We start from the raw sequence: 144,179 nt of genomic DNA, 5'->3' as shown, positions 1-144,179 counted from the left end.
TTTTTAACATTATATGTGTATACTTTCATATAAAGGTTAAAGGTTTAATACATAATAATGTTTAAAATAAATTCTCTCTCCCTCTCTTTTTACTTTTTGGCATTGCTGAATATTGAACCCAAGGCCTTGGTTCTAAGCTACATGCCCAGGCCTATTTTAGTTGTTATTTTGAGAAAAGGTCTTGCTAAGTTGCAAAAGTTGGGCTTGAACTCGTGAGCTTCCTCCCCGTTTGGCCTCCTAGACTGTGGATTATAGCCACTGCCATCATACCCAGCGATACTTTTTTATATAATGCATTTGCATGTAAATTATAGAGGTGATTATAGAACCACATACTTACATACTTTATAAAATATAGTTCAGTACAATATATTGATACCATTAACAGGAAAGTGAAAAGAACAAAGTACCATAACCCAAGGGGCCACCATTTCCAGACAGAATTTATATCTGCCAGTTAGGTCTGAAAATGTTAAAATATATATACTTAACATATATATAGATATTTATATATACACATATCTTACTATATGTGTGTGCGTGTGTGTGTGTGCTAATACATCTTCATTTATTCTTATTAAATGCTCTTGTTCTTTTATCCTTTGAAGTAGTGGTGAAGACTGCTTTGGGAGACCTTGCACACAAAGACCCTAGATCAGCTGAGATCTTTCAAAAGACATCCTGCCTCTTCCCTCCCAGCATCAATAGTTCATGACAACAATCCTACTCTAAACAGTTTACTTCAGTTTGTCCTAATTATTTATGGGGTCTGTGTGTTGGACTCTAAGCAATGATGGAGAACCTTTAGGAATGGGTTGCAGGGACCAAAATAGTGAGAACACCAGGGGTCCAAGACATAGGTCTCATCCCTTAGGCTCTCAGTGACCACTACCAAGTCCGTCCCAGAATCATGCATGACAAGAGCAGTGGCTGGATGCTAGGTCCACATTTTGGGTTCTCAGGATCCCTTGGCTGCCCAGCTCAATGGTTTGTGACTTCCACCATCTTCCCCCCAGAGCTAGGGAAAACTTGGGAGTCCTCTTCCTAAGTGTTTGAAAACCCCACACTGAGAGACCTGGACGGGCCTGGCATCTGAGGCTTCCTGAGCAGCTACACAATGGCCAGTGGTCTGTCCTCATTAAGAGCCAGCAACACCTGGCTGCCAGCTGCTCCTTCACTTCAGGCACAAGCAGCCAAGCAGACCTCTGATCCTTCCCTGAAGCTGACCCTAGGTGACTTCCAACCTGTGCCTCAGTTCCACTGCAGAGAGAAGGTCCGGGTCTTATGTGCTGGCGAAACAGTCACCGAAGTACAGCCACACACTGCAGAACACCAGAGCTGTGTTGTTTGGTTTTCCTTTACTTAGTTTTGGTTTTAAGCAAAATATCCCATACTTCTGTCCTTTGTTTGTTATTCTCAAATATTTATGGAGCACCAAACAAGTTCCAGACATTATCATGAGAAGAAGGGATGAGGCAAGCCTGGAATCTCACCTTCACTATCACTGGTAGGGACCTTGGACAAGTGACTCAACTTTAATTGATCTTTCACTGAGCTTCAAGGAGCTTTCATTGGCCCACTTGCACAATGGGGACAATATTGTCTATGGCAAACAGTGGCTGTGGTGATTACATGACATACCGAACAAAGTAACACACGTAAAGTACCTGACAACCTGCTTAATATGGCTGATGTTTTTAGTAAACGTGTGTTCCCTTCCTCCTGTTAACAAAGTTTGATCCGAGCATTGTGTCTGGTGTCAAGAAATAAGACGTCACTCCACAACCCAGGGAGTGTGCCTGGTTGTCACTAAGTATGGGGACATCTCACCCCAACTCAGGAAATGCTGAACTCTGCATGGTTCCCACCTGAGCCAGAAGGGACTTTTCTCTCATAGGTGGGTTGGCAGCTAACATCACAGAGGAAGCATTAAGGATACTGGATGTGTATATGTTAATTCTGTTGTTCCCTCCCACTATGGCATCAGCAAATTCCTGAAACTTTTCTTGGCCACTCTAAAATGGCCATGTTTCCATTACAGACCACACATATTGAAAGGATCTGTTAGATTTGAACATCCATAGCAAGAACACAAGCCAAATTTCACTCCTAGAGAAACACTGGCATGTGTATGCCAGGGTACAGGCAAAATGTTCACATCAGCATTGCTTGTGGGTCAAAAAGTAGACATATCTGAAATCTCAACAGTAAAGTTGATAACTGTGGTATAGTTATTCAAAGGAGTACTCCACAGCAATGAAAACCAATAGCATATATCCACAGGTATAAATCTTATAAACACGCAGTATTATCTAGTGAACAAAAACATGTCACAAAAAATACATAGGGTTTGGTCTCATTTATATACAAGTCAAAACATTCAAAATTAAAATATGTATTTGTACATATTTTAAGGAATAGATACATATGTGATTAAACCGTTAGTAAAGTAAGGGATACCAGTTACCAGACAGTGATTACCTTTGGATGGGGAGGCTAGGAAAAGATCAATAGTCAGGTATGGTTGTACAACAAAGGAGAAGAAGCTTCACATGAACTGACAACATTCACTCCGGAATTGGGTGGTGGGTTCATAGACGTTAATTTCACACTTATTCTTTAATCTATACATATGGTTAACATACACTCATATGTGTGCTATATTTTGTTATTTTTGTTATTTAATGTTTCTCATATCATTTGATTCTTGGGAGTTGAGTTTCCTAGGAGAACAAATATGTATACATAGACATACATACAGAAAAAAAATTAAGAAAAAATCAGATATTCCAATATGGAAATGGTTCAACAAATTATGGTGCATTCATTTTTTACCAAGTGTCCTCAACTACTGGTTTATAACAGAAAGCTAGAAAATTCATGAAACTTCCACCTTCCAAAACACCACTTAGGAGGCAGACTAGTCTGGAAATTGGGAGATGTGATTCCTCTTGAAGTTTGGGTTATGTGCTGATCAGAAATATTCCTTTAAAGTCAAGCTCCTCCTAGATCTATAGCCACATGAGCACAAGACAATAATCTTACATGTTCTAAAAGTATTGGTGATTGCTGGGGAGACCTTTCTAAGACTGTCTTCACACATTTACAAAGCAAGAGAACCCAGCTCTGAATCAAGAGTCTTAAGTAAGAAATGTGGCAGCTGTTCTTCCTACCAGGTTGGAGGTTGCTGGGGATACAGGAAGCCTGGAGCAAAAGATCACATCAGTGAAGAGCACTTCTTTCCTTCCCACCTGTGACATCTTTTCTGGCTCAAGTAGTGAAACTCCACCACCTGATCCTCCACGCAATCCTTGCTGTTCCCACAGCTACATTGCCAACTTTGAAGTGTCCACTAAGGCCAAGATGGGCGCCCTTGCTGTACAGACATTCTCCATTTCCACACATCCTGTGGGTCAAGCATGTTGACATCACCCAGTAATGAGACCAAGTCTTTCTTCCAACTTCCTGGCTCAGTTTTGAATTTCTCCATCTCCGGAATGCCTGGGAACCCTAGGATTATTGGTCCAAACAGTCACCTGCTGGACAACAGGCTTAAGGTAAATAATCTTCCTCTGTCTCCCTTTCTGTGGGCTAGAAATAGGAGCGAGTTCACTCAGGTGGTTTGGACCCTCTCTGACTCCGAGAACATCAAGTCCAACTTCAAGCCACCAGCCACAGGCAGAAAAGTTCATGTCAGGGTATGACAGGGCCCTCCGACGTACACCCTAATCCACAAAACAACAGCGATTCATCTCCCTTACTCATTCTCTCAGCACCTACTAGGTGCCACACACTGCCTGCTTGCTAGTATACAACAGGGAACGAGCTCAACACAATCCCTGGAAAGACCGAGAAGCAGCTTAGTGAATCAGGAAATAGAAAGTATACTTTCTGTGGCGTGGTGTATGGAAAGAAACAAATGTGAAATTGAAATACAGAACAATCAAATGAGAGAACGTTTTTAAATAGGGGGATAGAGGGCCCCCTCCCTAAATGTTCTTTAGGTTTAGAAGGACGAAAAGAAGCAGGCATGAAGAAGAGAAAGGCAAAAAGTTCTTCCCAGAGTCAGAAAGGGAAAATGCAAATGCCTGGAGACGGTCAAGTATCTGATCTCTGATGTGTTAGATAAACTGAGGGAGGCCTGAGAGAGCAGGTGTGTCTGGAACAGACCATGCCATTCCCTTCAAGTTAGTGCAAAGTCTGCTTGCCTGGCCTGGAGTCTAAAGACCATGTCAGCCTATTCCTCCTTCTGTTCTCGCCGGTGACATGGGCTCACCTCAGGGGGCTAGTTTTCTATTCAGACTCAGAGTGGGCAAACTGGCCAGTCCCACCCTGGGTCCATTGCAGAAGGCAAGTGCCCCAGGACATGCTGTCAATATGATAGAGACAACATCCTTTGGGGCCCTGTCAGTACACCCTCCATCTGAGGGCATCCTGGACCGTTCGAGAAATGTGATTTGGGGAGTTGGTGTTCAGGGAGAGCAGTTAGATTGGCCAATCCCAATGGTTCCCTAAATTCCTAACCTCTCACCATAAATCCCCACTATGGAAGTTGAGTAGCCAAAAAATCTCCAGTGATCTCAGGCTTCCAAACAGCCTTGCTCTATACAAAACCCAATGGGGCCCACTCTGATTCTTGGTCCATCTTGTCAGCTGTGGATTAGAGAATAAGAATGCTGAGCTGTGGAGAAGGAAATGAAGGGATCTCTCTGGCCCTTGGGGCAGATGGAGAAAGCTTTTCCCGTCATACTCAAACTCTCCTGGTCTCTGGATCGCAGTGAAAATCCAATAGTCGACCATGGATGAAGGGAATCTCCAGCTAAGCTTCTGATGGAGAGATGCTAAAAAATGCTTAACGGCAGCTTCAATTTTCTACTATGTCTATGTCTATATCTGTAGATACAGATACATCATGCCATGAAATAAAATGTAGGACAAACTTTTAAACCACCTCCAAAATAAATCTTTTTCTGTATATGGCTACTTCTGGTGTTTGCCTTTAGATGCTTTTACATAGTTCTTGCCATATATGTATATAACTCATGTTTTTAAATTTTGTATATCATAAACACTATTCCATATTCTCTGTAGTCTTTATTGTTAACATTTTCATAATGGTATTATTATGCTACCAACCAAAATGTACTATTATTTATCTAAGCAGTGCCTTTCTTTGGGACATTTATATAATTTTGGTATTTTACTATTATGGCAAATCCTGCGGTGGGTATTTTCATACATACTACTTTTTGCTCCTGCATTTTGTTAACTTTTTAGCACATTTGTCCATGCATATGCTACATCTCTCTTTTTCAAATGTCCACTACTTCTCTAGAGATGCTTCTAAATGCAAATGATTTAGTATAAAGATGATGCTTGGTGAAAACTGTCCAATGACTAATGATGCTAACAGTTCAGAAGATGATTCAGCAAATGTCCCCCAGCCCACCTGGGTATCCTGTGCTTTCATCTGTAGAAGAGAACCTGGGTGAAGGTTCTATCCAGTCTCTGTTCTTACAGCAGCCTCTCCCTCTTATATACACGTCTCTCCTTACATCATTTCATAGAAAGAAAAACCACTACCCTTGCTTAGAAGGGGAAGAATAGGAAGAGGTCTGGCCTTAGATGACAATGGCCTGTCATCTAGAGAGGAGCACTGACCCAGAGAGTGTGGCATGCAAGTCAGAAGTACCCTCAGCAAGAGTTGTGTGGCTTGAAGGCCCTGCATACCCTGGGGTTTTAGTCCCATTTTATAACAAGATGCAATAGAGTGAGTGGCCTATAACCAACAGAAACTTACTGCTCACACGTATAGAAGCTGGAAGCCCGAGACCAAGCTGCCAGCAGATTCATGTCTGGTGAGAGTCCACTTTCTGACTCATAGATTGTTCCTTCTTGCTGTGTCCTCCCATGGTGCAAGGGATGAGGAAGCTCTCAGGGATTTCATTTATAGGGTGACTGATTTCACTCAGGGGCAGTACCCTCTTCACTTCCACAAGGCTCCACCTTCTAATACAACACCTTAGGGTAAGGTTGCAAACTACGAATATGAAAGGAGCACAGGCATTCACATACCAGGTCACCTGAGACAAATTATACTCATTTTTGTGCTGAGTTAGAGGCATTAGCCCCTGTATGGAATCAGACAATGATAACTTCCAGCTTTTAAATCTGTGTTTAACTAAACCGTTAACACTTGCTAACAAGGGCACTGAAAACAGACATGTTCTCTAAATGGGGTTACCTAAAAAAAAAAGACTTTCCCTCTTTTTCTTCCCTTTTGGAGGGAAGGAGGTTAAGCAGCAGAAAGCAGTGTGCTCAACTTTGCTCTTTGACAACTCTGTTAGGATTACTCAATGAAATTGCTAGTTCTTTTAAGTAGATGGAGTAAGAAGTTACAGCTGTTGGCAACTTTGACAAGTCTAAAGAATGACATTTCTGAGAATGATTTTTATCAATCTAGCCATAACTGTCAATGGAGAGTTCATGTTACTGTAAAATAAAAAATGCCAACGAATTCACTTCTTTACTGTCACATTGAGATTTGATGGAAGAAACAGGCAGGCAATTAATTACATTTAGGAACCATGCATCTTGGCTTTGAAGTTAAATGTATTTCCCTGTGGCTTTATATTGGGAGCAGCTTTTATTAAATTCAATTACTTTTCCCTCTGGTCAGCTCCATAAAGGTGCACTCATAGAAGAGGATGGCTCTTAACAGAACTCTTTCCACTGGAAAAGATGGAGATTGAGTGGGTTTGGCCACTAAAAAGGTCCTATGTAAGCAAAATAACAGATGAGAGGGTATGTTTCTGGTGATCGTCATGTTTCCCCATTTTCTCATGAGCCAGCAAAACAAAAAAGAAACAAAAATAGAAGGCTCTTCTCATTGTCCATTTTGTCTCCTGACCATATATCCTCCCCCAACATCCTTGCCTTTCCCCAGAAAGGAACAAAAATTTCAACCCATGCACAATCCTGGGACCATGGGACTCCTCTCCTCTCCGGTGCCTTGCAGAAGTATAGCCTGTTGGCACTGCGAAAAGCCCCAAACAAATAGTCCAGAAAGATTGGAAGGAAAGTCACCAATTGTAGACTCAGCTCTGTTTCTAGTCATAGAAGGCTTGATCATGTCTGCTCCATGAACTTCACTTTCTTCATCTGACCAGCAAGTAGTCATGATGACTCTAGACCGCCCTGTCCTATAGGGCTGTCATGAGACTCAAACAAGACAGGGAGACATTAAACAGGTGATAATTGCAAGTCATCAATGAGACTGTTAATAACAATTCATGAACTAACAAACTTCTACTTCAATATCACTTAAATTGTAGCTTTGTTGAATTTTTCTTGTCCAAGTGTATAAAAATGTATCTTACTCAAAGTAAAAAAGAACAATTTTGTCTCCATAAAATGCACAAAGATGTTTTAAAAATCTAATATATTATTTGATTAGACAGTGACTACAAAAGTTGACTGCATCATCAGCCAATCAGGTGGTAGCTCCCAATGAGGGCATTTTCTAACCAAAAGGACAATGTTTTTCTGTAATAAAGTGACTGATTTTACAAGTCCCAAGCATTGCTTAAAAATGGTTGCATTAGGATCAAAAGCATGGGTGCCACCTGGGACTAATAAGTGGTCTGTTTCTTCCAGAAACGTCACCTACTTCAGCCTCAATCCTGGCTTAGTGAAATTAAGAAGTACGAAAAACACAAGGCAAGCTCAAAGAGCTCATAGAAGAATTATGTATGTAAAATTCAATATTACTACCAGGTAATTTTCCTCCAAGTTTGTCACAAAAATGAGCCAAAGTTAAACTACAAGCAGCATGCTTTCCACCAGTAAAGCACTTCCCAAGCTGGATTCAAAAATCTCAGCACTGAAATCCACAAGTACCTGCCTAACTACTATGAAGGTGGTTGTTTGGGATCTTCATTGTCCTCCCTCAATTTTCATTGTTGATAATGTTACAGATGTGAGTTCTCAGAGTCTGTTTCCTCCGACATATCACTACTTCCACTTAGAACACCCTTAATGTCAAAAGATCATCAAACTACCACATCAGGACTTCAGGTGGATAGAACACATCTTCTGGCCAATTTCTCTAACCATATTGTGGTACTATGCTCAGCAATTCAATTGGCTGTAGAAGAAATGAAAAATTCAGATGTCCAAGTGTGCTGACATCACTGACTTCCAGGTGTGTAGACATCACTAAAGATTCTCTATACTGGTTAAGCCAATGGAACCAAGATGGACCTAAGAAATGGCCCTGAGACTGATGTGTTCTGAACGCAGTGTGGCCAACATGGAAGCTCAAACAGTAACAGTAAGGCCTCAAGTGTAAATCATCCGTGGGTCTGTTCCCACTTTTTCATTTGTTCTCCCTCTTACTATTCTCTTACTATTGGTTATATTAATCTGCCTTTTTGCAAGTCTAGTGCTTTTACTGTATAGTTGATAATGTGTGTAAAAGAACTGTGGAGGCTTCAGATAACATCTTTCACACATGTTACCTATCAAGCTGATAATGGTAGGGGGTGCTTACTGATTCCCAATCAGAGCTGAATTGAGGGAGGGCTGAACTGATGTCTTAGCAACATGGGGTTCACCTCCCTTTCTCATGGGTGTCTCTCCTAGGCTTTTGATTGATCATGATTTCCGTTTCCTATGAGGCTGCAGAAAATTTAAATCTGCTCTTTGGAAAAAGATAGTTTCTGTCTAAGAGAGACAAAAGAGGGATGGGAAAGTGGATTGGCCACTCACACAACTTCTCAAAGGTATTTTATGGGACAATGCCATGAGGTGAGGCGGGTTCAGGTGGGACAAAACTCTAGTCAACTAGTAAGATTACGAGTGTAGTTGCTTAGGTAATACTGATCCAATGAGAAATCACAAGTGGACAAAACTATGAACAACAAATAAGATTATGGCAAGTATAGTAGCTTAGGTATTGATTAAATGGGAAAATGAGTCATGTAGCAAGCATAACAAGTGTACAAAGAGTGAGCAAAGATTTTCAGTGGTATGGGGTGGGACAGGGATCTTTCTTGGAAGATTTTTGTCCCTCATCCTGGTGATTGATACCTATTTAGAGTATCAATCACTGCTATTCATCCTTAGGGGAAGCATGGGGGTATGGTAGTTTCTCTTCTTTTACAATGCTGGCTTTCTTGTCTTGATTGTCCTCCATGTTGGCTTCTCAACTGTCCTCCATGTTGGTTCATTGAAGGCCAGCTCTGTCTAACTGCCTACAAGATAGCTAACTTACCTATCTACAATATTCCCCCCTCTGATGAAGTACCCCTAACTGCTGTGAGGGGCAAAGAGTGAAGGCCATTTTGACTACTTCCAGCTGAAGAGGGTCATAGTTGTGGTCAGCAGTCAATTACACTACAGAGGGTCTATCTAAAGGCCCTCAATAGGTGCCAGGTATTGTCATCTTGAGTAGGTATATAGCTGTGAGTCTCTGACCAGTAATCTCAGTGGAGGACCTCCAAAACGATATAGGGGGAATAGATGCAATTCCCAAACCTGCTAGATATCCGAAACTCAAGTTCCTGTTCTCTAAAATCAAAGAATGAATTCTAAGAACAATGGAGGTTAAGAGTAGGAAGAATTTATTGAGAGAAAGATAGCTTCTGTCTAAGAGAGACAGAAGAGGGATTGGAAAGTGGATTGCCCCAAGAATGATTTTTAGCTAGCCACTCTGTAAAGTTTCAAAATTTGGTCAGTGTCACAGATAGCATCATTGTCCATGGTGAAAATCTAAAATTAGCTAGGCATGGTGGCATGCATTTGTATTCCTAGCATGTCAGAAGGCTAAGGCAGGAGAATCACAAGTTTGAGCTCTTCCCTCCCCTGAAAAACAAGTTTGAGCCTAGTCTGGGAAACAGGGAGTTGGCAAAGCCTGGTCTCAAAAAAACAAAACATTGAAGAAGGGGAGTGGTAGGGCTGGAGATGCAGCTCAGCACAAAGGCCCTGGCTTCAGTCCTTAGTCACACACACACACACACACACACACACACACACACACGGAAGGAAGTGTAAAAGAACTGACAAAAAAGTAAAAACAATGAATCTCAATGATTACAGCAAGGCAGCAGGATAAAAGATCATTTTATGATACAGAAGTCATTATTTTTTTATACACAGCAATGAACAGTGAAGGTTGAAATTAAAAACACATTATCACTTACCCCAATATGCAAATAAATGAAATAGATAGATAAAAATCTAACAAAATATATATAAGATCTATATGAAGAAAATTACAAAACTCCAATGAAAGCAATCAAAAAAGAACTAAATTTATAAATGGATAGTTATTCCATGGAAGACCTGTTATTATCAAGATGTCAGTTCTTCCAAATTTCATCTACATATTTAGTGTAATCCCAGTTAAAATCCCAGCAAGTTATTTTGTGAATACTAACAAACTGATTCTAAACTTTATAGGGAAAAGGAAAAGACAAGAATAAATAACACAGTATTGAAGAAAAAAAAGTTGGAAGACTGATACAACCTAACTTCAACATTTATTATAAAGCTACAATAACTAAACAGCATGGCATTCATGAAAGAATAGACAAATTAATGAAACAGAACAGAGATGGTCCAGGATATTATCAAATGTCTTTGTCAAAAAAACCAGAGGCAATAAAATGGAGCAAAGATAAGTCTCTTCTGGACATTGTGCTAGAAGAACTAGATGTTCACATGTAAAAAACGTTTTTAATTAAAACAGACTTTTCGTAAAAATTCATTCAAAATGAACCATAGACCAAAATTTACAATACGATGTCATTAAATTCTTAGAAGAGATCGGGGGGAAAATCCTGACAACTTTGGCTGTGGAGATGACTTTGGGGATACAATACCAAAGGTACTATCTATGTAAGAAATAATTGATAAAGCAACTGCATTAAAATTAAAAACTTCTGCTCTGTGGCAAACACTATAAAGAGAATTAGAAGAAAAGCCACAGATTAGGAAAAATATTTGCAAAAGAACTATTGTGCAAAATATACAAAGAACTCTTAAAACTCCACAATAAGAAAATGAACAGCCTGATTTAAAATGGACAAAATACCTGACCAGCCATCTCAGTGAAGAAAATATACAGTTGACAAAAAAAGGAAAAGATGTTTATTATCATATTATTAGGCAAATTAAAACAAGATTCTACTACTACTACATACCTATCAGAATGGCCAAAATCCAAAACACCGACATCACCAAATTTCAGGAGGTTTGCAGCAACAGGAACTATCATGCATTGCTAGTGGTAGTAGAGCTATTTTAGAACACAATTTGATGGTTTCTTGTAAAACCAAGCATACTCCACATGTGATCCAGCAATCGTACTCCTAGGTATTTACCTAAATGAAATGAAAACTAATAGTCACATGAAAACTTATACATGAAAGTTTATGGCAATTTATTCATAATTTCCAAACATTAGAAGCAAGAGAGATGGCTGTTAGTAGGTAAATGGATGCATAAACTGTGGTACATTCAGATGATGGAATACTATTCAGCGCTAAAAAGAAATGAACTATCAAGCCATTCAAAGATGTAGGAGAACCTTAAAAGTATATTACTAAGTAAAATAAGCCAATCTGAAAAGTGTATGTTCTGTATGATTCCAAGCATATGATATTTTGGAAAAGGCAAAGCCATGGAGAAAATAAAACAATCAATGGTTGCCAGAGGTTAGGGAGAGGGAAGGCAGCAGGAAGAAAAGAGGATTTTTTAGGGCAACAATACTATTCTATATGACACTATGATGGTGGATATATGACATTATAAATTATATACATTTATTAAAATGCCTAGAATGTACAACACCAAGAGTGAACCCTAATGCAAATGATGGAATTAGGGTGGGAGTAATGTGTCAGTGCAGGGTCACTGATTGTAACAAACACTCCACTATGGTAGGGGATGTTGACAGTGGGGGAGACAAGGCATGTATGGGGTAGGGAATTTATGGGAAATTTCTGTACCTTCCCTTTCAATTTGTTGTGCGACTATAATTTGATCTATTTTAAAAATAAACAAACCTGGCCAAGGTCTTGAAAGAAAGGCTGGCTACATGTTTGTGGCAGACTTCTTCCCTTTACACTGCTTTACCTCCTAAGCTCCATGAAATCATGGAAGATTCCAATCCACCTCTTAGAAGATTCCAGCCTATCCCTTCAGCCCCTCTTCCCTGAACTCGGTAAACATACTGGGGAAGAAACCACCACGAGTCTGAATACTCCATATGCATCTCTGGTTTACTTTTGCCCAGGAGTGTCCCTCTGCCTGACCTGAGACCCAGCCTCAGCCTATGATCAACCTTGGCAAATGCACCAGTGGGAGAATATGCAGAAAGAAAACGCTTCACCCTTAACTATGTTAATGGGTCGGGCAGTGGCCTCTCTGCCTTCTTGAAGTGGAACTACTTGCTTGCTATGTTATAGTAATGCTGTTCAATTCTTTAAAATCTTTCCAGATTATATGCCAAAAGTCACATTGTATTTTGACATCAGTGACTACTTATGGTCATTCAGATATAATTTCATGTTAAAGTACATAATTTTTCACAATTAATATATTTATAATGTGAGAAAAATTTTTCAAGGCAACTGGATAAACCAACACAACCTCTTCAGATGATAAAGATTTTCAACTGTTTAGTGGGAAGAGGGGGTGGAGGTTAAAAGTCTGAGAGTAAAGTCTTAGACAAGCAATGGACTTAAAGGCCTAATAACAACATTCTATTTGTACATGTAATGATGCATCAGAACCCAGAGATGTGTGATTTCATCTAACAAGGACAAAAAAGCCTCCCAGGTCTTCATTATTGAACTGTAACCAAACTGAATCTACTAATGCTCATGAATTGTGAGTCTTTCAAAAAAAGACTTGTGAAGCCAAAGTAGCAGGAACAAAAGGAGACCCACAGAAGCCAAGATGATAGTCTTTAGTTCTGATCACTATTTCAGGCTCTCTCCTTTCAAGCATGTGGTAAAATTGCATTTCCTGACCACCATGTGGTTGAAATAGAGCTATTTAACTAGTCTAGATCAGTAAGTTGTGAACAGAAATGTGTCACTTCTAGGCTGGAGGACTTAACCAGATTCTCTACAAAGATCTCTTTTCCTCTACTTGAGCAACCAGGAGCATTCCAGAGAGTCAGCTCTGTCATCCAGGCTCCTAGAATAAGAATATCTCAGAGAAGAGCCCTCAGCCCATCTGTGATGGACATAGAGCAGCTGGAGAAGTCAGCTTCTGTTGTGTTAACCTACTAAGATTTGGGGCAGTTTGTTACTGCTGCGTGACCTTGGTGGTCCTGATTGATACCACATCCATGCTCCCCAGGAAGGCTGGCCCCCAAACTAGGATTCCATATGGTTTCAGGAGTGAAAAATGAGTACTTCAAGATATCTAAATATCATTGAATTTCCAACTCATATAAATAACTCCCCTGGCTGTGATCCCAAGGCATTCTCTTTTCTTCCAGATAATGTGCGTTCATAAAGCCTGAAATTGCCAACAGCCATAATTTTGCTATTCTGAGAGAAGCCAGCCTGAGGCAAAATCATCACCCCAGTCTTCAATTATTTACCAACTTTCTATCATTCTAACCCAGTTTCCATTCCTCCTGCCTCACTTCTGTAATAATAGTAGTGAACATTTACAAAGGCTCACTAGATATCATGTACTCTTGGGCATTGCATATACAGTTGCTATAGAGAAAGATAACAGCTTTTGTGAAAATGGATAATGTGAGTTGGATCTTTTCTCAGTGGCTGACAGATCAGATCTCTGAGTTAGATTGCAAAGTGGGAAAAAAGGATCTTATTGCTCACGTAACTAAAATATTTTACACTTGTGTAAGCTTTAGGATGGTTTGATCTTGGGTTCTCTGAGGTCTAGCTATGTTTCTCTGAAATTCTGTCACCTGTGCTCTGTTCACATTGTCTAAAAGAAGAAATACCTTTATCAGAACCCCCAAAACAAAGACTTGAAATTAACTTATACCAGCTTGCATCACATGCCTCTTTCAGAATGGGCAACAGGGGGAAGAGTAGAATGAAGTGAACAGTAGGTTCTTACTGGCTTAATCTAAGTGCCGACCTCTGCCTTGGTGTCAGAAGTGAGGGTCCCCTTCCCTGGAGTCACCCAACATTTCTACTCTGGCACAGGCCATCATCTGCAGGACAGATTATTCCAGAAGGTTTAGATCCTTCTTTATCAATCTCAAAGAAAATTTCATTTTGTTTAATGTTAGAATTTCAGAGACAGAAGGAGTAAAGAAGATTGGGGGACAGGGCCGGGGATTTAGCTCAGTGGTTTCGTCGCCTGCTGAGCAAGCTCAAGGTCCCGAGTTCAATCTCTGGTACCAAAAAAAAAAAAAGGAGAAGAAGATTGGGATGAATCAAGTGAACACCATTAGAAACTCTCCCTGGTGTCCCAGCCCTGGCAAATAGGTCCAGTTAGGCTAGGCACTGATTCTCACTGGTTCACATGTATTAAGTGCATTTTGGACTTCTATTTTCAGCACACTATGGCTTTATCAGGAGTCTGTGTTTCAGATAAAATGCCTCTCTTTTCCGTGACCTGGACAGCCTTGCACCTTCCGTCCTCTGCCTGTGCCTCCAGCCCTGCGGGCCCTCTCCCCAGCCTCCTGCCCAGTGTACCCCATTCTCACTGGGGGGCCTCCACGCAATGCTCTCTTCTTGGCCTACGCCCCATCCTTCAGTTCTCAGCGAACATGTCACTTGTCCGGAGAGACCTTCCTTGACCATCCAGATTGCCAGACAAAATATAAGACATCCAGTTGGACTTGAATTCCAGAAAAATAGTAATACATTTTTCGTATATCTAAGTCCCAAATGGTGCATGGGCCGTATTTATCCCAAAACTTATTCATCATTCGCCCACATCTCCAATGTACCTGGGTGTACTGTATGTTTATTTGCTCACTCTGGTAACCCTACTGGCCACCAGAGTAGTTACCCTGAGTTATTCTCGACCATATCGCCCTAGTTGCTTCCTTCACTCACTCACCAAAATTCTAAGGTACACAGGGATGTGTTTTCTTGTTTATTTTCTGTGCCCCCACTGAGACTCTAAGCTCCTTAAGAACAGGGCCTGAGTTTATTTTATTTATCAATAAATAATCAATAATTAGCATATAATAAAAGCTCTGTAAATACCTAACATATGAGTTCAATAAATATGCAACAAATGAATGAATAAGTATTAATTTAGTAGAAGAGTTAGCATCTCTTAGTTTTTTTTTAACTTCTTCCTAGGTAATGTGGCAAGTTTTCACCTTATTGAAAAGACATTTCACAGATCAATGCAGTAGAGTATGTAATCATAATCCACTTAGCTCAGTAATTAGACTTTAATGTGATTAAATTCAGCAGATGGTGCACTGAAGAGACTAGGTGTGGAATAATGTTTACGCTACTTTGACACCCTTCTAAATGATAAAACCATGGAAAAGATAAAATTGGAGGAAAGCAAGGAGAAAGAGAGAGAGAGAGGGAGGGAGACCTAGAGAAGCCACACAGGGGCACACAATTCAGGTGAGAAGTTCAGGACGGAAACAAAGTAATGATGTCAATGAAATAGAAGACAGAGGAACCCAATGCAAGGAGATATCAGGAAAAAGGGTTAAAACACTGGGCCAAGGCAAAGAGTACAGAGATGCTTTGGAAAATCGAAGGTTGCTAAGAGGTCCAAGCACAAATAAAATCTGCCCTGAAGTCCTGATCAATGCAAACTGTCATGTCACATTCAAAGGGAGGTCAGTGGAGGAGGATGCTCAGACAGAGAAACCACCACTCAGGTGAGTAGTTTTGTTTTCAAAATCAGATTTGCTTACTTATTTATAAATGAAAAGTGAGTATGGATGTTCATTGCCATCAATTTCCTAGGAGTGGCTGGCGCCTATTTGCATACCCTCAAATAAAAAAGAAAATTCCTGGCCTATTTAACAGGTAATTTTAAGACAAGCCCAAAGGTACCTGTCATGGTAGCAGCAATGACAGAACGCATGCACCAAAAACTTAAGATGTGTTTGGAAAAAGTTATGCTTATTCTTTCATGGATATGAGGCTGTTTCTTGGATCTAGAGATGTATTTGCTGAAACCGTTGTTGGGTCTAGCTAATGTGTATCTACAACCACTCATCTCTGGGAAAGAATTCACCAAAAGTCACCTGGAAAGAAGGGTTCATTACAAAATGTGATGTAATCTTCCCCTTCGCTCTTGCTCAAGATGTAATCTTGAGCATGAGACAAAAGCCCCATATCTTCATTGTCTTTAAGAAGAGTTTTGGGTTACTCTGCCTTATTGAAAAGAAACCAATAATATTGTGGTGCCATTTGGAAAACAGTCTGTCATTTTTGAAGTGAATTTTCAAAGCAGAGTACTCTTTAGGAAAGTGCAGGCAAAGTCAGCTCGAACCACACCTTCCCCCTCTCCCTCCTGGATGGGAGATCCAGCTCCAATGCAGATTGAGCATGACTCAGAATAACATGTACAGTTGCCAGAGGCAACCTAGGGGAATGTGGTGGAAGCGTGGGATAGGAGGGATACCATCTCAATGATTTGGTAGGCAAATGAGTGAGCAACCACCTTATCAGAAAGCAGAAACTTTGGGATGTGGTCTCCTTCCCTTTGAATTGCTCCTTTATAAGTTTCCTCTAAATATTATGAATCTTCCTCAACCCTGCCCAAAGGATTAAATGAAAAGATTGAGCTCTTTTCAACCATGGGGCCTTTGCACATGTGTCCCATCTGCCTTAAGGCCATTGCTGGGCTGGATGTTTCCTTCCTCACGACTCACCCTCATGCTGGTCAATCAGATTTCCTAATGTTACTGATTCAGAGAACACCTCCATTCTTTTCCTTTCAAATCCCATTGCAACTTGACAGTCGTGTACCAAGTTGCCCGATGGGTTGCTTGTTTAGGATTGCACATTCAGTATCTACTCCAGCATCACCTGGGCTGTGAGCCATATGGGATGAAGGACTGGATTCCCACCTTCACCACCGAACCCTCATATTCCAACAGCAGGCCTGGTGCTCCCACTGGGCCTAGTGCTCTCACTGGTAGCACATTTGCTTAATACTAATTGCAAGATCCTAAAAATGGCCCTACTCATAGGCAGACTGGTTGACTCTATGAACTATTAAGAAGGCTGATCAAGTTGTTTTCAATGAAGAAAATGTCCTGGTTAAAAATATGATAAATTTAATGATAAATTCACTCTAAAGAGCAAAGTTATAAAGGACTTACTATCAAGGACCCATGGCATTTCACACAGCCATTTCATGACTGCACATGTAGTAACAGCAAGAGAAGTTGGACTAAAATGGAAATGACCCCAGAGGGGAAGCTGTATCTTTAGGAAGGGATAAAAAGCACCAGAAAGAATAATCTCTTTTCCTTTTAATTTCCTTAAAATACATGACTGGTTAAAAATGCAAATTATAATGTTGTGGGCATATAATGTATGTAAATACAAAACATGAAAATTATGCCATCAAGAATGGCAGTAGGGTAGTAAATAGGTTGATCAACTTGCAATATTTCCATAATTTATAAAAATTGTACAATACTAATTCTACATAGGCTATGAAAATTTTTTTAAAATGGATTTTGTAATCCCTAGAGCACTCAATAAAAGCTGCAAAGTTGTACCTAAGCAGTCAATAAATAAATTAAAAGGGAATTTTAAAAAATATTAAAATATTTCAAAAGGGGAAAAAGAAGTTTAAAAAAAAGGGTGGCAATTGGATAATAAAACAGTAGACTGATACTTAAACTACAAAATGTACTAAAAAATGCAAAAATTATCACAATGGATTTGAGAAACAAAAACAAAAAAGAATACCAGGCCATGTTCTATGTATCTATGTATCTCATCTAATTGGCATCACGATACTCTGAGGCAGTGCATTATTATCCTCACTGCACCGTGGATAAACTGAGGCTCTGAAGAGAGTAACTTGCCCAAGCTCACACAGCTGGCAAAGGGCAGGAATGGCTCTAAACCCACATAGTGGGCTCCAGAGTCTACTGGTCAGCCTTATATGAAAACTTTAAAAGAAAAGAATATGAATCAAAGAAGGGAGGGAGGCCAGGAGGGAGAAAGGAATGGGGGGGGGGGGAGGAAGAGGAAAGGAGAGAAAAATTAACCAGGAAAAAAGAAACATTAGTACAAAAAAAGGAATTGTAATCCTAGTACTCGGCTCAGTGGTAAGCTGTATTTATAGAACAATACTAATCAAGATGTTTAAAATTGCACTTTTATCTAAAAATATGCTATACCCACATTTTGATGTTGGGAGAAAAGGAAGAAAATGAAAATTTAAGGTAAAATTGACCTTATCCTGCACCAAAGAAAGTTAGTAGAAAATGTCCCAAAGTGGTGACTGAATAGAGAACATTATAAATTTGAGAGGAATGGAGTTATATATAGAAATAAGAAATAAAAGAGGTCTCCACAAAGCCAAATACGATTGGACAGCAGGCAAGAAACTCATGGGATTTTTTTTTTTTTTTGCCTTTTTTTGCTTTGATTAGATGCATGTATTACTTTGATGAAAATTCATTTGAAAAAAGAAGAAAAACACTAGCATTAGGGATAAGTGGTAATCTGAGTGAACCATTTCAGTCTGCTAAGAATCAAACAAAGATGATAATTTTGTTGCATAGTATTCAAGATTTGCTAGAGAAATCGAACCAATAGGGAGAGAGGGAGGGGGCAGAGAGAATAAAGAATTGACTCCCGTGATTACAGAGGCTAACATGTCCCAAGATGTGCAGTTAGTGAGTGAGGGTCCATAGCGTAATTGCAGCCTGAGACCCAGGAGAGCTGATGGTGTAAATTCCAGTTCAAAAGCAGATGAACAGGGTTTCAACTCTGGGAGTTAGGGAGGCAAAATTCCCTCATAGCTTTTTTTGCTCAATTCAGTTCTAGACGAGATAAGCCCCACCCCCACCCCACCCCCATATCTAGGAAGACTACCTGCCTCTCTCAGCCTGCTGATTCAAATGTAAATCTCATGCAAAACATTCTCACAGACACACCCAGGATAACATTTGACCAAATTGTGGGCACCCAGTGACTCAGTCAAGTTGGCATAAAACTAACCATCACACATACTATTAAGAACTTACGTATTTTTATAAACAAATTCCCCTATTTAATCTACTCTAAAGATTTCTAATATCCCAATCTCATCTAAATATTTACTAAATTGCTCTTTATTTTTAAAAAATTTCTTTAAAAATAGTAAAAGAACATTATTTATGGTTGTGTATGTTTCTTTTTCTTTTTCTTTTGTGTGTGTGTGTGTGTGTTTGTGTGTGTATGTACTGGAGTCTGAATCCAGGGGTACTCCAGCATTGAGCTACATCTCCAGCACTGTTTTGTTTTGTTTTTTGTTTTTGAGACTGTCTCAGTAAGTTGCCAAGGGGAGACTTGAATTTGCAAACCTCCTGCCTTTTAAATCATAGCAACTATTCTTTGCAACTATCAATGCTGCCATACTACACATGCCATTCTACAGCCTGCTTTTTACAGATCTATCCACTTGACTATTTTCTTGACAAAATATAAAAGCACACTACCTGGGAATTGTGCTAATTGTGCTAATTGTGTGTGCATATTTTGTTCACATTCCTCCTCAACAGAGTTTATTTCACATCTCCCCTTTTTTCAATCCCTCTCTTCTGTTTCTGCACTTTCCTTGGGTGACTCATCCAGTCCTACAACTTAAACATCAAGTTCATGGTAATGAAGTCCAATGGTTTATCTTCCAACCTTGACCTCTCCCTGGAACCCCGCACTCACGTAACTATTTCTGATTTAACTCCATTCCTGGATATCCAATGGGCACCAAAATCATTTCCCCCAAGTCCACTCCTACCTTTGACTTTCCCAATTCAGCCAAAGGCCCACACTTCCTAATCAATTTAACCACTTTTAGGCCATAACCTTGTTCCTCTCATTTCCTTCACTTTGCCTGGTTTTAATCAGATTTTTGAGAGGGTGAGAGATGGGGAGGACAGCTGATCTCTGGGCCAAACAGCACTAGACAGGGACGAGGCAGGAAACATGAGAACCAGTCCGGCTCAGCACTGGAAGGAAGAGGAGCTGGCCTTGCTCTTCCATCAGTGTGAAGGGAGAACTGCAGCTACCAGGAGACTGAGGCACTTTCCAGCTGGGCTGAGCTGCCGGGCATAAATGGGGATTGATTTTAAATGTTGTCAGCTATTTCAAACCACTTTATATACTGCATGGTCCTGTATCTGAGGGTCCGGTTGGGGTCAGGTTTCACGCTCTTACACACTTATCTTCTGTGTGTACATGCATGTGTGTTATATATTTGGGGGGGGTGTTTGAAATGTAGACTTGAATTCATGATACTCAGTTCAGTGTACATTGTTAGTGTTGTCAAATGCATGATCCTTTTTTGTGTTCTTAATTAAATTGTTCATTCATTTTCCTCTATCCTTATTTCTTGCTTCCATCACTCATTCCCAGCATATGCAACTACTCCAGTTGGCTGGATCTTTTGTGCTGTTTTACACATAAATATTAACTTATATAAATGATGCTGTTAAATAGATCTTATTCTGTATCTTGCTTTTCTATTTTTGGCCACGGTTACATTTTTCCAAGTCAGGCCATCTTGCCACATGTCCATGTCTGTTCTATGACTTTCAAATGCAACAAAGCACTTGGGTGCACTGGTTTTACCTTCTATGATAGCTGTCCATCATTGTGACAAAATATCTAAGGAAAACAACGTCAAGGAGGAAAGATTTTTTTTGCTCATGGTTTCAGAAGTTCAGGTCCATGATCAGCTGGTTCCATTGCTGTGGGCCTACAGCAAGGCAGAACATCGTGTGGACGGGCTTGACTGAGCAAAGAGGCTCACTCACATTAGCCAGGAAGCAGAGAGAAAGGGAAGGAGTCAGGGAGAGAGGAAGGTGTGGGGACCAGATGTAGTCCCCAGAGTCATGCCTCTATCACATCCCTTCCACTAGGCCCCACTTCCTGTTTCCTCCACCTCCCAATACCTCCATCAAACCATAGCCTAATTAACAAATTAAGCCACTTGATTAAGTTAGAGCCCTCATGGTCCAATCAATTCCCCTGAAAGCCCATCAGCTAGCATCCAAGCTCTTAGCACATGTGGGAGACATTTCAAATCCAAACTGTGGTACTTGTCCATAGATGGGAAGGCAAGGAAGGCAAGGGGAAGTAAAAATGACTAAGATACAATACATAGGGCCGGGGATTTAGCTCAGTGGTTCCGGCGTCTGCCATGCAAGTGCAAGGTCCCAAGTTCAATCCCTGGTACCAAAAAAAAAAAAAAAAGATACAATATGTATATGTACCAATTCCCCAAAATGAATGTAATTATCTATCACAAACATACAATTAAAAAATTTTTTAATGAAAAACAAAAAAAGAAAGAAAAACACTGCTACAGTGCTACAATGAACATCTTTGTTCCAGTTCTCTAGGAGCTTGTCTGAGCCCTGCCGGGGATACATCCTGAAAAGCAGAGTCGCTGAGCTGTAAGCACACTGTGGAAAGGAGTCTGGGATACTTCCTCTCTCTGAATCAAATGACTGCTTCCAGAATTAACACATTTTTTCTTAGAAACCTCTAAAATCTTTAAAACTGCATACATTCTCAGACCTGAAGGGAAGGGATTCTCTTTTTATAGTTGACGCATGACACACCAAAAAGCAGACCCAAAATGTTTTCCCTCCCAGCAATAAGTGCATTGAGACATTTACCGGTTAAACTGTGATTTCCACCTACTGGCAAGCAGGAAGGGATGAAGACTACCTTTCTTCTCATTGCATTCCTTAATCTACTCACCTCCGTATTCTCATCACTAGAACACAGCTCTCAACGGGGAATAAGATGATATCATTTCTATTAGGGTATTTTGTCAAATTCAGAAATGAAAGTTACGGCCAGGTGTGGCAGCGTGCGCCTGTAATCCCAGCACTTGGGAGGCAGAGGCAGGAGGATTGCCAGGAGTTCCAGCCAGCCTGGGCTACAAAGTGAGTTCAGGGCCAGCCTAAACACAAAGCATGACCTTGTCTCAAAAAAAAAAAAGTTACAGGGGCCAGGGATTTAACTCAGTGGTTCCACGGCCTGCCTCAAAAGCACAAGGTCCTGAGTACGACCCCTGGTACGGGAAAAAAAAAAAGACGTTACATAGTCGGAATTCTGAAGCATAGCTTTTTGAGTGAAACTTTTCAAATAATTGTTTAAAAAGGAAAACATCACAATTTCAATTTGAGAAAAAAGAAACACTCTAAACTCAATTATTCTAGTTTAATGGGAAAATAATAAATTTATCTGGTCCAGAGTCTTAATGGGTGCTGCCTTGTCATTACAGAAGTTATTTTCTTTTTAGTGAGGCATAATGTAATCCTCTGATACTTAGATACCTAAAGGAATTTTTCCCTAAAGCAGCAGGAGTGATTACCATGAACGATAAGTAAATTTGTCAGCATTAGAGCACCAAAGTGACTCCCGTCAATCTACACTGAGACATGCCTGAGGCTGGCAGGAGGCTGCTGCTGTCCTGGCTGCCAACCCAGAGTGGCTTGGGGACTGTCTTCTGTCTTCTGTTTTCCCTCCCGACATCGCAAGAGTATTATGTATAATCTAATATTTGCTAAAATATTGAAAACTCCTTTTAATTGAATAAATTTACCAAAAAGCTTCATAGATTCAAATGGTCTTATGAGTCATTTGCTAGAAAAGATTGATTTCTTTAATAGGATCCAGCTGTAACTTGCCTTGAGCATTGTACAAATTCTTTAGGGGAACCAATGACTTTTTTATTCTTTTATTTTTTTGGTCTTTTGTCAGTGTAGTTGAAAATGATACTCAGTAGTTCTATTTATCAGTAGGGAAAACTTGTTTAAACACATTCAGAATGCTGCTCCTGTTTTTTATTGACTCTAATCCTTCTGTTTCCCTTGTTAAGAAGGTTTAAATATAAACACAATCAAATTTGTTTTATGCGAGCTGCAAAAGCCCAATAGTAATACAAAGTGGACCAAAATAGCTCTCTCAGAATTCATATGAGAGAGACAGTGCTATTTATTTGCAAGGCAGAATGATAACACCTAAAGAGAGAACAAGGAGACTGATGCAGAACCCTGTGCCCAGTGAAAACTAAGAAAACTGAATTTTTGGATTCTAGATTGCTGGCTCCTCCAGGCAGAGCCCAAGTCTTAACTTTCTTTATAGACTGGGTTCCTGGGAACAAAGCAGGTTTCCTAGAGGTAAATGTTCATTGGGTTCTTATTACAGAACTGCAGTAGCCACAATAAGTAACACCTTCTACTCACCCTGAGATGCATTTAGGATCCAACAACTGAAGACAAAAATATGGGCTGCACTGAAGATGAACGGTGGGTTTCCTAAGCCTCTGCCCTGAATTAGATGGAACTGGGCCTGCAGTCATGGACATCTACAGCCAACCAGAGGTCTCCCGGCACAAGGACAGGCTGCAGGCTGCGCTCACAGTGTGCCCAGGACACCCCAGCAGCCATGCATCCTGAAGAGGGGCCCCTCTCAGAGCCAGGGCACTCAGTTTCCTTCCCTAACCTGCCCATCAGGTAGGCTGGCCCCTTCTATGGAGAGATGTGGGAGGGGCATCTGGAAAGACCCAAATGCCTTTCCTTATAGGAGCAGAATGGAAATGTTTGCCTCTCTGTGGAAACATACAGCTACAAAAATGAAAATTCAGTAAAGCGAGGGAAAATATGGTTCCAAAATCATGTTTTATTATCCTATATGGGCTTCACAAGGGCTAGAATTCTCAACTTTATTCTTGTGGTAGCCAGGGTAAAACTGTTGGCAAATATCCCTCCCACTCACTTTAGTATTCTTTCCACTGCTTAGATTCATGTGTTAAGGCTGCCTTCTATTTAGATTAAACTGTGCTATTGTCAAAGGAGTTACTTGATCATACTCTTATGTACATATTTTCATGTCATTCTCTGCCACAATTTGGTGTATCTTTCTTGTAACTTGTTGCTGGGAAATGTGGTAATTCTACTCTTAGGCAACTATTTAAATTGGGAAAACTGTTCTTTAATGACCTTAACTGGCTAGAAACCAAACTCCTTGTTAGAGTGTGCTTTGTATCCTGTTTTGGGTTTCAGAATTTCCGGATGTGTGACAAATATTAAACAAATGATCACTTTGATTTGGCGATTCAGGCTCAGATCAAAGGTACCATCATCAAGCACTTAGCGAGAGGTGATGAAACCAGGCATGGCTGTCTAGTGCAGAAGCAGACAGCAGGCAGGGGCATCCTGGGGTGTCTGCAGAGTGGCTCCTTGGAGAGCCAGATCAATGAGGAAGACACCTCCGTGTTGATGCACTGCAGGTGTCTCCCCATGCGCCACTTCTTTGATTTCCACCCCGTACTTTTGATATCATTCAAGCCTTGGGTTCAGATCAAGTTGGAATGCTCAAAACTTAACTACTAAAATTGTGAAAAACACAAAGACGTCCTCTCCATGTTTAAAAAGCTATTTTCTAAAACACAAAACAAACATATGAGAACAATGTCATACCCCAGACCACTGTATTTTTTAATCACTCTTAGAGCTGGGGGAGACTTTAAAGATCATCCATCTGCCAGCCCTCCAACCTACTTCCGCATCCTATTACGGTGATAGAAATAAAGGAGTTTAATAAGTGAAGCAAAATCACAAAGGTCAGGCCTTCGAGTGTTTTGTGACCCTCCATCTATCTTTATTAATCTCTGCTTCTCAAATGTTGGCAACTTTAGGAAAGAACCCAAGGATTAAGAAAAGGTAGTGTGGCTCCTACCTAGTTACCTGTATTCTGCCCATTGTGCCGATTCGCTGAAGGACTAAATTCTTCAATCAGCTGCCTATACACTCTCTAGAGTCCTGCATCTGCGGTTTCAAGTATAGATTAGAAATATTTTTAAAAATGCATCTGTACTGAACACATAAAGACTTTTTTCTTGTCTTTCCCTAAACAATATAGTATAACAACTATTTACATAGCACTGTATTATGTAGCATCGGTAATCTAGGGGTAATTTAAAACACATGTGAGGTGCTATGCAAACACTAGGCCATTGGCTATAGAAGGGACTTGAGCATGTAGAGATTTTGTGTACATGGAAAACCAATTCCCCGTGGACACTGAGGGACAACTGTACAATGTTCTATACCAAAGTGTGATGGTCCCTTGGTTCAATTTTTCAGCTTTCATTGCTCAACATATTTTCTACCATCATCAGAGTACAGATAGTCCAACTCCATTGGACAAATCTTAGCTCAAATCTTGGAAACTCAGATAATAATTGATCTTTGAGTTTTTGCTTCCTTGCTTGAGTGGACAGAGAATATAAACCATTAAAGTGGCCTGGACAGTTTAGGATTTGTTGCGGGGAGTTGTTCAGAGGGTGATAAAGATTCCCACAGAGTGACAGGGTAGGGCTGGAATCAACTTCCTAAGTGTGAAGTCAAAGAACGGTGAGGGAAGGGAGAGGAGTGAGAGGTATAAGGGTGGAAACTGCCCTCCCTGGAACACAGGATGCAGAGAGCTGTGAGGACCCAACACCTGGGCTGTCCACAGGGATGCTCAGGGACAGGAGGTGAGGCAGGGCCACAGACCCCGACAAGAGATGTGTGACAGCCCCAGAGAGAGAAAGGAAGAAGAGCCCCTGAAGGCCTAGGAAGACTTGCCAGGTGGCCCTGCTTCAGTTTAGGGGGGAGGGCTGAAGGAAGAGACACCTGGGGAGTGAAAGAGATGGGGTCAGGGGCAAAGGTTGAGGAAAACAAGCCACCTGGGACCGCTGACGGAAACACTCCCCCAAGCCAGTCAGGGATAGCACTGACTAAAGGGTGGAAATGGGGAGGGAGGGGGGGAGGGGCGGGCACTGTCCCCTGGGAAAATCCACAGCACCAAAGGGACTTAACCAAGATATTGTCTCGGTATAATGAGGAATAAAAACCAAGTTAGGAGGGGTGGCAGAAGCAACAGGCATGCCTAACCTAAAAGGTTTCTGTTTTGTTCCTTGTTTACTAAACAATATGAGTTTGTGAAAGCCAAATCAGATTTTTGTGGTTTTTTTATTTCTTCGTTTTGAAAGTTTCAAACTTATAGAAGAGTTGAAAGAAAATGTCTATGTCCATATATCCTTCACCTAGATTCAGAAATTGTTAATATTTTGTTACATTTATTTTAGTTTTCTACTTCTTCTCTAGTTCCGATTAAATAAAAGTTGCAAACATCAAAACACTTCTCACTTCTAAATACTTTAATATGCAGTTTCTTTTCTTTTCTTTTTTTTTTTTTTTTTGGTACCAGGGATCGAACTCAGGACCTTGCACTTTCGAGGCAGGCAGCAGCACCACTGAGCTAAATCCCCGGTAAACATGCAGTTTCTAAGAATAAGCCTATTACATAGGTACCGACATACCATTTTACTTAACATATAGTTTGTATCTGATTTCCTCGACTGTTCCCCAAATGTGATGGTTTCTTTTCTTTTCTTTTTTGGATTTTTTTTCTAATCCAGAACCCAGCGGTATTTGCACAGTGCATTTCGTTAGGTCTCTTTAGTCTACTTTATTTATTTATTTTTCAGTTCATTACGTTTATTGGTACATTTTAGATATACATTATGATGACATTCATCATTGGGAATTTGAACCTGTACATGATAGATCTTGAGTCATGGTTTTTCCCCATTCCCCTGTCCTCCCTTCCACCCCTCCACCCTTCCCTAACTACAAAACTTTCTGTTTTTTCCTTCTGTTCTCAATCCACACACACACACACACACACCCCATTCCCCTTCCCCTTTGGACCTTTTCTTCCTATTTCACATAATCTATTATACATTTTGGTCCTTATTTACACTTTCAGTTTCTCACACCACAGAAACCATTACCGAATAGTTTCTTTTTTTTTTCTGGTACCGGGCATTGAACTCAGGTCCTTGAGCTTGCAAGGCAGGCAGCGGAACCACTGAGCTTAATCCCCGGCCCCAAATGAATAGTTTCTTTAGTCTACTTTAATTTGGAACACCTTGTTTACTGTTTATTTTCAGAACATTGCGGTTTGAAGACAAATGGCTAGATTCCAACACGTGCTGGTTTTGTCTCAGTACTTTCTCAGGATTAGATTCAAATAATACATGCCTGGCCAAAAAACAAAACAAAAATTTTAAAAATCTACCTGGGAGATACCACCTTTCCTAAGGTACACATCTCACTTATGTAACAGAAAAAGTTATTAGAGTAGCATTAAGCCTGTTGATTTCCTTACGGTTTATACTGATGTTATGGCTTCTCTCCCAAAGTTATTAAAGATCATTCTTCCCCAAAGATCACTAAAATAATTATTAACCATTCAATCATGTACTACACATTGAATCTGATGCTAAGATTCCACGTAAAGAAACTGAATTCTAGTACTTTGCTGTCCAACTCTCACTCACAGATGCATTGAAAGAAATTCCTGGGCTGAATTCCACAGGGAGTTCCTCTGGGCCCTTGGGAAGCGTGGTGAGGGCACCTTGCCCTGTGCTTCTCAGGCAGAGCAGCATCAATCTTTAAGGACGGCCTGGCTCCTGGGGATTCTGTGCTCTGGGACAGGCCAGCGAGTTCCAGATGCCAAGTGCATGCAAGGGTAAGAGCTGACAGCAGTGAAAGCAGAGGAGCCGACTGACTTCTATCTTCCACCAGATGTGAGTTCCTCACCTGTGCAGGACAGTAGACTTCTTAGTTTTCTGCAGTTGTCTTCCAAATACAGTACATACCCAAAATTATATACAGAAAGAGTAGCTGAAGCCTAAGCTCAGATAATCTGTCAAATTTCCTAAGACTGATCAAAAGAGACCTCTTATTTAATTCTAAAAAGGGCACATGCATACAATGAAAAATAAAACAGACCAAAGGGGTTTAGGGAAGGTAATCTGCCTCCTGTGCAAATATTTAGTCCTAGTTTTCAGAAATAACGACCATTAACTCTTCCAGAAATGTTCCAGCAAATACATCCACACACATACATCTTTTAATGTGCAAGTCACAGGAGCAGTCTTTCTCTATATTCTTCTGTTTTTCTTTCCTCTCAACAATGGATCTTGAATACTTTGGCTAATCAGCTTATATACACATCTCATGCTTATTATTTGCCTCATAGTATTCAATTAGATAACAAGTTATTTAACTAGTTACTTATCTCCAGTTTTTTGTTATTATCAACAGTGCTGCAAGTGCATGTTTGTATACATGTTCCAGGATATTTGTAAGACAAAAATCCTAGAATAAAATCATTGGATCAAAGGGTTATGTATTTAAGTGATAAATAGATATTGTTGAAATTGTCTCCAAAGAGCTTATCTCAATGTAGTCTCCAAATGAGCATGCTTCAGTTCCTGGTTCCCAGCAAGGCCATGCATTCACATGACTAATTGGTTAAAGGTGTTCCTTTCTCTAATTTGCAAATGTTTATAAGGCTATTTGAATTTCTTCTTCTGTTTGTTTTCGAAATATCTTCCTAATAGTTTTATCTCTTTATTATGGGTATAGGAGGGCTCTGTACGGAACAGGAAAATAAGATTTTATGTAACACATAGTGCAATCCCTTCCCCAGTTTGTCATTTGTCTCATGAAATTTCAGGGGGCTTCTTGGTTCAAACATTTTTTTAAAATTTCCACAGTCAAATACATGTATATATTTTTCCTTTACAGAGTTCAGGTTTTGTGACTTGAATAGACAGATTATCTATTTAATATTATTAACAAGTAAAAAAAAAGGTTTCACATTTTATTCAGTACTCATTTTTATGTTTAAAAATTTAATCCATAAAATCTACTTTGGTGTAAGGACTGAGATATGGATTTGAATTTATAATTTTTCCACATGACATTACTTGCCTTAAGACTATTTGATTGATTCATCTTTCCCCACTCATTTGCTGTTTTCCATTTTTTTTTGTTTTGTTGGGTTTTTTTTTTCATTTTTTAAAGGTAATAGTATTTCATCTTCTGAAGCTGATTCTTAATAGGAAAATAGAATCAGGCATCATTAGTTTGTTTGAAACATTATCAGCTAATTGTATTTAATATGGAATATACTTTTTAAAAATATACTTTTTAAAAATATATATATACTTTTTAAAAATCATTTTTATATTACAACTCTTAATCGATTCATTCAGTGATGGATTTGGCACTACTTATTTATCTCGAAACCACAGAACTCATGTGTCATAGATGCCAGCAAGGTTTCCTTACATCAACTTTTTCTTTCATTAATCTTTCATTTCTGAATCATATGGCTGCAATTTCAAGTACAGAATAATGGTAAGTTCTCTGCCATGCAGAAAAGGGTCACCAGCCAACCGTAATCGCTTGAATTACTGTGATTATTACCTAAAGTATTTAAGAACTGTCACGATAGTGAAGATAGCTCAGTGTTTTTTCAACCTGTCTTAAACATGTCCCAAGTTTCAATTATACTTGTCAAAATTAAATTCATAAGTTAACTAAGAGAGATATGGAAAACAACTGTGAGTTCATCATTAGTTCTTTATGCTACGAGGGTAACTATGATTAATTCATTTTCTAGGATCAGCACTGGGGAGATGACATGAAGTCCTGACCTCACAAGAAGATAACTCAAGATCCATCAGTTGGTGAGGCCATGATTAATGCAAGAGTACTTAATGGGTTACTTTAACTTGAGTGGGCCTTAAAAGATTAAAAAATGCTTGTTAAAAAAAAAATGGGGTGGGGCAGCATGGACCCTTGACAGACTTCATGAATTGATCACAGCACTATTTGTCTTTGCTCCTCTTATTCAACTTTGTATCATGGTGTTTAGAATAGAGCCTTGCCCAAAGCAGCTTTTTCAATATATACTTGTTGAGAGGAGGGATGGATATTAGATTGGATGGATGGATGGGAGAGTCAAATGAGGCCTCACCTATTCCCACAATCCAGAAGCAATTGCTTTCGATTCATTAATTTACCATGCTGCACTGAAGTTTTATCTTGGACCCTTTCTGACTAGTCAATGAAAGACACGCATATTAAATAAAGCACTTCACTCAGAAAAGTCTATCTTGCTTAGTGCTATCATCAAAATGATATCCTTACTTTGCATCATGATTTAAATTTTTAAAATTGTCTTTATGTGTAGTTTCTAAAAGGCTCCTAAACAAAAGTGGATCAACGCTCTCCCTGTTTCAATTAGGAACCAACTCAAGTTTTCTTTCTCTCTCATTAATTACCAATATAAGTCAAATTAGAATAGGTGCTCCTCCCTTCATCAAGGACAATGAAAAGTGTTTTATAATAACCATGGTTGCAATATTTTAAAGCACAGATAATTAAAATCTCAGCACGCTGCCATCCAAATCACACACAACAAAAAAGTAAAACCTTCTTACATTGTGTTTCAAAGAACCAGCCACTCCACTCTTCCTTCCCCTGCCTTCTCAAACATGCATTTACTGAGGACCTGGAATGTGACACGTGACCTATATATAACCAGGAGGGAAGCCAAGGTGAGCAGGTATTTTCTTCCACTCAGCATGCATGCAGTTGAGCAGGGCACACAGAGGAGTAAACAAATACCTACCATAGGATGTGAAAAGCCCTCACTAAAATAGAGGAATGAATAAAGAAGCTGCTTAGGCATGCTCATCAAACTTTGGTAGATTGCCTGTAATTTGAAATGAACATTTATTTCTGCCTGTTCCAGGTTCATTCTGGCATGTTTTTGCAACAATCATCTGACTTCTTATGCCAATTCCCACTGTCTCTTAAACACTCTTATTTTTATTCATTTCAAAGAGTGCCGCTCCCTTGTAAGACAAAATCACTGTTTACAATAGGCTTTCATAACAACTATATGGAACTTAATAACTATAATTTTGTCATTTACTCAACACATACTTACTAGTACCAACAGTATGACAGGCACCAGGCAAGGAATCCATGCCAAGGCTCCAATGACTATAGAGGCTCAAAACTCTGTGCCAGGAATTCTTAGTTTATTTTTATAAACTCATTACTAGATCCCAAAACAAAGAAAATAAATGCCTAAAATGCTAGAGATCAAAAAAGATCAGATGAGGCACTCTAAGCAGAATGGAGAGGGCAAAATTGGAAGCAATGCTGGATTTAAAAATTTATTCATAAGAAGCCCCATCCCACAAAGGATTTAAAATAACTTACATAAATTCATACAAATCAAAATGATGAAAAGAATGAGTCAGGGCATTTATAAAGTGAGCTGCCGATCTGTGGATATCAAGAGTAGAAACAGTTGCAAATTATTTTAGGTGGACAATAATAAACACTTATGAGCATTATCCCAGCCTTAGCCTATGAGAAAGCTGATAAAGGGTGGGACAAAAGGTTGAAATAATATTTTAACAATGATATATATGAAATAGCCAATCAGAAATTAAGATAGGGGACACTGTATGATCTTTCTATGGCCTTTGAGAAGGACGTGTGCTTTGGGTGTTTGAGAGAAAGGGTCACTGAGCTCTTGTCACACCAGTAAGCAATGAGCACTAAAAAAGTAGACTTAAAGTCCAAGGGTGTCTGGTTTTGACAACAAAACACAAGAGTTAAAAAGCAGTTAGGGAGGGCACTACTGAAGGTAAATGCAAGGACTGAGAATTAAAATTAATTGTGTCCCATGCATGTACTGTTTGGGCCTTTTTTTTTTCCAGCACTGGGGATTGAACTCAGGACCTTGTGTTTGCGAGGCAGGCACAGCACCACTGAGCTACATCCCCAGCCCTATTTTTATAGGAGACATCCTGATAGGCTATCTCATTGAGTTGAAGTAACAATAAGCCCACTATGGTAGAGGGTGTGTCCTAAACTCACTCATGGCGGGAAGGTAGATAGGTCTAAGAGTCTAGGTGTCTACATGTATACTCAAGGGCTTAGGAAGCCTTAACTTTCCATCTTTCACAGCAAAGTCCCTACCAGTCCAGAGGAAAGCAACATGTAGCCTCAACCTCCTCTAGGATTAAAGGACCCTTCAAGGCCTAGGATTCCACAGCTGAGTCACTGCGTGTGGCTCTTTCACTTGGCTCTTTTCTAGAGTACAGATGACACCTGCTGCTCGCTCCCCTGATACTTGCTTACAAATCTACCCCAGGATACCCGAGTCACCCGGGCTCCAGGCCTCCCAAAAACAGTGCACCTAGTTCCCATCCAACTGTTTCAGTCACTCAGCAATGTCTTTGGCTTAATGATGAGCTCTCAGAAGCATAATCCTAAATCATGTTCATTCCAGTATTTAATATCAGCTAATGTAAAGTTTAAATGACATTTTGATGCCATTTTAATACACTGCTTGCCTAGAAAGAGGCATTCCTTTTTGGAAAGACGTATTGCTAGGTTTCATTTTCTTTTAAATTAAAGTACATGGGCTATCTTCATCACAAACTCTACCTGAATATTTCATGTGTTTTGTGCTTTATTTGCTGTATATATCCTCACAGTGTATTATTCAAATATTCCTAACAGATGGTCTCAAGTGCTACATATTATATAGCATTAAATGAATAGCTTGGTAAACAAATGAGTCAAGGATTAAAATATTTTTGCAGCTTATAAATCATGAGATGTTCGATAACAGTACATTAATAAGAATCTTTAAATGTCAATATAAAAACATAAAATGCCACTATTGGATTAACTATTCAGGACAAACGAATCATTTCTTTAAGAGAAGTTTATGTCCTGTATGTCTCACAGATGATGACCTAAATTAATCTGAGGCTGACAGCTAGTTGCCCAATGAGTCAGGCCTACTGCTTCCTCTCTGAGTCCAACTCCCATGGCTTTCTTACCATTTCCCTTCTATTAAGGCTTCCTGAATAAGAAAGAAAGGAAATGAAACTCATAAGCCAATTTTGTTACTTTTATTTTATCCTTTTATTGGTACATTTTAGGTGTACAATATAATGACATTCATCATTGGAGATATGCACCTTTACATACTCTCTTGGTTCTTATTTTTCCCCCTTCCCCTGCCCTCCCTTCAACCCCTCCATCCCTCCCTATTTACAAAGATTTTGTTTCCATTTTTTCATTTTCTCATATTAATTCCAATTTTGTTATTCTTAAGATTATTTAAGCACAGGGCTGGGGATTTAGCTCAGTGGTTTCGCCGCCTTCCTTGCAAGCGCAAGGACCCGAGTTCGATCCCCGGTACCAAAAAAATAAAAGAAATTATTTAAGCACAAATTTTCTGAAAGGGGTTGAAACTACAGGTTCATATGGAAGATTCTGCGTTTGTCATTATCTGTGCTCTCTAGTTCCCGAATAAAGGGTTTCTGTAATAGGCTCACTGATTGTTTGGCATTGAGATTTTCATTGAAGGTTAGTGCAGCTAAAATAAACAACAAAACAAAAAAACAAAGAAGCCCTAATTCGACAAATTTCAAGTGTTCAAATGTCTCTGAACTCATTCATACTGTTAATGTCCCCAACATTATTCCAATGAGGACTGAAGCCACCAAGATGCTGTCCTGCTGGGTGTCCTCTCACTCCACCCTCAATTATTAATCTAATGTGCAATAATCTTGTCCTCATGACTTCATGCCTTTAGAACTTGATGCAAGACCCAACAGAATCTTTAAATTTTATTCTTTATTTCCCTAGACATGAGACCTCAACCCCATTTTGATTGTGAAAAAGAATGCAACCTTTTATGAATGCATTACTTAATGAAAGGATCAGTACCATTGCAAAGTTATAAAGTACCCATTAAGTAAAACCTCTTACCTGAAGTCACAGGATGGCTTCATTTACCTTAAGGTCCATTGTAGTTTCAGGCACATGTTCAAAAACTTCTACTCCACACCGCACATGGGGCTGCACTATTTCTTTTCCAACCTTAGTACCCTCTTCCTCAGTTCTCGGAGGTAACCTGAGGCACAGCCTGAGGGCCACTGCTCTAGTATTGGGAACACTTCAGAATGATATCCTGGGACATGATACGTACTCTCCGTGGAGCAGCTGTGACTTGTCCATATCTTATTTATGACACCATTACTTGAGAATTCATTCTAACAAGTTCCTAAAGTGCTGCTTGAGGACAACACTTTTGAGAAAAACTGATCTTTCTGGATGGGTCTGGGATCAAAAAGTATGGCAGAATTTTATTTTTGTTTTTGGTACCGGGGACTGAACTTGGGTCCTTGTGCTTGCTCAGCATGCGGCGAAACCACTGAGCTAAATCCCCGGCCCATGGCAGAATTTTAAATGGCTCCTGTAAAAAAAAAAAATCAAATCCATGGTTCAAAATATGTAATGGAAAATTCCAGGAAAAAAAACCCCAATTCTTAAACTTTAGATTGCACAACACTCTGAATAGTGTGCTGAAATCCCTGGCCAGTCTGGTCCATCCCACTGGAGATGCCGTGGGCATGGCGTGTGTCCATGCTCCCCACTTGTTAGTCATACAGTACGGAGCTATCTCAGTTATCAGTCATGGGACTTGCAGGGCTGGTGTTCAAATAACCCTTGTTTTCCTTCATAATGGTCCCAAAAGACAAGGGTGGTGACGCTGGCAATTTTATTAGAGTACATCGTTAATAACTGTTCTCTTACTGTGCCTAATTCGTAAATTAAACTTTGTCACAGGTATGCACATATATAGGGGAAACACAGTGAATGAAGTTTCAAGCACCTACTGGGGGCTTGGAACATATTCCCTGTGGGTAAGGGGGAATTAATATACCTAAAAATCACAAGAATACATTCATTTTCTATTACTGAAAGTTGTTATATACCATATGTGATTTGACATACATGAACAGATCTTTGGGACACTGAGAGTCTTTAAATAATTTTTACAAAAAAAGAGCACTATAAAAAGATTAAAAATCACAACTACCACAAAAAGAAGTGCCAGGTCCCAGAAAAACAGTCTAAAATGCTCCAAACACTAGAACACAGGCCTCAGACTGTACCTCAGGTTACCTGTATTACATACATTTTTAAAACCAATGGCACAGTCTGGCTCAGAGACAGGCATACTAGAGGAAGTATTTTTTCTATTTTTTTTTTTTAGCTAAAAAAAGCTTTTATTGTGTTAAAAACTTTTACCATGAAATCTATAGTTTGAACAGATTTTTAAGTGTGCAATGTATTATGGTTAACTGTAGGCCTAATGTTATACACCCAATCTCCAGAACTTCATCTTGTGTAACTGAAATTTTTCACATGTTGAACACTCCATTTCCTCCCCTCATCACACCCCAACTATCATGTGATATTACCTACTGTATATGCTCCACATGCCCCTTCACCAATCCAGGTTTTGATTAGACACAAAATTATTTGCAGTCCAAGTAAACAACCAACTGAACTGTTTGTTATTCTTACCATCGTGACAGCAGTCATTTCTCTTCCTGGAGATTATAAACTATAGCTTTTGAGTTCTTTTGTTTTTAAAAAGAATTAGCTGCCAACATGTAGCAATCATATTTCTCACGAAGATCTATATTATTTTCAGTTCTCTAGGAAGATAAGGTTTAGCATCAATCTCATTGACTTCCCAATGGCCACAATGAGCTAGGGCTGGACAGCTGTGGTTCCCTCCATGGGGAAAATGGGTTCTAGATCGTCACTGTCCCGTGATCCCTGCTCTTTTACACCCAACCTGCCCTATCACCCACCATACCTACTTGGCTCTAAAGTTTGAGTTTGCAACCTCTGCACCAAGAGTTGTAGCACAAATGAGAACCTTTGCTAGGAATGCATATAACCTACAGTTTTTTGTGTAGTTTTGTCATTTGTCAGAGTGCAATGGAATGTAACATTACAGAAGCAATAGTCTTTACTGTTCTAATTTTTAAAATAACTGACAACAACAAGCCCATCCCTATTTTACATTTGACCACAACACACTAGAACTGAAAACCCCTGAAAAAAGTAAGTTTATAGATTTCTTGCTTCCCACCATATCTGGCTTTTTAGTCTGCCTAACAAATGATAAACACATTGAATATTTAAGTCTCAAATTTTAGTGTGCAAGAAGTGTAATAAAAAAGAAAGCATTTTGGTTCATATAATTATAGGTATATAAGAATATTGTTTGTAACTATTAACTATCACCACAAAAACATGAAACATGAAATTGTGTTACCCTGTAAAATATGAGGAAAAATGTGAACTGCAGGCCATTTAGATCACAAGCCTGTTTAAATATTAGAGACACTTTCTGAGATAGGCATGAAAACAAACCAACATGAAAAATGGCCACTTTTAAAAACCAGCAACATCTCTCTATAACAGAATTGCTCCAAATGCCTGTGTCACAGACTAAAGAGAAAGAAATGTGTGTGCTGATGACGGTATCAAGTGGAACAATCCAGAGAAGATACGCTGAGGGCAGGGGGCTCCAAAACTGAGAACAATTAAAGAACAGGAAGATAGCCTGGCCTGCGTACAAATCCCTCATTTCAAATGCGTATGGCTTAGACCAAAGACTACATATGGATCACATCTCCTAACACAGATGACACAACTGCTTAATACATTATCACATACATATTTATACATGTGTGTTTCTCTCAGATGGACAAGTATGTACTTGGACAGCTCCTTTGAAGGGACTGGAAGTAAGATCAACTAGTGACCCCTCCCAGGTGCTAGAGGGTGAGTATGAGAAACACTATGGGTTTGCCAAGCCCACTTCATTCTTTCTTGAGTACTAAAAGCAGTTCATTTAAATGTCCGTATCTTGAGCATTCCTTACCTTACAGGGTTATTGTGAGGAAATAATATAGAACTACAAAGCATCCTGCACAGGTCTTAGCTTTAGAAGAGTCAAATGTCATTTTCTACCAATTGTCAGTTCCATCCTTATGAGGGCATGTACGTAGAGGGCATTCCCAAATTTGCTGAAGAATGTCTATGCTAAGGTAGCAAGAAGCTACTTTTCTACAGGAGTTTCAGAGCCATTTTTACAGTGATGTAAGATTGTAGGTCTTACAGAGCACTTGCTACAATACCTCAAGTGAGAGGCATCCCAGGTATGTATTAAAAGACAAGGAGGACTCGGACCCAAATGCTTGATGGTTACACTGTTTTATCTATGACAAGAAATAGTGACAACTGAATTAAGTTTTAACACTTTAATCAACCATAAAGAATCAATAATAATAATAATATTATTATATAAAAATTCTGATTCATGCATCAGATTACATAAATTATACAATGTTTACAGACTTCTGAGTTTGTACCTGCAAAAATGTATATAAGTTACTTAAGAAGGTAAGTGTTATACTCTTCAGTTATAAATAATGGTTGTATCATTCAAATACCTGCTAAGTATACACATTTCTAGATCTGCAGCATTTTTGTACCTTAAAATACAAACCATCTGGAAGCTTCTGAGATTAATAAGCCCAAATGTACCATTAGTTACAGACTTCAATTCCATTGTAAGATGGATTTTTTGACAGAAAATAAATGAAATAAAACGTCAAGTCTAGTTTAATGCTTGAAGAGCTTCTACACTTCTTAAATACATCAGAAAAGCCTTCATATGCAGATTAATTAGTTAAGGTGCTACCTATTGCATATTAAATACTTCCAATGATTGCATCTGGATTATTAAAGTTATAAATCTGTGAAAACAGGGTCTTTCAATGTGTGCTGACAGACCCTCACATCTACCATATGAACCAGCAGTGATTCTTTTCCTCTTACTTCAAAGAGATCAAGTGAATGGGCATGCTTTACACTTCACTTACACGTACACAAGTAGCATCTACGGCATCTATAAGACATATGAATACATGGCCATCAGAAAAGTTTCAGCTTGTTTTACAAATTCAAAGTAGTTTGCTTTTTCTAAAAAGCTACTGAGGAAAATAAAAGTTCTTGTGTAACAATTACTAAAGGTACAGTAAAGACAGCAGTCCTTTTTTGTTTTTTAAGATTCTCCTTGTTAAAGAGTAAGCACCCTTATGGGGGGTAGTTGGCAGGGGGACACAGGGGTGGGGTCGATGGTGAAGGAAGGACATGAAAAAAGCAAGTCTGTCACTAATGAGCTTAGTTTTACTTAGGTTTCCATTCACGAAACCCTTTTTAAATACAAGGCAACATTTTCACAGCTGGAAAATTACAACTAAATCTTGATTTACGGCCAAAAGCAATACATGTAGTTATGTATAATCTCTGGATAATACTACATTCATGGGAGGACAGCAAAGCTAGGCTCAAAGCAGACTATAGCAGCAAAAAGCAATACTTAAACATTTTCCATGAATGGGTCACACAATATTTTATATACAATTCTAAGTAATGGTCCTGGTATTCAATAATGTGAAGCCTAGGACTGTCTGACCAATACTTTCAAAGCTGAATTTTAAACTAGGAGGAAAACTGGTTGTAAAACAATACTGTTTTATGTTAAGAGCAGAAACGGTTTAATTATGTAACAGAAGTATGTTAGCTTAAGATAGGCTTGAGATAAATGTCAATTCAGTAATTTTTTTAAAATCCTCTTGTGGAAATAGTTTGAACATGCTTTTTTTTTTTTTAAGCATAAGAGCAGAAGTAAAATCTGCTTATAAATCTACCGTACCATGCATATTTAATGAGCACATACATTTTATGTTTAACCTACTAATAAAATAGATAATTAGGCTACTTATAGTTTGGAAAAATAAACTAAGGTGGTCTTTTTGGACTTTCTTCTACAATCCCAGAAATTAAAACTACTCTATTTGTACTTCTGCTCAAACAGAAGAAACACTAGTATGTTTACTTGGCAATTCATTGTACTCTTTTTTAGTTTGTTATACTGACTGATTATGAAAATATATAGTAAGTTTACTCTGGGTCATGAGTGAAAACTCATAAACACTGGAAATGAACATTTTCAAGCAGTGGTAAATATAGATTTAGTTTTAAATATAACACTTGTCTAAGATTTTGGACATAAAAATATTGATTCAGTTGTGGCCAATCATTCATGTATGGATAAGTCTATTCCTTAACCATTTTTATTAGAGACAAAGAATTACTCTTTTAAAAATAAATTTTCTCATAAAAAAGAACAGCAGTTACTGAACCATCATTTTAAATGAGCATTATGGAAAACACATCAGCACCCAGTACAAAAATGACATCCTGGTTCATTCTACAAAGAACAAATCTGACTAAAGTATATTATGGTATCTGCAGGTAATTATCATAATACTGAAAATGCATAATTTTGGTATTTTTAAATATTTGGGTCTCAATAACACTATGAGAATAAAATGCCAAGAACTTTGTAACATTTAATAATTTTAAATGGTACCATGTTAAAAAATAATTACTCAGGGGTCGGGGATTTAGCTCAGTGGTTCTGGTGCCTTCCTCGCAAGTGCAAGGTCCTGAGTTCGATCCCTGGTACCAAAAAACAAAAAAAAACAGTAACAATTACTCAGACCTCAAATGGGAAAATAAAATCCCATACTAGATTTTTGTGGTTCATTATAGAACTTTAATTGTAAGTGGAGGGAAAAAGGGATGAAAGTTATTTTTCCTTCTTAATTTCTTAATATTAGAAAAGCATTTAATTTTTTGTGCTTGGGAAAAATTTTCACAATTTTAAAATGCACATTCTCATAGGAAAACTAAGGTAACTGAGAAAATACAAATAACAAGGGATTTTGGTTTATGAATCTAAGTTTGGCTAAGGATTCTCTGATTCAAAATATTAAAATAAGCAAAACTATTATAACTGCTTTTTATTTAACATTCACTAAAGCCTGAATAGAGATAAATATTAGAAAAATGCAATTCATTAAAGAATTGGGGAATATATTAGCCTCCATATAGAGACAAACTTTTTATTTTAAATTCAGAAAGAGATATTCTGTTTCATAGTATTTTAGTTTTACAGTGGAAAAGTAAGCAGCAGATTAGCAATTTTTTATATCATTGCCCTTCAGAGTAATTTTATAGCTAATCTATAAAGGAATCAACAGTTTTTGGGAGTGAACTGAAAAAAAATCTTCATGATAAATCCATTATTAAAGGGTGGATGTCGAGCAATATGTAATGTCATGCTAGTAATGATCTGCTCTAAACCTCGCTCTTCCTGTAGTTAAGTCTTATTTTGGTTCAGGACCCAAAGGCAACCATCTGTTCCATTATTTATGAAACTTGAAACCAAGCCTAATTCCTCATTCTTAGAATTTGTTCATTGCTTTGGGTTATTGGGCACCAGATGATGACTTATTTTTTTCCCAAAATTATTTTCAGATATACCTTTATAATATTTTTCTGGCTAGTGTTTTAAAGGCATGCAGAATTTCAACAAAACAAATTGCATTCTGCTTATACCTTATATAAAACTCAAATGTTAGGCAAAAATTAATTCAAAGAAATTCAAGCTACTGTGAAGTAAATGAAATTTCCTAAAACTTGATTCTTTTAAAAAGGAACTTAGATCATTACTTTTTGAAAAAGAGCTAAAATTTGATGTTGGAATTATAAATAGCAGCTTACTTTGAAACCAAGGTTCACACAGCCAAGAGTGACTTGAAGCAGCTTCTCCATAATGAGCCTTAACGGTAGTGATGATGATTTGTCTTGCATCAACAGAGCAAATATACATTTTTAATCTATGAAATTATTATTCTAACCTTAGAGGCAGCCAGTTGTTCTAAAAACACATGTTTATGTGAGGTATATGAATGTATTTTATATACAGATACATGAATATATATTCATGTGTGTATCTGTATATAAAATATGAACTGTTTTTTAGTAGTGTTGCTAATGAGCAGTATTCCTGAAGCTAAATCCCTACAAACTGACTTCTCAGAATCCAGCCACAAGTATCACTTCCACTTTATGAAAAAATCTATTCCTGAGGACTAATTTGTGGACTTGTGAAGATATTTCTGGGCCTATGGCAGATTAGTGGCCAGCACCAGCACCCAGTGATCCTATAGAAATGCTTATTCATCAAGAATCTAGGCCCATTTCACTTTAAAAGTTTGAAGTAGTTTGCTCACTTCAAAGGTCACTCTTGATAGCCCCTGATAGTATTTACAGTTAAAATAACTTTTCACAATGAAGGAGTATATAATGAAACCTGACAGTGTTGACTTTCAGTAGCAAGCCCCGCGCCCCAATTATGAATGCAGCACACTTGGCTTTATTCACTGTTGGAGAACTTGCCAGCTTTCCTGGATGGTTCGTATGGCACTCTGAGGATACTAGGCGTTTCTTCCATCACCCGGACGAGGAGGTTGTCGATGTAGTCCTCAAGCTCCCGGATGTGGGTGTCTTTCCTCCGAAGGAGTTCTTTGTGTCTCACCAGCTCTTGTAGTACCTCTTCATAGGTCAGACTACGGTACCCTGCAGTGGCATCGAAAGGATTGCTGTCCTGGAATGGGGTACAGACTGTTACTTTAGCAGACAGTATCAGGGGCAAACATTAAGAATTATTTAGAACCTCAGCTTTGGGTTTTCAACCCTGACAAAGTTTCCCTCCATCCTCAGCTAGAACTAATGTGACAGCTACCAGATTGGCCGGCCAGTTCTGAGGCAGAAACTAGGGCAGATGTACCAAAGCCTTTATTATAACTCTGTAAGTTCTAAATCCCTTTTTCCTTTATAAACAGTTTCCTAGAATAAGAAATTCACATATAGTTGAAGACTAAATTAAGGAATAAAGTGTTCTATAATTTAGAACTAAAAGCTGCTATACTTAAGAGAGGATAAAAATAAAGATGTCCAAGAATTAACTTAGAGAAACTAGAAGAAGATAATGAAAACTACACATCTGGACATTAGTCCTCATGGAATTGCTTGTGTTGAACTGTGGTGTAACATTATATATTGACTTTTTACTGAAGATAGCTACAGAAAGCAGAAACATCAATATGTTTCTCTCAATTTGCTATGAAATGTTGCGAGCACTTGGAATTGATAAGCATCTTTATAAAAACCTACACATAACTTGTTTTAATTTAGAGGCAGCAGAGATTTTTTCCCACTGAAAAACTAGTATATTTCCTCCTCTATATAACTTATCATATTTCCCTTTTTGCCTTGGTTATCAGGAAACTCAATTACAAAACATGCTAATATTTATGGTTAGTATGTCTACATTCTATCCAATTTCATTTATTTACTTAGGTAATCTTACTGTACTGATAAAAATTCTTTTTTAACAAAAGCATAAATATAATTAAAAAAAAGAAAATGGTATTTATTTAATTCATTTCCATTACAAAGAATTCTAGTATTAATGGGACACCAAAAGCCAAAGAAAAATATCTCTCAAGAATTGAGAAAGGCCCTGCAATGTCTTTTATTGATACTGTGTAGCATTTAGATTTTTCATTTGGAAAATGCCCAAATATAAAGTAGTAACTTTTATGCCTTTTAAACATAGTTCTATTACTAAATCCAACAACTTAAAATGCATTTTTTCACTTTTCTTCAAAGCATTTCCATTTGTCCTAAGAAAAATCAACTGAAATATTAAAGAAATTGGTTTACTCGCTCTTAAAGACTAAAGCAATCTATTTAGTAAAGGACAGGGAATGGGGACGGTTGCTACACAAAGACCCTTCCGCCACAGACATGAAACACCTTTCTCCATGCTCCGTGTCTGCTGTGACTCTGCTATGGCTCTAGGACTCATCACTGGGAAGGCCACAGCTGAGCTCTTCACCAGGCGTTCCCACCCCAGAGCCCATGACTGTGGCAGCACCAGAGAAATAGAAGCTAATGTTCAGATACCAATTTGATACTAGGGTCACTGAAGCACACTCCTTTGTCCAGGATAAACCAACAAACTCAGAACTGAAAACCTTCTCCCACTCCTTAGAAGCTCTCAGGCTTTGTGGAGAGAACGAGCTTGCACTAGGCCACCAGGGACTCTGCAAGCAGAAATGCACAATGGGCATCTCAAGCAATGGGGCCTGCTTGTTCAATTGGGAATCAGAGCCCTCGGCACAGTGGAGAATGGCTATCACAGAGAATGACTGGAAAATGAAGTGAAAAACAGGAAGCAGAGGCATTAAATGGAAGGTTCCAACCAACCACTGAGGATGCTGACAGCTATGCTAAGGAGTTTTAGACTGTTTGCAATGGGAAATGAGAAACCACTGAAGGTTTCTAAACAGCAATGATATGACTAAAACTATGTTCTAGGAAAATCCAAATGGCAAGAATGGGTAAGATCATTTGGATGAGTTGAGTGAGATTAGTTTCAGGGCGACTGAAATATTGAACACAAGAGTTAATAAGAATGAATAGAGGAAGTATTAAAAGGACATGAGTGTAAATTCTATAAGATATATTTAAAACTACTCATTGTATTTTGGCATTAAAAACTAGAAAAAATGTAACTTTGTGAGTTAATACTATTTTTGTTCATGAAAACATTTCAAACTGTGCTCTAAAACCATTAAATGACAATTCCAGGGTAAGTGTTGGCTTTCTGTTCTCTTCTCTTTCAGATCAATTAAGCTTACATACACACAGTTACTGGTTTATTTAACTGTTCATGAGTAGTTTAGAGGTATATAACTTTATAAATGTCTTAATTATATTTTCATAAAGCACTTATTATATATGATAATTTCCTAGGAAAGACAAGATATACCATGGAGATAACTATATTTTTTAAATTTGTCAAAGATTATGTTAAAAGTTTCTTCTTAAACCCAAGTAATATCGCACATATTTGAATTGGCAATCAATTTAAGCTTTTATCTGATAAATGAGATCGTCTCTACGGTCTCTTTCAACTCTCATTCATTCATATTTTGTAGTCTACCAAGTGATTTTTCTGAACTGCATTTTTCTTTTTGGTTCTGGGGATGGAACTCAGGACTTTGCACCTGCGAGGCAGGCAGCGGAACCATTGAGCTAAATCCCCGGCCCTGGACTGCATTTTTAAAAGTAATTGTCCCAACTACTGTGATTTTATTTTTCTAATAAAATATTTACTAAAAAATGGGAGCTCTTGTAAGAACTGAAGGGATTAATGAAATTAAAATAAATGAGATATGTTACTGATTGGTTGACTGCTTTATGTTTTTTCTTAATTTAACATAATAACAGCATCTGTTCCGGTCTCTAATTTAATGAAATTATACATAAATGAATTGATTTTTCCAAAGTAATTAAGTGATATACAGTTAAAAAATCATTTGCACTGTTATATTAAACATCATATAAGTAATAATGGTTAATGCAGTTAAAAATTTTTAACTTTTCTCTAAAGACAATGAAGATCAAAGATGTCAAGTTATTCATTTTGATATAATTAGCCTAAGTTAATGTCATAATATAAATCAATCTAACAATCTGTCAAAGTAATATACTATCTCAAAATGCTGCCCAACACTTTAGAGCCATCACTGAGAATATACTGATACACTGTCTTTGTCCCCTCACAATGACCTAATACTGTACTTAGTGACATGTAGATTTTCTGAAAATACATGTCTGTTCTTTTCAGTAATATTTCCCTTTGTCTTTTAATGTGACAATTTTATCCTGAATCTCAGCATCAAGTCTCTGGGCAGGAAAACATCTTAGAAACACATGTACTATAAACTATATTCTGGAAAAGAATATAATATAATTAAAAACAGTTCCAGGCTTGGCTCCAGATTTTAATATTTGAAAACCATATAAACCTTCTAATTTTAGCCATAAGATTCTTACACTGACAGATCTACTCAAAAAATATATACCTTCTGTTTGTTAATGCAAATCCAAAGAAAATAATATAAAGATTACTATTGACTAATGTAAACAATAGAAAACTATTTCCTGGTTATAAAAATTAGTTTGCTTAAAGAGGAAAATTCTTGGGGAAATATAAAAAAACTGTTTTTTCAAGATACATTTACTATTGTTCTTGGAAAATTTTTGAAAACTGAGAAATTTCCAAACTGGGTAAAGACCAAACACAACTCAAAATGACGCTCTTAAGTACTCAGTATTTTTTCCTATAGCGCTCCATATAGTCAGCACATATGTTTTTAAGATGTCTCATTTTGAAATTTAATGTACATTTTTCTTTTCTTTCCCTTTTCACAACTAATCCTGTCTCATTCCTATTCCACCTCTGCTAAAAACTGTCCATATGCAGATACAAGAAAATGGGGCTAGCGAGAGAACAGCAGAATTACCACATGAAGTTTTTTAATCAGAATTTTAAATAACAGAGTTCTGCATAAAACAAAATTACTAGTGATCTATTTTTAATTTACACATAATCTAGCCTTTTAAGATAGGAAATATACATTTTTTACAATATTTAAATTTAAACAAAAGCAAATTATCAGGACTCAAAATAACTGAAGATTTAAAGAAAGGTTGTCCTGGCAACCAAATATTGGTGGGGCACTAACTGACATCCAAGGCAACTAGAGGGGAGAGAGAGGGAGAAGATGAAGGCTTGGCATTCTCTGATCATCTCATTATTGTTCTAATGAGGAACTTTGCTCTGGGAATATCATCTCAGCTACTTTCACATCTTTTGTCCTCCTCCCTTCATCTCCCTTTCAGTTCTTAATTAGGCCTTAAAGAGCTCACACTGCCCTTTCAACTGGCTACTGCTCCTGCTTAAACACCGCGCCTTCACCGACAGGTGTTGGCACCAGCAGAGACGACATACAAACTTAATTACAAAATACTACGTCCAGAAGAGGAGAAAATAACTTGGTGGATGGCTATTACTGGAGAACTTAATGTAAATTACTTCAAATATCTTACAATCTCCAACATAAAAATTGTTCAAATACTTTTCCTCAATAACAGTCAGTGTAAGGATGAGCTTTCTCATCTTAATTGTGTCTTGCAGTAAATTAACAACACCTAGTAATCCTTTAACTGTCATTTAGGATAGTTAGTATTCCAGAGAAAAATAATCACACATCACGGACTCTTTTATCACCTTTAAATCCTTTAACTAAAACAATTTTCACATTTTATTTCTTTAAAGATTTCTAAGGATGCTTTTATAGCAATAAATTGCAAGATTTGGAAAAGTACATTTACAAGCACATAGAAATTGTAATTAAGGTTAATGAACAATGGCTACATATTAAATCAATTTTTTGATGTTGCATTTTGTCTGAGATTAAGTAACCGCCTGACAGAATTCATTTTACTATCTGATCAAAGGCTGACTTCATATATTCTGACATTTCTTGCCAGACTGCCGTATTATAAAGACTTCAGTATTTATGAAACATCAAAACTCACAAATCATTTACATAAAACAGCAAAAACATCGTACAAAGTCCAGTGCTTCTACAATGTTTTCTACAATTTAAAAGACAGACAACTGCATTTAAATTTATATGGTGAATTCTAACTCCACCTCTACTTCTTTTAGGCATATCACATCATAGAAACTCATGATATGTGATCGCTTCAAAAATTCACATTATACATCTGGATCACACACATTAAGGACAGATGGTTGAAACAGCAACCACAAGGCTCTTGAAATAAAGGCTCTATTTCTGTTTTTCAGTGAGAATTTAGTTTTCTACTAAGAACATTTGCCCATATTTTTGTAAAGTAACTTATTATCTAGGTTTAATATATTTAGAATTGACTGCAGATGCAACAGAACTCTGAAATCCAACCCTGGACTTCAGATAACAATAAAAATGAAGTTAAGATAGCAAAATGACTCTTGGAAATTACGTGAGTTGATCTGGCTGGTCGCTTGCCAATCCTAGTAATACACAGTATATGGTTTTGTTCTGACTGGGAAAGTAAATGTCCTAAAGTATTTGTTTTTCTATTTTTTTCAAACACTTTCCTGGTTAGCTAGGTCTCTTGCTAGGCTGCTTTTCCGATTGTTCAATGTTAACAAGCAGCTTTATTCTTTTTGCAGTCTTCATTCCACCACCAACAACAATCAGTCTTCTCCATGTGCTCTTTTTTTTTTTCCATGTGCTCTTAATGTGTAACTAAAATGTATAACATACTGTTTCGTACTAGTTGCTCAAGGACTGCAAACCAAATCTATAATTCTAAATTGCTTCAGTTATAACGGTTTGCTTGAACTTCCACTGGTCATATGCAGAAGCTACACCCTCTGGTATACTAAAGCAAAGGCTGAATTTCACTTTCTCTCTTGCTCCCCAAAACTCAAGTTGATACACAATACTTTGGTAACTGAAGTATTCAAAGAGAGAGGGTATTCTGGGGATTGAGTGCCTAAGAGAAGACCAGCTTGTTCTTTGGTAAGTCTTTAACTCCTCAGCAACTTACCGGGATTTTCCTGTGGTCTTCACTGCTTGTCGGATCCATATGAAAACTAAGTAATAAAACAAATATAAACATTGAAAGTGTGTCATAATCCACATGGAAGAAAACACAACATTAGAAAATTCTTAACCAACACTGCAATAAAAATTTTTGAAGTCCAAACTTAGAGAAGTGAAATTGAATCCAAGATGTAAAAGAAAAACTGCATTCACTCAACATTCTTAGAGTAGCTACAATTTTAAAATGTAAAGAAAAACTCTTTATCATCAGAATTGAAGAATATTACATCTAAATATGTAGGTTCTAAATATGTAGGTTCTAAATATCTTTAAACATAGTGATTTTACTCAACAAGAAACTTTATAAAACTAGTTTTTATAACATTATTCATTTTACATACACACTAATTCACCCTACAACTTGTTATAAAACTACGGAGGCTTAAGCAAATTAAGGTTTGGAAATAATAGAAGTGTTAAAGCACTCTTTGTTGAAAATCCTTGAGGTATTAGAAAATTTAACTATGAAACATTACCCTATCAATGAAAATGAATTCAGATTGGCATGAACCATTTCTGTCATTAATGTGATTTCTAAGTAGCCAGCTTTCAAAATTTAAACACTGAAACAGAGCAAAGCAAAACAGATTTCTTCCATACAGAGAATAAGAAAACACCACAGCTGAATGCTATAACCATTTCTGTCTTTGAAACATGTCCATTAGGATCGGGACTATAACCCAAAAGAAGCTCAACTTCAAAGCCATTTGATGAGTAAATATTTCATCAGTGCTCTTCAAGTTTAACTTTTACCCAGCACTCAAGAGTATTAGCTGCAGAACTGCTACAAAGCATTACTGTCCTACAAGCCTTTTTATTCCACATACACAAGAAAAGACTTACTGTAAGATATGTATTTTTTCATTATTTGCATATTATCAGCAAAAAAACCTGGAATCCTTTGAAGATTTTAAAAATTCACTTATGAAACTTTTGATTATGTGACAGAGAGTATGGATACTGGATATCCTAGCTGGAAAATATTTGTAATTACAAGTATATATATCCTAAGGTGCAAAATCTACAAGGCACATATGCATGTAGAACCACATCAAGAGACTGCCACACAGCCGAAGTTTCATTTGTTATGACTAAGATCTGTAGTATCAGCTTCCAAGAACTGGTTGCTGACCTTCTCTAGGTAGAGATCCTGTTGATGAATTTAGTACTTCAGTGGAGCGGGTGACACAACAGACAAGAGTGAAGCATGCTTAAATACCTACAAAGGCACCGTTTCCAAGTTCATGTGGCTGCCACCTTTTCTCATTCCCTGTATCTCACCATCTCTATGGTGTTCTACCTGCTCTAGGACTAGTATCACCATACCGCAAAGCCAAAAGAGCCTGATCAAAGAGTGGCTGAAAAGAAAACAACAAAAACAAAACCCAGAAAGATATCACACAGTCCACCTTGGCCAAGAGTGCAGTGGCGGCAGCTGCTGACACACGTGATTTCCAATCCAAGACAGTCAAGAGGCATCCAGCAGGACTAAGCTCTTCTTGGTCCATTATCTCAGAACATGGTTCTAATAGGTCAAGAAACACATTCTGGTACATTCTTTTCTACTTGACTGATATTCTCAAGGAAAAGGATTTACACCCACATCTATCAGAACACCAAGGAGCTCACAAGCAGAGAAGTGACTGAAGGTCCTGGAGCCAGGCAGTATGCATGCAAATCCTAGTTCTGCCTTATATTGTTGTGTAAACTTGAGGGAATTACTTAACATTTATTGTCTTATTCCTTCACTGTAAAATGAGGTGGCAAAAGTATGATGATTAAACAAGTTAATATGCAAAACACAGAATAGTGACTAGTGGATAGGACATGTTCAATAAACATGTAATTACACTGTAACATCAGTTATAATAGCAATAAACATGTAATAAACATTATGTAGCACCCTACCAGACACTGTTTCAAGCATTTTACCAAAATTAAGACATCCTGACCATTACAGGGGTCACATGGCTCTGTATTGCTTTATCTTTAGTACCTTCATTTTAAAAACACAGGAGCAAGTCGCAGAGAGGTTGGGTGACTTGTGTGTGGTCCTTCCACAGGTGACTAGAGCTGTCTGCCTTTAGAATCTGTCCTGCTATGTGTGACATACACAGGACTAGTCCCTTTCTCTATATACAGATCTTCATGAACACTGGTTGTACAGCTGAAGCCCTGAACCAAGAGGCCACATAAACTGATCGGGCAATATCATTTTGTGGTGGGAAAGCATTCGGCAGAGCTGCACTTGGGGGAAGCAGAGGAGAGCACTCTTCATAATTCCATTTTTAGAGCATATAGAGAAAAGCAATGTTCTATTATAGCAATTCAGCAAACAGGGCCTACTTCATGGAACAAGTAGGATCTGAAGTTACAGAAAGGGGCTGGGGATATAGCTCAGTGATAAGTGCTTGCCTAACATGCATAAGGCCCTGGGTTCAAGTGGGAAAGGCAGACTTGGTAGGCTAGAGGACAAGGAGAGCTCTGCAGATCATCTGGCGTGGTCTGGGACTGCTGGGCAGAGCCATCAGGGCAGGATATGAGGAGACTAGAATAGCAGCAGTTGGGGGAAGGAGCCTCTGAAGGTTCTGAGGCCAAAGAGGATCTTGGACCTCATCCACAGAGCAATGGGCAATTTTTTGACAATGTTAACCTCTCATAAACACTTAGGGGGGGCACAATCCATCCCATTACATCCTTGACAATGAACAATATTATGATTGTATAAATTCCAATATATGTCTAAAGGATTCTACAATTGTGTAGTAAGGGTTTTTCAGGAACAGGCTTTTAGAACATCGCAAACCTAATACATAGTGACCAATCACTTTCACTTAGGAAAGTAAAATGAAACTCAATGACCAACTGAAAATTCTTAAGAATGGTTACGTTTAAAAGGCTGCAACTACTGTGAAGGGAAGGGCATTGGGGCAGCGGACCCAGCCCTTTTCCATTGTACCTGAGTGTGTGAGTGAGCTGAGATGCCCAGCTCAGCCCAGTGTTGTCTGCGTGAAGCTCTTGTAATGGGTATTGTCTGAGTTCCAAAGGCCGATCCCCTCCCTTGTGGTCTGCTTTATACTCACACATTGACGTGTCAAACACATGACAAACTCAGTCATTCATGGCTGCCTTTTTTGATGTGTCCTTACGGGGGAAAAAAAGAGTTAACTGAACTGGATTGAATTAGCTTGGTGAAAAATAAAATGCCTCTATTTATCGAAGTGTGGCACCAATTTGTGATATCTTTCTCTTTGGACTGCTGTCCTCATGTTAGACGAGATATCGAATAATACAGTCTGACTGCTCAATTGAGCTGCTGACAGGTTAAGGGAAATGGTGTTTTGCATCAGGTATAAAATACTCAGATATGCTCATATTGAAAAAAGAAGTTTATATAAATTGAGATTCCAGAATTTCAGAAGTTTAATTTTAGAAGTCAGAAATGAAGTCTGAAGGAGGCAGAGGATCTTAAAGTAACTTTTAAACTGATGAAACTACTTTAAGTTAATATTTTAAAAATATTTTAAATTGACCTTAACATTCTGAAGGTTTTGGGCAAAAGCCTGAATTTTTAATTTTATGATATTTCCAAATTTTAAAGAATATTTCCAAGTAAACTCTAATTCTAAGATTTAAAATTAATAGTTTTCAATTATTACTCTAGCAATCATTTGTATTTTTTCTATAATATCACATATTTATTTATCCCAAAGTTAGAATGAATAGTGAATAAACAAGAGGTAAACAGGTAAGAAATTTAAATTGTCTTTCAATTTGTGCTATGGATTAGTCTTCCATTATATAGATCAGAATAACTAATCTATAAAGTGAGAAACTGATCACTGCAGTAATCACTAGGGCATCTGACAGCAAAGTGTTTTTTTTCTTTTTTTTAAACATGTATGTACTCTTTTAGAACAAAAACACTTAAGAAAGGGAAGAGACTATTCAGAATGAGAAAGTATAAAATACTTGTGAAGATAAAAACACAGGAAAGAACAAAGATCTATCAAAACTGTTTAACAGTGCTACTCTGAGCAACGCTTACTGTGTTAACTTCTTAGCTGTAAGATGTTAAATCTCTGAATGGGAAGGCATATAACTGTACTTAAGCCTTCTAGAGGCATTTGCAAACAAGTCTGAGTAGGGTACCATTGCTCCTTCCATAATGGCTCTTTCCAAACCCCAGTACTGTGAAATTAGAAAGCAAAGTAGGGCTGGGGATTTAGCTCAGTGGTTCTGCCGCCTGCCTCACATGTGCAAGGTCCCGAGTTCGATCCCCAAGCAAAGTCTATCTTGACTAAAGCTTAACCCCTTTTGTATTTAATAAGTGAATTCAAACTGTAAAACCCAGAGGAGTGCCACCTGGTGGGGGGAGGCAAGAAAATAGAAGGTGGGAATGAGAGGAGTAACTTGCTCTAACTTTATTCAATTCCTTATTATGTATGGGAAATAAATATATAACTTAAAGTATCACAAGAGAACTTCTGACATTGATTATTTTCAAAGGACAGCACCCTATTGGTCTTGTTTAACTGAGACAGTAGGAGCTTCCCAACAGTGACAAAGACGGGTGGAAGAAGGTAGTATATTTGAGAAATGCAACGTAACACAAAACCTTCTAAGGAGTTGGAAAAGAGGGAGAGAAATACCACATTTCTAGTTTTATATGTCATCTACAATGAAGAACAGAATAATGTCACTGGTGTTAACATCCACAGGTACTTACTGGACCTTACCCATAGTACCAGGTGCCTTTCTGAGCGAGCCCTTTACATGTTAGCTTACTTAGTCCTTAAGAATTTTATGAAATGAGTGCTGTTTTTTAAACTACTTATTGATGAGAAAATGGGTACAGAGAAGCCAAGAAGCTTACCCAGGGTAACACAAACAGCAGAGTAAAGATGAAAGAAAGGCACCCACACTCTACACTTCAAGCTCTTGAGCCATATACTTTCTTCTTCCCCCATGCAGATTCTAAGCTGTGCAATCCAGTGAGTTCCTTGGAGAGTTTCAAGGAGCCCAGTGCAATTTTCTGAGGATTCTTCCAACCAGAACTGGTTAAATCTTAGTGTTAAAGACATAGAACAATGCAGGACTTGAAATAACCATCCTCAGTATTTCTTGTTTGCTCTTCCTGTTCCATTCTGCTCCTCCCTTACCCCAGGAGGCTAATCTCTGGGCAGTGCCTCAGCCTAGTTCCCTGGCCCAGTGGCTTCCTTCGGCTCCAGCACTGACAGGCAGCTCCAAGGAACCAGGGCACTGAGGAGGGGAGACAGATATGGATTCCCCTCCCGGGCCCCACTCCTGCTCGGGCCCTCTGTGTGGAACAGGCTGTGAGTTGCTGTTCCTTATAACTAAGCTTGGTGGCACTTTCTAGGCCCTTCTTGATGCCCTTAATCCTGGACATACCTCTTAACTTCAACTATCCATTTTGAGTGTCATTTGTTTCCTGCTGGACGCAACTGATACAACACAAGGCGCAAACTATTCACTTAATTATTTAAAACAATTAAAATACAAGTTGGTTCGGTTTCTCTATCGGAAAGAAACAAAAATGTTCAGCTTCTAGCTTATACTCCATAACTACTTATTTGAACATTATTTCATTTTTCTTCTCAAAACATATATATATTCACTTTATAAATGATAATTCACCGATAGCCACAAGAAAACCTCCTAGTCTTGATTTAACATTTTTTACATTCATAGGGCTAGAGGACTTTGTATTCAAAATTATTTCCAAATTAGGACTGTATCTTTAAAGATTCATTCCTCCTGCACCTTTAAAGTGGTGTAACTACCTGAAGGGACCTGGATTTGAATAATGTCACCTCATAGTTACACTGCCTAACAATTTATAACACACTTCACAAACAGTGTTTTTGAGAATGTTTCCAAAGGAATCAGTAAGGTAGGGTACAATAACTCACCGTAAAAATCTCTTCTGCACTCAAAATCCCACCTGACTGATGGCCCTCTCTGATTCTCCACTCCGTCATCCCAATTGCCTCCCAGACGACTTGTATTCACTCACCTCTCTCAGAGGACCATATTTATTGCCCATTAGCTCTTAGACTTTCTACCAACTTGATTTTGACAATCTCTAAGCGACCCCAAGTAATCCTGGCTTTGTTACTTCTACTCACACTCTGTAATCCTACACACATTTCCACCACCAGCAGCTCCGTGTCTTTGATGAAAGTCACCAACAAACACGTTTTACTAAGGCAATCACCTCCCTCTGTTCAACCTCTCTGCTCCATTTCATATCCATGACTGTTCCTTCTTTCTAAGACTCTTGCTGTGATACCTGGTAACCACATTTCTCCAGTGTTCACAAATAGTCCCTTCTTTGTCATCTTCCTGATTACTCTGAGGTCAGAAACACTGGATGTTTCTTAAGGTTACTTTCAGACCTTTCACTACCTTGGGATTTCACTTTCTCATACTACTTCAACTGCCACTGGTATATGGGATGGATAGCTACTAAATCTTTTCCTTTCAACCACTATCTCTTTATTCTTTTTAATGCCATGCTTACAAAGAAGCCTCAGACCAAGAATCCTACCCACACCTCAAAATGAATGTCTACCAAACCAGTCAACATCTCATCTTTTAGATCAGTTCTGCTGGTTTCTTCCTCCTAAAGCAACCAGCTTCCTGCACCCCCAAAGCGAAGCAACAGAGACACCCTGCATCCCACTGTTCGGCATGCATGCCTTATAAATCAACTCCCCCATTCAGCTTCAGGCCTGGACCTCTCACTACCTTCCTGCTTCTTATCTGCACAGCCATCTTTCTTTTTTTTTTTTCTCATTAAGTTTATTGGTACATTTTCGGTATAAAATACAGTTACAATTGCATCTCGGCCTTTTGGCTAAGATTAAGTATAAAATACTGTTACATTCATCATTGGGATCTTGTACCATTACATGAGTCTCTTGCTTCTTATTTTTTTCCCCTTCCCCTGCCCTCCCTTCACCCCCTCTACCCTTCCCCATCTGCAAAGACTTTGTTTCCATTTTTTTACTTTTCTCATATGTTTTCTTTTCCCTTTTTTCCTTTCCCCTACCCCTCCCACTTCCCCTGCTCCTTTAGATCTTTTCTTCCTGTTACACAATATCAATTATACATTTTTTAAATTACAATATTAAGATCTAGGAGACATTACCACAGATTTTACAGAACTTAAAAGGATATAGAAAGCATATTTCAAAAATGTTTGGAAATAAATTTGACAACTTCTAAGAAGTACCTTGGAAGACAAATTAACGAAACTAACTCTGGAGGAAATATAAAATTTGAATAGCACCTATTAAAGAAAGTATATTCCTAGCTTGAAAACCTACCTATATGACAACAGCAGGCTCATATACATTTTAACTGATAAATTACATCAAACAATTAAAGCAGAAAGAAGAAGGAACACTTCTCCCCTCATTTTAGGAACTCAACATTGTGCTAATCCTAAAACTGGATAAAGATAATAGAAGAAAAAAGTACGAACATAGATAGAAATTTGTTTGACAAAACAAACTCTTAGAAGTCAGATCTGGCAGAATGTAGAAAGTGGTTTTGTTATAGGGATGGCAGTGTTGGTTCAGCATTGGAAGATCCACCCCCAAAAGTCATCATTTTAACAGAGGAAAGGAAAAAGCCATATGATCCTGTCACTAGTTGGAGAAAAAGTACTGGCCTAAATTCTACAGCTGTTCATGGTAAAAGCTATCAGGAGACTAGAAGTAGAACAGAAACTTCTCAACAGATTAAAGACATGTACTCCATACTTCCAGCGAGAATGCCTTATATGAATGGAGAAGATACAATGCTTTCTCCTTAAGGTGGGGAACAAGGGCAGATGTGCTTACTCTTTATCTGTCCATTAAACTTTGAAACCTAGTCCCCACCCAAATAGTCTGGCAATAAAATGACACAATTAGGATAGGATTGGCACGGCAGAAGCAAAATCTTTATATGTAGATGAAATGATCATCTACAGAGAAAATACTAAGAAATCTCTAGGAACCCCTAGAACTTGTATTTGAATTTAGCAGGATTAGAAAACACAAGGTATATATAAAAATTCAGGTCTATGTATACTTGCTATAAATGAAGAATTGGATATTGAAATTTAAAAGTTATGTAGGGGTACAAAGGACCTAGAAAAGTTAAAAAAAAAAAAAAAGTGTTGGAAGACGTTTAGTACCTAATTTTAAGACTTCTAAAGGTACAGTAATCAAGGCAGTGTTGATGTAAGGAAAGACATATACATCATTGGAATAAAACAGAGAATCTAGAAATAGAACCACACATATATGGTCCACTGAGTTTTGAAAGATTATTTAACATTAGCATTTTATAGAATATAAACTCAATTCAAGAGCCGAGGAAGAGATAGTGTTTTCAGCAAACGGCACTAGAACATCTGGTATCCGTATATAAAATATTAACCTCAACCCTTTATTTCCATACATAAAAATAACTTGAAGGGATCTATGAACCTAAATATGAAAGCCTAAAAGTATAAAACTTTAAGAAGAAATTATAAGGGAAAATGTTTATGAATTCAGGGTAGGCAAGAACTACCTAGGATACAAAAGACATGATGTATAAAAGAAAAAAAATGATAAATGAGATTCCATCAAAATTTAGAACTTTAAATGACATCATTGAAATGAAAAGTAGTCCTTAAACAGACCATATTTACAATGCATATAACCTATGACCAGAATATATAAAGAATTCTTACAGCTCATTAATACACAACCCAATTAAAATGTAGACATAAGATGATAAATAGCCAGTATAACACAAGGAATGGTGTGCAATTCTAGAATCAGAAAAATACTAATCAGTACAATAACAAGATTGAATTATACACTCATTAGGGAGATGAAGTTAAAAGTTTTAAAAGCCTTGTCATGACTTTTTCTTTTTGTTGGATTCTCCCCCTTTGCATTTAATTTGTCACGCCCAGTGGATTCATTCTGCTGGGTTTCCTGGGGTTGTGATCCTCATTGTCTTTTCCTACGGTATTGTCCAAAATTTTTTGGAGTGCCAGTTTGATATTCATGAAGTTCCTGAGGTGCTCTTTATCATGAAAGTATCTTATTTCTCCATCAATTTTGAAAGATAGTTTTGCAGGGTACATCAATCTGGGTTGGAGGTTGTTTTCCTTTAGGGCTTGAAATACATCACTCCAAGCTCTTCTTGCCTTGAGGGTTTGCATTGAGAAGTCTGCTGTGTTTCTGGTGGGCTTTCCTTTGTATGTGATTTGTTTCTTTTCTCTCACTGCTTGTAGAATTTTGTTCTTCTGTTGGATTTCTGGAATCCTAACTATTATATGCCTATGTGTAGATTTACTTTGATCAAGGCTATTTGGAGTCCTATATGCCTCACTTATCTGTATGTCAAGTTCTTTCCCCCTCCTTGGGAAATTTTCTGACATCTCTTCTGTGAAGTTTTTTTATGTCATCTGCACTCTCTCCTCTTTCTTCACTGACTCCAATCAGTCTTATGTTATTCTTCTTTGCATCGTCTAGCAGCTGCTGGATTGATTTCTCGTGTTCCTTGCCAATTTTAAAGCAATTTTTTTTTCCTGGTCACTAATTGCAATCTTTTCTTCTATATCTGAAATTCTATCCTCACATTGGTTCATTCTGCTGCGCAGACTTTCGATGGAGTTTTTAATCTCCTGGAAATCTGTTTGCATCTGTTTTATGGATTCCATTTGTTTCCTATGTTGGGATTCCATCATGTTCCTCAGATCCTCTATCTTTTTATCTGTGTCCTCTCTAGATTTATTTTTTTTGGTACCAGGGATCGAACTCAGGATCTTGCACTTGAGAGGCAGGCACCGGAACCACTGAGCTAAATCCCTGGCCTTCTAGATTTATTAATCATGTCTTGCACCATGAGCAAAATCTTTGCTGTTATCTGAGTAATTATTTCTGATTTCATCTTTCCCAGATCCTCTTTTGTTGCCAGTTCAGAGAGTCCAAGTGGTTGAGTATCAGATTGTTCCATCCCGTTTCCCTTTGGGGTTGCTGTAGATGATCCAGAAGTCTGTTTTTGAGACTTGTTTATGTGTCTTCTCATTTCCACCGGGTGGGCGGGGTGGGGGGGGGAGTGCTTCTGGCACCCACGCGGCTCACCTTCTCGGCCCTAGGAGCTTGGGATGGCAGTGGGGGAGCTTCCTTCCGGGTGCTGGGACTCTCTGCACAGCTGTCTTTCTAATCACAAGTTCAAATGCCTCCTGCCTAGAACACAGTAAAGCCTCTTCAGTCTGCCCCTCCCCTTGTCCATCTAGGCTAGGATGCTGACTATGGCATTCTCCTGCTCTAATCTAACCTCAATATCCAACTGTCAAACATCTGGTCTCTACCTTCTCCCGAATAAATGGTTTTAAGTCTGGTTTTCAAAGTCCATTAGATTTAACCCAATTTATCTTTCCAGACTGACTGCCTATCACTCAGTGCCCAGGTACAAACTACTAACTTGCTCAAACTGTCATGTTTTTTAACCACTTAACAGTCCAATTATTTAAATACAGGATGACCAAAAGCTGCATATTTTTTGTTAATCTTTATAAAATAATATAAAGGAAATATAAAAATGAAAATTTTATCAAATTTATTCAATACAAGAATCGACGTCTCAAGCAATGCTCAAGATAGTATGTAAACAAACTTGCTGCCCCAGTGATGCTCAGGTTAAACCCTTAAGTGGTTAAAATGTAATAAATAAAAATGTTACTATTTCAAAGAATTAAGATTAGAAAAAGGTTAAAAGAAATGCGTATGAAGATGTTTTATATGCAAAGTATAACTCCAATATAAGGTAAAAAGGTCTGGCTTCTATCTATCCCCATCCCTGGGATTTCCCATTCCTTTTTACTAGAAGCCACTTAAAGAAAGGAACCATATCTCATTAATCTTTTCAGTTCTCACATTTGACACAGTGTCTATGGTAAGGCAGATACATAAAAGGTGGGTGCTAAATAACATCTAGTATTTAATAAAAATCTGCAAATGCTGGAATAATGTTGATAGAGTAAATCAAAGGTAGATCAATACAAATTCAACCAACAAGATATCAAATCCCCAAAGAGCAAAAGAAACTGTCTTCCTGCTTAACAAAAATTACTTAGATCTAGATGTGAGAGTACATTAATGTAATGTTTTTCACTTCTTTTTAAGACAGAAGAATTGTTCCAATATTTATAACTGTCAGTAAGAATTAAAATTAGTTTTCACATTGGTGGACTTACAATAAAAATCAATTCAGTCAGCCAGTTTATCCAGCATACCTATCAGGTCTACCCGATTTAGGCATTTGACCACAATACAGATTAATATAAGATTCTTTTGGTAAATCCTAAGTTATTTTCATATATCTTACTTCATATATCTTCTTCCATAGAGGTTACAGGCTAAAGGAATTTTTTTAAATGTTGTTTAATAATTCTCTTTCCAAAGTTCTAAAAAAATGAACTATCTGGAGAGTCTAGCTAGTAAATACAATGGTTAGCACATTTCAGTTATTTTTTACACATACAAACAGGGCTTAGGAGACAAGGTGAAACTCGATGTGTATGTCTGTCTGTCTTTCTTTTTTTGTTTCTTTCAATAAGGCAAAGAACTCAGGACTAAATCAAATAATATTACAGAGTAAAATACTATCTTCTCTCTCCTGGGACTGGGCATGCACACGAAACACTCAAATGACAAAAGAGAACTAATACATAAATGTCTATGGGGATTAACAGTAATTTACTTATTAATATTCTCACAGGATATCTTTTATGAGATCTCAGAGGCAAGACAATTAAAAACTGTGGTCAGTGACACCAAAGACTATATGGACAGCCAATTCAGACCCGGCTGCTTTTCTAAAATGAGTAAGAGCATATCGTATAAATTGTTAGAGGAAGCCTTAACACTGGAGGATTTAAGGATGTCTATGAAATAAAGGCACGTTTCATCCAGCATATAATGTTTAATCAAGTTTAACTTACAGTTTTCTCCTAGTCAAGAAAAGGAATAGTAATTATTATATAGACAGCCAAACAATTCACAAATTTCTAAACACAGCCCTATGGATCCCAAATTCCATTCCTTTAGAACTAAGCTTCTCAAACTTTTTCTCTTTAGTACCCCTAATACATGAGAAGAAATCTAGCAATAAGCATAAAATTTCTTTGACATCTCAAGTTGAACTTAAAAATTCTAGTGAACCTTTGCATTTTATTCCATAATATAATCATGTGTCTCTTGATATAAAAAGAATCTTTTGCCACACTGGGAAGTCATGTTGTGTTTGTCCCATTCCTCTGAGTAGACCCTGGCCTACCATCTGCCACATTATCCACTAGTTAACTTTTTCTTTTTTAAATCAAGTCCTTTTCATTTCAAAGCAAAACAGCAGAAGTGAAAAGGAGTGATGAAAACAAAGTACCAGCCCCTTGCCAGGGCCAGAACTGGTATAATCTCCACCTACCTATGAGACCAAGGACAACCCAGCAGCCTTGGCCTTCCTGCGTCTGGGAGGAGAAGGTTTAAGGACAGCCTGGGCAGAGGTGAGTCCTCCATGAGGGCAAAGGCCAGGCATCCCTGGGCTCCTAAGGACCAGGAAAAGAGGCCAGAGGGCCCCCGACACCCTTGGCCAAGATACCCTCATCTGGCTGGCCCCTTTTGTCTGGGCTTGAGGCAAGCCCACGTTCTGGAAGAGAAGCTCTAGTCACCAGGTAGGCCTCAGCTGCTCAAGAACAACCTGCAGAGGGACTTAGCCAGCCAACTCCCATGTTTCCAGCCCTACTACCTCTGGAGGCTTTCAAGGAGGATTCAAATCAGCCAGACTTCTCAGGGCCCCTGCCTTGGTTAACAAGCCACAAACTGCTATGCAAACTTCTTTTTGGAAGCAAAGCTGCTGGGGTGACTGGGAGGTTCCACTCCTCCACATTCCCAGCTGAGAAACCCCCTGGGCTTAAAGCATGCTTAGTAATCAAGGATTTGTTTCAGCAGAGCTATGGAAATCTATTTCTTCTAGGAAAGAATACATTTGTTTTATTTAAAATTAAAACTTTCTAACCCTTCCTAACAAACAGGTGAATAATTTTACCAAAAATTTTTATACTACATTGTACTATACAGCTCTCAACTTTTTCTAAAAGTTTCTTCATGAAGAGAAAAAAAAATACTATTCAGTAACAGCTAAAACACAGCATCCTAATTTGAAGACTATATAGCCTTAATCGATTTTAGTATCTGCAAGTTTCTTACACCAGAAAATTTCCCTACTGTCCTGTTCCTATAAGTTACATAATTAAAATTACTTTTCACTGCAAAAAGTGTTTGTTCTGAATCTGAAATTGTACTTAGAAACACAGCCTCTCTGTTAACGTTCCTAGAGTTCATACGTCTCTTCTAACCAAGTATATAATAGCAGTGTTGTCCTGAGTTCTAAAATAATAGTCTTTCATCAGAGCACTCACATGCTGAAAATTCTTCACACTTTCTACAACATTAGGTGCAAGTCAATCATTCTGCTACGCTAAGTTCACAGTAATTAGGTCCCACCTCCAGCACTACCTCTAACCTTTAGCATCTTTAGACAGGCGGGGTCCAGTACGGCCCCTTAAGATTTCACTTTTCTCTTCACCAAAGCCCTTTCCTCTCTCTTTTCACAGATCCATCCTTTGAGACACTATTAATTTTATCCTTTCCATAATGCCTAGGCTAAGTTTACCCATTTAACCTTCTGTAACATTTATCTCCACCAGCACTACTAACTGTACTACCCATTAGCACAATCAATTATATATTTTGTATCTATTTGCATCTGGTTTTAAAGACACAGTTTTTGCCTTATGCATGCCTTGCATCACACCATCAGAAGTGTTCTTATTTGAAAAGAAGGGGAATACAAAAACTTACAATTAAGGGCAAAAATGTCAATTCCTTACTATCAAGTTTGAAAACAAACATCTTTATTTTAGAATGTCACCCTACATATACCATCTAGTAGTCTAAAGATAGCAGGTCCATGGAAGTGACATTTTAAGATCCTACTCACGGCTGTAAGTGCAAGAGACATCATTCCATAAAGTAACTTAATAACAATCCAAGAATATTTAACATTAAAATATTTGAGGAGTATTTTTTAAAATCAGAATGACAACATTAAAAATACAATTACTATTACTTCAGGATATTAAAGAAACTTTAGTCCAGAGACTTAGTTGAACAGTTCTTACAAACTCCTGGTTAAAAACAAAGAGGAAGGAGGGTACTTTTCACTGACAAAGAAACCAAAGAGTCCACCTTCAAATCCTGGCTAGAAGAGAATACCAGTGTTTGAGTGAATTTCCTAAGGCAGGCACCCTTTTCCTTAATGGGACTCTGAAATGTTCTAAAGAGCTTTAAATAAGTAACATTTATCTCTCTTACTGGAATAGCTTGAACCGTCTTCTTGAACAAATTCTAAGATTTTCTTAAGTTACGAATATACTGTTACTAAGAAAAATTCCATCTAATTTAAAGCAACTGTTATGTTATGTACATGATGTGTAATAAGGTCATACCAAAAGCAACCATTTCCAACTATACTGTGTCAAACATGCATCTTATTTAATCTCTTCTACACCAAGGCTGTTATCCTCATTTTATAGCTGGAATAAAATAAGGCTTTGAAAGGTTAATAAGCAAGGTCATGCAGACTCAAACCCAGACCTGACTCCTAAATTTGAACTCTTCATACTTATCCTATACTTCCTTTAGAATATTGTATTAGTATTTATATTATTATGTTACATTGTAAAATACTGCATGGGAAAAAGTAAATCAAGCATACCTCTGAATCAAAACTTAAATATATTCAGTCTTTCATTTTTAATAATTTTGGGCAATTAATTTCTCTGAAGTTGAAAATCTATATGAAATAAAAACACTGTATGCCTCTGATAAACAAAATATGTGATTAACATGAACACCTCATTCCCATATCAGGCTCCTTAACAAAGAGTTCATTATACTCAATGTGGAGCTGCGGCAGGGCACTCGCTAATTGGCTCCTTGGTAGCCTACAGTAGCAAACATGCCTCCTCAGGAACCTACCAGCCAGGGAATGACAGACATAGAATGTAGCGAATAACTCCAACTAGAAAAGAAATGGTGAAATAACTCAGCTGTTAGTAAAGAGCTAATGATATAACAGTACATAGTCACTACTTATAAAATATTTCTTCAAAATGTATCTCGCCACTTTTTAAAATGAGTTTTCTTGCTATTTACTAAAATGGGGTATCTAATGACTCATTCTCCAACTTAAAACAAATTCAGTGGTCAAGAGCAAGCCCAAAGGGTTCTTCCTTGAAAAAGCATTCCTACTTGTCAGTAGATTGAATTGCTCTTTCCTCTTTTCCCAAAGCAAACTCCACATGTCCAACACAATTCATTCTACATTGACCATAGGTTCTATGTTGACCATTTCTTACATATCCTTGTCTGCATAGCTGGCATGGCTAGGACTTTAGCACAGTATAAATAACACCTTCAAATCTCCACTCTGAGCCTTAGTGCAACTTTATGTACATTTGTTAAACCCTAAAGAAGAACAAGCCATTTGAATTGTTCTATTCTAAGAAGACCAAGCTGATGCAAGTGATTGCTATTTAAGTGATATTGGTTCTAGATTATCAGGAAGATTTCTAAGCTTAAAATAAGTACATAAAATATCTGTGGTATACATTTAATATACAACAAATATCTTAATATTTATAATTATACAGTAACATTTAATACAACAATCAAAGCAATAATTCACCTTTAAAATATAAGTTCAAGAACGTATGTCAAATGTCTGGATCCTAACATTTTTTGAGATGAATTAAACACATATAAGGAAAATTGTTTCATTATCAAATCAACTGCTTTATTTTATTTATTTATCTATCTTTTTTTGGTATGGGGAATTGAACTCAGGGACTCACACTTGCCAGGCAAGCGCTGTGCCGCCAAGCTACATCCCAGGCCCCAACTGTTTTATTTTATATCACTAGCACTATTTAAAACATCCTGGCCACAAGATAGCACCATTACCTACCATAAATTAAATATGCAGAAACACTGCCTATGTTTCAAAAGGTATAGTTTTATTGTCATTAAAAAAAAAAAAGAAATCATAGGGGAAAAAATCACACTGCCCAAAAGAAAATATTCTAAGCACACAAGCAGGTGGCCTGAAGAAGTGATGCACACAGAAATAAGGGCCAAGTGTATAAGAAATACAAGCTATTCTCTTAGTAAGAAACTAACAGAAGAAGTCCAGTAGGGACAAGATGTGGTAAAATCAAAATCACTGAGAGAAATATGTGGATTAATTATAATGTTAAAAAGAGAATACTTTAAATGTATAAATTCATAAGTAGTTACTGAAATTTGCATTCTGTGTTCAAAGAAGCCAAAGTTTGTTATGGTGCTGAAAAGCAAACTTTTGAGAACTTTTACTGTTTTGATATTAATATGCTAGTCTCAACTCAAAATAGTTACTATTCTCCAAAACAAAAAAGCACCTCATGAAAACAAACGAAAACAAAAAATTCAAACTCCCCATCAAGACTAGAATCCCAACTCTGATTCAAAGACTATAAACCTGATAGTGTCATGCTAAATAAAATGCAACTTTTAAAACTACACTTCATCGAATTTAAAACATACCATTGGAATAATTGTTTCTTCTCCCTTACCAGAACCCCACCATCACCCTACCCACTCAAAAAGAGAATGGGCAAGTTCTGTTTATTTCAGCCCAGGAGTTATTTTTGGAAGGTGTTCTCTTATGACCTGCACCAGTCCATCTCAACAGTAGTAACTTCCTAACTAGCTTTCCTGCCTGAGTTCTGAGTCCTCCTCCCTATCCCCTACCCTACAGGTATTCCATGCTAGCCCAGGGCTAAGTTGTCGATCCAATCATATCACGGCCCAATTTGAAAATGTCCACAGATTCCTAGTTCCATACATTACCCAGTCCTTAGCATAAAAGACCTATATTTATTTACACACTTTTTTCTATAAGCTCAAAGATGATTTATCTTAATAATCTGAAGCCACTGTATATGGCTAATATTCAAAAATAATGACAATGAAAACATCTGATTATGAGTTAAAATTTTTGAAAATCATCCTGATGGACTGCAGTAGCCACAGTAAGACAGGTGGCCATGGAAAGAATTAGTAGACTTACAAGTGCTTTCTTTATACTATTAATCTTTAGAATATGTTTGTAAGAAATGCCTGCTGAATGCGAGAGTTTTCTGAACCAAAACTTAAGATTCACACCCTGGAAATATTAAACTTACACCAGAAGTAACTAGATCAAATATTTCCAAGTAGGAGTATCAACTCTCAGTCTTGAGGGTAGCATAGAAGACTGACTGGAGGAATTTGAGCTAATAGGTAAAATCCAAACAGGAACCAGGGCAGTCTTCTGACTTTTTAAAATTTGAACACAAGAATGCAAATTTCAATAACTACTTAGGAGTTTATATATTTAAACATTTATAATTAATAAATATATTAATATATAATTATATATAATTAATGTATACATTTGTACATTTCTCTTTAACACTGTAATTAACTCATATGTATTTCTCTCCAGTGATTTTGACTTTACCAAATCTTGTCCCTATTGGACTGCTGACCATTTTAAATTCAGGATGAGAACAAGGTCAAGTAATTTTAGCCAAAAGGCCACAAGTGAAAAAAACACACTGAACAATAAATGTTTAAAACAATTGACAGTCATACAATTTATGTGTGTCCAATGTAATTTTCTCCAATATACATTCATTAGTGACAATTAACAGACATGATTAATCTACATGTAACAATCTCCCCTGCCCTTTGGTTTTACAAAGCAATAATTCTCTCAAATTTTATCCTAAATGTTAAACTGAAAAGCTTACATATTGATTCACAAAAATTAACACAGTGGGGTCATTAGAATATAATCTTAATACCTTCCTATCAGAAACCTCCAGAGGACTTATATACTCTATCTTGTATTTGATCATATCGTAACAACCTGTTCTCTTTAACTATTGGACTCGCTCTGTGCTATCCTGTGTCCAGTGCCTAAGAGCTTGTTAATTACCTAAACTATATCTCCATAGGTCTTGTTAATTACCCATCTCCTGTCTCAGAGGACCTTGTTAATAACTTGTACAATCTCTCTAAAGAGGTCCTAACAACACATTAAAATTAAAGATGCTTTTCTTTTAGCACCTGTCAAGTGCTGTAAATTGAGAAATTTTCACATCAGTTTATTAGCCTACAGTAGTTTTTGTGGGTTTTTGGCTTGTTTTCTTCTCTCTCACATAATCTCTCTATATCTTAATCTCTGCTCAAAAAGATTAGCAAACTTTGTCATTTTGTTACTGAGCTTTTTTGTTTTCAATTTTGAAGACTGTAAATATCAATTTGCATTAGTGAGTTAGCAAAAAGATGGAATGGTTGGTATCTGCAAATTAACCCATTGGGAGATGCACCAATTAATGAGACATTATAATGAGTATTAAAATGGCAAAGGGTAAAAAAGTTTCAAGTAGTCCCTTGGGAGTTAAACATAGAAGTTCTAGTTAGTGTTATGGGAACTAATCACATTGCATATTTCATGTTCCCAGTTACTGTTATACTAAAAACACTGTAAATCCCTGGGTATTAATGGATTAATGGCTCTAAAAATCATGAAAAGTTTGTGTTTTCAGTCTCATAAATTTTCAGCTGTGTAAATGATTTATGGTTTAGGGCCGGGGATTTAGCTCAGTGGTTTCCTTGCCTGCTGCGCAAGCGCAAGGGCCCGAGTTTGATCCCCGGTACCAAAAAAAAAGATTTATGGTCTACCATAGGACAAAACAAATATGAACAAAAAGTAAATACTGCTATTAGCATAAGTCTCAAGCATGGTAAAGTTTATGATGCCAAAAACTGAACCTGAAACTCACTCATGGGAAAAAAATGGTATCTATAGGGGTGTTATAAAAGTTAAGTTTCAAAAACTATGATGGTTTTTTTCAGATCATTTGTTCACTTTTTTAAATAAAAATGTAACCTGTGTTAACAAGTTTATTTATTTACAAACATGTTTTACAACTTCATAAAAATGGTTACATGGTAATAGGCCTGTGGTGATTTTTGATTTGTGAAAATTAGAAACACACTTACATATTCTGGGTAACCAATTTTTTATAGTTCCTAAGAAAGATATGACACAATCATAGACAATAGTTAACTAGTTATGGAAGGAAAAAAGAGAGAGGGAGGGAGGGAAGGAGGTCAACCTGATCTCAACAGCAAAAGGCAGACTGTCATGCAAAATTTAAAAATATTAATGATAAGTAGGAGGTTCTGACCTTCAATAACATTTCTGTACTGCCTTAAAAAAATAAGTATTTGACCTAAGTTCATCAGCTAAGGAGGAGGCAGGCTTATTACAAACAGAGATACATTAGAAATATATACTCTAATAAAATCACTATTACCAGGAATAATATAAAATACAGCACTAAATTATCATAGAGCAACTAAGAATGTGCTACTGGTATTCCTAACTGCAGTAAAGCACAAAGCAGTGAACTGAAAGCATGTTCACAAATAGACCAACGTCCCTAAAACACAATTCTCTGGTAAAAATATCTACAATTAGTCCTTGTTCTCTGATTGGCTTGTCCTCTAGTCTCAAATTACATTAGCTTATCACAAGAGTAGGCTTATATTGTTGACTTTTATAAAATTCAGAAAGACATGCACAATAATTTTCTCTGTATGTTAATGAGTTTCCCTAATTAGGTAGAATACTGAACTTTTTCAGTGAGCCTAAAGCTCCTTAGAATGCCCAATATATAACTTAGGTTTGGGGGCTTTTTAAAAAAATATTCATCCACATCTCTTACTCTTTTGTATATGTTTCAACCCTCCACCTCAGTTAGGGTCTGATCCTGTAAGCAAAGGACTAAGTGAATGGGACTAAAGTGTCTGTTCAAACCTAACTTTATCAGCACAACTCACAATTCCTAGTCATTAAAAAATAACTTACTGGATGCTTACAAAATAAATAGGTGATACAATTTAGATCAGCAATTTGATAACCAGTAGGAAATTTTTCAAGTTTTGAATTGTCTTTCAGAGCCCATTCACTAAAAATCCTAATTCTGTCTGAGGTAAGGTCCAATAAACTGTCATGCAGATATTGTCCTGCAGAATTTAAAAATATTAAAGGACATGCATTATGAAGTCAGCTCAGTGGGGAAGACTATAAGAACCAGATACAATAAACATCACAAGACTTCTGTATCAGCAGAAATCCAAAGGGTAACACCAAGTTGTTACTCAAGAATTAGTTTTTAGCATCAATGAGAGATGAGCCTTTGACATCCAAGAGACAAGAGTGTGGCCCACAACTGAGCCCAGGAATGGAGGTTCATGGCTTACAGGCAGGGTAGAGAGATACAATAAGGAAATTAACTGACTTGGAACAGTGGTGAGAAATAGCAAAAAAAAAAAAAAAAAGCTGGAGGTAGAAGAATCAAAATGTAGTAAGTGCTGTAATTTAAAAAGAAGAGTTTAGGGGCCGGGGATTTAGCTCAGTGGTTTCGCCCCCTGCTGCACAAGCACAAGGACCCGAGTTCGATCCCCGGTACCAAAAAATAAAAGTAAATAAATAAATAAAAAGAAGAGTTTGGATTTGGTGTTGGAAATCAGTAGTTCTTAAAAGCATTTTTAACTTGGGCTTTCTCGAACAGGATAAGCAATGCTAAGTGTATAATACATGCAACAATCTCAGCAACTTGGTATTCTGAGAGTCTATCATTCAGACAAAGTACAATTGGCTATTCCTGGTCTTGTACCATTCATATGCATGCCGGGACCCAGGATGCTCCATTCCACTGATCCAGGTTAGCACGGTATAGTAAGACAAATGCTGAATACTTTGGTTTTGCAGGCCATACAGCCTCTGACCCAACTACAGAATTCTATCACTGTAACACAAAAACAGCCATACACAGGTAAGAGCAGTTGTGTTCCAACAAAACTTTATTTATAGAAACAGGGAGCAGCAAACAAGCCAGATTTGGCCCAGGGGGTCACTGGCCAACCACTGGTCTAGGGTGTGGAGGAGGTGCAATGTGGAAGACTGTGTGAGAGGTTTTCACTTGGAAGTGGAATACATCTATTCTACTAAGTCTTTAATAAGCTAGAATCTGGTCATGTGTCCAAGATGAAGTGAAGAGTCTAAAGCTATGCTCTAGTTTTTTAAAGAAAAAACAATTTCGGTTTGGTGAACACACCCATTCATTTACACTTCCCCAGGCATATTTGTTTTTGAAAAATGATATTCTGCTAATAGAAAAAATTGTTGCTTTCCACATTATGAAGGAAAACATCCAACAATTTAGTTGATAGGACAGTTGTAAATGACAATAAAAATTTGACACTGACACAAATCAATAAAAAGCAAGAGCAGCAATAATTCTGAAACACAACTCACAACCAATTATAAACTTATATAACATTTTCTTGAAAACAACAAAAATTCCACTACACTTTCAAGTACAAATGCTGTAGGAGTCTGACAGGTACCAAGCATTCAAGTCAGATGATAACTGACTTCTCCATGGAAAACTGAATTAGTGTCAACAGTACGCGCAATGCAGAATGCTCATTAAACCCAACTCCTTTCCTGTTGAGTACACAGCTAACCCCTTTTCCATAACTGGCTGCAATGGGACTGGGACATAAATGAGCTCTGGCCAAGGGAATATAGGTGGATATAATGCACACTACTGCCAGGTTTGATACAAAGAAATGTTCCATCTCAGATGCTGCTCTTTCTTCCCTCTTGTACTGATCTCGGAAGCCATGTGACAAAAGGTGGCGCTACAAGAAAGCAGCCTGGTTCCTGAAAGACTGCCTGCAGCTGAATGACTTCATGGAGCAGAGCACCAACTTTTTCCATCTCCTCCATAACTGCTTTGTGAAAACAGTGAGCAATAAATTTTTACTGTAATAAACCACTGAGACGTAGCGTTATTACAGCCACTACCCTATGCTAACAGTCCTTACAGATTTCAGAATGCGTTATATGTTATAAATATTAAACTTTAGTAATCCTTTAAAACTTAGCTTTTCAACAATGTTTAAGTTGCATAAAAGTATGTACATATTCACCTTATGGGTGAGGTGTTCTCAGTCTATCAAGAAAGATCTCCACGGCTCAAGACTGGGCTGGAAGCAGATCTACAGGATGAAAATAGTATTCCAGGAAACTGGTCTGCTCACCTGTGTTCATTTATCCAAAATATCTAACACCTACTGTCTACGAAGCATCATGGTCGTCATGGTGGAAAGCAAGGGCAAAAAGATAAATGATATGCATATGCAGGCCCTGCGCTAAACTGTGATGGTGGGAGGGAAAAGGACTAAGCTGTTAGTGAACAATGTGATGCTCATAGAAGATGTAAGACTTATGCAGAAAATGCTACAGCTCAGGAAATCACCACCACTCCCTAGAAGTCCAAGAAAGGCTTCAAGGAAGCAGGGAGATATTACAAAGATTCTGTGAATTAGTAACTTCAGGAAAAAAGTGCTTTGAAGAGTCCTACTCTTTGTTGAAGTAACCCAATGTAAAGCCTATTTTCTTCTATTGTTTTCCACAAGGATATGGGAACTATTCCAAGAACAGAAGCAAAAAAAAGTATGTTTTATGACTTTCAATGTGATTTTTTTTCCAGTGGACTTTACCTACAAAATAAATAAAATTCTACTAACTTCTAACAAAATGTTCCTTGGTACATTTAAAATTTGGGGGCATAAAGAAAATACTCCAGTTTTAATCATACACATTATTTACAGTCCTTACATACCTGCAATCATAGGTAAACCAACTCACTCACCAAAAACAAAATCCAGTTTCACAGCTACATATCTTATCTTTAACCTTGTTCAGTATTCTTACAAAACACTGTTCCCAAGAACGCAAGGCTCTATAAAGAGATATATTTGGCCTCATTAGAAAAATAATTCATAGCACGTGTCCTAGTGATATGAACTGGTAGCTTTAAAAGTATATTTGGTTTGGATATTAATGTGAAAAATATAGGTCCCACGTAAGTGAGGGCTGATATTGGGAGGATACTATACATACAGTGCTATGTAAAGACAACAACACGTTGACAATATCCTCCCAAATTCTACCCAGGATAAAGATGCTTGCTGAAAATGTGAACTGTACTCTTTTTCTAGTTCTATTTATGCTGAATGCATCCTTCTGTCTTTTTACACTTAATTAGAGCTACCCCTTTGTCACACGTTTTACATTTACCGCAAAGATGGCCTATGACACAAAGAGTAACTTTTAGAAATTTACACAGTATGTCCTCATATCTAGTGTTTTATAAACATGAAGGAGAAAAACAGTTTTGAAAGTAAAAAACTTTATGTAATTGCAATATTTTTATACATACATCATAAACAGCTGTATTTTTTTATCGAAACCCCATTAATATTGAAGTAACCTAAAACAAAGTCTATATCAAAAGGTCACACTCACTTTTAAATCCTATGGCAGTCCATGTATACAAGTCCAAACACAAACCGATTAAAGATTTGAGGATACTTATTTTTTCATATGTTTACTTTACTTAAAATATTATTTTTGTACTATTTCCTATTTCTTTGCTCTTCACTAAAATTATCTAAGTTATTTTAGACAATTCTTTCCAATAATCTTTTGCAAAAATAAGTTCAGTAAAAGGTGAAGGAAGGAAATATATTTTTACCTACCCATGTAATTTAGAATTTAATGAAATATTCAGGCACAATATATGAAATACCAATATAAAATATTTTAGAATACCACATCAAAACTATAAACTCTTCAATAAAAATACTGGTAACTATATAACATTTTATTTTTCAGGAGTACATCTATAAACAAAACTAAATGATGCTTTCTAAAATCACAGCAAATACCCATTTATTGATAAAAGAAAGCAAAATAAATACAAACTTTCCTATGAAAACTTTAAATTTATATTTTCTTTTTTTTGGTACCGGGGATCGAACTCAGGTCCTTGCACTTGCGAAGCAGGCGGTGGAACCACTGAGCTAAATCCCCGACCTAAATTTATATTTTCTAACACGTCACAGAAGGTACACAAATAAGATGTTTGAGAGAAAAGCCTAAAAAGTGACTGTTAGCACATTTTCTATTCGTAGAGGAACAAAGAAAATGCTGCTTTTTTTAAAAAAGACATAGAGCCGAGGATTTAGCTCAGTGGTTCCGCTGCCTGCCTCATAAGTGCAAGGTCCCGAGTTTGATCCCTGGTACCCCAAAAAATAAAAATAAAATAAAATAAAAAGATATAACAATGCATAAAACATAATACAGGTTGAGTTTCACTTATCCAAAATGCTTAGGAAGCAAAGTGTTTCAGATTTTGGAGCTTTTTAAATTTTGGAACATTTGCATTGACTTTACAAGCTAAGTATTCCTATTCCAAAAATTCAAAATCTGAAATGCTCCAAAACCCAAAACTCAAAGAATTCTATTATTATGAAACCATTAACACTTATGCCAGTATTTCTTAAGAAAAAGCATTTCATATTTTGGATTTTGGCTTAGGGATGCTCTCATTGTGGCAGTCGCCATTCACCAGTTCCTATACGATTTATCCTCACTGAATCACACCCTTAGGTATTATTTTCCTCATTTCAAAGATGAAGATGCTGAGGTTTATAGAGGTCACAGCACTACCAAGCCAAGATTCCCATTCAGGTCTATGAAGAAAACTTTCATTACGTGGCAAACATTCCATTGTGCACTTCTATGAAAATAACATAAGATTTCATTAAATTCATCTTATTCTTTTCTTGAGGTTTCCTTAATCAGTTTACCATCATTCACTTCTGCATAATCCATAATGGCATTTAAATGTAGATAGTTCCAACTTCTAAGGGATAATATACACATAGTATATACACATAAGTGAGAATTCAGAGTTTAAAACTCTAATCTTTATCATAATAATTTCTACAACTATAAATCATCATATCCCTTTAGTGTACCATACCAAAGTACCCACAAGAGTCACTGAATTCCAATAAACATTCACAAGTAAAAACTTTTCTAAACAGTAATTTAATAAGTATAGTTAGCATCTATTATGAAACCATAAGTACTTAAGCCAGTATTTCTTAAATAGGCCATGGGCTGCTACTGGCCTACTGTTTCTCCAGATAGTCCAAGAATCAATACCTGGAAAATATACAGAAACAGCTTTCTAACACCTCTGGGTTATGCACTCTCGTCATGTCTCATCAAAAGCCACGATGCTTTCCCCAAAAGTTTTGGAGAGGTTCGAGCACACATAAATAGGAGCAGACTAGGGGAGGGAATAAGAATCTTTTATTCATCCAAGATAAAAAGTTCAATTCAGAAGATGTATGTAGCACTGCTTGGCTCTATAATTAATTTTAAAAATAGGAATTTTTTCAAGTAAAATGAAACAAATTTAAAATATCCATGTATTTAAAAGGAGTATTTGATATTTCCAAGTACAAGATTTTCCCAAAGAGCACAAATTCCCCCATATTAAGCTTACCTTGAAGATGGCATTATATTTGAAGCCCTGAATTTTGTTGTAAACGGATTAGTTGAGTCATAATCAAAATAGTCCTGCCGATTTTCACTAAAAGCATTAGGTGATTTCAAGTCACAAGGGCTATCAGATCCCCCATTGTTAAGTTTATCAGACCTTCTGGTTTCTTTTTTCCCAGTCACTCTTTCAAACAGGCTAACTTTCTCCCTTTTCTCTCTTTTATTTTCTTTTCTTACTTCAATTGATTTTGAAAACAAATTCATGCTACTGTCCCATGATTCACTGCTTTCTTCAAATGGATTCTTCTTTCTTGGCAGTGTTGCAAATTTTTGGGGTAATGAAGCAGTCACGTTTGTAAATAGGTCATTTTGTCTTCCAAAAGACAATTCACCTTCATCCACAATGCTGTCAGGTTGGTTCATTTTAGAAGTATCAAAGCTTAATGTTCTTCTGTGTGGAGATTTGAGACTTCCTACAAACAATTTTGTACTTAGTACACATTACATCACACTATTTGACACATTCTACTGCTTTTAGAATAAGCACAATTAGCTATTTAAAGGTATTAACCTTAAAAATAATCAAAGAAAACCTTAAAATGGTAAGGTATAGCAGTCTGAAGTATCTAGGTTATTAATAATTAGTGCACTGTTAGACAATTACTAATTTCTTAGGCTCAGAAACCACCACATAAACAAATTATGATGTCAAGAATCTGTTGGTATGATAATGCTGGAAATTCTGAAGGATATTTCTTTGTTACATATTAGCATTGTTTACTTTCTTACTGCTGAACATAAAAGTATTTTTTTAAGGACATTATGAAATGGAATATTCATTTATGCTTCTGGCTTTCAAGATGGAAGAAACAGCAGTTATAAAAGAAGCCTGGCCATGAAGGGAGACTGGGACTCATTTATTATTATCTAATAATATAAATATAAATGCAAACAACCTCTGCCTTCAACAAACATCATTTAGGGGTATTAAAGGCACACAATACTTAATATGTGACTAAATTTAGAAAATACAAGAAACTGCATTTTTATTTTCTAACTTTAAAAATTAAATCTTAAAACCTGGAAAATTATTTCAGGCTACTAAAGGTACAATTAGAAAAAAGGAACCACTTACCACTTTCTGGAACTGCACCAAAGGAATCTATCTGGCGTCCAAGATGTGTTTGACCTACAGCGCCAGACTTTAGTTTCTCCGAAGATACGTGGGACCCAGTTAAATCAGACATTGAATGTGCAGAAGAGAGTCTCTGAGGACCCAAAAGAAAAGGTTTTTTTGGTTTGGATTTCATCTGTATTTCACCACTTGAAAACTCAGTATTGGCATCTGGCATGTGAGTACTTGGAATGATTGCAGAAGACGTATCAGAAAATGTTCCATCATTTTTTCTACCTTTCATCTTATCTTTTAATTTTGCAAAAGGAGATCTTGTTTTGTCCTTCATTGATAAGTCAAACATACTTGCTGTCATATTGTTCCTCATGAATTGAATATTGACCTTTATCTCACCCCTGCTTTTGACTCTTTTTCCTTGTTTGGATTCTAATCTAAACCACCTTAAAGAAAAGAAAAAACAGGTTGTAATATTTAATAAAGAAAGGAAGCCAAGCTTTGTTATATACAAATAGCTACATCATCCAAAGCTACCCATTAAGGTAGTCTATGTACTGAATGAGAACCTGCTTGCCACAGTATTTACAGTTTTCCCAACTGTTTGACTTTAAAAAACTGATCAGTTTCTATGATGTGACATATACTATGGCAACAGATCTTTTGTGAATATGATAAGGTGTTTAGATAACATTTTCTTTTATAGTTGAAAATTACTCATTAAAAATTTTTACCAACAATAGTTAATATGCTTCCGCATAGGATAATTATTTTTAATGGCTAAGGACATTTTTTCACATTAAAAGATACTGAGACAGACATTTTCAAAGAATTTGTCAATTACTCTAAAGTGCTATAATATTGTAATAAAATCTTAGTCCATCCCAGCATACTACTTATGTAAAAGTATCAAAAGAATTTTGTTAACATTGGAGACCACTACAAATGGTTTACTAATCATTAAAGCTGTGAATGATGTAATTTAAATTAATCTTAAATATATTAAAGCCTTTCAAATATGCAAAGGACAACAAATCGTTGTTTTCAAAAAAGTTTAAATGCTTCTGTTGGAATCTGTTTTCATTTACTATTGCTACTGTAACACTACTGAATAAAAATTACTTTATAAATAAAGCCAAATCATAAGCTTTCAATCACATCAGCGTATTATACCACCCATTTTTAAATGATGTATGAGAAGCAAAGTTTATTTTGGTTTTGTTTATAGTACTTCTATCTGTGAGGAATTCTCTCGGTCTTGGTGTCACAAGTGGTCATTCTTCAGGGCAAACAGCCAAAAAACCCTGCAAAAATCAAGTCTAGAAAAGTGTTTCTACAATGTATTCACATTACTTAGCAATGAAGCATGGCCACCATTACTTCAGACAAGTTATTAAATACAGCTCTACTTGAGTATAGCAAATTTCCTTAGCTCCAAAGGAACTCTCATTTAATTTTACATTAGTCCTTTCATTGTTATCAACAAGATATGCCAAGAAAAACTGCATTTACTATATATCTAGTGGAAGACTAGTTTACAGACTTTTCCAAGAAAGAGAGGGAATGGTGATTAATATTTATATCAACTACATCTTAGCAAGTAACATGAGAGCGAAATGTCTTTTCTTTATTCATTATATTGGAGCAATTAAGAAATATAGTAGTTGTATCAAAATAAGCTATTTCTTAGAAGAGAATTTATTTTTCCTTAAATTCTTTCATTGGTACATTTTAGGTATACAATACGTTTACATTTATCATTGGGTGTTTGCACCTGTACATGATGTATCTTGGTTCTTATTTTTTCCCCATTACCTGTGTGCCCTTCACCCCCTCTATCCTTCCCTATTTACATAGAAGAGAAAATTTTTAATTGAAAGTGTTAACGTGAGACCAAAATCCTTCATGTAAAGCAAACAGAAAAATCTGAAGAAACAGAGGCCAGAAACAAAATGACAGTAATAAACTGTAGACTAGAGAACCTTGAAAGATACAAAACTAAGCACGCAAAACGCCTGGGAAGGAAGCAAGGCTATACCTCCAGCAATTCACTCATGTTTTGGAAAACAGAGCCATTTTCAGCTGGGGAGGGAAGGAACACTTTTGATGGACGATACCTCAGCAACACTCTGTCACATCTCAGGTTAGACAGAAAATACGTGAATGCAGTTTGTGAGAAAACAAGCAAATGTGGAATTTGTATGTGTATAATAAAGCGAATCTGAGAAGAAAATAAACCAGTTAACTTCCCAAAAATGAAAAAGATAAAAATTCATAGAATTTTAGATGTAAGAGCAAGTAAAATTATCTACTTTAACATCCTTATTTCACAGATGAGGAAATTGAGGCACAGAGAATAATATGTAATTTCCCAACATCAGAGTAAAGTCAAATAAGGAAAAAAAATCTAAAGCTGATGAATAACAGCTGTAGGAAAATAGTTCTTCCTTATTTGACGAACCACATGTGTTAATAAGGTTAACCACATGGCTGCCACACGTTACAGGATACTGTAATTATTCAGGAGGCATGATAGCCAAAGAAGATTTTCTGCCACCAGAGTATAAGCTTCTTGAAGGCAGTTTACCCTATACTGAATAAAATGTTTACTCAGTGGTTATTTCCAGAACCAGTATTCTTAAAATCACCAATCTACAACAACATGCACGTGCATGTGGTACTGTACTGTTTTTCAGTAGGGAACTCCAGAGAATGTTAAGCTTTAAAGTATAAAGCAACTCCGTATTTCAATAAAAATTATAAATAGTGTATTTTCCACCCCCCAAACAACCCTGCAAAGTATTCTAACATTCTAAATTAGTGTATTCTAACAAATACACTAATTAAAAAAATAAGCATGATAATTAACTTTAGCTGCTTTGTTTTGAAATTGATGTAAGGAGAGAAGTCTTAATGAGACCTTCAAAAATCATTCCTGAGATAGTGTTTATTTTCCCAGGCTTCAAAAAGATAAAATGAAGACACAGCATTTGGGGCTTACTGGATTAACGCGGATTTTTTTCACCTCTGGAGCACTGGATTTAAACTGTTTATGGCCTCTGTTCAATTTTTAGTGGGCACAGGTCCATGTCCAAAAACCACCACACATGTGGGAACTATTTCCAAGCAATTGGTGCTGTGTGGTCAGAAACGGGACAAGATTGGCAGTAAGGGTGCCAGAGGCCAGGATGCAGGTGCACAAAGGAGACTCCCACAAAAGTCCTAAAACCACATATGTTTCAGTCCTGTCTAACTCTGGGGCCTCTTGACTGTTACTTCTTTCCATGAGCATTAAAAAAAAAAAAAAAAATCAACATCACCTACTTCTGTTGTTAAAAAAAAAAAGGATATTACATAATAGCATCAACAATTTTACCATTCTCTTATTAAATATTGTATTATTTCCTTAAATTGCGCACCACAACCAACCCAAATATCCATCGAAGGGGTAGATACAGAGGTTCTCTATCCACTAAAAGGGTCTGGCTCGGGCCCTTTACCCTTTTTCTTTAAAAGAAAAAAGTATTTTCAAGGTGTAAAACAAGTAATAAAGTACTTTTACTATTCCATTTCTTTGCCTTTTATGACATGACTGGAAGACAAAATGTAAATACTTGTCTTCAGTGTCAAAAACTAAAACGTGTCACATCCAGCAGTTTCATGGGACTTCAAGATCAGCTGGTAGCCTTCATCACTCACACCAGTTTTTTAAAAAGTGCTTGGGAATATGACGACAAGGTTTAGCAACGTGCAGAATATTAACTGTCTTTCTTGCAATACACCGGAAGCTCAAGTCTGTCTCTTACTGTGCCACATGTACAGCTGTGCCGGAAAAAGGAAGCTAGTAAATATATTAAAAATCTAGAAATATTACCAATGAAGATTATCTCATTAAATACGTGTTCCCCATTTATCCACAAAGAAAATGTTCAAGGTTTAATAACATATGAAAATCACCTGAATGCAAGCCCTGTTGATAACATTTCAAAGCATTTCCCCCCTGCAGTCCTAATCAATTTTATATAAAGACTACAATATTAAGGGTATTGCTTACGGCCATGTTTAGTGTAACTGATCCTGCCAAAGACAGGAATAAAACAAGAAGAAACTTTAAAATGTTCATTCTCAGACTTTTTCAGACTTGGGCCTACTTTAACTTAAAAAATTTATGCCTTGGAGGCCTGCACTATATTATTCATTACTATTAAAAGTACCATTTAAACATAGTAAGAAATTTGAAGTCAAAATATACTCAAAAGTTTATATTCAAAACCATTTACAAAGTATATACTAAGAGTCACCCCAAATTGACAATTTGAAACAAATTATTTGGTAATTACTCATTTTTCATTTTAAATTTGATGATGAATCCTGTATAGGAAACTGAATGCCACTTTTTAAAGTATCAAATAGTTCTGCTATTAAAATCATCTGTAAACAGGCAACTTTAAAAAATAAAACTTTTCTTTAAAAATACTTCTCATCAACTAGTTTAAATTTTTACCATTTGTCTCCTGCATTCCTATTTCTCATCTCACTACCCTTTCACCCTACATATACTGAATCTTAAAGACCTGATTCAAAACAAAACAATAAACTCCCATTGTGAGAAGTCTACAGGCAGTTAAATACATAAAAAGCAAGAGATGGTTGTTTTAAAATATAAGAAATTAACATGAACTTAATGAAAATTATTACTGTACAATAGTTTTTAAAGAGTACGTAAATTTCAGTTATGACTGAAAGAAAAATCAAAACTACTCTGGAAATGTGAACTACTCTTACAAGTTCAGTTCATTTCTCTCCCGTTAATTTCATTGATCTTGATGTTCTTTCCGGCTTAAAAAAAAAAACCTGTAAAGTTAAGGGTGGCTGAATTATCTATTTCTGAAAACTTTTTTTTCAATTTAAGATATAGACTAGTATTCATTTGTATTATGATTTTTTAAATTAAAATATACCTCACTCAAGCTTGAGAGACTGAAAAGGCCATATTTGCATTGAAGAAGTCATTAAACCGCTTCATCACAAGAATTTAATCATTGTCTGGGATCTTAACAGCAGTTAATAAGGTCTAAACATACTAGCTTTGCAAAAGTAACTCTAAAGTAATACAACAGCTCCAGGATACTGCAAATTCAAAGGAAAATGTTAGTGAGTTCAAGATTGAGCATATTTGTGCGTACTTTCAAAACTTTTAACACCTTTTTCTAACAAGACGCACTGACGCTGAAAAATCGTTAGGCTAAATTAAGGGCCAGCTGTGTTTATAATTCTAAAATGAAATACTGAGTTTTAAAATTGGTAACACATCGTTTGACAGCCACAGAGTTCATCATATATAAAAACATTACATTGGAAGATTTAATTTTCTGATCTTCTATATCATGGGAAATTGTAATGTTTAAAGAACATAATTTGTACCTACAATAGTTCTAGTCGGCCAAAACCAGTCCTTTTAAAAAAGTGAAATAATATTAATTTTCTTAAAATCCGGTGCAAAACATTCAATTATTTAATAGATGTTTACCTCAGACAGAAAGGAGGAATAATGGATAATTAATCACTCCATTTAAAAAAGGTTTCATCACAAGGGCTATTTTTACTTCAGAGTCATGCAAATAGGGTGCTTAAAACTGGGTCATATTTCAATCCAAAACCAATGCCCCTAGTACACAAATATATTTCCAAGAACAGAAAATCCATAAATAAGGTATAGTTAAGGTCCCCAAAATTCAAAACAAATTACATAACTTACTCTGTTTTCCTTCTTTGTTTGTCCTCAAAGATGTCATTGAGATTGATTGCCACCTGCCCTAAAAATTTATCCAGCCCCACCAGGGATCTGTGCATAACTATAAGGAAAAGAATGTATTTCTCTGGATTCCCCTGCATTAGCAATCCAGGCAGCTCAAAGGAGGCCTCTTCCTTCCAGACTGGCTCAAGGGTTTTCTCAGCTACAGAGGTGGAATACTTTTCCTTGCCCAGCTGAATTATAGTGTATGTGTCATTGGTGCCACTTTTGCCTTTTGGCTTCAGATCTTTGGCTTGGAGCACTGTGACCTGCACGTGGGTTGGGAACCACTTTTGGGCTTGCTCAGAAAGCATCATTCTGTCCTTTTTCTCCGCACTGAGTTCACAAGCGCAGGCAGTGCCCCTCCCTCAAGGAGAGCCTAATTCCTCAAATCACAGCATTCTCGGGGCATTTAACGGAGCCAGGCCGACTCGGGGCTGCCCAAAGCCCCTAGGGCTGGTGTCAAAACGCCTCACGGGGGCAGCCTGGGGTCACGGCTGCTCTGGGGATCCCTGTCCTCTGGAAAAGCACAGGGGCCCACATCACCTGGCCACGCCGTCCAGGCCTCCGCGCCTCACGTCTCCACCTTCCCACGGCGCCCGCCCCGGGCACCGGCCTGGGCGGCGGGCGGCGGGCGGCTCCTGGGCCTAAGGGGAGGGGAGGCCTGGCCGCCGTGCCACCGCCCCGACTCTACGCCTGCCTCCTTGCGGCCGGGCCTCCGCAAGCCTCCCGCCCGCCGTGCGCGGGTCTGCGGGCCCGTCGCGGCTCCTCCTCCCGACCCCGGTAATACGAACCGCCGGCGACTCGCGCGGCCTCGCTCCCGCTCGCCAACCTCTCCCTCCTCCTCCCTCTCGCCCGGGCTCCTCCTATCGGGCGGGGAGGGTCGCCCGAGGGCGGAGTGGCACGGGGCGGGGGATACGACTGCCCCAACGCCGGCGGGCCGCGGGGCGGGCCGCGAACTGCCGGGCAGCGGACGCAGGGATAAGCCAGGCCGGGCCGCCGGCTCCTAGCACCGGGAGGGCGGCGGCCGCGGCACTTCCGGGTTAGCCTTCTCCATGTTGGTCTCAGCAACGCGAGGGGCGGGGCGGGGCGGGGTGGGGCCGCAGGGTCAGGGGTTAGCCCCTCCCCCGTTGCTATGGCGACCGGGGCGGGCGACGCGGGACGCTCCCGGGCTAGGTCCTTGGTGAATCCTGACCAGGTGTTGGGCTCTGAGGACTCAGGGCCCTGCAAAGGCCCACACGAGGGGAGAGGTGGGGGCCTCCCAAGAGGAGATCTCGATGCCCTGGAGATTGCCCGAGCTAGGGAGGGACCCGATTGCAGTCTTTGAGGATGGACTCTGCTCTTGTCTACCCGGGATGCCCTTGCGTGGCTGAGCTCGGGTTCCAGCAGTGACGGTGGACTGCATTGGTCTTCTTCACTGACTGAAACGTGTTTTGCTCCAACCCTGTATCTATCCATTTCGAAAAGAGAAGAGCCCGTCATTTGACTAAAAGTGACATCGCTCACCCAGACTAAGGAAGAGAGAGAAACCAATTAAAGATCACAAAACTAACGCAGGGATTAATAGAGTTCAAGGAAAGAGGCACTGGGGTTGGCGTCTGCCGCCATCAGTCTATGTGACCTTGGCCAAGTTATTTCCCATGTCTGAGCCTCAGCTTTTACACGGATAAAACAGCTTCAATTAGTCTCAGACTCCGTCATAACTATGGGGTCCAAAATCATTTCTTGGGCACTCACAGTCTGGTACACTATTTGGATCATGCGGAAACCATGTCCCAGTTTTAGAAGGATAGATTGGAAGAACTTAGGAAATGATACATGGACCTCCCTGGCTCAGTGTGGCACATACTTCTAAGTCTCCCTTTGTCCTTCTATTTCCCAGTTACAAGAGACGTATCTCTGTTACCTTTATTTCCATTCATGTCTTCCCAAGGAAATTCTAAGTCCTTTGGAATAACTTGTGTGTCATGCAAAGCCTTTATAGAGCTAAGCATGCAGTAGACATGCTAGCCAATTTATTGTGTAACTTAATGCCTTTTCTCCTTTTACGGGACTGATGTTAAGAGTAAACCAGTATGATAGCTATGAATTAACTTTTTTCAACTTGTAATAGCCACAAACATGTAAGATACTGTGTTTATTATTTTCAGGCCAAGTTTAAAACTTCTCCATTGTGGCAGAACTTTCCATCCCTGGGAGACAGCTTATGCAGGACCACGTGTAGAAACCAGAATAAAATTATCTCACTGTGTATATAGCATCTGGATCCCAGAGTGGGCAGTTGTCAACTTTAAACAAAAATATGCTTAAGGATTTTTAAAAAGTACATTGAAACAGACAGTGGTGGAATTTGACCAGCATCTCTAGGGAGAAATAATTTGACACCTGAAGCTTACAAAAACCAAATAAGCATCATGAAATCCAATTTAATTGTTTAGAACTTTTATAAATTGCGTTTTTAAAGGCTTGTGTCTCTTTTAAAAGTTGTAATTAAATAAACAATCGGCGATTAATTAGAATAGTGAATGTGTGTTTCTAAAGAGCTTAAATTGTTTGGTAAGCTTTATTAATGATTATAAACTTGTTTACAAGTATCATTTCACTCATCTCTGAAATATAGCCATCTCTAGGGTGGAATTTGGCAGCAGTAGTTCACAGCAACGCAATAACAGACTCCAACACAAGCAGAGAATACTCTAAAGACAAGAGCTGAGCAACTGGAATTGCTAACCTCTCTTCCTGTTGCACCTAAATTTCTTTTGAGTTGTCATAAAACCTGGCTAGAGCAAAAATTGTTTAGTCTTACTAACTGGCAACATCAGAACTTATCACTTATTGTTTTAAAGCCAAAATAAGAAAATAGCATATTCTTGCTCAGAGGGGAAACAAATAAATAAGTCATATGAGCTAAATAGAATCTAGAATTAGATTATAAAAGAGAAATCATTCTGTTTTTATTAAGAAAATAAAAGATGTAGGCTGGGTCAAGTAAATAGTTGGCTCATATGAAAAATAATGGCAATAATATAAAACCTTGGATCAAAGTGATTCTGCCAAAATGTTTATTGTCTTACAGTTTTAATGCTGCTTTTATTAATTTTAAGATCTATATGGACAGTAATTGTAAAAGGGGAAGAAGGATTGCCTACATAAGGACAACATACCAGAATTAAAGAGAATCACTTTTTTTATTATTGTACTATTACTAATGATATGTCCAGAAATGTTTGGTATAATTCCAAAATCAAGGGCTTGAGAAAATTTTATACAAGAAAAGTGCTGAAAATTCTAATTTTAAACTATTACAATCCTTGCTGCAATGAATGAATAAGAATGGTTTGACCAGAAAGTTAAAATGGTCAACATCATTCCCCAGGCACAGAGGGTTTCACAGATGAAAACACTTACTAAGTGCTGCACCTTTCAGTGAAGTCCAAGCATTGTGGAAGACGTTCCCTCTGGACGTCAGCATCTCTAAAATCATGTCTTGCAAATCTTTTGTAGGACAATGACAACACTCTCAGTGTTTAAATAGCCCGCTGGGTTGGGAGTGTTAATGCTCCCGTATATATTATGTAATGACTATTAACCACTTTCCAGATGGAGATGCAGAAACATCAGGTCAGCAAGAAGTTTTCCCAAGGTATCATTACAGTCTTCGGATTTCACATATATACATCCACACACCTCAAATATACATACAACTGAAATGTCTATAAAGTTCATACATGTATACATATGCCAGAGGTATGTTGAAGATACATAGATCAATCTTCATAGAACCAGTAAAAAACTAAAAAAGCATCTGGCAAATTGATTTGAAGTTATAATAGCAATGAACTCGTATTGGGGGATTTGGGGGATTGTTTTGTTTTCATCAGTGAGTTGATTAATTTGCCTTCTGGGACTAGGCAGTGTATGTAGCAGGCTGTGCTATGTGAGAAGCAACATGGTATTTGTAGATAGAGCTCCAGCCAGCAGCCTGGGTTTTAATCCCAGGTCCACCTATCCTAGCCACATATCTTTAGGGAAGTAATTTCTCTTCTCTGGGCCACCTGTAAAATAAGAGTCTGTGAGAGCAGCCACTGATGTACCCCTCTAACATTCAGTAATTCCAAGTAGTACATCCACAACACAAAGACACAAATTGCATTATAATTATCTAATTGAATTTGGAAAATATACTAAAGCAGATTTCATTTTTATGTAACTTATTAATGAAGGATTCTCTAATTCAGGAGGGAAAAATATATTCTTTAAGATGTCTTGAAATCCCTCTCTCTCAAATGAAAGTAATTAATGATCACAGAGAGGAAATAAATATAACTTTTATTAATAGGCCCTGCAAGAGGAAATTGGCACCAACAGTTCAAGAGTTGGAAGGAATTATATGTAAGTGCATGTGGTTTTGAAAAGCCTTAAACTTTTTACTTGTAGTAATAAACATAACCTCTGTTCCATAATGTTTGTAGGTTTTTAAAACTTTTTTGATCATGCTGAGGAAGATAGGAATTTATGAGATAGAATTCATATTTGTACGTAATCATGTTCGGGATATATATCTTTCAACTTCTTATCCATGTTATTGTGCTGTCATATTGTACATTTTTTATACCCTCAATAAAAAGAATGCATATTAAAGCATAGAAGAGGAATTGATTTACTTTAACTGTTACATGATACGGGATGAGATGAATAAGTTTCATCTGATCTTTTGTCCTTCCAAAGGATGTTGAAGTGTTTCCAATTTTTCAACTATCATAAACAGTATTGCATAAACATATAATCTATGTCTTCTATGCACATATGTGGGGATTTTTTTGGTAATTATACCTGTTTTTGACAATTGATGATGAAATTATTCAAAGTTTATGACTGTTACTGACGAACATCAGTTCTAATACTGGTACTATAAACTGAAGAGCTTCAGACCTGGCAAGCTATAATCTCTCTGTGCTTGAGCGATTCCAGATCTAGAATCCTCAAAGTCCTTTTATTATATTTCTGAATAACAGAGATTAAACTGGGTATAGTGGCACATGCCTATAATCCCAGCAGTTGGGAGCCTGAAGCAGGAGAATCGCACAAGTTGGAGGCCAGTCTGGGCTACGTAGTGAGTTCCAGACCAGCCTGAACTACATAGTGAGACCCTGTCTCAAAAAACCAAACTAAACCAAACCAATCCAACAAACAAAAAAACAGATTATTGCTCTTGCGAGAAGACTTTTGAGAAGACTTAAGTATTTGTCTACAAATTTCAATTGTCTCATCATTGAGGAGTCTTTCTTGAAATTTTCCAGAACATTGCTTTAGGTTTTTAGCAAAGTCTAGAGAATCTTGTTTATTACTGAAAGAAATGATTATCAGAGTTACATATATTTAGCATCTTATACGTTGTAAATACTTGTTAATTTTTATGTATTATTAAAATTCAAAAACAGGTATTTTTAAGCAAGTAAGAGTTTTTAATTATATTTCTGGAATGTTCTATAATATATTTCTGGTATATATATTCATTTGAAGAGCATTAAACTAGTGAGCTGCTGGATAAAGAATTTGGAGGAGTGTTTCTCCTGTCACATGAGGCCTAGTACTTTCTACATTTCCTCTTACTTGGTCTATGTTAACCAAAGTAAAGGACTTTCAAATTATTTGTTACATTTGTTATATATTTTCTTATTTGTTATATTTTATGTGCTTGATATAAAGCCTAGTGGGAAAATGGCATTTTGAGAGCTAGATCAAAGTCTTCTTTTCCAGGGTAAGATTTTAAACCATTTCTCCTAAAGCATTTTTCAGCTGGCCTGAACAATGTCAGAGTCAATCTGAATATTCGATAACAAAAATATTTTTGACTCAGAAGTACATGCTTATCTTTTATGCATTCTAGGTTAGGTCACCTTCAGAGCACCTACAGTTTATAATTTGGAGAAGGATGATCGCAAATGTGGATAATAATCACATTCTAGCATTTGGAATAATTGTGGATGATCTTACACAGCCAAGCCAAACACAGGACTCTCTCTGGGCACCTTTCACATCGGGATGTGGCAGGACAATTGGAAAGTAGATCCTTTATATCCTTTGAACAACTCTTACACTTCAATTGGCTTTAAGCATTATCAGAGCATCCTTGACACGATGCCAGGGCCTAATGCTGCCTTAGTGAAAGCACAGAGACAAGCAGAAGATAACTGATCTCTTTTGCAACTCCTGGCACACTGAGGCAAGCAACAGCCTGTGCTGTGGTCTTGGCATCCATAAGCAGCAAAGGGTTTGAAGTGAGTTAATGAACCTCATACATGGACAACGAGTCATCTAGGACATCACCCAATGCTTCTGCTTTCATCATCAAAGGACAGAATGCTAATATTCTGTCCCTTGTGGAAATATGCTGAATTTTCATTCAGAAGGCCAAAGCTCTCACACCACCTCAATCTACATTTTCCTGAAGAACGAAGAACAATAGTGCATGTAAAACCCTTTTGTAAGCAGTAAAGAATTTTATAAATATGAACTTTTGTCATGGTTTTAGGCTTGTATCTCTTAAATGTGTGCATTTTAGTATTCACAGTTTTTCCTGTGACCTCAGTGGCTACTTAGAATGATACAAATTGAACAGATTTAAAAGTAAGAAAGTTGTAGTTTACCAGCATTCAAACTATATTAAATCCAACTCAGCTTTATAAGGCACTTGTGAAAGATAATAAGAATGTGGTAGCTACATAGATAAATGCACAGGATAGGCCAAAACTGATTGACTATTACAGAACAAAAATAATATACTATATTACAACAGGCTAAATGTAAATTTATTGTGGAAGGGCAAACCTGATACCTTCTTAGAAAAACATTCCTTAACAACTCATATGTTATGTTGTAAGGCCGATAATATCTTGCTAGTAATTTATGAGTTTCCCATTTGTAGTAATTGCCTTTCCCCTTGTGACCTTCTTCCTCATTCCAGGCAGCAACTGGAAAATCCAGACTTACTACTCCAAGGAAGGGAAGGGTATACAAAAGAATCGATTCTCAGCTTTCCCATTTTAAAGCAGACAATATCAGAAGAGGTAACAAAAGCCAAAGTTTATGCAGTAAATAAAGAATTTGGGACGAATTCAGCTGATTAAAGAGCTGGCCTAGACACGATTTTACTAGCACAGTGAAGAATAAAGATACTTGTGTAGAAAATCAGGATGGCTGGGCAGGTGAAATGGTTCCAAGACCTTTCCTATTTCCTCCCCTTTTCTCCAGCATAAGAACTAGGAAAATTGATAATGGAGACTTCAGGTCAATGTGGGCATCTAAAAGCAGATGCCACTTACATCTAAGAGCTCCTCAGTCTCATCCACTCTGTTGTTTGGGGGCAGTGACAGTAGCAGTAAAGTAGCAGGGCAGGAGGACAGGTGGCTCTAAGCCTCCTGCCATCACAGAAGCACCAGAGAACATCTGAAAAGCCCCCTGAAAGGCTGGAAAATGATTGAGAGCAGACCAACAGACCTAAAAGATCCTCCAGGACTAGTAAGTTCGAAGGACGTGGGCCAAGGATCAGGGACCGACCATGAGACCTCTTACTACTTAATGCACCCAGATGCCAGTGGAAGCAGATGCTGACAGACATAGACCTGCTGGGCTTCTCCCTGGGGCCTCAACTTCAACATTGCCCTGAAACCCTAGTTTTTGGCCCAGAGAAAAGGAAAGGGAGGCGGAAATTCTTAGCTGAAATATTTCAATGAATATTTGTAGTTTAAATCCTGAAATGATTCAGTGTATCCAGATATGATATTTTCTGGATAAATTTTGATAGGAATGGAAATAAGGGAGTCAAAATAGAGATGATAACAAGTAATAGAAAAACAGGTTACATTTCTTATCAATCTCCTGAGGACATGGCCTGAACTATTATACCTACTACAAGGGAGAATCCATTATAAGCAAAGTAGAGTGATGTCCAGGGCCCAGGGGCTTTCCATGATGTCATGAGATGGGGGTTGGTCACCTATTCTGTCAGCTTTGCCAGTACATTAGGACCAAAGGTTGCCAGTGCATTAACATAAAGCTAACATGACATGGCCGGTCAAGGATTTAGCTCAGTGGTTCCAGCGCCTGCCTCACAAGCGCAAGGTCCCAAGTTCGATCCCCAGTACCAAAAAAAAAAGCTAACATGATGTTTCTAGTCAGTTTCATTCTAAAAATTAACTGCACTGTGGACTGTGTAACTGGCTGAGAACATAAAGGAAAAAGACCTGGGCTGGGGATTTAGCTCAGTGGTTCCGCTGCCTGCCTCGAAAGCAGAAGGCTCTGAGTTTGATCCCAGGTACCAAAAAAAAAAAAAAAAAGAAAGACCTAAGGTCCTGGTAGATGATGACTATAGTGGAAATTGGTATACTGGCAAAATTAATGCAAATTTGAAATGCATTAATAGAAAAATATTTCATAAAGGTACTATTTCTCATGCTCCTCTTCCTTCTCCTCTTCTGTTATCCTATCTGACACCTTCGCCGTCATTGATCTCTACAGTTCTTCCTATCTGCCCAGGAAGTTTGCATCGACCATTATCCTTTCTCCTGCCTGCATCTTTAAGTGTTTTCTTCTCTACTGGATCAATCTTATCATTATACAAATGTGCTTTAATATTTCTCAGACTAAAAAGGACAAGAAATTTGCTTGATCATACAATGCCTCTAGCTACTCCTCTTACTTTTTTGAAGCAAAATTTCTTGAAAGACTTCTCTGAGTACTGTTCTCCCTCCCATTTTCCCTTGAACATACTCCAGTTAGATTTGCTTTCACCACTCTTAACCCTCGTGTTACTAGGGTCAATTTTTAGTCTTCTTATTTGACCAATTAATAACATTTGGTATTTTTCATCCATTGGTAAAATTGATGTATAAATTTATAAAGCAAAGACATCTTTAAAAAGCCCCAAAGTTCAGAGTGATGGCCTACTCTTATAATATCTGGTGTATTGTGCTTTCATGTTATGAGGACACATGGTGATTAAATAATGAAGACATAAACCAAAAGCTAGAGTACTGGGCTCATTTAGGGTACTTTTTCAATTGTGTATAAAATATATTTTATATTCACACAGTGTACCCACCATAAAACTGATTAGGTAACTTGAATTAATTGCTTTTCTAAAACTCATGACCACTAAAGAGAACTCTGATAGCTCTTTCAAGACTCTTGGACTTTGGAAGTCAGGCATTATTTGGGTCCTGGGACCTTTCCCTGATCTAGTGAACTGTATAAGAACCTATAATTTTTAATGCGTAGTGTATAATATGTAACACATTTCCTATATATTTTTTCTGTGTTTAGTATTATATATTATTACAAATATATAAGCATCCCCTTTTTTTGTAAGGTATTATATTACAAATATATAAGTATATAATTCCATATTACAGCATATTATATGTTACATAGAGGCTATATATAATTAATAGGTTTGATTTTGTACATATGTATATAATTATAGGTTCTTTGGTTGCAGGAGCTGGAGACTCATAGCAGTTAATTTGTTTAGAATGGTTTCATTGTACAATAGTACCTTGCTTGGTACTCTTCTTAAGTGGTTTCAGGAGGCACAACAAGTACTAAAAACGAGTACCAAGCAAATTGTTTTGGCTGGAAAGGGCAGTGAGTCACAGGGCAATGGACACCAGTGAGTTCTAGCCTGTGCAGATAGTACCAAACAAACGACCTGCACAGGATAAAATTTTCACGTCACACTCATTGCGTACCAAATTCAGTGATTTTCAAAGCAGTCCAATACTGAGGTACAACTGTACTGATATATGAGGAGCAAAATTAGAGACGTGAAATTTCATGGCTATTTAAGCCTAGCAGCCAATCCTTGGCTGCACATCCTGGAGACCAGAGCTGGAGTGCACGGTGGCATGGTGACTCACCGCTGCTGTTCCTCGGGCTCTTTGTGCCTCTCCCTGTGTCACTGTCTGCTCACTGTCAGCTGGTACCCTCTGTATCTCATCTCTACCATACAACTCTTGCCTGTTCATGTTCAGTTTCTCATCTTAATTCTCTCTCTTTGCTCGGCTCCTTGTGGTATCGGCTTTCGGCTTTCACTTCCATGGCTGAGATTCTCCTGGGCAAAACTCAACTTTTCTTTCCATAAGGCAGGCCATATCTCAGTAGCTCATGCTCATGACCTTGTGGCTGAGTAAACAGGGAGAGCTGAGGCTCTGAGTTCCTTCTAGTTATGGGTGTGTAAGGGACTAGCTCCCTTGTATCGGACTGTTAGTAAGCAAATGTGATGGTTAATAAATATATAAAACATTTTAACACAAAGACATTGAAGGCTTTTGGTGTGGTTCAAATTTCAAGGTCAAGCTTCATTTAGGAACAAAAATGCATTCTCAGTCTAAATGAAATAAAGTGGTCAAAATTACTAAATGTAAGCATGGGTAGATGTTTACGATAGAGACAAATATTTTCTCTATAGTCTATTAATGTTTGTAGTTTTTTTCGTTCAATTGTTGGACTAATAATAATTATAATCGCTAATATTCTGTAGAGTAGAAGACTTTTCAGATCACCTTCCAGCATTAATACCTATTTAAATTAAAGAAAAAAAAAACTGAGTTGCATTTGGAATTTCTGGATTCTCATGTTTGTCATGCAAATGTTCAGTTCTGTTCTTTTCATGATAATATGAAATAAAGTAGTTTCTCATAGTAACATTGTAAATCATTTGCTTTCTATTACATGCAGCTGGTTTTGTTACTGTAATGATTTTCTAGGAGTGCATAGTCCAGAACACATAAGATGCAATATGATATTCCTTTATTCAAAATTTATATGCAATTATTATTTGCCCAGAAATAATAAGACAATTTGAAAATACAGTAATTTATTGTAATACATTTCTTTTAATATGTATCTACAATGAGGGAAAAATCTAAAACTTCTAAAAATGACATGGCATCTCTTTTTGTTATATAGACTAGAGTTTTCATCTCACTAAAAATTCAGAATCAAAATCAAAAACAGCTGAAGTAGTTACTCGGGTGCCTTCCTTCAGTTTATACAAAAGAATATAGGATGAACGGTAAGAATTAAGTAAACCACAAATTATTTTGGAGTGTCTGGTTTCTATTATAAATAAATTTTTCACTGCTGGTTGTTTTTCCAAAAATATTGCCTGTATTTTTGATATTCATTCCTATGATCTAATGTAAACTATGTCCTACCAGTTTAATGTATTGTTACTTCATGATTACATTTTTTATGATACTCATATGCTATAAATATTTCTCACTTACTCTTTGAATCTCCCTCAAATAGCAATAGTCTTTAAGATACGTCAGGGAAAATCTTAAGAGAAATATCGCCCTTTTGCGCTGGCAGATATAAATTTCACACCTTCAGTGGAGTCTAGCCATCAACAATGGTGCATCTACTTTTTTTTTTTTTGGTACTGTGGGACCTTGCACTCACAAGACAGGTGGCGGAACTACTGAGCTAAATCCTCGGCCCTGGTGCATCTACTTTTAAGACACTGAATTAATAATTATTAAGAGGCAACAACCAAAGCAACCTAAAATGTAGTATTGCTCCGGTTTCAACATTTCGTTCCTTATTGGTCTTGACTCAAATTGTAAAGGACTTGATGAATTTACATCAGTTTATAGTTTAATGAAATTATAGTAGGTTAGTGTTCAGTTTTGAAGTATAAATAGATCTTTTCTGGACTCTTTCTTATATACTTAAAAATAGTACATTTACACAATATTCTCGTTTTCATTCTTAATTACAAAGGCAGCGTCATTAACACAATGGATTGCTTGTAACAGGGACAAATGAATATGATGAGTTTTTGTCATTGCAACATGTTTTGGTAGTGTGCTTAATTCCCACTGTAATATTTTATTATTATCCTTACCTCGGTGGTTCCTGTGGCTTTCAATAAAGGAACAGAGTTCAAAAGAGGTGGCAAAACAGGGCAACCCTGGACCAAGAAAGGACTTTGGAGGCAGGAACTAACGGAGAGGGTGATCTTCTCTGAGTGGGACATCAGTGATGCTGGCCATGCCCACAGAAGGCCATATCTGTAGTCTACAGGGGCCGCCATATTAGTGGAAACAGGGACACACAGAAGCAGCCAGAACAAGCAGGATGACAAAGACTCCCTCACCTGCTGGCTAGCCACGGCCCCAAGAAGATCATTCCACTCCTGGGGCTGTTGGGACTTCAGAGGGCATGGGCATCTCAAGCCATACACCCCTCCTTCTCCTGTCTCCTTGGTATTCCAAGTCCCTTGAGCCACACACCCAGGCAGAAGTAAGGTTGAGTGGGTGCTTTAAAAAAGGATAGAAATTGAACTCTATAAGTCAGGACAGACTTGTATATATTTTAATTTGTGTGCCCAAACAACAGTGGAACCTGTTGAAGACATTTTAGGGGTACGTCGACCATTAATTCTCTTTTAACTTTCAGTAAGACCTACTGATCAAGCCAGCTACAATGAGAGAATGTCTTTTTTCTTCTTCTTTTTTTTTTTTTTAAGACAAGGTCTCCTTCTATAGTTCAAGCTGGCCTTGAATCCGTAATGTAATCCAGGCTGGCCTCCAACTCAAACTCCAAGTGATCCTCCTGCCTCAGCCTCCTGACTGCTGGGATCACAGCTGTTCGCCACCACACCCAGCTTGAGAACACCATCTCAACAGAGGCTTAGCTGTGCCTCAAAGTGGGGAGATTAGGGCCTGGGTTGGTGACTTTAAAATGGTAATTTGCAAGGCAGGTGTAGAGTCATTGGGTGAGACTTGGTTATCAGTCATATAATAGCTCTGCATACAAACAAATAAAGGCTGGGATCCTGAAGTGAATCTTTTGAGCAAGTTGCTGGTTTTAATCAGTTGGTTGAAGAGCTTATCTTCCCAAACAACTCATTTTTGGCTTACAGTACACTGCATTATCTTGTAGAAACCACTGTTTTCTGGACCAAGCAGCCAAACTATTTTGCTTGGTCTCAATACTGTTGAACATAGAGAAAAGTATTCCTGTCTCAGAGCTGTATAATAAAGGGATAAAAAATTATAAGGGTTATAGTTCTTGAACCAGAAAGGTAGATTCCACCCCACCCAATAGTGCAAGAAGTAGTAATTAGAAAAAATTAAGCCATTTTGTGTTTATACTCCCACTTCCCTGAGAGTTTGAAATGAGTATTATGTTATCACCCTCATTTGGAACTGGAGGTTCAAAGAAATTAAAACTTGTCTCAGATCACAAAACTAATGAGTAGAGGAGTGGAAATTCAAGCCCAGGTCACGTAAAGGATGATCCGAGGTATTTGCTGCCCCACTGATTATTGGATTAATATTATCTGATCTTAAAAATCTTTATTTTTTGCCAGGCATGGTGGCATATACCTGTATTCCCAGTACTCAGGAGGCTGAAGCAGGATGATCTCCATGAGTTGAAGGCCAGCTTGGGCTACATAGGGAGACCCTGTCTCCAATCAATCTTCATTTAAAAAAGTAAAATCTCTTTTTTTTTTCTGGTACCAGGGATCAAACTTAGGACCTTGTGCTTGCGAGGCAGGCGGAGGCACCACTGAGCTAAATCCCCAGCCTCTAAAAAGATGAAATCTTCATTTTGTTGTTTTCCTACTGTGTGTACCATAATGCCTCCAAAGAAGGCAGGACATAGCCATTTTGCTTCATAGAGCTTTGGTGCAATTTAATTTTTTCCTTTAGGCTTAAAATAAAAGTATGTCTTTGACAGGACGCATGTTTGGAGTTACAATCTTGCATGGTTGTTTCTTTCTTCTCTTCTCTTTAAAAATACTGAAACAATTCCAGAAATGCCTCTTGCGCTCCTGCACCTCCCAGCACAGAAGAGCAGCTCAGTCTTGTGTTGAGCCGAACTGAAATGTTTGCTACCTCTGCAGTAGCAATACCTCCACTACACAGTTTTAGCTGCTATTTAAGGCTCAGTTGCTCAGCCAAATATTTGTTGTGAAGAATAAGCAAATATTTCCCAAAATGTTCAGGCGGGCATGTTACCACTACAAACAGATTTTTCACTGGCAAGCTTTTCTCTTACGTTCGAATCCATGTATATATATAAAATCGTGGTGTCTCAAACTGCATCAGAAATAAGGATAACTCCAGCAACATTTATAAAACAAAGACCAACTGGCATTTCAGTTCGACCACATAGCATCTTTTGTTTAGCATGTGTTAATCAAAGGTGGGGGTTTCCACCCTGGGCTCTATGGGACTAAGGTAGTGACACAGGAGATGTTAGAGGAGATTCCTTATCCACGTTTCTGTAAAAGCTATCTCTTATGTAACAGGATGGAAAAGGGGGAGGGGACGCCTGTTTTCCTGAGCACTTCTCCATAAACTGTGACCTTTCAATATTTCTTTATCTGCCCTTCCTTGCCTCCACAGACCACCTTCCCACTGCTCCCCTCAGATTCTTTGGGGCTACCCCCAAAAGCCATGTAACTTGTTTTTTCACCTGTTTTAAAATGTGAGCAACTGAGGATCTTGTACACTCTTATTTCCCAAGGGTCCCATATTCACCTAAAGACAGAGCTATTAACACTTTCATTAAAATTGCTTCTTTCCGTAAGATGCTGAATTGTTTTTTGAAAATGGAAGAAATGGACACTAGGGGTAGCCAGTGGATGTTGAGTGTTTCCAGTGGTCTATTTTGAAGATGAGTAAATGAAAATAGACTCAACTCCCACCCTTGGTGGCGATCATGGCTGTGTTTCCTCAGAAGATTGAGTGGTGGGCTATTAATCACTAGCATTGGAGGGCTGCCCCATTAAAAACACTAGTGGATGGGGTGACTGTGGTTCAGTCTCTAAGATACCATTTGTTCTGTCATTCCAGTGAAGATAACCAGCACAGGGCATTGGACAGCTGGGTAATTATTTCAGATAGAAATGCATTGACTTGAAATTACCTAGATAATGTGTGTCGTATTTTTGTGATTGTCTCTGAAAGTGAAGTAATTCTTTGAATTATTTAGCAAATAGGTTTAATTAATGGAATGGAATCACTGTCAAACATCCTGGGAATGTAGAAAATGTCCTGCCTTACAGGAGGATAATTTTCAAACCTTTGAGGCTGTACAGAGCCAGGCTTCTTCAACCAGAGGGCGAGGGAAGAAAGCTCCTTGGCTCCTGATACCACCTCCTACTCCTTTGTCTTTCTCTCTTTCCTCCACCTACCCTCTGCTTCCTGTACAGACTTACAGTGCTACTGTTTCTAGTTCAGAATGCTCTGAGTTGTACGACAAAACATTTTATTATTGATGGAAAAATTCCATTTTTAACTAAGATCACTTTTGGTAATATTACAAGTGTGCAATATCATACTGGTTTCTTATGTATTTATCTCTTAGAGCTTCTGTTTCTAGACTATTCCCATTTCTTAAAAACCAAACTAAATTTGTCCTAAGTGAGCTTTGAATAAGTAAGAGCATTTTATCGCAAAACCTTCCACGGAGCCACATGAATCTCACCACTCCCTTTTCATGAGATGGCTGAGATTGTCTAAATACAGAAGCTCTGCAGAGAAAGTTACACTTTCATTCCGAAGAATGGCCCCTAGATTCTGAAGAATGTCACCTATGTACCAGTTTTTATCTCTGTTTGGTTTTCAGGGCAGCGGCTTCCAGCTTGATAACAGCCTCTGCTCTTGCCTTGTGACCTGACCTTCCAGTATCAGGTCCCTGTGGTACATGCTCTTCGAGGCCACTCTCTCCTTTGGTCTTCTTGTTTTGACCTTGGTGTGTTAACCTCATTAACTTGGGGTCCACAGTCTTCTAGTAGAGGCCAGCAGCACCTCTCGGGCACGGGGTCCCCCTCCCCCGAGCCGGGCTGTGGCTGGCCCAGCCCAGCTAACGGGGAACAGACAGACACCTTCCTTCAGTTATCATCTTTCCTCGGGGAGCCAGAGTGGAGTTCAAGTAGGTTAAAGCATTACATTTGTAAATTTGTAAAGGATCAAGTTGTGAAAAGAAGGGCAGTCTTGTTCTCTGGGACTTTATTAGCCCATAAATGCAATATGATACATTTATTGGAGAAAAGACCCAGAACCTTGAGCTTCATGGAGCCCGAAAGATGCATTCTATTTCACTGTGTTCGTGGAGGGGCTGCAGCAAGGTATGCTTGTACAAGGCACTGCATCGACTCAAGGTAATCATAAAGTAAAAATGGGCAAGGAGTACTTTGAGTCTAAGTATAATTTATATACATATTTACTGAATCAAATGTAAAGACCCAAAGCCATATGTTTTCAATTTTCAGTTTAATTTTTAAGCTTTTCAGTTTGCTTTCTTGATGTAAAAGAAATACGATTAACTTTCCTTAAAAAATGTTTCTTGCTGCTTTCCACAAAACTGGTATCATAATAAAATGCACTGACTATATTAGCAAGCACTCACATCAGCGCAAAATGATGTGAGGTAACATTAATAAGTCCTTCACTGTGACAAAATAAATCAGAATCATATAGCGAACTCCTTACAGCTTGTTATCATTTTGCTGGAAAAATAGAGCCACTGGAATCTTTTATAGGGAGAAGCTGAACACAGGCAAGAAAGGCTTTCCAGATGATGTCCAAATCCTACACAATATTCTCACAACAGTCTCCCAGTTCTTGCTGTATCATGGACTCTGAAGAATAAACCTTCTGAAATGGAAAATTAGAAATTCTAGGTCTGAAATGAAAAGTAGTATAAACGATCAGAGACCGACAAAGAGTATAAATAGGGGGGTAGAGAATTGTTAGATAAGTAGGTAGGTAGGTACAGATCAGTCAAACTTGTCTCGGAAATTTTTCCTCAACTTTAAATCTCTTATTCACATTTATGATGAGCCCAGAAACTAATTCACTTAGTGAGCAATTTACAGGAAAGCACAGTAAATTTAATAGTTAACTCAAAAATTTTTTTAATTTTTTACTGTTGAAGTAATAATAAAAACACGTAGAATGACAGAGGAAATGGCATCACTCCATTCACTTCTGTTCCCACTGTGCATTCTCAGGGCTCATTAATCAAACAAAGCAGGCTGCATGCTGAGACAGGACCGTTCCCTGGCCGCAGCCTTCTCCTCTGCTTCCTCCTCTGCTTCCTCCTCCTGCACCCAGGAGGGTGTGGCCAGCTGGGAGCTGAACGTGCATCCTCGAAGCCCTCTCTGTACATCTGTGTGTGTCTACACACATCTCATGAACACAAATAAGATCATAATTATCTGCTGATCTTCAGCTTTTTCCCCTCTCAATATACCTCAGAGCTGTAAAATAAATACACATAGGGCCGGGGATTTAGCTCAGTGGTTCTGCCGCCTGCCTTGCAAGCACAAGGATCCGGGTTCGATCCCGGGTACCAAAAAAAAAAAAGACTGAATAAAATAAGTACACATGAGTCAACTTCATTCTTATTGACTCAGTTCCGTAGCATGTGTATGTGCTATCTTAGGACATTTCAGTCATTTCCAGTGTTTCCCATTATAACATGCTACAGTGACTATAACTGCTTGTTACTTTGAAAAAAGTAGAAGTATTTCTTTAAGATAGTTTCCCAGAAATAGAATTGCAGGGTCAAATAGTAAACGTTTTAAACTGTTACAGGTTTTATTAAACTGCTGCCTTCCAAAAAGCTTCTTTTGAGGGGGGCGGGGGGTAACTGAGATTTCATCTCAGGGGTTTGCACTGAGATACATCCCTAAACTTTTTTTATTTTGAGACAGAGTCTTACCAGGTCACTAAATTGCCAAAGGTAGGCTTGAACCTGCGATCCTCCTGCCTCAGCCTTCCAGAGGGCTAGGATTACAGGCATGCTCCCTGAAGCCCAGTTATTATCTTTTTATTAAATGTATCCATGCCAATTTTTCTCCTATCCTTGAATATTCTTTCTGTCTTTGCAATTGTATGAGTGAACATTTATAATAAATTATTTTTTGATATTTGTTTAATTATAAAAGTAATTGTGCATTTATTGCCTTAGATACCATTTAATGTTCTTTCATAATTACCTATCCCATCTTTTGCCTGTTTTAACCTTGGAGTTCTTTTTTTCTTAGTGATTTTTTAAAATATATTTTAGGCGTTAGCCCTCTTTCTGAGGTCTGAGGGCACATGCTCATAGTCCTAGCACTCTAAGGCTGGGGCAGGAAGACCTCAAGTTGAGCCCAGCCTGGTCAATTTAGCAACTTAGGGAGACCCTGTCTCAAACTAAACAGAGACTGGGAGGTGTAGCTCAATGCAAAGGCTGTGGGTTTAATCCCTGGTACAGAAAAAAAATTGAATTTTATTCATTATATTCTGAGAGAGTTTACAAAAGGTACCTTTTAAAGTTTCTGCTCTTTACTTCAAATGTTTCCCTCTCTACTAAAACACGATCACATATTATTATCATTTTTACCTTGTAAATGATGCAAGGGGTGTGGGGGATCAAACCTAGGGCCTCAGGCATGCTAAGCAAATGTCCTATCATTGAGCCAAAACCCTAGGCCTTGTATGTATTTTTGACATATAAAAAGATACCTCCCAAATGATTTTTATTTTAGTACCTGTAGCAGACAGACCCCAAGATGAGCTCCAGTGAGGCCTGCTCCCTGGTGCTCACATGTTTGGGCCATGCCCTCCCATGAGTGTGCCCAGGACCCATGGAATACGGCAAAGGCAATGGGCTCTTACAGCACATCATCTACCACCCAATGAAGCTACTCTCACTCAGGCCACTCTTGCAGAAATAAGCTGCCGCTTCTGACCTGCTTACAAAAGTTTCCATGGCAGGGAACTGTGGGTAGCCTCTAGGGACTGAAGTCCTCAGTCTTGCAACTGTAAGGGGATGATTTTGCCAACAACCTGAATGAACATTATGGATTGGATCAAAAATGTCCCCTAAAAAGACTCCTGTGTTCAGAGGTGGGGCTCCGTGGAAGATGGTTATGGTTTAGTGTACTGAACTCATCACTAGATCACCTTGCTGATGAGTTCATTCCTAGCTAATGTGCTGGTTGGAGGAAGCAGGACACTGTAGGGATAATTTTGAAGGGTATATCTTCTCTCTGCTCTTTCCAACCATTTATCCCTAGCTGCCATAAGGTGAGCAGCTTTCCTATGCCATGCCCTTCCACCCTGATGTTCCTGCCTTGGAACCAGTTAACTGTAGATTGAAACTGTGAGCCAAAATAAATCATTCCTTCTTTAAGTTGTATACATCAAGTATTTTGTCCCAATCAATGGAAAGATGATAATAGAAAGGGATGATCATAATATACAGTGAATGGGCTGGGGATTTAGCTTGGTGGTTCCGCCGCCCGCCTCGCAAGCACAAGGTCACAAGTTCGATCCCCGGTACAAAAAAAATGTATATATATACAGTGAATGCTTGGATTTTTAAAACATTTATTATATTAAAAGACACATTGCCGTTAATCCCTCAAAATGCTTTCCCCCACTTCAAACACAGTTATCCAATCATTTTTGCTACTTTCTGAGACAGTTCTAGAAATTCTCATTATTGTCTTTACAAGGTATGATAAAAAATAAAGTGAATACTGCTGTCAAGTGGCATCCAACCAAAACGCAGGCATATAAAAACATGACGGTGTGTCCTTGTCCCCTTTATTCTCCAGGCCTGGCACTGTATGACTTCTGGCTCTTCCCCAAAGTTCAAGTGACCATGAAAGGCAAATGTTTTGAATGGATTCAGGACATCAATTCAGCCATGACAACGAAACTGAAGACACTCATGAAAGAAGACTTCCAGAATTGCTTCAGAAAGTGGCAAGAATGATGAAATGTGTGTATTCAAAATGAGGGGGAATATTTTGGAAGGCATGAATGGCAGTGTGTCTTTTCCTGTAATATATTATTTTAGAAAATAGTCATTCACCATATTTTTTACCACATATTGTACACTGAGGTTGAAAACAGTTTTCCTAAGCCCAGCCTCCAGATTAGAACCCAGCCCAGCCAATACATTGTCTGTAACCTTTCTAGAGCCATGGACCCACATAAGCTATGCCCAGACTCCTGAACCATGTGGACTTCAAGACAAGGAATGTACATTGGTTTTTGATGCTAAATTTGTTATGCAGCAATAAATAATTAATATAGCATCCACATTTAAAATACACCTAGACATTTTTAAAGAAAAAATAGGAGGGTCTAGAAAACTGAGTTAGTAGTTCTTTGACACTACAAAAATCATATTAGAGAAAAATGTGCTGTACTGTGTAATCGTTTAATCATATAGGTAATAGTTATGTTTTCCCAGCCTTTATAATATAGTTTCAAGATTTTTTATTATATTACTAGTATAATAGAGGAAGCAATTAGATACTGGAAGAAACTAATAGACTACACTCTAAAATGCCTGGAAATATATTGGATAAATACTTAGCATAATTAACGATAAGTGTCATTATTGATACTTTTACCAATATGGACAGTAAAGCAAACGCAGCCACCACACGGGAACCTTCAAGCTCATAGCTATTTATAAGTTTTGTGAAGGTAAGAAAGGGGTAAGATGTGATGGTAAGAAGTAAGAAAGAAAAACCTTCTGACCAGTGGAGAAATTTCTAATGCTTCTGTGCCTCTCTGTTTTTTTCTCTAGTGCTTACAGTGGTAATCTCTGTGATTTGTCTTTTATTTCACATTCTCCTTCCCTTTATTCCTTCTCTCTTTTTCTTTTGCTTATCATCTATAAAATCCATATATTGAGGTACAACTTTTTTAAAAAATGTGTTAAAGAATTCAGCTTTTAAAAATCTAATGTCAAATAATGTGGTCTGACTCAATATTTTTCCAGATGCAACATAAAAAAATTTTTTTTTATTGCTAAACTACTCAAAGATAAAGACAAATGACATTTTTCCTGGGCTGTGAAGATTCCCTCAAAACACATGCTCCACTTCATGGCTGTGTCCCTTCCAACTTGCTTGAGAATGGCTCACATTTATTTCCAGCTTAGCAGTTTCTGCCTTTTTCCAAACTTCACTCCTGTCAATCTTGACATGAGGCTTCTTTTCCATGGAAAGGTCTAGCTGATGACTTTCATACCACTTGACGTCTCGATTCTCACCTTTTCCAGCCTTGCCTGTGTTTATAAGTGTCAGAATAAATTTCCAGCTCATTTTCCAAACTTCACACAGCACTTTGCACCTTCTACTTGGCATTATTATTTCTGTACCTGTCTTATTTGTTTTGGGAGGAAGGAATACCATAATGCCTAGGAACGTACTTTGCAGAGAGTAGGCCCTGAATAAATGCCTGAGTGAATGAACATTTATCATCTTAAAGACATTTAATCTCATGTTCTGAGATTTGGGATTTTAAAGACTGATGAAATTTGAAGGGAAAAACTGGGAGGGTAATTTCAAGTTACTACTTTTTATTTTGCCAATAAGTTTGAATAATTATTATTGCCATTATTTATCACCATCATAAGCATTATATATGTCATAAAACAACATAAAAACAAAATGTGGTTTATAAATAAAGTTTAAACTATGCAAACAAAATTCAAAGGACATAATGTCAGGATAAAAGATTGGTACTTTCCCCACATGGGTTGATCAACATTAAAATGACTCATGAACTTTATTGTCATTTCTTCTTTCCTTTAGCAGCACATTTTATATGTACTAGCAGTCTGTGTTTTAGAAATTACTGAGCAGGGGCAGGGATTTAGCTCAGTGGCACTGCACCTGCCTTGCAAGTGTAAGGTTCTGAGGTTGATCCTCGGTACCGAAAAAAATAAGGAAAGAAAGAAATCATTGAGCTAGTTTGGTCTTTCACTCAAAAAAAAGTGTCTTCTTTAAACACCTTGGACAAGATCTCCTCAATGTGCATGCAGCCTCTGGAAAGTTCCTGAGCAGTAATAGGTAGGAAAGAGGATCATAGCAGATTTCCGTCAAAGTCTGCCTTCTAACTTTCCAGTGCTTAGACAAAGACAGATGTGTTAAAAAAAATCTTTTTAAGACTTTTTATTCCTCATGGAAATGTATATTAAAACAAGGTGCTATGGACAGCTGAGACTTTCCTGCATTCCTTGTAATTTCATTTTCCTAGAAACACCTGTGGGATATTTTTGTCTAAGATATTCATCTGGGAAGCATACCTTTTGACTAAGAATGTGATGTTATAAGCTACTCAGTGGGCATTTGGGATAAAATGTCAATGTCTTTGTAGTAAGCAAGATGCTTTTTAGATACCTTGTACACTTTAAGAAATTGGTGTTAAATAATGAGTGTAGAACATGATGCCTAGCATGTAGGAGGCCTTCAATAAGCGGTAAGTATTCTATCATTTTGAGGTAAGATAAAAGAAATAAACATGAGTAAAAGGAGAAAAGTTGTAATTATTACACTTTAAAAAACAACAACAACAAAAGACCCCTGCAGCTTAAGGACACGATCAGATTTACCCAAGGCTGCAATGTGGTTTTTTTCCCCCTCCCAGGCAACCCACTTCTAAATTCCTAAGAATCTTAAAAGCTAAAATAAGCCTGTAAAATGGGCCTTTCCTTGCCTTTCAACTGTAAAATGGGGTATTGCCTTTTACCAATGGCTTCCACCCTATAGATTTACAAATTTCATAGATTTCCACCCCCCAGAGGACATCAATACCTCGAGGCCCCAGGCCTCTTGCTCTAGGAGCCTGTGGACTCCCTTCTGAGTCTGTACTTCCTGCTGCCTAATAAATCTGCTTGAGCCTCTCACGGATGTGCCCTGCAGTTCTTTCCTATAAGGAGCTGAGAACCTACACTGTAGGTATGGGTAAGTTGAAGTCTTCACCTCCTCTGGGTAGGGAAACTTTCTTGGACCCCATTCGGTATCAGTTTCATTCTTATGATCGCATGTAGTACACAAGAAACTTTGTGAAGTTTATTTTCTTCAGTTCTACAGAAGTGGAAACAAGATTATCCCTCAGATCACAGAGTGAGATTCCACTTTGGTCTTCTGATTTTAGTTTTTACTTCCTTTGTCCTGGACATAGTAGTTTTCTTGATTTAGAAATATCAATATCTTATTTTCCTTATTCATAGAATTCTAATTTTCTAATTTTTTTTACCCATACCTGAAGACGTCTCAATTTTAGATAATGCAAATTCTTTTCTATGTTGTTCTTCAGTAGCCTCTTAACAAAATGGTAGAACATATGAAACAGCTCCTAATACAAGACATTTTAGTTCTGGAAAAGAGATTTGCCAACCAGCTCTTTCCTCCTTTTACTACCCTTCTCCTCAGCTTTTATTTAACATACCTAGGGTGAACATTATCATAGCCCTCCCTACTGAGGTGCCAGGAATGAAAAGTCAGGAGATCAGGTCCCTGCCTTCCATGATTTCCAGTTGAGTAACAAGAATGACGCCTGCCCAATTAACCAAATGCCAGGAAAGAAATACAATGGCAGAGAAAGAAGCATCTAGAAAGCATTCGATTCATACTGGACAATTCTTACATTTGAGTGACATCAGAGCTGGTCCTGGAAAGAAAAGGAAGATTGAGGGAAAGGTCATCAAGCAGCAGAAACAAGGAGAAGGGAGTCCTGAGCATGTCCCACAGGCAGGACCAGTGGCTGCCAGGAGGGAATGGGCTGGAGAGTTGGAGGGATCAGCTTCCAATTCTAGCTGAGTTGAGATTAAGCAGTTGGAGGCCATCAAAGGGTTTTAAGTAGGGATGAGGTATAACCACATTTTCTCCCTAAAAATTAAGACCATTCTGGTGTTAGTGTGGAGAATGGATTTAAAAAGAGTGGGAGACTGGAAACTTGGAAGATCGCTTAACAGGCAGGCTTTCACAATAGCCTCTTCCCTCTAGGATATAAACCCATCTACCTCCTGGCGAGGTTCAAATTCGGAATAAAAGGGTGAGTTCTTTTTTCTCATGACAAACTCAAGATGAAAGTAGAGATGCTTCATTACAACTAGTGCTTTAATTGAAATTTTTCAAGGGAAGGACATTCTAAAACCTGCAGTTTAAATTTGATTTTTCAGTCAGATAACTTTTTTTTCTGGGACCTCTTGTAGTGACACATCTTCATGGGCACTTGGGGGGAAATATTTAATAAATGTTATATGAGAATATCATGAAAGTAATCATTCCTTTTTGTACTGTAAATAGCATTTCAAAATGTGCCAGAGAATGAGTGCTTTTAAATAGGAAATAATCAGACTTTAAATTTAAATTTTTCAGTTTCAACCAGAAAGCCTGATGGTTGCCTTTCTCCTACTTGGTGGCATTGAGTTTTCTTGTATTTATTTGCATCTGCCTCCCTGGCTAGGTCACATAAAAACACCTACCTCAAATGACTAGGACTAATGGTTTAATTTGACAATTTGTAGATGGTATTCTTATATTACCCTTTAGGACCTTAATAATTAGTTTTTCTTCAGTGTGGTATTAAAGCATTAAAGGCCATAAATTCCACAGTCACCTGTATCCATTTATTGCTAATTTATTATAGAGCATATCATAAAACTTTCCTTGACATATAGGCCTCTTCTTAACTATAAATCTTTTTTCAACTGTTTAGATAACTTATTCTTAAGTTCATGAAGAGACCTCTAGGAGCAAATATTTAAAACATCTATTTATTACACATTAAGGGTACAGGATAGATAACCACGTGAAGTCTCTGTGAAGTATTCATTTACATTCGGCGTATTTATCACTTCAAACGCTGATAAAGATAAATTTGTTTTCAAGAGGGAAAAATGTTAAATGTCAAGTTGCTGTTTTACTAAGTGCTTTAAAATGTCCAGCTGAATAAAGCCATCCTTCTAGTTAGTATACAATGCCAAAAAAAAAAAAAAAGTTTCTGTTGAGATTAAATTTGTCTCGAGTAACCTCGGTTAGGGTTTAAGTTTTCAAACTGAAAAGGCATCTTCAGACAGCAAATGCATCATCCTTTTGGACTGCAAGTTTTTGCCTTCTGTTTCAGCTAACGGGATGAGGTGCCTTAAAAATCTCAGTTACTGAGCCCATTTATCTGACTGCTTAAACTTCTTTGAGACATGCATATTTTTAAAAGGAGAGGGAAAAAAATCAACTTGCTGGAAAACCAATTTGTCAAGTGACCAATTTGCTGAAAATCAAATTATTCTCATTGGCTTTGTCTAATACTATCAGTAACCATGATGCACGAGGCAGTTGTAACCCTCTCAGGGAGGTTTTTTTGTCCAAGCTTTTATTTAGTTTTAGGTTTTCCGCAGCTACAGTGTTCAGCCAAATCAGGCCATCACAGATTTTACTATCCTCTGGCTTGGGGGAATTAAAATGTCTTGTATATTTCTAATTACAAGTATAGTTGTGCTGAATGTCTTATGACTCATAAACAAAAGGATACATTTTTCTTTTCAACAGAATTTTAATTCAGCTGTCTGCACTTTTCTTAGCCAATTAGTTAACAAACCCAAAGCAATATGAACATTTTGCAGGGAATTTAAGCATTTTCAATGTTTCCAGTATTAAATATACATGAACTTGACATCTAATGAAGTATACTGACAAATGGCAAGAGTAAAAAAGTAGAGCAAAACTAAAATTGAACTGCCATCAAAACTTTGATAAACTTGAGCCACACAAGTTGTTTAATTCATTCATTCATTCATTTATTTTTGTACTGGAGACTGAACTCAGGGCCTTTGCACTGAGCTACATTCCCAAGCTTTTTGTATTTTTTATTTTGAGACAGGTTCTTGCTAAGTCACTAAATTGTCCAGGCTAGAAATCCTCCTGCCTCAGCCTTCCAGGGGCTGGGATTACACGGATGGAGCACCAGGACTGGCTGTTGAATTTTGCTCTCTAAAAGGGTTTATGTCCTCTTGATAGCATGCTTTGTGTACAGTGGTAAAGATGCAGATAAGGGATTAATCTACTCACTATGAGTAGAATTTCAACTCTGAAATACTCTTGCCATAAATAAAAAATTAACCAATAGAAAGTAAAATGGCTACAAATCCCTGGGAAAATGTTAAAAGAGGCATAAAGCAAGACAAAAACAAACATAAAATAACTAGAAAAATGTAAGAGCCACCACATTATAAATTAAATATGAATCTCTAATTAATAAAAATAGAAAAGTGAAGCTCTTTGTGGTTTAGAAAATTGCTATGATAATCCTAAAAAATGCCAAAAGATCCCTCAAAGTATGCAATTTAAAGTATATAATTCAATGTTTTTGAGAATATTCACAGATGTGAATAATAATCAACATAGTAAATTGCAGAACATTTTTCATCCCCAAGAAATCCTGTGCCCTTTACCTGCCGGCCTTCTATTTCTCCATCTTTATCCTCCCAGCCCTAAGTAATCATTAGTCTATTTCCTGTGTCTACAGATTTTCCTGTTTTGGACTTTATATAATATATGTTCTTTTGTGAGTTAGTCCTTTCACTTAGCATGTTTTCAAGGTTCATCCTTGTTGGGCCATGTATCAGTATTTCATTCATTTTTCTGGCTTCTTTCAGGTGTTTTTTTCTCTTTGTCTTTCTGCAGGTTGAAGATGATATGCCTACATGTAGGTAGTTTGTCCTTAATTCTTCAGTTGTCTTCTGCGCTCCCTGGGTCTGTGGTTTGGTGTCCAACATTGATTCAGTCATTATTGCTCCAAATATTTCTTGCTCCTTTTTGTCTTTTTCTCCTGGTATTCTCCTTACACATAGCTCCGTCTTGTATACTTGTCCATAGTCTTTGGATATTCTGTTCCCTCTTTCTAGTCTTCTTTCTCTTTGCTCACTTTTGGAAGTTTCTATTAATATATCCTCAAACTCAGAGATCCTTCCTTCTGCTGTGTCCAGTCTACTAAAGAGCCTGTCGGAGATATTTTTTGTTTCTGATACAGTGTTTTGATCTCTAGCATTTATTTTTATTCTTTCTCAGGATTTCCACCTCTCTGCGTAAATTACCCATCTGTTCTTGCGTGCCAGCTCCTTTCTCCATTTCTCCTTTCTCCTTAGCCTAGTGCTCAGACTTGTTTTAAATTCCCGGGCTAGACCAACACTCTTGCCATATCTGAGTCTGGCTCTAATGCTTGCTGTGTCTCTTCCAGCTATGTTTATTACCTCTTGAAGACCTTGTGACTTTTTGGAAAGAGATGATGTACTGGGTAAAAGGAACTGAACTAAACAGGCCTTTAGGAATGGGAGGTAAGAGATGCTGGCAGTTGAGGACTCTGTGGTACTGTGAACCAGCCTCAGGTTTTCAGTGAATCCCAGCCCTGGGACTGTGGACTTCACAGGGCTTCTCAGCCTCCCTACCCTCATAGGTGCCCTAGAGGGGTGGGAGATGGATATTTCCTTCCCCTCAAGTGGAAGACTAGCCAGACTAGCATTTCCCATCACCCAGGTTGATGCGGCCTAGTAAAGAAGTTTCTCTTGAGGGCAGGACTTGGTACGGAGAATGCACTCGTGACTCCAGTGTTACTTTCCCCTGCCAGGAGCACCAGGGTTTTTTCCTCTCACCTTCTCTGTTAGAATCTGGGTAGGGCTCTTGGAGGTAAGGCCCCAGAAGTGTGAAGCATCCCTGTAAGACTGGGCCCCTGGAGTTTCTATCGTACTTGTCACTCTAACCCCAGCAATTCCGTTTCTGCTCAAGTTTCCTGCCCCGATACTGATTCCTGTGGAGCTTTCTCCTCATGAGTCTATATTCCCATTAAGTTCTGATTCTCTGCATGTGCCTGTCTTTCACTCCAGAGTTGGAGGCAGGAGTTTGTTTGTTCTCTGACTTCAGTGACCTCAACGAGCTAAGAAGAGTTGTTTGTTTCATTTTATTCAGCTTTTTATTTGTTACTTGTGAGGCAGATGTGATGGCACCCATGCTTCTTTTATGCCAGGCAGAAACTGGACGTTCCTTCATTAGTTTTTATGGCTCAATAGTACAATATTCCATTGCATGGATAATATACCATACTTTATTTATCCTTCTGTCAATTAATAAACATTAGAATTGTTTCCACCTTTTGGGTGTTTGGAATAATGCTGTTCTAAACATTTGTATATAAGTTTCTGCACAGACATCTGTTTTCATTTCCCTTGAGTATATACTAGAGTGGAATTGGGAGGTCCTAAGATCTCTCTATATAGATTCAATCATTTGAGCAACTACCAAACTGTTTTCTAAAGTGTCTGCATCATAGTACCTTCCTGACTACCAGCAGTGTAGGAAAGTTCCAATTTCTACACATTCTCATTAATACTTTTTCTATCAGACTTTTTGATTCTTAATGTAATTTTCAGAAAATGCTTAACAGTAGTAAAATACGAACAACACCCACTTTACTCAGTAGCCATTTTAAAGTGTGATGTTTAATAGTTAAGTGTATTCACATTGTTGCACAACCAGTCTCCAGAACTCCTTTCATCTTGCAACCCTAAAACTCAACCCATTAATCCATAATTCTCCATTCCCCATGTCCCCAGCCCCAGGCAACCATTATCTTACTTCTCTCTCCATGAATTTGACTACTCAAAGGTAGCTTATGCAAGTAGAATCCTACAGTGCTAGATTTTTTTTGTTTTGAGACTAGTTTTTTTCCCTTAGTATAATGTCCTCAACATTCACTTGTATTGTAGCATTTGTTAGTATATACGTCCTTTTTAAAGACCAAATGACATTCCACTTATGCAGATACTACATTTTGTTTATCTACTTGTCCATCAGAGAGCATGTAGCTTTTGCCCATATTTTAGCTACTGTGAACAATGTTGCTACAGTTACGGTGTACAAAGATCTCTTCAAGATCCTGCTTTCAATTCTTTTAGATATATGACTCAAAGTGAAATTGCTTGATCATATGATAATTCTAGTTTTTTAAATTTTATGAAGACTCAACATACTGTTTTCCATGGTAGCTGTACCATTTTATATTCTCACCAGTAGTACCATAAGGATTGTAATTTCTTCACATTGGCAAAACTTGTTATTTACTCTTTATTTTGATAATAGCCATTTTAATAGTTATGAAGTAGCACCTTATTATGGTTTTGGTTTGAATTTCCCTAATGGTTATCAAGATTGATCTCACTTTTGTATTTTGAAGTCTGGGATATTTTAACCATAGAACAAGTTTCAATGAGACCATCAGGGTCTTTAGTAAAAACCGAGCTTCTGTGAAGGTCAGACTCTCTGTGCACAGTGACCTAAATTAACTGGGATGGTAATAGGCTCCCTTTAGTGGGAAAGACCATTTTAGCTTTGGGAACATTTAGAATTAAGTACAAAGAAGAGTGTGATCATTAAAACTGAACTATTAACATTTGAGATTTAAGAAGGAAGTTGTTTTATATTTGTTATTTTATTAACTTGTTTTATTAAAATGACAGTCTTGTAACTTCAACTGAAAATGTGTAATTATGTGATTTTGACTAAGGTGATTGGTGACCAACTTGTCCTGATTTGTTCAGGATCAGTTTTATTTTAAAATCAAATCTCCTGGCTCCCAGACACACTGCAGTGCAAGCTAGTTTATTTGTTTATTTATTACATATTTATGAGACAGGGTCTCACTATGTAGTTCAGGCTGGCCTTGAATTCACTGTGTAGCCCAGGCTGGCAGCCTCAAACTCATAGCAGTGATCTTCCTGCCTCAGCCTCTGGAGTGTAGGCCTTACGGGCATTGGCCATAATACCCAGCTCGATCATTTTATTTAGACTTCAGATTTTAAATTGAGATCTTACTAAATGAAATCTATATAATATTGGATGATTTAAGATAACTTTAATATCATGGCATCTTTAAGTTTAATCTGCCAGATATAAAAAAGCTACCTAAATTTACACTAGGGTTTCTATACTTCAGATAAATGAAATACTTGAAATAAAAATAGAATATATTAAAATTATAAACAAAGTTTAAATGTTTGAAGATATTAACTAATGAAACCAAACATCACCAAAAGCCTTAATAAAGGAAAGTATTAACATTCACTATCCTTTTTTAAAAATTAATTTTATTGGTACACTTTTGATATAAACAATGATCACATTCATCATAGGGAATTTGTACCTGTGGGTGATATATCTTGATTCTTATTTTTTTCCTCATTCTCCTCTCCTTCCTTCAACTTTTCTTCCCTTCCGTTTTCCTGTGAATGACTCAAATTATTCTTCTTTATGGCAAAGTAGTACTCCATTGTATATAAATGCTACATTTTCTTTATCTATTTGATATAGGGGTAAAAGTTGTAATTCCCAAACCAGCTAGATATCCAAAACTCAAGTTCGTGTTCTCTAAAATCAATGAATGAATTCTAGGAACAACGGAGGTTAAGAGTAGAAAAAATTTATTGGGAGAAAGAAAGCTTCTGCCTAAGAGAGACAGAAGGGGGACCCGAAAGTGGGTTCCCCGGGGACCCTATTTCCCAAGGGATATTTATGGAGCAAAGCTACAAGATGAGGTGGGTTTAAGTGGGGCAAAACTATAAGACCCAATGGAAAATTACAAGGTGGGCATAAAGTGGGGCAAAACCATAACCAACCAATTAGATTATAAGTACAGTCACTCAGGTAATATTGATTAAATTGAGATCAAATGGGGGAGCAAGTCATGTAGCAAGCATACAAGGATTTTCAGTAAGGGTGGGCCAGGGATATTTTCTGGAGAGGCTGGGTTAAGACCTTGGCCCCCTCATCCAGGTAATGATACCTACGTAGAATATCAGTCACTGCTATTCATCCCCAGGGGAAGCATGAGGGTGTAGTAATTTCTCTTCTTTTATAATGTTGGCCTTCAGTGGATGTGTCTTGATTGTTCTCCTTATTGGCTCTTTGACTGTCCTCCATGTTAGCTTCTCAAGGGCCAGCCCTGTCTAACTGCCTACAAGATATCTGATTAACTTACCTGTCTACAATACATTCATCTGTTGATGGGCATTTTGGCTGTTTCCAAGATTTAGCTATTATGAATTATGAGGTTACATTTCCACCAACAATGTAGGGTTCCTTTCCCTCCACTGCCCTGCCACCTTGCCGGCATTTGTTGTTATTTGATTTCCTGATGGTAGTCATTCTTTCTGGAGTCAGATGGAATCTCAGTGTTGTTTTAATCTGGATTTTTCTAATGGCCAGAACATTTGCTAACCTTAAAGAAATTTTTGAACTGAATTTAAAGACAGATAATCTGCAATTAAAAAGAAAAACTAATTTTATTTTTTGTTGCCACAACCCAAGCTTAAGTTTAAGGTCTTCCTTAGGTAAGTGGAACCCCTACTTTTTTTTTTTTTTGGTACCAAGGATCGAACTCAGGACCTTGCGCTTGCAAGGAAGGCGCCAGAGCCACTGAGCTAAATCCCCGGCCCCTGGAACCCCTACTTTTAAAACCAAAGATAAACAAAGAAACAGTCTTTAGAGCATATCTAAATGACAGCAAAAACTGAATCAACTATATTTCAAGATGTTTGAAAATGCTTCTACTTAGGGAATTTCAAAAGGAGTCAGATTATCCTCGTAAAAAGGGAGCATTAACAGTTGTCAAACAAATCAACAGAACACATCAGTTATCATAACTATATACATATTTGGAATGAAAATACATTTTTTGAGATTCTAAAGGTCAATCCCAACTGCTTTTTTGCTGTCTTTGTTTCAAGGAGACAGCTCATCTCTGCTATGAAGACACAAACATTTACCAATATTTTCAGCTGAAAAATGACCTCAGTACTTGTCTTCTCTTAATGGAATGCTCCCCCTGTAATGGGGCTAAAGAACAGGATCAATGCCCAATTTAATAATGTGTAGCTATCGCTGCAGTTTAATGTTTTTTTTGTTTTTTTTTTTTCTTGATAGCGGGGATCGAACTCGGGTCCTTGCATTGTGCAGCAGGCAGCAAAACCACTGAGCTAAGTCCCTGGCCCTAAAGATTCATGTCTATCTACTTTTTTTTTTTTTTGTACCAGGGATCAAACTCACGACCTTGCACTTGTGAAACAGGCGGCAGCACCACTGAACTAAACCCCCGGCCCATAATGTTTTTAATTGTATATACTTTAACTTGACTTAAAAGGAAACATCCTTTTAAGACTCAGAAGGACTTTATTTACTTTATTTCTCTAACAAAAATTATCTTTGGAAATGTTGCTCTTCTGCAAGTTTTACCAACGCAGTAATTTCAGCAGGAAGTGTATGACAATGTGATGTCTAAAGAAACAGTGAGCTGGAGTCAGCAATATTTATAGGTACTCAGATTCACGCAAGCTATTTTCAGGCCGTGAAAGGCTTCTGACCAAGTCTGCAGCCTGTTATCCTGCTAGGGGGAGTTCATCTTGAATTCGTAGTTGGGTATCACAATCAGAGGACCAGTGACAATTGCTTCTTAGCTATTCCCCTTTCTTACATACGTATTGCTGGAGTGTGTTCTATCTCGATTGAGATTCATAGCTACTGGTCTATTTAGACGGGAAAGCAAGAGAAAGACAGCATTGTGTCTTCCTTGCAATCAATGACAACACATGCAATTTTCTGTTGCAGTGTCACAGAGTACCTGCAAAACTCACAGGCTGCCGCAAACTGCCACTCTGTTACCATGGAAGAGGCTAGATGATGATCTAGAAGACTAAAAAATAAATAAAAATCATATTTATTGTTGCTCAAATCGAACCTTAAGTATTAAGTATTTCTAGAAAAACAGTATAATACTCTAAAAGCTATCTTTTATAGTATTATTCTAATGGACCTGTTATTACATTAAAGACATATTCAGCCTTCTAATTCATTCTTAGTTTCAACATATCACAGAGGCAAAAGGCTAAATTAATAAAATGAAGGCATTTTTTATCAACATGAGTCAGAAATAGTTTTGAAAGCTTTACTGTATAGCTTATTATAAAAGAGATTTTTCAAATAGTTAATATTTGTTTTTAAAAAGAACAATTTTGTAAATTATAGTTTTAAAACATTAGTAATTGCTAGTGGTTTCAAAACAGGCTTCCTTTTATTGAGGAGCTGGAATCTTTTGGTTCATGAAGCCTCCTTGATCTTAGTCTGTAGGAATTGTTTAGTTTTATTTGGTGCCACAGGGACTCCTCCAAACTTATCAGAAACCTCAGCTTAACACAGAAAAAAGAGAGGTTCAGACATGTCAATATAATACTGTTAATATTTTCCACGTTTATGATTCTAGGGTCAAAGTCAGACCTCTTATTGTATTAATAATAACAAAGCAAAAATAGGCTTTGTAGTCGTGAATTCATGGTCTTAAAGAATAATTTCCCTATGTTTTTATTAATTCAAGCCATCCATTGAATCATTCAAGGACTCCATTATATATTCCAATGCTATATCACATGCTGTACCTTTAACTTTAGAAGACTATGAAAATGGATATGCATGTGATCCTTTACAGTCATCAACAGAGGACATTTCTTTTGTTCAGAAGTTATGTTAATTTATAACATTAAGGTTTATATTTACTAAAATAAACTTTAGGGCTTAGTAGTGAAATCCTTAAAAGCCAGCTTTCCTGTACTCATTCAGAATAGCATAGTTTGCAGAACAGTTCCCATGTTGTGCATTACAAAGCACACCCATATATTCTGAGTTCTGTTACTATCTGATTTGTAGGCATCAATAATCAGAATATCAATAGAGAAGCTCCAAGGAAACCCTAGCGTACTGAATCCGTGTCCCACTCAGCATTGATGCAAAGCCATCCGTGTGTTCCAAGAGGTCTTTGGTTGACCAAAGCTTTTGTTTGGGAGGAAGCTGATGTGACAAGCAAAAAAATCTTGCCTCCTTCCCACATTTGATGGATGAGTTATAAGAAACTAAGCATTCAAGTTCATCTCACATTAAATCTCTCCTAAAGGTAGGAGAACATATCTGATTATATAGCTCACTTTTTTATTTACAAGGTCATGCATTTGACTTGGAAGGAAGCAAAGGAACATTGTGCTTCTGTATTTACCAAATTACCTTCTGGAGCTGTCAATTGGTACATTGTACTCAAATAAGTTTGGGAGTACTGTGCTAAAGCCAGCTGAGGTTGTTGTTTTCGGAGCCTCAGCAGCAGGATACTGGAGTGGTTAGGAATGTTCACCTGCAGACCCTGTTCTCATTTGATTCCTCATTCCACCCTGAAGAATTGTATGATCATGGGCAAGTTATTTAGTATTGTTGTACCTCAATTTCCTTGTCTGCAAAATGAAGCCAGCAGTAGGACACATATCAGGGTGGTTGTGAGAATTACTTAAGTTGGTATATATGAAATCCTAAGAACAGCACTTGACAAAAAATGAACACCTATAATCCCAGAACTCTGGAAGGTTCAGGCAGGAGGATTTTAAATTTGAGCCTAGCCTGGACAATTTAGTGACTTGCCTGTCTCACAACAAGAATGGAAAAAAGGGCTGGGATGTAGCTCAGTGTAAAGGGTCTGGGTTTGACCCTTGGTACCATGCACAAACATACATACGAGCACACACACCCACACACACACAAAAGAACATCTTTACATATGAGTTATTATTATGATTGTTTCAGAAAGAGTGATGAGATAGCCTTTCCCAAACGTGTTCCTTCACTGATTTATTTATTTTCTTCTTGTAGTATAGATGGCCTGAAGTGAGACAGAGTTTGAGAGTTAATGGTAAAATTGAGAAAAAAATTTGCATCTTCATTTGTTTGGGTGATCTATGCATTATTTTTGGATAGCTGTGTTAGGTATTTGTGAGTTTACTTTTTTGCTAGTTTTAAAGAATGGATCAGAACACTTTTGAAGGATATTCCATCAAAAGGCTGAAAGATTACATCATTTATCAGTTAATTCCTGTGGATTTCCCTAAAGTCCTCTCTCTCTCTCTGACATTTTGAAAACACAAAAGCACAGATATATCAATTTCCTTTACTCATTTATTTATTTATCCTCTAAATTTTGTGTGAACATCCACTGTGTGCTGCGGACTGTTCTGGCCCTGCAGACCCAGCAGTGAGTGACACAGACACACTGTCAGGTCTATGAGCCCAATAATGAACCCAGTAAGGAAGCCACAATCAGGTCATTTTTCTCAAGTTTTCTGACTACCAAAGAAAATGAAGAAATGGCAAGATCAGACTCACTAAATTTTAGTGTGCTTACATGATTGTATTATACAAAACAGTGTTTATAAAATAAATAGAATTATAGTATACCTAATCTCTTTTTCTGGAAGTGGCCAATTGGCCCCTTTTATTTAAAAATTAGCGTATGTTTATGACACATAATAATGCTAATCACCTTGATGAGTTAGTATCTATCTATCTACCATCTTGATTATTTCTACTTCTCTCCTCCCCACCCTGTCTTCCCCTTTCTCCTTTTCCCCAGGTCCCTTTCTCAGCTCCACAAATTCTCTCCGTCTCTTTTAGACATAACTTCAAGAATGAAAATGCAGGGTCCCAGTTTGGGTTCCAGGGGGCTCCTGTGGGCCTCCCCTCCTGTGGGCTACCTGCTTCATCCCACTCCGAGGCTGTGAGGTGCCAGACTTGATTAGAACTCAATGAACTAATCTGCCCTCTTTCAACCAAAGTAAAGACGTATCTGCTTTCCCTCTCAGCATTACTTCAAGGTAAACCTCTTAGACACATAGTTTATATTTTATCTAGTTTTTTTTTTCTTTAGTTTAAGCAGCATGTAAAATAGTTATCAACAATGAAGCTTTAAATCCAGTGAGAAAAAGGCACTTGCAATTTTTTTAAATTTAAAGGTTTGCAGCCTTACGTGTCTCTGTCTCAAACTGGAACCAAGTACTGATATTAGGCACATGAGATGGTTATAATTTAACTCAATTTTTTTTGATTCATGACATCCAATCTTGATACATGATAAAACTGAACAGTTGTTTTATTTTAAATATAAAAATGACACTTACTTGGGGTGTTCACTGGACTTTGAAATAATTTTAAGGTAGAGCATTTGTGAGCACACAAATATTTAGAGCCAAGTCCACAACTTAACAAACCAAGAAGTACAGTTTTTCTAATAATTTTACTTGTGCTTGCTTCTTTATACTACTATAAATTATTTGATATCGTTGAAAAATACAATTCTTAAAATCATTACATTTTACAGACAGAAGGAAGTTGGAAATCTCCCTCATTGTTCCTACTTCTTTTACAAGTGGGGATACTGAGGACCACAGTGAGTAGTCAGTTGTGTTTTGATTGGATTGAAAGTTTTTATGAGCAGAAACGTTTTTACAAAAGGTTACTTTAAGAAGGATCCTGGCATCCTACAAAAACCTTCCATATTCTGCATCAAATCATCAGTGTCAGTGAGTTTGCTAAGTAGAAAGCAAAGAGTAAGTTTAAAAACATCAAGGAGATTTTGTTTTGTTTTTCCAAAGCTAAGGATTGAATCCAGGGCCTCAGCATGCTAGCCAAGTGCTCCACCACTGATACTTCAAAACAGTGCTTCCCACAGCGAATTGATTTTAGGTGGCAAATTTTAGGTAGAAAAATACATTATGTTTCAATAATGTTTTATATTACATATAAATATGAAAACATAAATATACAACTGTTATATTTGCATATTACCTTATAAACTCATAAATATATCCTTAAGATAAATATAGAGTTGGGCCTCCATATTCTTGGGTTCTGTATCCAGAGATTTAACCATCTCTAGATTAAAAATATTCTGGTATGCTGGTAGGAGTAGGGCCTAGTTGGAGTTGAGTCCCTGCGGGTGTGATGTGGAAGGGTATATTCTTGGATCCTCCCTTCTCTCTTTGCTTCCTGGCCACTGCACAGTGAATAGTCTTCCTGTGCCATGTTGTTCTACCATGTCATTGCTGCCTTGAACCCAGTTGACCATGGACTGAATCTGAAACTGTGAGCCAAAACAAATCTCTCCTCCTTTAAGTTGTGGGTGATATTTTGTCCCAGAAATGGAGATGTGACTAATACAAGGAGTGATCTTGAAGAATAAAGGATATATTCTAGTCAGAACTGACTTTTTCAAAGTGTGTGTGCTGCCTGCTCACCTCTGCTTCTCAAACCTTCTAGCAGGTCTTCATTCCCAACCAACTCCCTCTGTCTATGAGTAATGTGGAGGTACAATAATAGATGAATAGCAACTAGCCCCTGGAAGGCATTCTTACTTCACTCAGGTGCTAGGAAGGGAAGGAAAAAACCAACCACAACAAAGCACTCCCTCAATACACACTACTATTACACAGCAAGATGACTATAGAAAACAGTTATATACTAAACATTTCAAAAGGCTCAGAAAGGATTATGAATGTTTCCACATGAATAAATGATAAATATTTGAGGAAACAGATGCATTTAACCTGATTTAAGCAGTACTCAATGTATTCATGTATTGAAACATTACATGGTACCTCATTAATATGTAAAATTTTATGTTTGTATGTATCAGTTAAAAATAAATTTTTTAAAAATCGCCCACTGACAAAAAGAAACACATTTTTGTTCAGTTAACTAGTTCTGTAGTTTTACATTTTTTGAGCAAGGGAGGTATGGTTTATAATATGTTTCAGTCTAGGATGTTTCAAGGAAGCAACAGTCTTTTAAGAAATGTCCTCAGAATGAAGCAGGTTTGTTTTTCAGAGGAACAAAATCCTCCTGGGCATTTTTAAATGTTTCATGCAAGACTGAGATGGGTCCAAAAGGGGCTTGAAGAATATGATTGTCCCAGTGTCCTGGGCTCGTTTATTACCCTGGGAACTAGGAACTGACTGTTAAAATAAAATTGGAAAGTTCTTTCCTCCCATGCTGTCCCGTGCTTCAAATCTCCGAAGCATTTGTTTTCTAAAACTCTAAGTGGAAACACATTTTGGTGCCATAATTTCAAACAAACCATCTCTTTTTGAACTCTGCAGCCTTGAAACATTAACACAATAGCATATCAAGTTCACAAAATTTCAGATAAACCACGTTCAAGCTATACAAAATGACTGAAAAAAGTTTTTAATTTTGCCCACATCTCATTTCCTTTTCCCACACTACTCTAAGAAAGCTCAGCTTTGCTATCTCTTTGGGAAGGAGGGCTGCTGCAGGAATGGATTCTGTTTCATGCTGGCTGATTGTATTCACCACTGTCAGTCACCTTTACCAGGCATCCCGACAGTCATTTTGACCATATTTACTACTTTTGTGAAGCACAGAGTAGGCATTAGCGAGTGACTGGACACTCAAAGAAGTAAATACTTGGGTTAAAATTGGACTGCATCGATTATTGTTCGTATAAGAACTGTCCTACCAAACTGTTTTTCCCAACTGCTCCAAAGTAGAAAGAAAAGCAATAAAGATATAAGTATTGCTGTTTTGAGTCCTGCATTTTGTATTTAAAACAAATGCCACCATACTGCTGTTTAAAGACAACTTAAAATATTTAAGTTATCTATTGAAAATTCAAGCTTTATTTATTTATTTGGATATTATTGTCTTAGTTTAATTTACTTGTTCAAACAGTACTAAAATAAATAAATAACCTGTGTAAACAGCAAGATAAATAAAATGACCTGAAATTAGTCCCAAATAATTGCAATGAGGGCAAAAACCTCAAATAATTTCCTTTCAATTATGTACCAAATGTTTTATTATCATACGCATGATTTATAGATATAGTATTCTAAAATTTAAGAAAATATGGATATTCTTTAGGACAAAAAGGTGCAAATCTTGAGCAGGTAGAGAAAAAGAACCTGATTTATTCTGTTTTCCTAGCATTGCTAGCTTCCAGGTGTTCACCTTTTGATCTGGCTACAGGCAATGATTTTCTGAAGTGGTTTCTGATGGTGTCTGACATCATTTATAGCACTCTTGAACAATCTTGTAATGTGCTAAACTACACCAAATTAAGTGAGTTAGTGGCCCAAAAAGAGTCCAGTATGCCCATGGGTATCACAAGTGTTTTGCTACTTGCTGCCTCTTGTCTTCATAGCTCAGCAGGAAGAAATGAAGGATTTAGGTTCTCTAAAACCTCAAGTGGTGGATTTGGTGGAGAGCTATAGCAGATCTAGAAAGGGCATGAGTGGATTCTACATTCTGAAGCATGGGGAAGTTGACAAAATGTCCTTGTAACATAGGTCTTTCTTAGTGATTCATTTATGTATTCATTCATTCACCAAATATCTATTGAAATTCCACCCCCTGTGACATATGGCAAAACATGTTGTGTGGGAAATAAAGATGAGAGAGATCCTAATCTTGAGGTGAAAGAGTTTATTATAGTCAGTGAGAGAGATGACATATAGAAGTGAATGAACTTGAAGGCAGAATAATATGCCCACATATAAAATGATATCATGAGCCCACGCCGGAACCCGTCCTGCTGACACCAGCAGCCGCCGAACTCACCGGACCACACTGCCCAGACCTCAGCTGTGCAGTGTCTGAATCCGCACAGCAGAGGCGCCAGGGAGAACATAAAGGCCATGGTTATGAGCCCCAGAAGATAGAGCAGAAGTGAACAACAGAGAGGGCCTTTCTGAGGATCCTCAATGAAAATTGAAGCCCACTGGGAAAGTGAAGAAAATCTCTTCAATAAAAGCACATGGGGCCATCGTGGTTGGTAAGTTAGTGGAATCAGCACCTCCCATAGAAACCCAGACTCACTTAGAGGGGAGGACAGCTGGAACTGCAGTAGAACCTTGCAGAGTTTAATCCTGCAGGAGGTCAGGGACCTCAACTTGGACCTTGCAGCCAGAAATCTGCCTGAATCTCAGTAGACTACAGCTGGGTTGCTGAGACTAATTGACTTGGACCCGCACACTGCTGCCCACATTGCCTACCAGGACAGCAGAGACATATCCTGAGGGAGACCTTTTTTTGTTGTTTTGTTTTGTTTTCATAATATATATCTTTTTTCTTTTCTTTTTCTCTCTCTCTCCCTCCTGCCTCTATAGAAATATAGAGAAATCTCCCTCTTTGTTCCTGTTCCTGTCCCATTTTGAATTGTTTCTCTCTCTCTCTGTCCTCTCAGCTGTCACTATTATAGAAGGTGAATACAATTTCTAGCTTCCCTATTGTTGTCGGTTTGTTCTGTACTTGTCTCTATTCTTTTGCTGTCTTTTCCTCCTGTCAGATTCCCACAATTGGTGTGATCTTCCTGTGTCTTCTAGCCTCAACTCTAACCTATCCCTCTCCCTCTGTCTCTCTACCCCTCCTTACACAACCCCTTCTAAATCCTTATCTCAAAGGGAAAATTTGCCATAATGAAGGGTTTACTTACTACAAACATATTTTGAGTTGGCCCTACATTTTGATCTAGCTCACACACGGTTAAAGGGGTTAAAGTTGTCAAATTAACTGTTACCACAAATTGTCATTTTCTAAGCTGAGTTTGATGCTATTGTTGACACTGATTGTGTCAATTGGGCTAAGGTGTCATAATTGATCTAATCAGTTGTCCTCCCTGAAAACAAGATTGCCTAAGCGTCCTTAGAGACTCAAAGCCTAAAAAGTCCAGCTATACCTGGAAGGTATCTCTGAGAAGCAATCACTCCATAGGGGCTCTAAATACAAGTAATAAAGATACTCACAATAAGAAATATTGAAGTATCCACCCAGGAATTAAAGCAAAAAACAGCACCAACAACAGAATTAAAAATGAGAAGACACCTTGGGAGGACACAAACCCAGACTTCCAGCTCACCAAAGGCAAGTTCTGGGGGAAACAAGGTGGAAAAATATGATAATCAACCACCTGGACACTTTGAACTGATAGCACAGAAAGTAACAAAATAGATGAATGAGGCTCTAGAAAAATTCAAAACAGAAATAATTTCCCAGATAAATACAGAGATGGTGAGCAGAGTGCAAGACATGATTAGAGACTCTAGAACAGAAACAGATAAAAAAAAATAGATGAGCTCAGGACCATGCTGGAAGCCATGAATCCCCAGCATAAGAAAGAAATGGAAATCATGAATGCCCATCCATGAAACAGATTCAAACAGATAAGGAGATTAAAAACTCCACTGAAAGCAGATTGAGCGAATGTGAAGACAGACTATCAGATATAGAAGACAGGATTATAGTTAGTGACCATGAAAACAGAGATTTCTTAAGAATAGTAAGCGACTATGGGAAATGAATCCAGCAGCTGTGAGATGATGCAAAGAAGAACAACATACGACTGATAGGAGTCCACAAAAAAGCAGGAGAAAGTACAAATGAAATTTTAAAAAAACTGTTCACAGAAGTAATAGTAGAAAACTTCCCAGACAGAGGTTGGGAACTGGACACACAGATAAGTGAGGCATATAGAACTGCAACTAGCCACGATCAAAAAAAACTACACCTAGATATATAATAGTCTAGATCCCAGAAACCCAACAGAGGAACAAAATCCTACAAGAAGTTAGAGAAAAGAAACAAATCACCTACTAGTGTGAGAAACTGAAAGTGTAAATAAGGATGAAAATGATTAAAATGAATAATTGATAATTTGAAATAGGAAAAGGTCCAAAGGGGTAGGGGTGGCGGGAGGGGAAGGGGAAAGGGAAGAATGGAAAGGAAAAATTATGAGAAAGAAAAAAAAATGGAAACAAAGTCTATGTAAATAGGGAAGGGTAGAGGGGGTGAAGGGCACACAGGTAATGGGGGAAAAAATAAGAACTAAGATACATCATGTTCAGGTACAAACACCCAACGATAAATGTAAATGTATTGTATACCTAAAATGTACCAATTAATACATATATAAAAAGAAAGAAATATTTTGTGATTTTCCAGGAAAAAAAAAGAAACAAATCACCTGCAAAGGAAAGCCCATCAGAATCACAGCATAATTCTCAGCACAAACCCTCACATCAATGAGAGCCTGGAGTGAAGTATTTCAAGCCCTAAAAGAAAATAACTTCCAACCTAGACTGTTGTATCCTGCAAAATCATCTTTCAAAATCAATGGGGAAATTAGATACTTCCATGACAAAGAACACCTGAGAAATTTCATGAACATCAAATCAGCATTCCAAACAATTCTAAACAATATCCTAGAAAAAGACAATGAAGGTCATAACTCCATGAGGCCCAACAGAGCAAAGGCACCAGGCAAGGCAAGAAACTAAAGGGAAAGGGGAAAAAATAAAAAATAAAAGAGCCAACAACAGTAAAACATCATGACAAGGATGAGTCAATATTTATCAATTATAACCATCAATGTTAATGGCCTCAATTCACAAATCAAAAGAAATAGACTGGCAGAATGGATTAAGAAGCAAAATCCAACAATATGCTGTATACAAGAAGCACACCTAATTAAAAAAGACATTCATAGACTGAAAGTAAAAAGATGGAAAACAGTTCTCCACATGACAGGAACCCAGGAAAAAGCAGGGCTAGCAATCTGATTTGCAGACAAACTAGATATCAAACCAAAACTAATTAAGAGAGACAAAGATGGTCACTAAATCCTTGTGAAGGAAACAATCCAAGAGGAAGAGATGACAATCATAAATATATATCCACCAAATAAGAATGCCCCCAACTATACAAAACAAATATTAATGGACATGAAAAACCAAATAAGCACTAATACATTTATAGTGAGGGACCCCAATACCCCTCTGTCACAAATAGACAGATCATCTTGACAAAAAATCAAAGCGAAATTCTAGAACTGAACCAAGCTTTTGAACAAATGGGCTTAATAGATGTCTACAGAGTGTTCCACCCCACAAAATCAGAATATACATTCTTTTTGGCTGCACATGGGTCATTCTCCAAAATAGACCACATGTTAGTTCATAGGACGTGTTTAAGTAAATGCAAAAGAATTGAAGTTACCCCCTGTATATTATCAGACCATAGTGTGATAAAATTGGAGATCAATAGCGTAAGAAACCACACAACCTGTGCAAACACATGGAAATTGAACTCTCCTGACCAATCAATGGGTCACAGAGGAAATTAAAGAAGAAATTAGATAGTTTCTACAAGTAAATGATAATGCCAGTACAACATACAGAAATCTATGGGACACAATGAAAGCAGTTCTACAAGGAAGATTCATAGCAATAAGCGCCTATACTTGGAAAACAGAGAGAGAGAGAGTGCTGAAATAACCAACCTAATGCTGAACCTCAACCTCCTAGAAAATGAAGAGTATGACAAACCCAAAGCTGGTACAAGAGAGGAAATTATAAAGATCAGAGCATAAATCAATGCAATGGAGACTAAGAGAACTATACAAAAAAATCAGTAAATCCAAGAGTTGGTTTTTTGAAAGAATAAATAAAATTAATAAACCCTTAGCCAAGTTTATCAAAAAAAGGAAAGAAAAGACTCAAATCCATGTGATTAAGAACGAAAATGATGAAGTCACAACAGATCCAACAGAAATCCAGAGAATCATTGATACCTACTTCGAGAATCTGTACTCTAATAAAATGGAAAACACAGAAGAAATGGACAGATTCCTAGATACATATGAATTACCAAAGTTAAACAAAGAAGATATAAAAATTCTAAACACCCCAATTACAATGAGTGAAATTGAAAATGTAATTAAAAATTTACCAACAAAGAAAAGCCAAGGTCCTGATGGCTTCACTACTGAATTCTACGAGACATTTAGAGAAGAACTATCACCATTACTATTTAAACTCTTCAATGAAATTGAAAGGAAAGCAATACTTCCAAATTCTTTTCTGGAAGCAAGTGTTACTTTGATTCCAAAAGCAGGGAAAGACCCAACCAAAAAAGAGAACTACAGGCCAATCTCTTTAATGAACATAGATGCAAAAATCCTCAACAACATACTGGCAAACAGGTACAGAGGGTCATCAAGAAGATCATACACCCTGACCAAGTTGGATTTATCCCAGGGATGCAAGGATGGCTAAATGTATGTAAATGAATAAATGTATACACTGTATTAACAGAGCCCAGGACAAAAACCATATGATCATCTCAATAGATGCAGAAAAAGCATTCAACAAAATCCAACACCCACTCATTATAAAAACTCTACAGATAATTGGAATAGAAGGTCTTTATCTCAACCTGATTAAGGCTATCTATGAAAAACCAACAGCCAACATCATACTAAATGGTCAAAAACTCTTTCATGCTAAAATCAGGAACAAGACAAGGATTGTCCACTATCACCACTCCTGTTCAATATAGTTCTGGAAACATTAGCAACAGCAATTAAAAAAGACAAAGAAATAAAGGGAATAAAGATAGGAAAGGAAGAAGTTAAACTGTCATTATTTGCTGATGATATGATACTTTACGTAGAAGACCCAAAAAACTCAGCCAAAAGACTTCTAGACTTAATTGACAGATTCAGTAGAGTAGCTGGATATAAGGTCAATGCTCAAAAAACAATAGCCTTCTTGTACGTAAATAACAGACTCACTGAGAGAGAAATTAGGGAAATAATTCCTTTTACAACAGCATCCAAAAAATGAAATATCTAGGAATCAATCTAACAAAGGAAGCAAAAGACCTCTACACTGAAAACTACGACACTCTGAAAAAAGAGATCAAAGAGGATATAAGAAAATGGAAAGACATCCCTTGCTCCTGGGTAGGAAGAATCAACATAGTGAAAATGGCCATACTTCCAAAACTTCTATATAGATTTAATGCAATACCAATTGAAATTCCAGCAACATACTTCACAGAACTAGAGAAAACAATCCAAAAATTCATTTGGAACCAGAAGAGACATAGAATAACAAAGGCAATTCTAGGCAACAGAGACGTGGCTGGGGGTATCAGAATCCCCAACTTGAAACTATACTACAGAGCTACTCTGATAAAAACAGCATGGTACTGGCAAAGAAACAGACCTGAAGATCAGTGGAATAGATTAGAAGATGCAGAAACAAATCTAGACATACTCAGCCACCTCATCTTTGACAAGGGAGCCCACCACCCTCATTGGAGGAAAGATAGCCTATTTAATGAATGGTGTTGGAAAAACTAGATTTCAACCTGCCTAAGATTAAAACTATACCCATGCCTATCACCATGCACTAAACTAAGATTGAAGTGGGATAAAGATCTAAATATTAAGACAGAAACACTAAACTTGCTGGAAGATAAGTTAGGTAGAACTCTTGAAGACATTGGTGTAGGTAAAGACTTTATGAACAAAACCTCAGTAGCACAGGAACTAGCACAAAGAATCAACAACTGGGATCTCACCTTATTAAAAAGCTTGTGCACTGCAAGAGAAACCACCAACAGAGCTAAGAGACAACCCACAATGTGGGAAAAAAATTTTGGCAGCTGTACCTCAGACAAAGGCCTACTATCTAGAATATATAAAGAACTGAAAAAAATCAGATCCCCCAAACTTAAAGACCCAATTCAAAAATGGGCATCTGAAATGAGCAGACATTTCTCAGACAAAGAAATAAAAGAAGGAAATAAACATATGAAAAAATGCTCAACATCACTGGTCATTCAAGAGATGCAGATGAAAACAACACTGAGATTCCACCTCACCCCAGAAAGAATGGCTGCTATCAAGAAATGAACCAATAAGAAATGTTGACGGGATTGTAGGGAGAAAGGAACCCTTCTCCTTTGTTGGTGGGAGTGTAGACTGGTGCAACCACTGTGGAAATCAGTATGGAGATACCTCAAAGATCTAGGACTAGAGGTCACATTTGACCCAGCTATTCCACTGCTGAGTATCTTCCCCAAAGAATTAAAAGAATCATACCACAGCAATATATGTGCACCCATGTTTATAGCGGCACAGTTTATAATAGCTAAAGCTTGGAAACAGCCCAAGTGCCCATCAACTGGAAGCTGGATAAAGAAGATGTGGTTTTTTAATAAAATGGAGTACTACTCAGCCATAAAAAATGAGAAACTAGAGACATTTATACCTAAATTTATAACTTATACCTAACATTGAGGCCATACTCATAAGTGAAATAAATAGGACACACATGTGTAAATACCGAATAGTTTCTCTGGTGTGAGAAATTGAAAATGCAAATAAGGATTAAAATGATTAAAATGAATATTTGATAGTGTGAAATAGGAAGAAAAAGTCCAAAGGTGTAAGGGTGGTGGAAGGGGAAGGGGAAAGGGGAGAAGGGAAAGGAAAAATTATGAGAAAAGGAAAAAAATGGAAACAAAGTATTTGAAGGGAGTGAATGGATGGCAGGGAATGGAGGAAAAATAAGAACCAAGATACATCATGTAAAGCTGTAAGTTCCCAATGGTAAACGTAAATGTATTGTATACCTAAAATATACCAATAAAAGAATTGAAGGGGAAAAATGATATCATCCATAAATTCAGAGGAGGAAGAGAATCCTTCCAGCTGGGATTATCAAGAAAATATTTATTCATACATCCATTGATTTAATACATATACATAGGGGCTATAGTCAGCCCTGATTCTATAGCAGTGAACAAGACACAGGTGAAATTCACATATCTGCTCATTTAACCAATATATATCGAGGATCTACTGCATTACATGCATTGTTTTAGACTCTGGGGTTGTTCTATGACTAGGTAATATTCACATTCTAGTAGATGAGATCATCAATAAACAAGTGAATATACAATAAAGTAATTTCAGGTAATTAGTACTGTGAAGAATGTAAATGAGGTTATCAGGGTAGGTGATGAAAACAGATGGAAGGTCATTCTAGAGAGGAGGGCCAGGAACAGGCTCTGGAAAAGAGGAATCTAAAGGAGGAGAGAAGTTGGTTATGGGAGATCTTGGAGGAAGAGATTTTCAGCAGAGGATATGGCAAATCCAGGGCATGGAAACAGAGGAACTTAGTTTGAGGAACGTTTGAGACACTGGAGTGGCTGCAGCAGGTGACAAGGCAGAGGGTGGTGGAGGATGAAGCCGGGCAACAGCAGGGAAAGATCACTTGGGGCCCTGAATGTAAGGACTTTGAAAGTCATTGGAAGGCTTCCATTAGGGCTGAGGTGGGATCTGGGTTGAAGACTTGTCCACATGGTTTGAAAGGAGAAGGACAGGGAAATAAACTAGGAGGAAAGGTTGACAACAGCTTGAATACAGATAACAGCAGACTTAATGAGTAAATTTTACTCATTAATAAGTAATTTAAAAAAATAATGAGGATATATGGGCAGGATGTAAGGCAGGAGATAAAAGGAAGAATCCAGGAGAACTCCTATAGTTTTAAATCTGAAAACCTGGGTGGCTTGTAGCATACTTGACTAAGGACTAATATGGGAAGGAAATGATTTGGGAAAACAAATCAGAAATTCTGTTTTGGCATTAGTTTAGTTTCCTAGGACTGCCATAACAAATTACCATAAACCTGGTACCTTCTTTCACAGCTCTGGAGGCCAGAAATCAGTAACAAGAGGCTGGCTATTTGAATACTAGATAACCAGTAGAAAGCAAAAGAGAGTTTGCCAAACATATAGAACAAAAGGAGTCACTAACAGGTTTTGTAGGACAGAGATATAAACAAATTTGCATTTCAGAAACATCACCCTGGCCAATGACTAGGGAATGAATCAGAGGGAGCATTGCTCCAATCCAGGTGATACCTGATGGCAACTTATATTGAGACACAGGTGCCAGAGAAGGGTGACATTATTATTACTTAACAGTCAGAGTTCCAGTGCCACTAGCCATTCAAAAACACATGGGTCTACAACCTTTGTAACTGTGTTGGCACATACTGGTTAAACACATTTGTTTGTACAATTGGGAAGGATTGGATAAATCCTAGAGCGATTTAGTGGTTATAGTTGACAAGATTTGTTCATTGATTGTATGAGAAAAATGAAAAAAGAAAGAGCCAAGGATAGTGTTACTGGATGGATGGCGCATTAGTCATTTTCCATTGCTGGGATAAAATACCCAACACCCACAACTTAAAGGAGAAGAGGTTTAATATGGCTCATGGTTTTAGTGGGTTCAGTCCACAGTTGTCTGGCTTCAAGTCAGAAACAGCATGGTGGGAGGGAATGGCACAGAAAAGCTGCTCAACATGTGGCAGCCAGGAAGCAGACAGCAAGAGGGAGGGAGGAGCCAGGGACAAAAATACACCCTTCTAGGCCATGCCCCCAGTGACATACCCCTCAAACCAGGCCCTGTTTCCTGATAGCATATGAACTACTGAACTCATCTAATCACCTTCAAAATACATGAAACTTCTGGGGATATTTTAGATCAGAGCCACGACAGTTGGTGGTGTTAATTAGCAAAGTCAAGAGCTCAGCAGAAAGAACAGGTTTGAGGAGTGAGAGTGGAAAGTTTTAAATTCAGTCTGGATCAAGGTGAATTTAAGGGTCATTTGAGGCATACAAGTGCAGACATCACTAGGCCATGGTAAGGGCTAGAATATGGTTTGGGAGTCACTGGCATATAGAAATGAGAATAAAAGCCAGGACAGTGGATAAGAAGAGGGAAATCAGAGTCAGGACTGAAGGGTGAGGATGGGAACAGCAGTCACTTAGGCAAGGAAAGAAAAGGCTTCAAAGAAGGGAAAAGGGAGCAGACAGGAAGGATACAAGCCAGGAGAAACAAACGGAAGAAAAAGTGTCACGAAGAAGATAATGATCAAAGGAGGCACGTGCTGCAAAGGTGTCCAAAAGAGAAAGAAGAAACCATTCTTTAGCTCGAGCAACAAGTGGGATCACTGGTGACTTGACAGAGTATTTTTATTGTCGTGATGCAAGTAGAAATCAGATCGCAAGGAAGTCACAGAGAGGCGACAGAGTTAGTGAAGGCAGAAACCCTTTCAAGGGAAAAGAGGATGGAAAAGAAAATTGTATCTACAAGCGAATGTGGAACTGGCAGAGAACTGAGCATGCTGAAATACCCCCTGCACTTATTCATCCCAGACCTCTTACATGAAAGTTGGGAAAGTGCTCTGTGCTAGCCTTCATGGTGCCTTTAGGATGGGAAAAATTCAACAGAGAAGGAGATACTGAATATTTAGGACAACAAATGAATGCAGAAGAGGCTGACTGTGAGAAGCTGGAAGAAGACAGGATAACCCTTAGAGAAGAAGAGGACTGCCTCCTTCACTCTAGCTAGAAGAAAGATGACTGCCAAAGTGGATTTGAAGGTTAGATGGCAGGGATAGGAAGGGTTGCTTTCTCATGGTTTATATTTTCATAGCTATATGGGGGAGGAGGGAGTCTAGGCAGATGAATCAGTCTTTGGCCCCAACTGCTCTTGTCAAGGTCACCGTGACCTCCAATGTGGCTGATGGTCCATTCTCAGCCCTCTTCTTACTGATCAGCAGCATCAGACACAGTTGGTCACTTACTGTTCTCCCAAATACTGTCTTTTCTAGTTGTATCACATATATTTTGTGTGTTGCTTCAGATTATCCTAGCCCCCCTTATTCCAACCTTTGCTCTTGGGAACAGCTGCATGAGGGTTTCAATCAATCCTGGGCATGTGCAAGTTGACCGTGGTTTACTTTTCTTGCCTCTTGCCCCGGGGCTTGTCTGACAAGATGGAATGGGACTCCCCACAGAAACAAGGTGGAACCAATTCATGTATCCTCCAGAAATGTTGGGAAGTAAATACTCCTTGGAGCAATCCTTTACTAGCCAAGGGTAGGAGCCAATGGCTGAATGTTTTTCCCATTATGTCCTGAGTGGATGTTTGGAGACTCATTTCAATAAGGATTTTATGAAAGTCCTGCAGGACTGAGTCATCCATATGACTTTTCCCTTCTCCCGTTTTACTACCCTGGTGTCTTACTCCTGCTTCCTGGGACACAGTCCAAAAATACATGACCTACACATTAGCTTTTGTTTCAGTCTTTTCTCAAGGGAGGGGCAGGATAAGATTCTTGGTATTTGGCAGATCTTTAAATGAGCCAGAATGTACAGTCTAAACAGGTTCCTTAATAGCTGTCACATCACAGACAGATCCTGGGTCTAATTTTCAGCAGTCTCTCCTCTGCAGTTCTAAAAGATGCAGGGCTCTTCTGTGTGCTAGAGAGACCCACAGGACTTCAGTTGAGCTTGTGTTGCTGCCCACACTTCAAGATTTCTTTTCTTTTTTTTTTGTATATCCTTTTATTGGTACATTTTAGGTGTACAATATAATGACATTCATCATTGGAAATTTGCACCTTTACATACTCTCTTGGTTCTTATTTTTCCCCCTTCCCCTGCCCTCCCTTCAACCCCTCCATCCCTCCCTATTTACAAAGACTTTGTTTCCTTTTTTTCATTTTCTCATATTAATTCCATTCCCTTCTTTCCTTTCCCCTACCCCTCCCACTTCCCCTTCCCTTTTGCCCCTTTTCTTTATATTTCACATTATCTATTATCTTTTAGAGAAACTGAAAGTGTTATCAAGATTTCTTTTTTTGGTGCCAGGGATCAAACTAGGGACCATCTGCTTGCAAGGCAGGCGGCGGAACCACTGAACTAAATCCATGGCCCCTACACTTCAAGATTTCTAAAAAGAGTAAACAAAGGCCCGCGCGCTCCACAACCCGTCTTACTATTTCCTCCATATTATGCAAACGTCAACGACGCATTTCCCTATGTCTACATACCTACCCTCACCGCTGGCAAAAGCCCTAAGCAAAAGTCCATATATAGGTAGATGATTTGGGAATGTGATTCTCCAACAAGTAAAATACAAGGAGCGAACAAGGGAGAAGGGAACATTCATTATAAATGACACTTCTGCAGGACTGGGACGCATTCACACCAATTTTGGTCATGTAGAAAACACATCAGTAGTTTTCAATGTAACCGTGCTCCATGTGCCTTAGACAGAGTTGACAAGTGTTTAGCACCTGAGGAATAATAGAGGAAGGAAAGAGAGGGAATCCTTCTCAAATCTCTGATATAAACTAGAGGGGGAGACAGAATAGGTGGCAAAGCCGAGGGAGAGTGCACAGAAATTATCATCCCTGGCAATCATCAGATTGAATTTACTTATTGAAGGTAGAAAAGGATCATTTTGATTCAGAAATATTCTACTACTCAGAAATTGCACCCCAGTAGTAGAACATTGTAATTGTGAATTTAAAGATCTCAGAAGTTATGTTCTCTTTTGGTGTTAGTTTTGTTCATGCTGGGCCATCTTTGTGATTCCTGGGATCTTTCCAGAAAATGTAGTATTTAGGAATTTCAGTGGGTCTTATCTGTATTCTCATGAAAGAGAAGATTATGGTTATTTCCTTGAACATATATGTTATATTCTTCTAAAAATAAACTACAGGATTTCCTATTATGTAAAACATATATATTTTAAAAGGAAGGAAAATCCAGTATCCAGCTAATGTTTTTCCATTTATACTTCTTGTATTTTTTCAAGTAATTCATTCCTTTTTTTATACACTGATTAATTCCAAAAAATCAGCTTATCACAAAATGATGCTCTTCTTTGGAAACAAATTAAATAAATATTACATAAAAATAGAATTTGTATAATAAAAAAATCAAACAACTCAAATAAAAAAGAGTAATATGGAATTAGGTTTTGGAACTAGGCTGAAAGCCAGTTATATATATATAAAAAAACTTTAGAATACACTTTAGAAGCTTCCTTTTCTAACTTTGTGAAGAAGAGACAGTCCACATATCATTAATGTTTTGAAAGGCATTTCTTACTCTAATATACTTTTATGTATATTTCTGTTTTTTCCCATAGGTCAAAGATGTTGACTCATTCATAGTGTGGGGCCCATAAATCAGCACTTTAAAACAAGCATCCTGAACATTTCTGATGTTGGCTAAAGTTTGGGAGGCACTATCCAAAAGAAATACCTTCCTAACTCTTACTCTCAAGAGAAAAGTAAAATTAAAATTAAAACTGAGCAATACCACTACATTTAAAATGATATTCTTCTAAAAGAAGAAAAGGCTTGTATTCAAGGATGAGAAAAGAGTATTTCATTTACATAGAGAGAAAACAACTAGTTGAAGATCATCCCTTCAGACCTTTTGTCTACATAGAGCCAAATACCAGTTTGACTTACTGATGTCTTCAATGATTCCATTTACTTTTTCCTACCATATTTACTGAATTAACTAAGTAGATGCAGATGCCATCCTTATATGATTTGAAGCCTCTTTGCTGGATTAAGCATGGTCAAATTCGGTGACAGGGCACCCTGGAGAGTCAACAGGTCTCTTATCTGCTTAAGATGTCCCAGACACTAAGCGCTTATATATATTAACACCTTTGATTCTTACAGCAGACATATAAAGTCTTTCCTATAATCTCCATTTTACAGACAAGGAAATGAAGGCACAAGTAGTTAATAAATTTCCCAAAGTTAAGTAAGTAGTGAGAAACAGAGCTAGGGTTTGAACCGGGTCAATAATGCCCTGGAATACTGTTGCCCATTTCTTTTTGAGGCCATAATCTAGCATTAAATATAACAACTTATTAATAAATACACCTTATATTTGTGTAACTATAAACAGTAATTTATATGATCCTCACAAGAACTATAAAATAGCTATGATTATCCCCATTTGAAAAGTAACACTGCAAAGCCACAAAATGCTGTCATTATTTTATGCAAACCTATCATGAAGCACACTTCTAAATATTTAATTACTTATATTGCAGTTCTTTCTACACTGGAGGAAAATTTTATTTTCAGCCCTGAGAAGTTAATAGAGACAAGGATTTTTAACTTTGCCTCCTTGCTTTTGTTTGATTATAGCATTAAAGTTATTTTTTAGAAACCATCTAAGGTAGTGCTAGAAAGAGTAAGTCTGTTCACTCAGAAAGCTGAATGTCATTCAGTTCCTTCAAAGAAATTTGGGACAGATGTGCTTTTCCTTCTTCTTCTTCTTCAACAATCCGGAAGACAAAAAATGTATTTTATTTCTTGTGAAATGCATTTTCCCGTTCATCTCAGTATGTGGGACTGTCAAAGTTTATAAGTCTGGCAATGTTCTAATGTGACCATTCTGTTCTCCTTTAGAAACTTATTAAATCTATTTTTTTTTTATGAAAAACAGAATGTGGTAAAAAGTTTTTTTTCATCTTTTGACATTTACTTGTTGGCTAGTGTTTTTAAGTCATGCTGGATCTCAAATGAGAATGACGAAACCTCCAAGACTTTAGTGTTCCCAAAGTTTATTCGAAGGTGGGAGGTATGGGAAGGATGGTGTCCCACACTTCTGTGTAAGGTTTTATTTGAGAATCGGCGATGATTTCAGACCCATTAGCTAAATTTTTAGGTTGGTGTAGGTAATTCAGAAGGAACAGATAGATTATCTTGTTTTTCTTTTTCAAGGTTTTGTAAACAACAATGTTACTAAAGTTCAGTGTGCAAACTCTGTGGGATTTTAAAAGGTTTTGGTGCTCAGAGGCAAGTGGGCAGACTGGATGGCATTTGTAGTTTCTTCCTGGACCTAGAATCTGAGAGTTTTTCCCAAGTCGTTTTCTGGAACTCATGAAGCCCCTTTGGCCCACCACCACCATCAAAACCGCAAGGCTCCTCACCCATGTTCCAACCTCCTTTGATTTATCAGGCCTGCTCAACTCTGTTTGAATATTCCGTCTGTGCCTGATACACTGCATATTTTAAGAGCTTCAAAGTTAACAATGGTTGTATCCTGGTGCATTGGAGAATTTAGTCTATTATCTTCAAATTATGACACAGGATGATTGGGTTTAGCAAACTCTAGGAGGGTTTGTGAGGTTTTAGTTTTAGTCCCCCTGTGATCATTGATGGTATTTTACTTTTTCATTTGCTAAGAAGCTTTTTGCATGAGAAAAATGGCTAACCATGTGGTTTCTATCTTTGGCTAATTTTAACTTCCTTCTTGTTAAATGTCCACCTTTAAATATTGCAATTTGAGAATCTTCTCCAAATGTGTTAACCAAATTGTGGCATGAAATTCAAATGTGATTTAATATGTATTGTGCATGATTACATGAAATTCAGTATTAGATATGGTTCCCCATCTTGTAGTTCACCTCATAACCCTGCTTGACCAACAGGACATGATCTTGAGGAAAGCCTGGAAAGAGAAGAGAAATGATTCTCCATAGGTGTACATGAACATTCATAAGAAGTGGTGGTGGTGGGGGGGATTCTATAAGCATTTCTCTCTGCTTCCTCTACTTTAATAAGCTGAATTTTTTCATGCTCCATTATTTTCTTGTTGGGTTCAGGAGAAAATAACTATTCTACAGATAGCTCACAAAAGAGTGGGGAACAACTATGGTTACATAGACTGCTTTTACACACATTTTTCCAGAACCCATAACTTGAATGAAAGGCTCTTTTTTTTTTCCTTTGCTCTACTTGTGATGAGAATAGTTTGTTTGACTCAAACCAAACCAAATCAAGCATTTCTGTGGGCACAAAGAGTAGTGTGGAGCAAAAAAAGATTTTCTTCCTAAAAAAGAATGTGTGCATGGAAAACAAAATTGCTTCAAATTTCACAACATCCTTACCATTAAACATCGAAGGCAGATTCGGGTCAGTCCAATTTCCTTTGCAGATATTTGACTTTAAAAATCACATATTCAACTTTTAAAAATGGATTTGTGTGAAATGATATATAAAAAAAAATCTCATGGCATATAAGTCATGATGAGTTTCAGCTTATGTTTAACCTCTGCCTCTTCATCTTTAAGAGATGCAAATTGCCTTCACGCTGTAGTGGAAATGTCTTGTCCTAGTTCCTCCAAATCAGCCCCTTAAAGACGTTTACATTAGGAACTCAGAGTGATGCTGAAATAAATGAGTTTCTTCAAAAGGCTGGCTGCCCCCGTCTAGGAAATTAAAAGTCATTGGGGAGAATTTTTTAAAAGAGCAATAACAGATAAGTACATAGTTCTTGGCTTCTCAGCCCAGCCCTATTAGTACATTTTTGAACCTCAAATGGCTGATCTTGTTCAACATGTGGCTAATTTTAAGAGGAAGAGCAAAATTTTGTCTAAATGACCCAAGTTGCATACTCTTTCAGTTGTTCCAAGATCTCAGATGTGTGACTGTACTTCTTCAAAGAATGTTGTGCTGCTGCTCTCTCCAAGAATATAACATTCCAAATATATTTTAAATGTAACTTGGTTTGGAGCTGCAACAGTTCTTTGCAGGCACACAAGAACCAGAAATTTTGGCAGTAGAGTCAGAAGAGCTTCTTTCTTCCATTCTCCTTGAAACAAGGCAAATATCATCTTGCTTACCTTCTCACAGGCTCCTGTGGATACTGAAAGTGTGAAAAGTCAAGAAGCCAAGGTGCAGAGTGAGTCTTTCATGGTTCCCTTGGTCATGCAGCTTTGCTCAACTGTGCAACAAAACCTTGGGAAGTGAGGTGCCATACTATGACTCCGGAAAGGCCCAGGTGTTAAAGGTTTATTCCCAGCAAAGCACTGTTTGGGAGGTGGTGGAAACTTTAAGAGGTAAGGCCTAGCGGGAGGTTTTAGATCATTGGAGACATGCTCTCACAGGGGACTGTGAGACCCTAGCCTTTCCCTCTCTATTGGTTCCCAGCCACAAGGAGAGGGGTTTTGCTCCACCATGAGTTCCGGCCAGGATGGGCCATCACAGGCCCAAAGAAATGGGACCAACCAACCAAGGACTGTAACTTATTTTCAATAAGGGTTTATTAAGTAAACTGTGAGCCAAAACAAACCTTTTCTCTTCATAAATTGATTACGTCAGGTATTGGTTCAGTAACAAAAAGCGGAAACATAATAGGAATCACCATGATTGCTCCTGTTAGAGATAAGGAAAGAAACATTTGGCAAAGCAAGGACAAAGTTAGAGAGAACCAAGAAACCACAGTGATGCCCTTCATTCTAACCTCCATGCTCTTTCCATAAGATGCCAGGAAATTCCTCTCTAACTGGGAAGCACCTTACAGATTCGATGTGTTATGGGATCAGACCCTGTTGGCATTACTCCTGACATTCTGAAGTCAAAGCCAGAAAATGCTGAGGGAATACTGAAAAGCCAAACCATTGACTTTGATATAGCATCTCAGGAGAGAGCCCATGCGGATATGGCAGCAATATGCCAAATATTTGGAGCAGAAAACTGCCGTGGCACAAAGGCTGGTCATTAACTGAGAAAAGAAGTGATGAATGGGCAGAAGAATGAGGTGCTTGAAGGAGTGAGAAGCTGGGAGGAAAGAAGAATGAAGAGGCCGTCTTGGATACAGGCTCATCTGAAGAGTTGGACAGCTGGGCTTTCCTAGCTGAGTTCTCCTAAGAAGGTCACAACCCTAAATGCTGGCATCCCAGTGGCTGCATCTGACTTGCAGTCTGCCAAAAACCTGCTCCATCCACTCCTGTCTAACCACTGGCCCACATAGTCTGTCTCTTGACTGCCAACTCAGACATCTCTCTATTCAAAGGTTTTCTCTGGTGGGCAGAAGCCACCCTCTAAGCACAGGTGGACAGGAAATGCCTGAGAATTAAAAGTCCTCCCCTCCACAGGATGCTGATGGGAACTGGTGTATAAATACCCGGCTCCTCGCCCCTCAGGCATGTCACTTTGAGCATTGCTCTCCATTGGCTTCTGTGTTCCCTGTAGTTTTGAGGTCCATATCCTCAGTGGGCTTGCTTGGTTGGCAGTGCTTCTTTCTTTGGCTGACTAATCTCCTTGTCTGTTTTCCCACTTCTGTACTTGTGCTTCCTTCACCTGATAAACAAGCTGTTTCCATCTGAATCCTTGTTTTCAAGTCAGCTTCTGGAGGAATTCATATAAGATGCATGTTGCCAAAGAGGATCCTGGGCAATTTGGAGAGCAGCAACATCTTATAGGACAGGATCTGGGACTAGGGAGCTAAAGAAGGGATTAGGAAGATAGCTAAGAAAGGCATTGAAAATTGTAAGTCACAGGCTGCTGATTAACAGCAGATGAGGGCCAGAAGACACTGGTGACAGTAGACAGTAGAAGATCATTGTACAGGCTACTGGAGCCACAAGAAAGGGAAGGTAAGGCAGTGCGGAGAGGCATGCAGTCCTCTAACAAGAAGAACAACAGGTTTCAGGTGAAGGGTGAGAGAACCGAGGGACTGTTCATACCTGTCACAATAGAAAGGGCCCAACTCCCAAAGGCAGGGAAATTTCACTGACCATTGTGGCTGATGCTGGGAGAATTGAGGTGGAGAAATTCACTGTTTATTAGAGACAAACATGATCTTGGGTGGGATTTAATCCACCCTCTTCTACAAGGGTCAGAGGGGACCAATGACTTCCCCTAGCTAAATCACACAACCGCTTAACCAACCAGATCTGGAATCGCCATGGGTACTTTACCACTACTCCATGCTGTAGTGGGAAATCAAGATAGAATTTTGTCTCTCAGGCTTAACAGTTCTTTTGAGTACCTAAACCTCTAGAAAAGGACAAATTAGAATGAAGTCTCAATTTCCTTGAGTGCTGACATCCACCTAGAAGGGCAAACTACATGATCTAAAATCTACCTATTTTAGAAACTGTGCATAATAGCCTTTCATCACCTAATGGGAATGCTGCTGTGAGTTTTAATTACTATTCATTAAAGGCACAGATGCGGTCTGCTTAATGAAATGCTCTAAATGAATTTCGTGATGGTTTTGCTAGGTCATAAAGAACCAACAAACACTGAAGAATCCAACCATTTTGCTCAATGCTGATGCTCTACTATTGTTATTATTATGATATATAACATGTGATATTATGGAATAATAATAAATTCTGCACTGTACATGTCTGGTCTCTCCTTAATTTAAGTGAAAAAAATATTTACTGTTGAGGAAAAAAACCACATCTTTCCTAGGAGTCCTAGGACTCTTTTCAAAGTGCAGGCTGCACAACAGGACCTCCTTGGAGGGCTCTAGGGTCAAGATTCAAGGCCTGTCAGGTCTCCTCCATCTCACTGAGTGAACAAGCACATACAAACAAATCCACCAACATGATTCTTTGCAGTTTTTAATATACTCTTTAATAATACTGTACTTTGTGTCTTTAGTATCTGTATATTGTATTATTAATAATATTATGCTTCTGTAGGTGAATACCTAGTCTCGAATAGGCTAAACAACCAAAAACTGAATTCCTGCAAACAGAAGACTGAAGATGTAAGGAGATGTGAATATCATTTAGTTCAGCCTCCTACTGAGTAGGAAGACTCAGGGCAGGAGGACAGGCCTTGCCCAAGGTCACCTTGCACATCCCTGGGAAACCAGGGCTCCCGAATCTTGGTTCATGGTCCTTTCCCCAAGATCTGCAGGATGATGTTTTGTCCTTAGGAAGGACTATATGCAACTGCCTCTTCCATGATCCAGTGCACGTTTTTTGCAACTAAACAAACCCAAGTGTCACTTCCATGGAAGTCCTCTTGAGTTCTGAGAAGAGGTGCCTGATCCTCCATCCTTGCTTATACTACTTCCTGGAGATCCTCAAGATCAAAGAGGAACTGCCATGTGCAAAGCTGAAACATTTCTAGACTTGGACGATGAAAGGCAAATAAAAACATTTTGCAAAACATTTGTCCTTTACATTTATCATGGGCTCCACAGGGTAAGACCTGAACACCAGTGGAAAGATGGAGCTAAGTCAAAGTCCAGGAAGTTGTTCATGTGTTCTTCCCATTTTCAGAGGGCTTCCAGGTGCTGAACAGGCAGATCACTAAGCACAGTGGGATGGCCAGGGATGTTCAGCAAGACAATGTATGGGGGGAATATCTTTCTCTTTGCGCTGGAGAGTCCTACAGTCAGGGTAACCTTCAACACATAGACAGCAGGTGGCCTGCAAAACAGCATGATTCCAGGGCCTTGGGAGTGCTGCTCTGTCTTCCTTTCTACAGCCTTCTTGACTATCATCAAAAAGGCTACCACTGATGTCTCTTTTGTCCTACTTTTAGGTCCCTGCTAAGGTATAAGTACCTTTCCCTTACTAAATAAAAAATCTCGGAGCATGAGTTTGGGTAAGAAAAAGACACCACATGCCCAAGGACCCTGGATGCTTTCAGAAGACAGGAAGAAAATGCCATTCTGTGAAAGAGATGATCAGGAAGATGTGGCACTGAAGTTGATGACTGAAAGTTTTACTTTTGGGGTCTTTACAGCATGCTCTAAGTGTTCTTCCAGCTTAATTCATGTAATCATTCCTATGACGTAGATATCATTATAATCACTTCCCTTAGAAATGAGGACATTGAAACAGAAATTACATAATTTGCTCATGGGTGCATAGCTGTTAAATAGCAGATTTCTAATCCAGGCAATCTGGCTCCAGCGTCTGACCTCTGAGCCACCATATTGGCTGTGTTTATGTATTACAATTTCCCCACTGCAAATGGTGTGGTTGGTTGACCTTGTTTTTCTCACTACTGGAGTGGCTCTAATGAGACTGTTTCCTGTTGCCTCCCTGTGTGATGGGATGTGTTATATAATCAAAGCCCAAGAGCTCCATTTTCTCGTTGACCCCTACAGTCCACTGTGTGTCCCTGAGGGCTCCTTTGGGGACCTTCACAAGAGAAGACTGAGGTGTTGGTGGCTCCTCTGTAAATGGGTCTCTCACAAGGAGCCGAAGTGGTGAGGGTGGGCAGAGTGCTGGGTGGTGGGCAGAGTGCTGGGTGCTGGGCAGAAACGGAGGGCTACTTATTTAGCTCAGGTGGTGAGAAAAGCTGGGCTGACTCTGCCGCTATGTACTCAGTCCCAGAATCATAACGAGCTTTCTGTCTCTGTGGATGAATAACCCCCACCTCGGCTCTGAAGGAATGAGGTAATGGCATTTAGGTTAGAAGTACATGAATAATACAGATGCTAGAATGGGCAGTGCTACCAGTCTGGCGTCCTTCACATACAAATAGAAGACTGGGGCTTCTGAGCCATTCAAGGTAGCACTTTTCACAAATATCACACGTCAATAATTTAAGAGGCAATGTTTAAAAATGGGAAATATGGAATCCCAGGTGTATGTGCTGCTCACTTCACTCAGAGCCATGCTTCTCCCGGGTCTCTCTGGGTATATAACAAAAGCTGTGGGAGGCTTTTGAAACACTCTTTCATGCTGATACTTATTTCAATTCCTTCAGATACTTGTAGTTTCAGATGAGTGTTTGGAAGACAGTCAAATAATACAAAAATGGGTTTCAAAAATTTTTCTTAACTTCCTTAATTTAACAAAAGTGTAAAACATAAGGTATCCATGAATTTAGGAAGAAAAGCCTCAAGTCTTATTTTATATAGAATCTACTTATAACCCTATTACACCCCAGCAAGAGTCGAATATAGTTTATAGCAAAATGAATGAGTTGTTGCAAAAATAATTTATTTTTATAAAAGGTAATACGTATTAAACCTCTTGAGTTCAGCTTCACACACAAAACTCTTTGCATGTGTAGATAATTATACTCTTACATTAATATAAAATTGAGAGACTTTTCAGTTTCACTAACAATCTCAAGTTCGAATGTAGTGACAATGGTCCTTAGCCCCATGTCCCTAGCTGATACATGCAGTTGGCTAATAAAATTGGAAGCAGGAGTTGTACCTTCACATTTGCCAGCTCAGTAAGTTAGATATGCTTGATTGTTGTGATGACCGGACAGTGTCAAGATCACTCGATGAAGTACTGATGAAGCATTTAAATCCAACAGGCTATCCATGTGCTAATACTAATTTAATTGGTTATTCACTATTTAAAGTAAGAGTTAGAGATGTATAGTAAAAAACCTTGCATCACAGAGGCTTTCCTGCATGAAATAGTTTCCAAAAGAAAAGTCATGTTTCGTTGGTGCAGTTGCCAAACCCTGTATCTGATTAGATTTACCAAAACAAATATAATACAAGTTTTGCTTACCTTATGTACAATGTGATTGAGAAACGGGATCTCCCTAAAACCTTATACGATGATTAAGTGATCACAGAAATATGGTTATGTCATAAAATTTATCAGATGCATCCTTTCTCCAAGTTAAAAAAAAAAAATACCCAACAGCCTGGGAAGATGGAGAAGACAAGATGGTGGAGATTATTAGTATTATTATGTAACTCCACAATGGCAAGGGCAAACAAACTGGACTGTCAAAGCAAAGTCTGAGGAGGATAAGCGCTGTCCTTGGCAGACACGGCAGTTCTGTCACGCTGTGTATCTGGGCCACCACGGGCTTCATTAGACTTTTACAGAACGACCCCACTTTGGGTCATGGAGTAGTCAGCTGGTCATCTCTCCTGTTGTTCCAACTGGCCTACCCTGCCCCCATGGACATGGACAGAAGGGGATGGTTTCTTTAAGGAATTGGGCTATTTATAAAATAAATATAAAGTCTAATATCTATTAGGCACAAATGATAGTGTAGGAGAGCTCCAGCAGCTGTATATTTGCTGAACATCAGGCTCCTGTGAGCATAAATTGCCCTGTACCGAGGAGAAATACAATACAGTTCACGAGAGACTTGGCTGCAAGGTGCAGCCGCTTGTCTGTGGGCAAGTAATGACTTGCGTTTTCAGCTGCTTCTTGGTAAGAGCCTTAGTAATTGGAATCAGTTATTCAAAACATCGCTAAATGTGATTTAAATGGCAAGGATTTAATAACAGAGAAAGAAGCCATTAAAGGGGTTCAAGCAGGGGAGAAGGGAATTCCGTTTTTTAGAGCAAAGGGAGAAAAATAAAGCAATTACTTGATGTAAAGGCCAGAAACAGGACTCCTGCTGTCAGAGAGAAATCAAATCTGTCAGCAATTAGTGGGATCTTAGGAGGTAAAGAACTCTCCAGTGTTGAGCAGTGAATAAGGGGTTAGCAATTATATGAACTGATAAAAGTGTTCTGGTTTCCAAACAGCAGGTTAACAAGCCTTACTTTTTTCATAACTTGATGCAGATGTGATGGTCACACTTTTTAGGATATTTTTCAGTGGTTCTCCAGGAAAGTTCCTTAATAAGCACATTTGTGAGGCCTTTTTCCATCTCAGACTATCTTACTGCTACCTAATCTCAAATGATGTGCTGGAGAACATCCTGCTACCAAGGTTCTTCATTCTTCTTTAATTAAGAAATAGAATAATAACTTCCCTGAGCATGCAATTAAAAAATCAAATGAGAAATCTACCTCTGTGTTCACTCCTCCCAAGGGGTTGGTAGTTCCTGGCATTTTTTTTTTTTTTTAGAACAAAAAGAAAAGCATTATATGGCAGAAAGTAAGAAAACTTGTCAGCAAATGAGTAAGTGGAAATTTATTATTGTGTAGTCTTAGGAATCAAAAAAAATCTGACTCCTATAGGAGGGAGCTCTTTAAAAATTATTTTGTATTGATGGATATGGTGTGCAAAACTCAGGCTAAGTCAAGTCAGAGCAGAAAGGTCAATTGTCCTGTCACAAAAACAATCACAGCCTCTCAATTCGAGAAGCTGCTCAATAAACGATGAGTATCTGAAGTCAGGTCATTTGAAAAGATTCCTGTAGAAAATGCCTTTTTGACTAGTTTTGATGTGACCTGTTTATGTTTTCTCTGGCGTGTTTTCTGGTCTAGAAAGCCATTAGACTTGAGCAACAATACTGCAAAGAAATCTATCATCTAGCATGTGTTACTGCTTTGTCAATTGACAGGAGACAATTAAGCATTTTTTTCCCCCACTAAGAAATTCAGTCTTAAAATATTAGAGAATTGAGGACTTCCTGCTTCTACTTTAATAACTGGATAAGCTAGTTATTAGATAATGTTTTAAATTTCAATCAGTGTACCTCGAGGAATTTTCCATTTTGGGCAAAACTCCTCTGATTAGAAAAGTCTTACCCCTCCTCCCTGGCAGATCATTGCCATGGATCTGCAGAGCTCCCATTGCTGAAATAACTCTGTGCCCTCAAAGGCCAGCGATCACCAAACATCTGTGAAATCCAAAGTGATTCGGAAATGTAGAATCTCCAGAGTGTGGTTCTAAGGGTGGCTTTTAACCCAACTGCCTCTAAAGTCAATATAAGTTCTGTTATTTTTCTCTTTTGCAACATGACTTTCAGTTTTATATCATTTTATGTACTATACTATATATAATATGTTAAAATGTGATGTTATTGTTCTTTAAATATTATATTTATTGTATGAAAATTTACAAAGAACATCTAGCAGGCTTTGTTAAACTGGATTGAGGCCAGGGCTTGGTAGGAAAACAGGAGCCAGGAACATTAGTTTGAGCAGTTATGGTTCTGTTTTAAGAACCAGGACTGTGCTCTTTATGTTGCTGATGTCAAATACCCCCAGGGCACAAACCATGTACACATCCAAAGATCCCATACCCCAAAGTGGGATTCATTAAAATTCTCTCCCAAGCAAGACTGTACTAAGTGTTATGTATACATTTCTGGTTAGGTTTCAGTTTATTATGCTGAAAATATATAGTTGATATGTGTGTTTGTTTAAATTTAGAGGACTGCCAATTGTTGGACTTCTTTAGTTAATTCCTGATCTCTTTATCACTTCCCATTGTCCAACTACAAAATTCACTTAATTCCAAGAGACTCTGAAAGTAACTGAATCAAGGAACTGAGAAACCTGGAAACTACCAGATAGAAGTATCTACTACAGGGGGAGTTTCCAAGGAAGAGTTTACTGTTTCCATAGAAATGTGTGGCTGTAGTTTTTCCACGAAATGATTGCACCAACATTTTTATAAGGTAATCAAATCCCCACTTTTGAGCCGGTTGATGAGACGCCACGCTCTGGTCTCAGCCCAGTGAGGATGGTCTTGCATCTAAGTGGGTTTTAATAAGTGAACTGGGAGGTTTTGCCCAAGACCCTGCCTCAGCTCTGACAGTTCTGCTGTCTTTTTTTTTTTTTTTTTTTGGTACTGGGGATCGAACTCGAGTCCTTGCGCTTGCAGGGCAGGCAGCAGAACCACTGAGCTAAATCCCCGGCCCTGAATTTGTCTTTCTTTTTTTTTCTTTCTTTCTTTCTTTTTTTTTTTTGGTGGTACTAGAGATTGAACTCGGGTCCTTGCGCTTTCGAGGCAGGTGATGGAACCACTGAGCTAAATCCCAGGCCTGAGTTCTGCTGTCTTTAACAAAAAGGTCTTCAGTTTCTTAATCTGGTGGTAGGAATGATAATGTTGGCCAGAATGTCCTTACAGTTTTCTACATTCCCTGAAAGTTATAAAAGTGATAATGTAAACTTCTTAAGAAAACAATTGGAATAAAAAATATCTCTTAAAGGTAGAGCAAACAAACATGATGCTCTTTACTGATACAGAGTTCTCCGGGAATTCCCCCCCTCATAGGCTTTACTTATGTAAGGCTTAACATTCACTCTGGTTTCTGGTTCAAACACACACAAAACAGAGATGTATTGAGCTTGTCCCAATAGAATGCAATTGT

The 144,179-nt window shown here is 37.9% G+C and overlaps 1 protein-coding gene across 1 annotated transcript; it reads right to left on the bottom strand.

Moving 5' to 3' along the window:
- Positions 1–40,352: 40,352 nt before the first annotated feature.
- Positions 40,353–81,081, bottom strand: Rab11fip2 (RAB11 family interacting protein 2). The gene is made up of 5 exons (XM_004838845.4): positions 79,977–81,081; positions 74,225–74,664; positions 73,094–73,562; positions 47,375–47,420; positions 40,353–41,501 (listed from the first exon to the last, which is right to left on the bottom strand). The coding sequence occupies exons 1-5, from the start codon at positions 80,327–80,329 to the stop codon at positions 41,271–41,273; spliced, it is 1,539 nt and encodes a 512-aa protein (XP_004838902.1). The 5' UTR covers positions 80,330–81,081; the 3' UTR covers positions 40,353–41,270.
- Positions 81,082–144,179: the final 63,098 nt, after the last annotated feature.

Source organism: Heterocephalus glaber, unplaced genomic scaffold (assembly GCF_053883595.1).
Source record: "Heterocephalus glaber isolate CG9 unplaced genomic scaffold, H.glaber_assembly_v1.0 deba00001497, whole genome shotgun sequence".
NCBI lineage: Eukaryota > Metazoa > Chordata > Mammalia > Rodentia > Bathyergidae > Heterocephalus > Heterocephalus glaber.
This window is presented reverse-complemented; position numbering and strand designations above follow the sequence as displayed.

Bases quoted from the DNA above. Each gene is read 5' to 3' on its own strand.
- Rab11fip2 (XM_004838845.4), bottom strand. From the start codon at position 80,329: ATGATGCTTTCTGAGCAAGCCCAAAAGTGGTTCCCAACCCACGTGCAG. The intron at 73,563-74,224 runs GTAAGTGGTTCC...AATTGTTTGTAG, and splicing joins TGGTGCAGTTCCAGAAAGTG to GAAGTCTCAAATCTCCACAC. The intron at 41,502-47,374 runs GTAAGTTGCTGA...ACCCCATTCCAG, and splicing joins AAGACCACAGGAAAATCCCG to GACAGCAATCCTTTCGATGC.